At 41.8% G+C, this 122,338-nt stretch overlaps 5 protein-coding genes across 10 annotated transcripts; all 5 read right to left on the reverse strand.

Moving 5' to 3' along the window:
- Positions 1 to 8,308: 8,308 nt before the first annotated feature.
- Positions 8,309 to 17,072, reverse strand: gata1b (GATA binding protein 1b). Its single transcript, XM_061257818.1, has 6 exons — positions 16,899 to 17,072; positions 11,998 to 12,273; positions 11,216 to 11,704; positions 10,695 to 10,840; positions 10,263 to 10,388; positions 8,309 to 9,077 (listed from the first exon to the last, which is right to left on the reverse strand). Exons 2-6 carry the CDS (start codon positions 12,209 to 12,211, stop codon positions 8,790 to 8,792), a joined length of 1,263 nt encoding a protein of 420 aa, XP_061113802.1. The 5' UTR covers positions 12,212 to 12,273; positions 16,899 to 17,072; the 3' UTR covers positions 8,309 to 8,789.
- Positions 17,073 to 23,312: 6,240 nt separating this feature from the next.
- Positions 23,313 to 29,419, reverse strand: cdk20 (cyclin dependent kinase 20). 3 transcript variants are annotated; one of them, XM_061258351.1, is made up of 9 exons: positions 29,273 to 29,419; positions 28,597 to 28,704; positions 27,468 to 27,581; positions 26,777 to 26,965; positions 26,077 to 26,198; positions 25,433 to 25,495; positions 25,004 to 25,127; positions 24,611 to 24,766; positions 23,313 to 24,276 (listed from the first exon to the last, which is right to left on the reverse strand). In XM_061258351.1, exons 2-9 carry the CDS (start codon positions 28,669 to 28,671, stop codon positions 24,085 to 24,087), a joined length of 1,035 nt encoding a protein of 344 aa, XP_061114335.1. In that variant the 5' UTR covers positions 28,672 to 28,704; positions 29,273 to 29,419; the 3' UTR covers positions 23,313 to 24,084. The 3 variants fall into 3 exon arrangements, with proteins under 3 accessions (XP_061114335.1, XP_061114336.1, XP_061114334.1); XM_061258352.1 differs by having other exon boundaries at positions 29,278 to 29,372; XM_061258350.1 differs by lacking the exon at positions 29,273 to 29,419 and having other exon boundaries at positions 28,597 to 29,003.
- Positions 29,420 to 30,007: 588 nt separating this feature from the next.
- hcfc1b (host cell factor C1b) lies at positions 30,008 to 55,921 on the reverse strand. 3 transcript variants are annotated; one of them, XM_061257252.1, is made up of 28 exons: positions 55,297 to 55,921; positions 53,726 to 53,923; positions 46,579 to 46,727; positions 45,852 to 46,012; positions 45,502 to 45,710; positions 45,023 to 45,107; positions 44,502 to 44,608; positions 44,121 to 44,300; positions 43,614 to 43,940; positions 43,015 to 43,166; positions 42,712 to 42,906; positions 42,136 to 42,360; positions 41,633 to 41,737; positions 40,780 to 41,002; positions 40,068 to 40,231; positions 39,720 to 39,858; positions 39,353 to 39,573; positions 37,615 to 38,833; positions 37,144 to 37,301; positions 36,553 to 36,825; positions 35,971 to 36,199; positions 35,327 to 35,656; positions 34,719 to 34,837; positions 34,466 to 34,603; positions 34,186 to 34,371; positions 33,678 to 33,975; positions 33,163 to 33,226; positions 30,008 to 32,718 (listed from the first exon to the last, which is right to left on the reverse strand). In XM_061257252.1, the coding sequence occupies exons 2-28, from the start codon at positions 53,916 to 53,918 to the stop codon at positions 32,679 to 32,681; spliced, it is 5,889 nt and encodes a 1,962-aa protein (XP_061113236.1). In that variant the 5' UTR covers positions 53,919 to 53,923; positions 55,297 to 55,921; the 3' UTR covers positions 30,008 to 32,678. The 3 variants fall into 3 exon arrangements, with proteins under 3 accessions (XP_061113236.1, XP_061113234.1, XP_061113235.1); XM_061257250.1 differs by having other exon boundaries at positions 42,112 to 42,360; XM_061257251.1 differs by lacking the exon at positions 55,297 to 55,921 and adding an exon at positions 54,160 to 55,282 and having other exon boundaries at positions 42,112 to 42,360.
- A 1,810-nt stretch (positions 55,922 to 57,731) lies between these two features.
- Positions 57,732 to 78,908, reverse strand: irak1 (interleukin-1 receptor-associated kinase 1). Of its 2 annotated transcripts, none has more exons than XM_061257452.1 (15): positions 78,611 to 78,908; positions 75,066 to 75,233; positions 74,680 to 74,720; positions 74,277 to 74,364; positions 73,580 to 73,662; positions 72,863 to 73,054; positions 72,078 to 72,142; positions 69,383 to 69,497; positions 68,849 to 68,961; positions 67,400 to 67,607; positions 64,311 to 64,379; positions 63,651 to 63,875; positions 62,688 to 63,159; positions 62,459 to 62,578; positions 57,732 to 60,230 (listed from the first exon to the last, which is right to left on the reverse strand). In XM_061257452.1, the coding sequence occupies exons 1-15, from the start codon at positions 78,720 to 78,722 to the stop codon at positions 60,154 to 60,156; spliced, it is 2,148 nt and encodes a 715-aa protein (XP_061113436.1). In that variant the 5' UTR covers positions 78,723 to 78,908; the 3' UTR covers positions 57,732 to 60,153. The 2 variants fall into 2 exon arrangements, with proteins under 2 accessions (XP_061113436.1, XP_061113437.1); XM_061257453.1 differs by lacking the exon at positions 78,611 to 78,908 and adding an exon at positions 77,852 to 78,155.
- Positions 78,909 to 85,567: 6,659 nt separating this feature from the next.
- On the reverse strand, positions 85,568 to 119,088 carry mecp2 (methyl CpG binding protein 2). The gene is made up of 3 exons (XM_061256965.1): positions 119,010 to 119,088; positions 106,331 to 106,687; positions 85,568 to 98,577 (listed from the first exon to the last, which is right to left on the reverse strand). The coding sequence occupies exons 1-3, from the start codon at positions 119,039 to 119,041 to the stop codon at positions 97,119 to 97,121; spliced, it is 1,848 nt and encodes a 615-aa protein (XP_061112949.1). The 5' UTR covers positions 119,042 to 119,088; the 3' UTR covers positions 85,568 to 97,118.
- Positions 119,089 to 122,338: the final 3,250 nt, after the last annotated feature.

Consider the following 122,338-nt stretch of genomic DNA (forward strand, 5'->3'; position numbering starts at 1 on the left):
AATATTATCCAAAGCTGTTTCATCACTTAGTTCTATAGTTATGGTGCAAGGAAATATGACACAGCCGATTCTTTTAAAAATATAACATTTGCACAGTCAAATTTGAAACACTTGCACAACCAGCTACAACATACTACATAAACAATTAACATTAACATTTCCATTTAACAATGAATCGCATAAAATATTAGTAAAACAATACTATGTAGAATATAATGATTTTGAACTATGGAAATATAAAGACATTTAGTTTCGTTCTCAGGCTTGGCTATATCCAGGTTCTGCAGAGATTGAAAGAGTACATGTGCACAAAGCTGCCATCATGTGGTAGTTTTAATTTAACAGGACAGGTGACAGTTTCCCCCTGTATGCTGAACGGTTGGACCACCTTTGCTTCAACTCCATAATGCTGTTCATTAATTGGTTAGAGTCAACTAACAAAAGCAACCCTTTCCAAAGCAACTTTTATTTTAAGACAATTCCATTCAACATTCTGTTATGTGTATATGTTATAGAAAGGACCATGATGGTCCTTCAAAGGTCAATAAGTGAAAATGACAAATCAACAGTACAGTAGGTTCTTGATGTACTGCTTATGTACTGCTCTTTATTAAAGTACCCAAGGCATCGTAACAATTTGTATTAATTTGATGTGATAATTGATGTGAAGTGATAATTGATAAATTAGTTATTTAAATTGTGCTTTGAGTTGTATTTGCATTTTTTGTTTTGGTGAAATATCAAAAAGTTCATGACCCCAAAGATATGATAGACTATGATTGATTGATTAGAGGAAGCAAACTTTCACTGGAATTTGATTTTAAAATAGTTTTGCATGACCAGGCTTTGAAATATATTATAGGAATTTGACAGCATTTAATAGCTTTATGACTACAAAGGACACCATGGCTACCACTGACATTATAAATTTAGTGCCAATACTTCGGACTTCTTCTATGTGAATCTATACTCATCAATGTGGTATTCAGTGGAGATAGGATAATGGAATTCTTGGCATGGATCATTTCAGCCAATCAGTGGAACCACTACTGAAATGGCCGACTACACACAGAAGTACAGAGATTACGATTTACATCTCATAGCAACGGCAACAAAGCTGAGCTACATGGGCAAATGATAACAGCACAGGATATAGTCAGTACATGTGCTGGGTTAGAAATAGATAAATATGGGGCAAGGGGTTCAGGAAAAGGAGGCCTGGTGTTGTTGGAGGAGACAAATAACTGTACACCAACAGTGAGACTGAGAGCGAGTGAGAGAGCAAATGAGAGAGTGAAAGAGGGAAGGAGCGAGAACGAGGGACATGGGCACCAACGGATGGGCCTGTGTGTTTGTTGGACTTGTCCTGTGGTTGCTAATCTCCTCCTGTCATTCACTGCCATTTCCCCAGTTCTGAACTGCCCACCCCGACCAGATAAATCCGCTTTGCCAAAGACAGAGGAAGACAAGTGTAACCTGCCTGCGAGTCTGATAAACGAATAAACATGCCCATACCGTCACCACCAACCTCCTTCTGCGCGTCTCTCCTTTCCTTTTGCATTCTTTTTTCTAAAAGTCCGGAAAACCATAAGCCTCCTGCGTTGCACAACTGGGCTTCTACCAAGGCATGAACAGGAGAGCTATGTGGTCAACTCTGAAAGTGTGAGTGAGAGAGAGAGAGAGGGAGGGGAGAGAGAGAGAAATAAAGAAACAGGGACAGGGAGGGGGAGGGGGGTGAGGAGAGAAGGTCACGGTGGAGTTGCGATGGTAGTTCTGCACCAGTAGAATTCAGGTCTTGCTCGTATTCCACATGGTTCCACAGCGACGCTAACAATCCATGGGTTAGCTGATGTTCTCCGTTGCTGGAATGTTCTCCAGTGTTGGCTTCATCAAGAAGATTCCCATTGTCCATACCCCTCACTACATCCAACCACAGCAGGACACCATAGGTCTGTCATGGAAAATCCTGGGGAAAGAAGATTCAACTATATATGATTATCAATAAATTATAGACACCTAATGACCATTATAGCTTCATCAAGGAAACAAAGGAGACAAGGAACCTAGGAAGACAAACATTGAGACTGCTGACATGATTAAGGCATTCAGCTATTTTTAAATGATCTACTCTTTCAGATGTAATGATTCCAAAAGGCTCCTCTATGTCTCCATTGAGGAGCCCTGTCTAGTGCAAGGGGTCTTTGTTGGGGAAAATGGTTTAATCTGGGAGCTTTCACACTTTTCATACCTACCATGGAGGGTTGCATAGAGAACTAAAAAGGGTTCCCCTATAGGAACAAGCCGATGAACCATTTTTTTTCTGAGAGTGAACCTCAGTTCCATCCCTCAAGAAAAATACATGTTTAGAAATGGGTTCCGTTTTGTACAACCATTCACTGAGTTGGTTTTCAGAGAGCCATCTTCCCTCTTGGCCATCCTGGTTTTACAGTAGGCCCAAAAAATGTGTTTTGTCGTTCTGTTACTTTTCTCTATGCTAACAAGTGTGAGACTTTTATTTTGCTGTGATGTTGTGAGGAGAGGTCAGGGAGAAGGAGAAGGTGACCTGAATCAGGCAGCTAGAGAAATGAAAAGAGTGAAAAAGAGTTTTATGTTGTGAATGAAGTTACGTAGCAGTCTGCGATCCACTTGGGACTGCAACAAACTCCATTAGGAATTACACCATACGCAAATTTATCAGCTGCTCACTGATGCAACTGTATTGCTTGTGTTGGCATCAGTGGCTATCACTGGGATTTGCAGACCTCAGTGATAACCACATGCCCCTCTAACTTTTCAGTTGTCCAATAGAGTTTGACCTATCCAGCACTCCTCTGTGCAGATGAATATGTAGTGGATGTAGCTTGGTTAGTTCACAATGAAGCACAGTGAGATGCAGTAAAGCAAAGGTCTTGTAGCAGTTTACTGTTTAGTCGACTGGTAACGCGTTTGCCTTTGGAATCTTTTGGCCAGTGAGAGGCTTGGGTTCAAATCCTACTTTGGATGCAGGCCTGGTGCATTTGTAACTCTAACTTCTTACAAATGGACAAGAAAATTTGAATAGGCCAGATAATTAAAGCTGGCGATCTGACAATACTCATTTTTATCCTTCCTTACCTGAATTCACTTACATCATTTACAGCCAATAATCAGCTCATGAATTAGGGCTGCTGGCTTATCCATATGTTTTGCTTTTTAGAATTAATAGACTACAGTGCTGTGAAAAATACTTCCCCCTGTGCTGATTTTCTCTTATTGCATATTTGACATGGCAAATGGTTTCAGATCTTGAGAACCTGAGTTTCAGAAGAGAACCTGAGTAAACACAAAACACATTTTTTAAATTATTATTACATTTATTTACTAACTTAATAAATGGTTTCACCACCTTTAGCAGCAATAACTGAAATCAAGTATTCCTATAATTTGACATCAGTCTTTCACATTGCTGTTGAGAAATTTTAACACACTCTTCTGCTTTAATAACAATGGTAGGTAGGTTTTCAAGCATGAGCTGCTCTTTTCAGGTCCTGCCACAGCATCCCTATAGGTTTTCGTATCCATATCATTGAAAAAGTTCCACTTTTGACTCATCGAGGCTTGGGGATCATCCTTCGAATTGTGAGATGAACATTGATTTTCATCTTGGTTACAGTGGTTTCCACCTTGCTACTCTCTCATGAATCATTTCTTTGACCAGTCTCTTTCTTATTGTCATGACCACTGACATTAGCCAAGCTGAGAGACACCTGGTCTGACCCTAATGTGTTCCTACAACATCATTACAGCACCCATGGTATCTGCTATGACACTATGTACATCTAGCTAGAGAATCCGCCCCTTTCTCACCCCCTACTCGACCCAGCTCCTGGTTCAAGCGATGGTTCTGTCCCACCTGGACTACTGCAGTTCCCTCTTGGCTGGCCTCCCAGCGTCCGCCATCAGACCCCTCCAACTTATCCAGAATGCAGCAGCTCGTCTGGTCTTCAACCTTCCCAAATACTCACATGTCACCCCCCTGCTTACTTCCCTCCACTGGCTGCCTGTCATGGCTCGCATCAAATTCAAAACATTGGTGCTAGCTTTCCAAGCAGTTAAGGGGTCTTCCCCAGCTTACCTACAAAAAATCATCAGACCCTACACCCCTGCCAGACCTCTTCGTTCAGCCTCCACAGGCCGCTTGGCACCTCCCCCTCTCCGAACTTCCACCTCACGCTCACGACGACTGTCTGTTCTGGCTCCACGGTGGTGGAATTAACTCCCCGTTGAGGTCAGAACTGTAGAATCTCTCCCCACCTTCAAGCGCAAACTGAAGATGCACTTCTTCAAGCAGCACCTCTTCCCGTCCTTCCCTACCTCCCTGTGATCCTTAATTGTTGTCTTTCTGTGATTTACTTTTTTGTGTATCGGTATTTTTAGTTGGCTAGGTAAGCAGTGTTTGGCTAGTTAAGTTTGATCACTTTTGCTTTGTTGTTTGTTTGTTTATTTGTTTGTTAAAAAAAAAAAGATTTCAAATAGGCCCTGGTCCTTATCTTTGTTGTACAGGTAGCAGTTGAAATTGTACTTCCCTCTAGGGTCTTTCAGCGCACTTATCCCTGGTTATGGGTATGCACTTTGTTGTACGTCGCTCTGAATAAGAGCGTCTGCCAAATGCCATTAATGTAATGTAGCTGCATAGAACTGCTATGGATCCATTTCTGTCTCAAGTTTCCTGGTGTGCAAATTAAAATTCAGTGGCACCTTTATAAGACTTTTAAAAAATGTATGATATTCAATGTACTTAAATACAGCAGGCAACTACATGTGACAGTTCTTCAAATCATGGAATTTTAGTTTTGTTTTATTTACTTGCAGTAATACATTGAACATTGAGTCATTTTGTCACAGTGATAGGTTCTGGATATTTACATGTATTTAGCACAGCAACCAATTACAATAGATATCTATTGTTCACTGTTTGGATTACTTTATTGATTAATTACCACAGTTTGGATATTTGCTATTTTGTTGGCCAGATAATTAAATTGTAAATTAATATTATTTACTATTTTTATGGGGACAACTGTAATGTGTTTATCCTACACTTGAATTTAGACCATCGGCACATTTCTTAAATGAACAATAGCAAATGCAAATGTTGATCGAAGTAAACATTAGTCATCATGTCCTAAAGTAAAATGAACAATTGGGCTCCTAGATGATATCATCACTGATCATATTGTCAAATAATCAGTGTCGGTATTTATGGCAGTCATTTGGGTACCTGTGTCTGCATGAGCGAGCAACTGAGTGCACGCTTCTGTGGTAGTAGGTAGGGGGTCTGTAAGCCTGCAGCTCCACTGATAAGCTATCAGTCACACAGCAGTGCATGTTCTGTAGAGTACCCTGCTCCACTCCCTTAAGGCTGGAACACTCCACAACTCAGGCTGACCTGAAAGGACTCCTCAGCCACGGGAGGGGAGGGGAGGGGAGGGGAGTGGGGGCATGGGTGGAGGGCAGGGGATGGGGGGCATGGGTGGAGGGTGGGGGGTTTGGGGGGGGGGGGGCATGGGTAGAGGATGGGGGGTTGGGGGTTATTGCGAGATAATAAACTTATGATAATTTTGTTCCCTGATAGGGCCATGCCAAATCAAACTGTGGTGCAGTGGTTTCACCACTCCTGTCCCGCAGGTGGTAGTGGTGCATCTTCAAAGGGTTGCCAAAAAAAAGGAAAAAAGTAAGAGCTACTTGAAGAACTGGAGATGACAAGAAATTACAATGACAATGTCCTAATTCAATATGCAAGAACGTGTGTACATGCTTATACAGTTTATACTGCATAATTTAAAGCTGAATTTAAACTGTGCTCCAGCAGAAATGTAAGTGAGCCTTTGTGAATTCTGCAGAGCAGTATCTGTGCATTGCGATAAAGTAGAACATTTTTGCTTCTCATGTGATCACAAACTGTGTCTGCAACTAACACATATTACAGCACTCATTCATCTGAACTGAAGGCCCACGTATGTGCGTGCGCGTGTGTGTGTGTCTATGTGCGTGCGTGTTTGTTTCTGTGTGGGCGTGTGGGTGTGTGTCTGGGTTAAACTAGTCTTTTCATTAACTGTCTAAATATACATTCAGAAACCGCAATGAGCATGACACTTAAACTACAGTTAAATCATTTAAAAAATTCCCAGAGTTTATGGAAAGTGCTGCATTTGCATACTCAATATTGCAGAAACACTTTCGCTGTGGATGTCTCCGCTGAGCCCTCAGACAAAGAGGAGCTTATACCTGGGTAACAGCGATATGACAATGGCACTACAGTCAGGGCCGACCACAGAACCAAAAGCAGTCCAGAGAATTTAAATGTCATTTACACACTGACAAATACTGACCTTTGTAAGTCAAAGCCTTTCATTTGTATAGAACAGTTGTTGCCACATTTTGTTTTGCTATTTCATCTTCTCTCTCAATGGCTCTCCGTCAGTCTCAGCAACGTTTCAAAATGTAATCTAAAACTGTTTGAATACAGCCCAGATAACAACACAATATATGATGCATGAAGCCATTATTCTCAAAATTAAAGTCCCTGCAGTGTAACACTATACATTTTTTTACAAAAAACACCAGACTTTGAATTCCAAAATTTCTGCTTGGGTTGAAAGCACAGTCAAGAACAAGCCGTGCTAAAAAACAAGCTACTATCAACTTCTGCTTAGGAGAGTATGACTCCAGAGTCAACTGAAAATTAATTAATACAACCACAGGTCCATGATCTTCTTATTGAGAACACCATTTGCCTGTCTCAAATGTTATTAATGCTTTGAAGCATTACTTTTCATTAACACAGCAAAATAAACTGATCCTACCTTTGTGATCTTATACCGAGCCTTTGTTACTGTTGTTGTTCACATACTGTGGCAATGTCAGGTGTTTGTTGGGTATGGTTTATTTGGCAAAAAACTGATCTTTCAATATCTTGCCTGAGGAGTGAGTAATAAGTTTGTTTCCATGGTGATGGGCTGAGCAAGGACTCCAAAGCATCCGTTATATAAAATAATGAAGAAGAATGAAATGTGAAAGATTGAATGTGAACAAGGATGTAGTGTTGGTCCAACACTTATTTGAAATAATTTTATAGTTAATATTTATATTTATATTTATTGTGCATTTTATGAGGATCTTTACCATTATTTTTAGGAGAATAATTATTATAATTGTACCATAACTTTGTCTTTTTATTCATTATAAGGCATTCGCATTATATTATCAACCAAAATTTCTGCCTTTAAAGGGTTAATTAATCTGAAATAGTCTCCCTATTTTTCTATGATTTATTCAGTCACTCCTCCAATGGGCAGGAAGTGTCAGGTTATACATCTCACTAAAATTGCCCTTTTCTTACCACGGAATGTTGTGAAGAGATCTCCTTCACATCATCACAAACAATGCTTGAGAATGTACAACAGGATGTAAACAGGTAATAATATCATATTAATGATACTAAGGGCTATTGCACTGGACCAATAAAAGGACCAGTGGATACAGCCCCAACATTCACAGTCTCTCTTGCTCTGTTAATTTTCTAACCTAAATTGCTATACTCAAGTTAAGCTTTGCATATTGTCCATGTAACAGGCCAGCAAATATGTCATGTAAAATCAGGTGGACCAGTGCTGGCTCAGAAACTTCCATAACCGTCATTTAGGCTATAATCTAAGCTGAGCCCTTTTCTTAAGGCCATAGCCATTATCTTATCCAAAGTACAAAGGCACCAAGGAAGATTAGTTTTTATTTCTATTATTGAAACAGGTTGACTTTGTGAGATCATCATAAGATAAGTTGTTTGTAGTAATGTGGCTATTTTTAGATATTCTAGATATTCGTTATAAAATATTGATTAGTCATATTTTTACTAACTTTTCCACTTGTTTATTCTTCCTTTTTAATAAATCTTACAAATAAATCTAGATCGAGTCAGCTAAATTTGTGAATTAAAAAAACACAGTCACATGGTTGTTTGATGGTGTGAAACTTTGGAAAATGCTGTTCTGTAGAAATGTTGACAATTAAACAATCAAACTCACAAATCTTTTGCTCAGAGGACAGGGATAAATTATGGATTCTAAAATCAATGCACATTTCCTTTGAGTTGTGTCCCTGGGAGAGTTGTTGGAAATAGCTTCTCTACAGTGCACTGAATAACAGGTACAAGAGAAGACTGTAGCATCCATTCTGACAGCAGCAGCTGCGTACCTTCATAAACAAGCTGTGTATGTGGCAAACTGTAGCATTTCCCCCATCACTGAATACAGCATATTCATTTTGCACATTGTATTCAAAAGGTCATTTATTTGCATGTTTCAATGCACAACAGTCAGAAAACAGAGAAAAACAAGGCTTACAAAATGTATAACAATACAGCATATAAACAACATCTTCAACGTTTTGCATAATACAGGCAATATAAAACACACAGGCATTTATTAATTTACTCAAAATGTAATTTTACCAGTGATCTTGAGTCTCTCCCTGAATATTACAGCAAAGCATTTCCTCTATGAGTAGGTGTTTGACTTTTTGTTTGCCAGTCTTGCTCTCTACTATGTGAGCCAGTGAAGTGTAAAGGTGTGTTCACGTCTGTGTATTTACATATGTATCAGTTAGCATCAGCCCACACAGTAACACATTCAGTGCTCAATCAACTCTCACCGTTTATATAACCCCACTATGGCCAGACTGCACTCGTATAAACTCCGCTAGAGTTGAATTGACACTAAACATTTTACGGTGTGTTTTTGCATCTGCCTGTGTTAAACCAGCGTGGGCACCATGCCTGAGGTTGGGTGGTAGGGGTAGGGCAGTGTAGCAGAGGAGTACAGGGGTGGAGACTGGGGCAGTAAATGGTGCCCCTGGCTGTATGAAAGCAGGGGGCTAGAGCCCAGGGCGTAGGGGTTCATGTGCTGATCACACATGGGTCCCCGTGGGGCCTCAGTGTACAGGTCAACCCCTCCACTCTTCTTGCCCTTCTTGTTCTTATTGGACACTTTGCGGTTCCGCGTTTGGATGCCGTCCTTTTTCATGGTGAGCGGTCTGTTCACCTGGGGGCGGGGATAGAGGGGGGGGTTAACCCTTTCAGGCGTGACATCACATATACGTGATTAGAATATTCAAAACTGAACATTCTAATGCTGATGTAACAATCACTACTGCTAATAGAACCAATGGAGTTCGAGAACACTGACCTAAAAAATTACATAAAAAAATCTTGAAAACCTACTTTTCAAATGGTTAAAGCCAGTTTACAGTTAGGAGATGTATGATCATTGCCACCGGCGATTATCACGTTTGATGGTCGCTAGGACTTTTAATTTATACAAGAGCAATGGACGATTTGTCATGGTCATGATCATTGCTGTGTCCATTGCTGTGACTTAAATTGTATTGAACTGACTCAGTTGTCAAGCCAATATTATTATAGAGCATTCAAATCTCCTGTAATTATCTTGAGCAAAGTGTAAAGTCATCAAGAGAAGTTAATCTGTATAGCTTTGTTCGTGTACATGTGCATTATTCATTTATGTTAACAACTACATTCATTGATTCCAATTCATATTGGAATAAAAAAAAAAACTGTTAATGTATTTCTTAATGATGAACTAATTAACAAGTGTATCCTATGGTTTGCTAATTCATAAATATTCATGTTAACAAATACATTAACTAATAAAAAGTTAATTTCATGCTTAATCTATTCGTACAGCATTAGTTAATGTCATTACGGGAGTTCATTCTAATTAATGTAACGATATTGTAAAGTGTGACCCTGCCTGTTTGAGTACAAAGACAGCAGCAATGACTCTGCGCTGCTGATGCGTTCTCATTGGCTGAGTGGTCATACACTTTATGAGTGACAGCATTTTATAAGTCAAGCTCTAATGGAATATTGGTGAGAATGCAGTGATATCCATGGGCTGAACATACAGCACAGAACTATAAACTGGGCTTTAACGGGCCTTCAATCGTATTTTCCCAGTGCTCGCTTGCAGACTGCTGTAAAAATGGAAATTAATCGTTTTCTGTTCCATCACTCACTCAAAATGTATGTGAAGGGAAGGCTAGTCACTTTCACTTGTGCTTTGATGGCTGTTGTAGATTCAGACAAAAAGAATAGAACAACCAGAGAGAAAACCTCATTAAAGTCTTTTTTTTTTTTTTTAATGGCTTTGTGTCCCTCGCCAAATGAAGAGTTTTCAAGAGAAGAGGGGGTGCAGTCCGATACTCACATTGTGCAGTTTGAAGTACAGCCCACAGGCATTGCACACGGGCTCTCCGCTGGCATTGCGTCTCCACAGTGTGGTGGTGCTGGTGTGGCAGTTGGCACACTGTGTACCTGCCCTCTTGCTGACAATCTGACCACACAAGGCAAAAAGAAATCATTCATTATGACATTTAGAAAATTACAGCCATTTGCATAGAATTGTGTGCTTGGTGTACACTGAGGTACTGAAGTTGAGCACCCTTTAAAATCAAATGTGCAAACTCAGTTCTCTTACCACTGCACACCCCATGTAGTTATGGATTAAAGCTATGAAATATCATTATGTACAGTGCTGGGTGCTCTTCATTTCTCTTATTTTTACAGGTGGCTTTTCTCTATATTTTTATCATCTGCACTATATTTGTTTAAGCCATCCCTTCTGCCTTCTAGTATGTACCAGTCTCTTCTTTGGCCGGATGAGGGGTCGATTTTGGCCGTTCATCTTGTGGTACAGACCGCAGGCGTTGCACAGGTAGTGGCCTGTTCCATCTCGACGCCACAGAGGGGTGGCAGTGGCCCCACAGTTTACGCATTCCCGCGCCTCTGCATCACCAAACACAGAGTTCACAGTCAGGAAACAAAGCCACACCACAAGCCCTGTCGCTCCAGCACCCTCACATCAGCTAATCTCATGCTGAAATGCCATAAGAAAATAAGTCTTAGGCTTCACAGTACTTTGTGTTGCTTGCTCACCATTATTAGTGCTTCTTACTCATTTCTCCCTCTGTACACAATACTGTGCCTCTCTAGCAATATAAGCAGAGGTGGAAAATCCAGGTACAAGTCCTCTCCAGTATTTTGGATAGTATTTGAATCCAAAACTATTAAGTATTGGACCCAGGTCTGGTTCTGACCCCTGGAGTTTTCACCTCTGAATATAAGAATATGAATATTCAGAGGGCAGGAAGGATTCCTGACCTGGTGGTGAGAGTCTCATCTTGTTCCGCAGTTTTGGGGAGTATGAGGAGGGGGTGCTCCAGCCCCCTGGGGTGGAGTAGAGGGACGCAGCATTGTAGTCCTGAGAGGAGGCCATGTAGGAGTTGTAGTGCCCCAGGGAATGCGAGTGTGGGGTGTAGACACCCCCAGCAGCTGAGCTCAGGGTCAGAAAACTGCCCCCCGCCCCTTCCAACGGACTCAACCTCTCGCCCTTCATCGCTTCCTGGAGCCGGAGGCTTTCCTTACCATCCTGGCCTGGGGAGGGCATCCCCTCTCTGGGGGAGGTGAAGGAGGAGGTGGCAGTTGGGGGGTAGAGAGGAGATGAGGTATGGGGGTGCATGGGAGTCTTCCCAAAAGAAGTACTGGCCCAGGTGGAAGGAGGTGGAGTGTAGGGGGAGCTCAGCGCGGGGCCTCCAGAGCCATCCAGCCAGGGGATATTGTTGAGGAACGAGGAGGAATAGACCTGGCGGACTAAGAGACAAAGACACCGATCACATGGGATTATGGGGTTTGTAGTTAAAGTTTTAAGTTTCAGTTTTGCCATCATCAGTGAACTGACCAAAACGAGACCATAAATGAGAAAACAGAAGAAGAAACCTGTCCAAAAGGCTTGTAGTTCAAGGGTTCTTTGTCAGGCAAAATGGTTAAATCTGGGAACTTTCACATTTTTCACACCCACCATAGAGGGTGCTTAAAGAACCAAAAAGGGGTTCCCCCATGGACATCAGCATAAGAAGTGTATGGCTGGTTGGTTGGGCTCTAACCTGGGCTGTGTCTGTAGGCTGGAGCAGCTCGACTGCGACTGGGACTGGGGAAGTAGGATGCCAGACTGGTGAAGTCCGTCTCAGCGGTGGAGTAGAGTGCCTCCTCTTCCTCGGTCTGAGGTAACAGACCTGGCTCAGAGGAGAAGTTGGTCATCCCCTCTGGTCCAATCACTGCCGAGGACACCCAACGCGACTGTTCTGATGAATCCTCCATGGCCGCTTAGGGTGACTGCGTCAGGACAAGGTGGGGATGGGCCTCTGCTGTCAGTAGAGTCCCTGAGTCAACAACAACCAATCAGGACAATAAGGGGAGGGGCCTCTGCTGTCAGTAGAGTCCCTATGTCAACAACAACCAATCAGGACAATAAGGGGAGGGGCCTCTGCTGTCAGTAGAGTCCATGCGTCAGCAACAACCAATCAGGCCAATGCAGGGAAGGGCCTCTGCTGTCAGTAGAGTCCCTGCGTCAACAACAACAACCAATCATTTTCATCCAATCATTCAAATTGTCTACCTGTAATTATTTGTCAGCGTTTTTGTTGTTGTTGTTGTTGTTATTTTCAGCCCATCTTTGTTTTTAGAACATAAAACTTAACTGAACTCAACTGTGTTCAGTTTAGGAAGGAAACACACTGCTCTTGATCTTTTTGTTGACTGAGACTTGTTTGATTAAAGTTTTGGTTGGCCTTATCTTTGCCTTATCTTTACATGTACTACATTTCAACAATTCAACAAATCAAACACAAAATATGAAGAATTATTATATTTGACAAAAAACAAGTTTAGTATTGTATTTAACCTCGTTTGATGAGTGATTATTATGACAATGTATGTTATTAATCACATGGTGACATCATATTTCAATCTCTAAGAGGTAAAACATTTTTTAACAGAATTCCTGTCACTAGAAAATGTATTTATACTGGAAATAGGAATGAAAATGAAAGAGATCACAGCAGAAAGCACCTGAAACGGCTGATTGATTTTGTATAGTCATAACACATTCAACAGGCCTTGCTGATGCTATTGCAAAGTAATGCCAAGGCCATTAGATTAAGTGCTAATTCAAGTCATGCCAAGTATTCAATTAAAATAATTTTTGTGTGAATGTAATTGAAAAAAGTTCCTAAAAGGTATGCCTATAAGTGTGAACTAAAACTTGTAACTTTTCATTATGCCTTTCTATGTACAATATTCGTCTTTATAATATTCTACGACATATTCTATAGTCAAATAACAAAGATAGGCCCAGCAAGGCGGCCTGTAGCATAGTGGTTAAGGTAAATGACTGGGACACGCAAGGTCGGTGGTTCTAATCCCGGTCTAGCCACAATAAGATCCGCACAGCCATTGGGCCCTTGAGCAAGGCCCTTAATCCTGCATTGCTCCAGGGGAGGATTGTCTCCTGCTTAGTCTAACCAACTGTATAAGAGCATCTGCCAAATGCCATTCATGTAATGTAATGTAATGTAAGGCAAGGCAGTGCAAAGTTAAAAATTAACTACATTTCAGTGTATACACCAGTCCATGCCGACACAATCACCATACATACAAACAGAAGCACATGCGATGACAGTGCAATAACAACTTTACAGTGACAACAGATATCTAGCTTGAGATATCTTTATTCACATTTGATAAGGGGGATGTCAGGAGGTTGATAGGGTTTGAAAGCACAAATTATTAGGCAGAATTATTATCATAATACGGTGACAGGAACCAGAGGGGAAAACACATCTGATTAATAGAAGTCAAGTATTCGAAAATTTCTCAATCTGAGTCACCAGGGCAAAGTGGAAAATTTCTCAAGAATTCAAGCTGGTCACGCATACTAGCACGTGATCACTCGCGCCTACTATAGCCTGCATAAATATGCAGTACAAATTAAATGGTATATTCCAAAGATAACTAGCTCTATAATTATCTTCCTCAGTCAACTAGAACTTCCTGGTACCAAACACATGATATTGTATGAAATTATTTATTTCAAATGGGTTCAGAATTGTACACGTGCATCCTCCTTCTCCTGAAAACAGTCAACTGCTTATCAACATACTCTTATAACTGAACCATCCCTCACCTTTCACTCTGGCTTCCTGCTGTCTTACACTCCCATGATTCAACTCTGCACATTTATTTGGGCCTCTACGTGGTGCTATAATTAAATGTGTGTTATTGCTTATCCTGAGGGACCCTGGTTCCTATAGAAGTGCAGATGTTTTGCAGTCTGTAAAAATCACGACAGGCATTGCTGAACAAACCCAAACATTGTATTTTGGGTTTGTTTAAAAAGATATATATTGACTGATGAAATGTCTGAGTGTATGAATTCTATATGCTATAGTGCAGCAGTATCCCATAGTCTTGCATATGTGCTCTGTGTTCAAGAAGTGAAATACCAGAGCACAGAGGAGAAACTTTCTTTTTTACACTAAACTTTAGAGTCCATTGTTTATAGATATAAAAAACACAACATCAATAGAATATTTCAAGTGTGACCGATGTGAACTTAAGGGTGAAGCATTTCGGATGATTACAATTGATTATATGCTTGTTACCATTTTTACTACATATGTGTTTTGTTTTTTATTTCTCTAATGTTCTGTTTTGTGACATAGCTTGTTGCTAAAATGTGCTCTTGTTATGTCATGATTCTTTTACTACTTGCTTATTTTTTATCCAGTTTTTTAAGTGAAGAGGAACTTTGGGCTGCTGAACATTGTATAAAAGGTGCTCTATAATAATAATAATTATTGATTAATAGATCTTAGCCCTCCCCAGTTCTTGTAAATCAGTCTAAAGAAGTTACTGTTTGAAATAGACTGTTCTCAAAAATAAAATTTTCAACAGGAGTCAAAATTATATATACGGTATACCATATGTACTTGGTCTTATATGCAGACTGGATATTACAAAAGTTTCAAAACTTCACCTGGGTCTCAAATGAGTAAGCAAACATTTTTTGCAATGTATGAAATGTCAAGACAAAAATGAAAATATTTTATTCATGGGAATTGCATAACATATAAATACATCTTCATTGAAAAGCTTGACTAGTTCCTTTAATCATTCAAGCATGCAAGCCCCTGAAATATGATACAAACAATGTATTTATGTAATTATGTAGACTCTTGGTTGGAGTTTAAATGTGGAGTATACTGTACGTGAGATTTACTCACGTCTCCCTGGGTACTATCCTAGGTGGTCTGCTTTTAGACCATCACTGCATCACAACCATTGCATAGCATCTTCCCAAGGAAAGAAGATAAATAAGCAGGTCCTCAATAGCACAAATTGCACTAAAGACTCTTTCCATCTGATTCTGTTATGCCAAGCAGTTTTATAATTACTCAAAGATGTTAAGGAATTAATTTACATTCTAATTCTAATTCATTTACAGCTTTAGTATTATTTTGCTATAATTTAGATAACTAAATCACTGGAGTTGATAAAATAGTTCCATTATTGTTGCTCTGAACTGTAATATATTTGTAGAGCAATATGGCAGCAATATGGACAAAAGCATAAACATCTGATTATGATTCCCATGACCATGGTGTCATTTTTTCATTTCTGTGTGGCAGGACTTCAGTCAGGTTTAGTTTGTAGTTTTTATGACTAAATAAGCAACTAAATCAAGAAGACTTGTCAATAATTCTTAACACAAAGAAAGGCAGAATTGGTTTAGATTTGTTAAAAAATGAATTTATGCCACAGTTTGGTGTATTTTCCCATTGCCCAGTCTTCGTCTAGTGCATGGGTATCTAATCTTATCTGAAAATGGAAAAGTCTGGGTGCAGATTTTTGTTTTAGCTCAGCACTAAGACACTGGATTCATCTAATTACTGATTATTGTCTTCAATCAAGACCTTGATAAGTAGAATCGGGTGCCTTAGTGCTGAGCTAAAATAAAAACCTGAACCTTCTCAGATAAGATTGGATACCCCTGTTAGCGGGTATGTTATTTTTGCTTCACAGTGAAAAATACAGTGCACACTTGAGAACAGGGGAAGGTGCGCAGTCATTCCCTGGGGATAGGGCCAACGCTGCCCCCTGGTGGCCAGCGTGAATAGAACCGCAAATTCGGACGAACGGGACAGAGACGCAAACTTGGCGCTAAAGAGGAAGCAGGGGAACGGACCATATCAAAGAAAGAACACTACCTTAAACAAAAAATTGCTTGTTTTATTAATTTATTTCTCAACTCCAACATGAAATTTCAACTAAGCATACCATATTTCAAATATTTTAACTCAATATAGTCCTGTTTTTGACAAAATAAATTATAATTTGTAGATAATGAATACATTAACTAGTTTAATGCTCTCATAAATAAATTCACTTGAATAAAATGTTTCTCTTATACCATTTTTAATTATGATCTACAGAAATGATTTAAAACATTGCCATCTCCACAACATAGCATATACAGAAGCAGATGTGCAATTTAATGTCTCAATATACAATGTACTAAAATTAAAGAAAGAGTAAGTAAATCAATGTAGTGCTCCACAGCAAATTTTTCATTCATGTGTGTTCTAGGACACTTTCAAATGCCACTTTCCTTGTGACAATTAATTATTCCTGTTTTCCCCCCAACTCAAAAAAGCTACTATAAACATGACATATAATTTCTGAACAACTAAACTATCAATAGAAACCAGAGGTTTTGCATCGTATAGAATAGAAGTTAATAGAAGTAAATATAATATAGGACTAGAATATACATTTTGTATCATATTTCTTGGGACAGGTTAATGTGGTAATGAAATAATAGTCCAAAGCAGGGCAGAAGAGTAGTATGACTGCATCGTTTGAGCCCCTGACAAGCCTCTCCATTGATAATCAATGCAGACAAAGACACAGAAACAGAGTTAAAGTGTGGATAATAAGCGGAACATACCTGGCTCTGAGCTCCTGAGGGGGTGTCTGTATTGGCAGTCCGGGGGAACAGCAGTACGCAGTCCCGGGGCAGGTAAAGGTGAGACAGAGGCCCAGGCGGTGGTGTTTGATGGTCAGAGAGAGGTGGATGGTGAGCTGTGTGTCCTTCAGAAGGAGCTTCAGAAGGAACAGGATGGTAGAGAGGTTGGAGGGGCGGGGGGTCAACTTTAAGAGATGTCATGTTTTCTGTGAAGGACACACCCCTTTGCCCCTCCTCTTCTGTGATGCACCATTCTTTTTTTTTGGGGGGGGGGGGGGGGGGTGAGGGTAAATATTGGACACTTAAAACTCATATCACATTTAACCCTCAAAGGTTAACCAACAACTGTTTTCCCTGCCTTAAATGAGCAGGTGAACTATCAGAAACTGTTATTAAACAGTTATTAAACACAAACTGTTATTAAACACAATCCTATAAGTAAAAGAAATTGTAACAACCAAGTCACCTATATTAGATAGAACTTTACAAGGATAATGTTCTACAAACCTCACCTTCTTCATTTGGAAATAATGCTAATGCATTTATATATGAATCCATGGCAAGCTTGTATATTAGTTTGTATCATCTCATCTATCAAACGCTTAGACAATAAATTTTCAGTGTCAAATCAATGCATTCATATGTAGATATGGACCTAAAGTTAAAGGTAAATTAACACCGGACATTTTTCTTTGTACATCAGGTACAATCATATCCCACAATGCTCTGTTTTCTTTATCCTTTGTCCACGAAAATATTTCACTTAATAACCATCAATCCCCTACCAGAGAGCCTGGGCATTCTCCAGTAAAGCACCTTTACTGACAGGTAAATTGACAGGGATGCTCAATTGTTACATGGATATACAATATAGTCACTGATAAACATGGTGAAGCCTTTACAAGCTGTGTGAAAACATGACAGTGCAAAAATACACAGTGCCACCATGGCCTACCTCTGCATGCACCTCTTACAGGCATGAGGGTCTGAACTGTGGCAAGCAGTAAACAGGATGTGCACAATCCGGGAGAAGGCCTAGCCCCCTTTTGGTTTGGGGGGGGGATGTTTCTGCCATTATATGACTTGTACATTGTTGATATGACGGGCTCCATTACATTACATTACATTATTGGCATTTGGCAGACGCTCTTATTCAGAGTGACGTACAGTTGATTAGACTAAGCAGGAGACAATCCTCCCCTGGAGCAATGCTGGGTTAAGGGCCTTGCTCAAGGGCCCAACGGCTGTGCGGATCTTATTGTGGCTACCCCGGGATTAGAACCACCGACCTTGCGTGTCCCAGTCATTTACCTTAACCACTTGAGCAGCTTAATTTAAATTTAAACTTCATTTAAAACAAAAATGTAAAACTAAATCTGCGAGAACTCCAGTACTCTTTGGGCTTCTAATCATGATTAACGTCAATGAAGACCTTAATGAGTAGGTATGTACAGTATATGCTGGGCCAAAGTAAGACCTGCACCCATGTGGGGCCTTTTCTGATTGGACACTCCTGAAGTAGATTGTGGTAGTGATAGTATTGCAATGACTTCATAAGCATGATGAAATGCGCCCTCACATCTGGAAAACCCATCTCGGGCCAGCAGAGATATCAAGAGCAAGAGAACTTCACATTTCTATAGAATCAAGATTAGTCAGAGTTTACAAGTTAGATGTATCCAATATTTAAGTCATCGTGGAATTCAAATACATATCAAGATATGTTCTATAGACCACTGGTAAATATGAAGCTGCAAATAATGCGGATTTCCCTCTGTGTCAGTTATTATCATGCATGTATCAGGGTGTCACTAAGTTGCTACAAAATGCATAGCCGTACTCTATTTGAAAGCCCTTTTTTTTGAAACATTAGTGAAGTGAAAAACTATTTAATCACATGATCCATTTTTTGTCATTTACAGACTTAAAAGGCTGTTAGAAATGAAACCATCTAGATAGTTTCGCTAAGATTTGACATATCTTCTAGATTTGATGACTGTATTCGACAGTTTTTGCCATGAAAATTTTTTTCTGGTAATGAATTACATTTTCAAAATTTACATTTGAAAAACTATAATGCCACATAGACAACATTGCGAGCTAAAGGAGTTTCTATATTGTCAACAATAACATGTATACTTGGGTGTTTCAATACGCAAAATTTCTGCTCACGAGGTCGGGCAGTAGAAGGAATAGTTCTGGAATATAATTTTTTTGAGCACTGTTCATGTTTTCTAGTAACTCTGGCATTACATTTGGGAAGAGATTTTGCTGTTGAGTTTTTTTCAAATGTCAATTTTTGTCAGATTCATTCCCAGAAATAAAAAGGTCCATAGAGGTGAATTATATGACGGCAAACTGTGTCCAAAAACTGCATCTCAGCAAAACTACCTGGATGGATAATTATTATTCATATTATTCAATTATTATTCATAATACTAAGAATGTTTTTTGGGTCTAGAATATTTCTGACACTGTAGATTGCTGTTATTTTGCTTTGTTTTATTGGCACAGACCGAGTTATTCAAAAGGAAAACTAGAGCCAAAACCTGCATTTATTTCAGATCTATTCCATAAACTTCCTCAGACCCAGCTGTCACTCATCATTGTACAGGCCCGCCCTTCATCTCACACAGGTCTACAATATTTCACAACCCACACAGAGTCACCTGCAAACCTGGATAAAAATAGAGAAGGAAGGTGGTTAACATAGCCAATAAAGATGCAAAGAGGAGCTTTCACTGGGACTGAGTTCAGTAGGAGAGGGCAGCAATGCAAATAGCCACAAATGCAGCAATCATGGGGAGAGATAGGGTCCTGGCACAGCCATAGAGCAGACAGAGGCTGAACTGTGGAAATCATTTGTTAGGCAAAGTATCCCTACCTTTCCTTTCCCCCTCATTTGTATGTTTACAGTTTTCAGGGAAATAAGGAACTAGAAGGGACAGGAGCATCTATATGGGTAACTGATACATGACTGTACAGTTGAGTTGCCATCTTCTTCAGAATTTAGGAATTATGTATCAGCATTTTCATTTGGCCAAAGGTTTCCATTCCCCTATGCAACAATAGACTCTTATCTAAATAAGTATTGACGTAATCCATAAGATTGATCACATTTCTGTTGTTGATGTTGTTGTTTTGGCCTGACAGGCAATTGTTGTATTTCAATATCATTTGGTTTAATTTGAGCCAATTCCATACACTCGAGTATAAGCCATCATGCAACTGAATGTAAGTCCCTGCCCATTTAGAATATCTGATTAGTTACATTCAATGAAAAGACATCCAGAGATCAGTCTTCACAAAACTGTCCAGCAATCAACAGCAAGTTGATTATAGTGGGAATAACCATCACAGGGGTATTAATAGTAACTGGGACAAACAAATCTGTCTTGTCTTTGCATGCGTAAAGATAATGCTGGAGTGTTTCCTTTTAAGCTTTTGAATAATGCAGGCATAATGAAGTTGTGCATTTGTGTCCACAATTGAGGGAATGAGTTACTCAATTCATGCCCCAGGTTCTCTCTATAGAGCAGGAAAGTGAGGAGGGGAGAGAAAGGAGAGGAGAGAGGGATGATGAGTGTACAGTTGAGTTTGTAAGATGGGTAGAGAAGTAGGAAAGTGAGGAGGGGAGAGAAAGGAGAGGAGAGAGGGATGATGAGTGTACAGTTGGGTTTGTAAGACGGGTGGAGAAGTAGGAAAGTGAGGAGGGGAGAGAAAGGAGAGGAGAGAGGGATGATGAGTGTACAGTTGGGTTTGTAAGACGGGCGAGAAGGCGAGGGACGTGGCTGGGGAGCTCTGATAAGAAGTTATCAAAACGAAAGGAGAGAGACAGACGGGCTGACACTGACTGTGAACATAAACACAAGAACAGAAACACCCTGTAGTGCGCACACACACACACACATACACACATACACACACACACCTCCACCACACACACACACACACACACACACACACACATACACACACACACACACATATATGCTCACATAGCCTCACACAAACTTCCAAGTCTCACAAGAATGCACTGAGCTACACAACATAGCACAACATAGGTCAGTGAGACAAAGGATAAACACACAGACACACACACACAGCATGCACAGCATGAAACAAGCACACACATAGAGACAGTGAGGTTAACACACACTCCACACACAGCAATACCAAACAATACCAGCAGACTCTTGACACAGACTGCAGTATCAGCGCAAAAGCCACACAGCAGAGCAAGCCAACGCACTGACAGACACGAGTGTACAGCACACTCCACCACATGAAGAGCCACACGGGCAAACAGTGGAAACTGAATTAACGGAGAACAGGACGGGCCACAAACACAGTCTTCGGGTTACTTCTGTGAAACCAACGTACAAACAGACACACACTCAGGCCACAGCTGGCTCCTCGCTTCAGCATCCCACGCACATCACACGGGCACAGAAATGCAAATGAGCTCAACTCTAAACATGGTTGAAAAAGTGAAGTGAAATTCACTCAGTGATAGAATGCTTACAACACAAACGGGTGTGTGCTGCTGCTAACACAACGTGACACCATCATAAAACTCCTAAGATGCACACTCACCTGTCAAGCAAGTGATCGAGAGTGCATGATTTGCCAAACCATTTTAATACACAGTAAGGCTAACAGGAACAAATGACACTACTTCTCCGTCAGTCTAAACTACTGACTTTATCTAGAGCCTCCCAGGCTGCCGTTTTCAGCTCTGCAAGTTAGCATCGCCTCATAATGTGATATTGGACTGAGTATACCAGGGAAAGTGAAACTTTTATAATATAATGTTTGGCCCTTAGTTCCTCTCCAAACAGCCAGCACCTGAGCCCTGGGTCGTGCCCTGTTTGTTCACTGTGCTGCTGTGGATCCATGTGAATGTGAACTTGGGGAACAGAGGTCATGATTGCCTCCTTATGAGCCTCACAGGCTTTCAGCTTGTGAAGCCAGGCCAACAAGTGCATTCAGCCAACGGAGTATCACTGCTCTGTTGGTAAAATGTTCATTTAAATATCCTCATTCTTTGTGGGGGTTTTTTTTAAAAATCTTTGTTAATAGCATTAGCACTTGAAATTGTACTTCCATTTAGGGTCTTTCTGCACACTTATCCCTGGTTATGGGTGTGCACTTCACTCTAGATAAGAGCATCTGCCAAATGCCAATAAATGTAATTCTTACAAAAGTAATTATAATCAATGGCATTTTAGAGGCAAAAAAAAAAAAAAAAGAAACAGCAACATTGCCAGCGAAAAAGAAGGGTAGAAAACCTGCAATTTAACTGTATAAACCGTTATTTTATGGGATGGCTGTTTAATGAGTTACTGCCATTATTCTGTGACTTTGACAGAAGTGAAATCTTCTAAATTCTTACAAATATTTACTGTAAAAATATATTTTTTTTCTGTGTATAGGGACAGAACACACTGCAGCGAAACAGACTGACTTAAGCACAGGGCAAAAAGACAGTGTGAGTGGGGCTGGATGTCATTCCAAAGCTCTTGGCCTCCAGTTCAGCAGAACCCGGCTTCTGTGAAAGAGCCTTATCTCTGCTACACACAGACTGCTGAGACACTCTGAAATGCCTCAATACAACCCCCCCCCCTCATCATTCATCAAGTCTGCTCTCTCTCCATCTAGCTCAGGAGTCACCAACCTTTTTGAAACTGAGAGCTACTTCATGGGTACTGAGTCATACTAAGGGCTACCAGTTTGTTTTGTCACGCGCACAATACTGACCTTTGAACTAGAGTAGGTCAGAGTTCACCTAAACTTATCTAAACTTCATGTATAATAAACATATTTTTAAGATATTGTCATTTTTAAATCTATATAAATGCAAGTGTGATTAAAAAAAAATAGCAACAGAATAAAATTAAATTTTAGATGCAGCTCACTAGTGAGTTGTGCTATTTTTAGAACAGGCCTGCGGGCGACTCATGTGGTCCTTGGGGGCGACCTGGTGCCCGTGGGCACCGTGTTGGTGACCCCTGATCTAGCTAATCTCTCAGCTTCATTCTCATGCACTCATTTTCACTCAAGATGGCTTTATTCACAAAAAAAGGTGAGCACCAAACCAAACCCAGAAACATACTACAGCAAACCTGGGAGCAACCAGTCATGAAAATGGCAGTGTCTGTGTGTGTGTGTATGAGCGTGTGTGCCTGTTTGTGTGTGTGTGCACGTACATGCATGTGTTTATGCATGCACGTGTGTGTGTGTGTGTGTGTGTGTGTGAGTGAAAGAGCTGAAGAGATTTCACAACCTTCTAATAAGAACACAGGTCCTCCAGCCAGGAAAAAACACAGCGATTCAGAGTACACACACATTCCGGCATTCACAAGAAACTACACACTTCACGTGGAACACAAGGAGTTAAACAACAATACAAAAAGAATTTTAATGAAATAAACAGAAGTTTCCTTTTTTCAATTTACTGGTCCAAGTGTCTGTGCATCCACACCCTTAACAGACACAGACACGCCCTGCCTCCTCACAGAGGGGGCTCAGGGCCAGTTAGCAGGAAAGGAGTGATCAGAGCAGACACCCGGTCCAGCTCTGCGGCTCACTCTCGCTCGTTAGCCGCGCAGCTTATCAGCGCGTGTAGAAAACCGTTATCTGCACAGGGATGCAAAGACCACAGTAATCCAGGGATCTGAGAGGAGGTGATCAGTGATATAACAAAGAATCAACCATCACTGCTGGAGTCTAAGATACATCTAGGTATGCCTAAGTCATTTCCTGGACAGCAATACTCCTTGTAGGCCTAATAATTTGTTTTTTTTCTTTACAAAACTAAATGAAATATATTTCCTTGAAATAAAATCGGGATCAAATACACACAATAGATCATTAAGCTATTTAAGACGGAGGGAAATTATGGGATCAATGCGACACTAAAAAGAACGATGAAAGGCGCAGAGAAAATGATGGTACTGGCCAGGAGACACATAATCATTCATAATCATAAACATTTTTGGGAACTGAGGGCTTTGGCTAAATCCTGTAAGATACCATGCAGCAATCTCCAATATCACAGCCCCAGAATAGTATGACTGAATTGTGTAAAACAGTGGTAATTGTTCATACATCACCCAAAAAACAGAACCACTATAATGCAAATTGCTGTGGATGGACATGAAGGCAGTCAGAAACACCCCCATGCATGCCCTTGGATCAGTCCGGGATCCACCAAACTCTCATGCAGAGGCCGGTCCACAGAGAATTCATAGGGGGGCTGCAGCCGCTGGTGGGAGCGTTTTCCTCCGCGTTGAGGAATAGGGAGCTCAGAGTGGTGGGCGGGCAGGGGGTCTGTGAAGAAGTAAGGGTGTAGCAGAGCCTGCAAAGAGGGAAAGAGGGCTTTACTCTACATCAGAGGTGGGCAACCAGGGCCGTGTCTTTCTGGTTTTCATGGTTTCAGCCCTACTGTTTATGCCATCTGACATTTAGCTACATTTCTTGGTAAGTGCATGAATGACAGCAAAGAATGTCCATGTGTCCCTATATGAAAGGGTTCCTGTGATCAATCTAATCTGCGAGTGGACCAGTGTTGGTGTCAACAGTGCCAAACCAGAGCATCTGTGGACTAGGCCCTGTGGATTAAACTAGCAGGCCCTGTCGATTAAACTAGCAGGCCCAGATACAGAGCCCAGTGCAGCTCCTCTGAGCCTCACCTGGCTGGCCCCGATCCGCTGTTTGGAGGGGTAGACCAGGAACCTCTTCAGGAGATCCACCGCCTGCACGGAGGTGTCCGGCACAATCTCCTCCAGTGGGATAGGGGGGTTCTCCTTGAAGGTGATTTTATTATAATCTGGCAGCTCAGTAATCTCCTGTACATGGGAAAAGGGTTGGTGAAGAGAGAAATAAAGAAGGCAGCCAATCAGAAGGGATGACCTGACCCGACCCAAACCTTTACCCGACTGAAAGCTCATAACATCAAACTCCAAAAATTCCCCACAGCAACCTAATTGCTCATGTGTGTGCATTTAAGATAGATGATAGATAATATAGATAGATAAACAGATAGGCAGATAGATGTTTGACTTATGTGAGGACAGTGCACTCACCGGCCAGACGTGCTGGTTGGGTGTTCCCAGGACCCTCAGAACACAGCACAGCTGCTCAATGTCATTCTCCCCAGGGAAGAGGGGGGAATTATTCAACAGCTCCCCGAAAATACACCCCACTGCCCTGCAATCACAGCAAAGCAGTCTCCATTAAACGCAAAAACTCACGCTAGATACACTTATAAACACAGGAAGACATAATATGTATTTATATATGCATTATTCCTCTTTGAACAATGTAATAAAAAGTGAAATAGCGCCATCTGCTGTACTGAGAGTACCAAGCTAAGAGAACCCTACGGGGGAGGGATTAACAAAATTTCCCCTGATGTTGTGGTTGGCGAATTAATAGGAAAGCACATAGTGTCTTGTCAATACAATTTAATAAAATGCTAAGCATTTAAATAGTAGTGAAAATATGCTGCATACCAGAGATCAACACCTTCATCGTATTTCCTGGCACCATATAGAAGCTCTGGAGCTCGATACCACCTGTAAACAAATTCTGCCTGTTATTTTTTTTTTTATAGTTGTGAGTAGGACTAAAAATGATTAGGATCTGCAGATATTAGCTGGCAACACTTTATTTGAACCATTTAACATGAGAACACTGTCATACACATGACATAACAAGAACAGAATGGCATAACAGATGATGTCAGCTTATGTCATAAGTCATAAAACTATCATCACCTTTACTGGTAAATGCTATGACAGTACTAGCTCAAGTAAAGAGTTCCAGATTGGTATTGACCTAGAACCCAGGGCAAAGCTCTGTTCAGCCCTTCAGTTAATCACATTCCTCTCCAGTTAATCACATTCCTCTCCATTTAATCACATTCCCCTTCAGTTAGTCCTGTTCCCCTTCAGTTAGTCATGTTCCCTTTCAGTTAGTCATGTTCCCTTTCAGTTAGTCATGTTCTCTTTCAGTTAGTCATGCTCCCTTTCAGTTAGTCATGCTCCCCTTCAGTTAGTCATGCTCCCCTTCAGTTAGTCATGCTCCCCTTCAGTTAACCATGTTCCCCTTCAGTTAATCGTGTTTCCCTTCAGTTGAACATTCCCCTTCGGTGTACCTGGTGGCCACTTGGTGACTATACAGCCGCTCGCCTTCATTAGAGAACAGCCTGGCTAAGCCAAAATCAGCAATCTTCAGATGACCAGTGGAGCTGATCAGGAGATTGGCTGGTTTCAGATCCTAATGAGATAGAGCACTTGTATTATCCACAGTGAGGAAAGCTTTAATTCACATAGCATTTGTAAAATGCACAATTTTGAATGTACAGTACGTATAGGGCCAGTAAGTCTCATCTCATCCACACAAACATATATGATCTAATATAAAGTGCCCTCAAAAAGTATTGGAACAACAGAGTGACATTTGTTGTTTTGCAATACACTGAGGGCATTTGAATTTGAGATTAATATGATCAAGATGAATTTGAGATCCCTTTCAGGATTTTTCTGCTTTTAATTTAATTAGTGGAATCATATCTTGATCTGACATTTGTAAAAGCACCAGCTGTGCTCAAGTAAAGTACAGGAGTGAACCAGCGTCATTTAGAGAGCTGTCGATTGGAAAAAACCCTCCTGGACCGGAGAGTTACACAAAGAGGATGTGTACAATTCAACAGAGGCAACAAGAATTATACATCGTATTTTGTATAATTAAAAATGCAGACATACTACACAACATGAAGGGAAAACAGGAAACATGCATGTGGGTGTGGACAACTACAAGGGCGTGGCTATAGCACACACAAGCGCCAGTCTCACCCGGTGCATAATGGAGTTCTCATGGCAGAAGGCCACCCCTTTCAGCAGCATCATCATGTAACCTTTGACCTGGGACTCTGTGAGGGGCCGCTGGGAGTTGCGGATGACCTCTGACAGGTCGGACAGCATGTACTCGAACACCAGCACGAAGCCTGTACCATGAGGGAAAACGTTCTTCAGTTTCACCACCTGAAAGAAGACAAAGCTCGCTTTGAGAAATTACACATGCAACATGCAGCAGTTTGTCTTCCAATCTCATGGATGTCTTTTTCACTCCTGTACATAAGCACACTCACATCTTTGTGATACATCTGCAGCAGTAGATGATTATACAAATGTGTATGAGCTAATTAAATAATTAAGAGCACAAGCTGGTACAAAATCCTGAAATGGATTGGCCTAGTTGTGCGTCGTGGTGACACATATTCCAAATCTTGTCTGAAAAGGGCTGGTCCAGGGCTGTCCAGGTTTTTCTTTTAGCCCAGCACCTGATTCCACATTAAAAATACCCGCAAAAGCTCTTCCTTCAGTCCATGTTCCAGATTTGGAAGGGTTCCTGATTTTACTCAGTGCAGTTTCCCTGCTTTGTGATACAGGCCCCTGTTCAAAGTCCTCTTTGTATATAGACATCTTGAAAAGTCACAATATAAATATTTCATCATCATATTTCAATACTGGAGCTAATACTCACATACTGGTTGTCTTCTATCTCCTGCAGGGCCTTAATCTCTCTTAAGGCCTGGTTAGGGATGCCATCCTCCAGCTTTCTGAGAGCGACTTTTTTCAGTGCCACGGTCTCTCCTGTCTATGAAGAAACACAACTAACTCTGTAAATAAACAAATACTTGTATTCTTTCAGTTTTTTATACACCCCTTAAGGTATTAAATTATCAAATATTCTTATATTCTTGCATATAATGACAGATTAAGAACAAAGAAATTGCTTTTGACCAGTTAACTTCCTCCAGCTAACATGAGAAAGACATATAATTTCATTAACATTCATAACATTCATTAATAGTCCACTACATAAAGCCAACTAATGTAAACTCAGGAAACATTAACATTTTAGTATCATACCAGAAGGACGTATAAGTAAATGTTACTCTCAGTGCTATGTTTGATCTCATGAAATTCAATCAAAATCTCTGCAGGCTCATCTAAGTGTGCCTTTTCCCACCACAAAAACATAGTCCCCGTAGCTAGTCTTGGTTAAGTAAATGCTTAAATCCAGCATAACTGTCTGATGTTTCTATGCAATTCTGAGTGGCATCTCAATACAATACGAATATTACTGGTACTTATTACATCTCTTGGATTACCATTCTAGTGAGATACGTGCCGTCTTCCCATAATCCCTTCCAATTTCCATATGGAATTGTAGTGATTGTACTAGACACTGGTCGTAGAAAGCTGCTGTGTGCTCATTTAAATTGTTATTCAGGGCCGAATTGCGTAATTTAAACAGTACTGGAATTCAAATAAAGTACACAAATTTAACCGCAGTGACATGAATGTAACCTGGGTCCAAGACACAGGATACTGGCAAGGTACTAATAGCACTCGACCCCTGCGAAAGTCAAGTGCAGAAAGGACCAAAACATTGGCGGTAATGTTTCACTGTAGCTAATTTACTGACACCATTCATCCGCAGTAGAGAAGTCTACATTTAATATCTAGCTAACGCAAACTACTCCACAATATCTAGGCAGCTAGCTAGAAAGACAGCAAACAGTAACTAGCCTAACTGACGTTACTATCTTATATAAGGTTAGTTGGCAAAACATGTAGTATTAAGCGAATGCTAGCAATATCGTTACCTCAATATGTTTGGCTTTAAAAACGATGCCATGGGCCCCTTCTCCGATCCTACCCAATATGCTGTATTGATCCATCACTGAGTGACGTTCATTGGAAACCAAGCACACCTAACAAGAAAACCAATGACTAGAAGCAAGAGTTCGGCATGCAAGTTACGAGCTCCGTTGGCTAGCCAGTCTGCAACCTAATCCTGTGGAAACCGATCATGAGCTCAACTAATTAGCCACACATTCGAGAGGCGCCGAGGACGAGGCGGTTCTCCAAGCTTCATTGTTGGACAGAAAGCAGTAACAAGCAGCGTCCGCAAGCTCCTTACTGCACATCATATCCCAGTAGCAGAGAGCAACAATAATCTCCTTCTAAGCGCTTTGCCAGTAGTTTCCTAGCTACGCAAATAACAGAAAGACGTTGCGCAGACGTGTTGATGTCACAAGCTTTGTGGCCGCTGCTTGCAAAATAGGCGCCAAACACAAATACGTTTGTCAGTTTGTTGAAATTCTCTATGGGTCACTGGTAAATGTTCTCCAAATTAAAATACAAACATAATAAAACTAGCCTAAATGAAAGTGCAGATATAGATTACTTATAGAAAATGCACTATGAATATTTAGCCGTTAAGCGTGAAATTTGTCGAGACTTTAACAGTCCTAGCTGTAATTCGTAATGTGTACATACTGTACCGGACCCGTCACTGAAATCAGTCTGCCTTCCAGTTTTATCGACAGTAAGTTTACATCCTGCAAACTGCTCCTGTTTGGTGGGCGGGGAATTGTTAATGGAAAGGTGTTGGAACCAAGAGTATGGCTGCTTTTTACTCAGGACTAATCAGTGAGGAAAATGTGCCTCGTTTACAATGATGGGTAAACTGTGGTGACTAAATCAGGGGATCCCAGTAATTTGGCTTCAAAATGCCTCCCTGTCCACTTCAACTGTTGAATGGGAAGCAATGTCGGTCCTGCACCAGAGGTGGTGACTACACCATTCCGGAAGCTTCCATAACTGACGGATCATTTCATTCTTCCAGTGTCAATTCACGAGGGTCATTGGAGTAGAGATAGAAAATCAAGGTTTTGGGAAACAACTGAACTGTCCTCCTGCAACTTGACAGTTGAGATTGTTCATTAGGCCTCTGGATAGTGTGGATTCCTTTTCTAAAATACCGGTAAGCACTGCACTGTAAAATATATCAAAATAGAGTACGTCATGACAAAAAGATATGGCAAATGGAAAGCGTGACGGCTGACACCACTGTGCACGGGGAAGAAAAAGTTACGCAACGATGAAATACTGTATTCTTCTATACTCATATTAAAGTTAAGTTGGCAGTGACGTCAGCCACTTCCCTGTTCCATTAGCTATACATACATAAGCAAGTTTGAACAGTAAAGAAAAAAAAGCACAGCAAACCCATTCAAAGATGGCCGTTTTTATTATTTCATAGTATTCGTAAACGATATTTTGAATGTAAATCCTAAAACCAGATAACACATTTTAACATACTAATTTTCACACTACAAAAAAAAAATGCTCATTACACCTGACAACATCACTGCCAACTTATCTTGAGTACAAGTATAAACCAAGTTGACACTTGAAGACTGACGACCTGCAAAAACATTGACTATTGATGGAAGAGGGACAGGACACAAGTATAGCACAGCACAGGAATAACATGAACTTATATTAATGCCTTTTATACACCTTGCAGTTGAAGAGCAAAGTTTGGGTGTCACTGTCAAAACCCATGTTCCCAATCTTGTGATCTGTATAATACTCACACAATGACGGAGAGCCTAGAAGGCTGACACTTTCCAATTATGGACTTAGTAGCCATAGGGTTGTTCATAATGAAATTTTCCAAGAGTGACAGTTTACCTGAAGATAAAACCAGTTTAAAAATTGTTTCCACAGAATCGAAAGGGATTTAATTCCTGAATCTCATCTTTGACAATAGACAATATTACGAGACGATATTTACACTTTCCACAAGGAAATGGAGAATCCGTTTGGAAATCATGTATGCATTCCTGTGATCTGACCCGACACCCAGCTTTCGCTGCATTTGAATCTAATACTGTAGCTGCTTTAGACCATTTACAATCGGATGGTTTAAATGATCAATTTCATGAATATTAAACTGCTTCCTCTATTTCCTCTACCCTCTAAAACGGTGAGGAAATTTAAAAAAATGAAAGATAATTGAGCAGGGAGACAGATATTTCTGTTTCTTTTATATGTCAAGACAAAAAGCAAGAGATGACCAACATGTAAAAACTTGTTACAGATAATTATAAAAAAGCCAAGATTTTTTTCTTGCTATATGAAGGAACCAATTTACAGTTGAGCTCAAACTCTGGCAATGCCAATAATCCTTGCAACCCACCCATCCCTACTGCCAAAAACAACAAAAACGTGACCTCCCCCCAATTCAAAAAGACGTACAACTCATTCTTCTGGTAACATTTCTTAAGTCACATTACACACAAACTTCCACCCCCTCCATCATGTCATCTGCAAAATGCAGAGTCCCAAACTAATGCAAATCGTTATCTTAACATTTTCCGTAGACATTTCTCTACTATCTGGGAAGAACATTCTTTTTATTATTTCTTGAAACTTTCTAAAACAAGTTAGGACAAAAATTGGACTCCATTGCTTCTAAAAATGTACTGTACTGAAACTATGGATTGGTAAATGGGGCTATTTGGAGGGAGAACGAAAGGAGAGGAGGATGTGTGTGTGTTTTCTGCGAAAGATTGCTTTAATGTCCAGTTTTGGCGTACACTAAAGAATACAAGCGTTGAAAGGTTAAGTAAACAAAGCAAAAAAACAAAACAAAAAAAAAGCCCTCCTCTCCCTGGGTACTCAGTCCCGCATTGTTTGCCATTCTCTTCGAAACAAATACAAAAAGTCATTTCTTTTTAATTTCCTCTGATACAACAAGTACAAACAATTAATCGATCCAAGATTTAAAAAAAAAAAAAAAAGAAAAGGAAAGAAAAAAGTATTGTGGCTCCCACAATGCCACCACAAGCTCATCCCACAAACACATGGAAACTATAGGGGATTAACGGGGAACATAAAGAGTAAATGACAAGTGAGGTTTAAAAAAATGCACTCAAGTACACACATACACACAAGGAAAAAAGCTTTAAAAAATACAAAAATAAACCACACGCAGAACTTCTGCATCACCGCTTGCTAATTTTTTGGGAAGTTTGTCGTTTTTTTTGTTTTTTTTTGTTTGTTTTTTCTTTTTCTTTTTTTAAACAAGATTTGCTTAACGTGCGGCAAAAGTCTCAGTTCTACTCTAGTCTCTGAATCTACGCAAACCTAAGTCCTTTCTTCGTCCGCTTCTTGAGATCATCCATGATCTGCTCTTCCCTTTCACCAAGGTACAAGCGCACAGTGATGCAACAGAACAAGGAGACAGTCCAGTTGGGTGCCTATTTTGATTTTCCCCCCTCTCTAATGAAGCTAGTATTTTCCTCTGGAAAGCATCCCCTGAATATGAAGTGCCATTTTGTTTTCCATTTTGATGTATCCACCCATTGAAGGCTTCTGCTTATCCTTCTACCCCAACCTCAATCGCTTTACTCAAGACAAAAAAAAAAAAAAAAAAAAGGCTAACAGACTATGAGCAAAGTTGTAATCATTTCTATTCAATTGTTCTTGTGTTAACACAAGCCAGGAAAAGATAAGGGGAATATACAACAAACTAGTAAATGTAATTCATTTTTGTCTGAATGCTGCAGTTTTAGATGACAGAAAAATATACTGAGAAAAAAGAAAAGAAAAGATGTGCTTTCTTTGTTTGCCCATGAAGAAGCAGTATTAATAAAATAAAAATAAAAACAGGTTGAGAAGGCGTCCATGGCACCACAAATGCCCATTGTCAGGGCCCGTTTCTCAAATTTAGGTTTGTCTTTTTTGTTGTAATTTTTGCTGCCATTTTGACCATTTAAGATAGCTGATGGTTCAGTTGAGGCTGTGGTGTGGTGGTGGGGTGGTGGATGATTGGGGGGAGATGGGTTCAGTCATAGTCCTCATTAGGAAAAAGGACAGAGGGCAAAGGGGTCCCTCACTGGTCTGATCTCGCCTTCTTTGGACCGGTGGCTTTCCTGCAATTGGGGGAAAAAAAGGCAGAGAAACACGAGGCTTTATTAAAAAGTGTTCTGGAAGCTGATTCGCTGAGTCCGTGTTTTACAGTGATTAACTGTTACTGTGTTGAATTTACAGTCAAACAGCCTGTTTGATCACTCCGAGTCCAAACGGTTGCATGTAAATATTCTGAAAGTAATACTGTGTAATCAATCGATTGTTTCTATATTTTGTAATAGGAATATGGCACTTGAGGCCATGCTGTGTGGTGTGGTGTGTGTGTGTGTGTGTGGTGGGGGGGGGGTTATGGCCTCTTCTACCATAGTGCTCAATTGAAAGGGCAAAATGACAGACCACTTTTAGTTAAATCAATTAAATTAAAATGAATCAATTTCTTTTTCGGTTGAAAACAGAACTTCACTTTGTAAGCAGTCAGCAATGCATGTTTCAGGGGGATCACTCACCCGTCAGGAGAAGAGACTGGTCTTTTCGTGGCAGGTTTAGCTGCTGAGCCATCTTTACTGGATTCTGTAAAGACAAACACCCACGGTGACATATGCGCACACGCCTGACATCTGTTATAGGTTATAAATGACATTACTATATTCCTGTGCCTGCCAGAACCTCAGTAGAAACATGATAAAGCAGCAAGTTCTTCAATGATGGAGCACCTTAATACGCATGTGGTTTAGCAATCCTGTCCAATTGACAGATACAAGTGCCTCTAACCAGTGAGGCACAAGGGCTGAGAAGTGGCCAATCAGAGTTCTGAGCAAAATCACCGAAAGCACCCAACTTGCTCTAGTCAATAACCCTTTCCAAGTCAGTGTTCTAGAACTCCATTGCTTAAGGTTACCAGCAGTGATGAACTGAACATTCGAATGCTGACGTGGGAACTTTCTAAGAACACATTTGTGATCTTACACCTTGAAGGGCCGAACATGCTTTCAGTTGACTGTGCGTGCTGTCGGTCACTCACCTTGGAGCCATCGGACCTGTGTGGCGGGGCCGTAGCCCTTCTCGTTGCGTGCGGCGATGCGGAAGATGATGGCGGGTTTGGTGGTGTAGTCGATGTGGGCGTTGGAGAGGCTGGAGGACTGCACCAGGCAGGAGGGGCTGGGCCCGCAGTACACCCGCATGAAGGCCAGCTGGGCCGGGGTGGAGGCCTTCTGCTCCCCAGCCTGCGCGCTCTGGATGGCCAGGTACACGGAGTACTCGATGATCTTCCCCGAGGTCACCGAGGGCGGCTCCCAGGTCAAGTGAGCACCGTCTGGGCTCTGCGGGAGAGAACAGGAGGCAGAGGGAGAGGGGTGAGTCTAAAAGCCGGAGAGAGCGGGGGGCGGAGGGGTGAGTCTAAAAGGTGGAAAACCTGGCACGGAGAGAGAATGGGAGGCAGAGGGGTGAGTCTAAAAAAGCCGGAAAACCTGGCCCTGGGAGAGAAAGGGACGAGTAACAGCAGGGAAACAGACTTCCCTTTGCCACCGTACCTTGCTAATCTTGATGGCGCAGGGGGCTCCGGGGAAGCCGGGCAAGCAGGTCTTGAAGGCGGAGATCTCCGAGTAGGTCCCGCGGCCGCAGGCGTTGATGCCGGTCACACGGAACTTGTAGGCGGTGCCGGGCTGCAGCTCCACCTTCTTCATCTGGCTGTAGTCCGGGACGGTCGCAGAGTCCTCCTGGAGGAGGAGGAAAAAGGGGTCGTCAGACTGGTTTCCCAATGGGAGGATCTCTGTGTGCGTCCGTGATCTCTGCGCAGTCACCAAGACGTACATCAACAGGGGGCGTATCTTCTCCTGGTAGGTAGTAGTGCGTGACAACCATGTTTGTCACCTTGACGACTCCAACGTCAAACCACTGGCTCTCCTTCTTCACTGGGGGCTTGGCCATGGCAGGCGTAGGAACTTGCTTCTGAGGAAGAAAAGGAGAAGAAAAATAATTTAAAAAGGGAGGAGGCGGTTAAACACACAATGACATAATTACAATAAGCAGGCTTGTTACTAGATTATGGAAAGAGACGACTCACCCCCGCTGCAGACTCGATGCCATTGGCTACTTCGGCCAGTGCTGTGGCTGCCTGTATCTTGGCTGGGCTAGCCACCACCATGGGCTGTGCTGGAGCGAAAGTGCTGGATGGGGCCAAGGCTAAAAGCGGGGAAATGAGAGAAAACCAGGTCAAAATATGCATTTGCAGGGCTCGAATGCACTAAAAAAATGTTTCACCCCCAAGGATCAGATTAAGAAGCAGCACACCAACGCATCCCAATTAGTAGATGTGATCCAAAATTATTTTCCAGTTAACACCAATCTTCAGGAGCAAATGCTCCTAAAATAGTCAGGAGCAAAAACTTCAGATGTGTACAAAACCGTAATGGAGGCAGAATTCTCTCTGAATATTAGGTGAAGACAGGGGCTTTTGGAAATCTGTAGGGATATTACTGCCTTCAAAGGGCAAAAATTACTAAAAGGAAGTAAATGGGAGAATCTGATGGACAGGCAACTGCCATGGGTCTCCTGAGGACTGGGTTTCAGGGGTTCAGGGCAACATGATGGAAAACACCACGGAAGTCAGTCAGAAGGGAAAATGAACTGGAGAAACCCGCGCCCTCAGACACCACACAGGGAAGCACTCACTCTCGGCCGACGTTCCCGGCAGCAGTCGCGCCACGGCGCTGGTGACCGCGGCGGCCATCTCGTTGTGGCCGTTGCTCTCGGAGGAGGGGTCGTTGAGGCTGTCGGCGGGGGCCAGGCCCTCGGTGGGCAGGGCCGCCTGGGCGCTGGCCTGCTGTTGCGCGGCCGCGGCGGCCGCAGCTGCAGCGGAGGCTGCGGCCGCCGCCTGGGCCTGGGCCTGGGCCTGGGCTTCCTGCAGCTGCTGCTGCTGCTGCACCAGGGCGGCCAGCTCCTGCTGGGTCAGCACGATCGGGATGGTGGTGGGCTGCTGGTCGTGACCGGAGTCCCCTTCATCTGCCAGACGGAGGGTCAGGAACACCGTTTAACACTTCTGCACCCATGTCTGACACAAGGCCTACTTAGCCTAAACTTTAATATGCAATTACAATATTCTTAACTGAAGATTTCAATGCTGATGTGACAATCACTATGGATGATTGGAAAAGTTCTGAGAAAAGTAAAGATCTAAAACATTCCAAAAAACCTACTCTTGAAAGTCAAAATCTTTTTGTAAACATTTTTTTTTATTTTTTTTATTTTTTTTACAGTTTACCACTGCTACATCTGGCTCCCTTTCCAGACTTCCCCCAGCCCACCCCATTACTCACTCATGACAGCCTGTTGCGCTGCCTGCAGGACGGCCTGGATGGCCAGGGCTTGGGCCTCCTCAGTGGCTGCAGCCTGGGCCGCTGCTTCTGCCGCCGCCGTGACAGCCAGCTCCTCCGGGGTGAGGCCCGTCACCATCAAGGTGGTGGCCTGTCCCTCGGACATCAGCTCCTGGGGCAGGGTCAGCGGCTCGGAATCCTGGGCAGTGCCTGCCACAGCACCCTGCTCCATCTGCAATAACAGCACACTCATGTGGGACGGATCTATGAACGTGCATCAGTTAGGTCTACATGCACTTCCTCAACACTCATCCATCCATTTTCTAAACTACCCAGTGGGTGCAGGTTTTTGCCTTAGCCAGCACCATGACACCTCATTCTACCCATCATGGTCTTGACTGAAGACCACAATTAGTTACTTTCAACAAGAGAACGAAGGTAATTAACAACTTCATTACAGGGTTAATAGACTGGCTCTAACAAAGCAGCATACATCAAATGGACCTAGGACTGGGTTTGTGTCCCAGCAGTTTAGACCATTTGGTACCATCCTTTCACACAGAACTCCTGGAGGTGAAACGCTACCTCCTGCTCATCCTGGCTGGGCTGGGTCTCCATGGCTGTGGGCAGCTGCTCCACCTGCACCTGGAGCACGGTGGTGGCCTCGCCCTCCTCCATGGCCACGGCGGCGACGGCGGCTGCCTCGCCCAGCTCCGCGGCGCACTCCGTCTGCATGGGCTCCCCGGCTTCCCCCCCGGGGCCCGCAGCGCCCTGCACGCCCACCTGCTGCTGCAGGGCCGCCATGGCGCCGGGGTCCTCCTGCCCCACGCCCGACGACTCCGTGATCGAGGAGATCGACTGCAGGGAACAAGAGGGCGAGGACGTTAAAGCAGGCTCAAGAGTGTGAGCGAAAAAGCCGGACGATCGCTGAAGTAAGCCAGGGATTCCCTGGTGGGGGAGGGTCCACGGAAAAAGGCACAGCATTAGGTGTGTGCCTGTATAATTGGGGGTGGGCGGTGCTTAAGAAAATGTGCCATTACCAATGGGGGGGTCCCGACCAAAGGTTTGGGGACCACTGAGTTATGTAATGAATACAATAATACGCTTCAACAGATCTCCGGCTGGACTAAGGATCCATCTCTAACAGCGCACGAGTCATGGCCTATGGACACTTACTGGCACTGAGGGCCCTGGTGCGGGCGTTGCCTGGGTAACAGTTGTGATGGCCCTGCTTTGCGTTGTGGGATTGGGGGCTTCCGTCGGGGTGGTGGACTGTGCCGGGACCTCTGTGGGCGCTCCGCCATCTCCCTGCGTAGCATCGCCAGTCTGCTGGGCTGGAGGACAAAGGATTTCCATGGACACAGGTTAGCACAGGGATACACAGGTTAGCACAGGTCTATAAACTATGCTGGTTCAGTCCTGAACTTGAGCATTGCAAAACCTTTAGGACACACTGGCAGTCTATGGCTGTATCTGGTGCTTTTATCAGATCAAGATTGATAAAATTAAATATATAAAATATATGGAGCAGAAGTTAGCAGAAACAGATTGGCCATTGTGAACCCTCAAGCACATACGGTTTCTGGCGAAGTGTAAGTATACATGATGAAATGCACATGGAAGCGCGTGCTGAGCGGGCCGCAGTACCTGTGCCCTCGCCGCTCTCCATGCTGCACGTGGCGGTGGTGGCGGTGTTGGTGGTGCCCGTTTCGTGGGTTTCGCAGGGAGGGTTGGAGCACACCCTCTGCACTGTCCCAGGCTGCTGATCAGTCCCCATGGTGGAGGAGGACTGGGTGGGGGTGTTGGTGGTGCCCGTTTCGTGGGTTTCGCAGGGCGGGTTGGAGCACACCCTCTGCACTGTCGCAGACTGATTGGCCCCCATGCCGGAGGACGACTGGGTGGCGGTGTTGGTGGTGCCCGTTTCGTGGGTTTCGCAGGGCGGGTTGGAGCAGACCCTCTGCACCGTCCCAGACTGACTGGCCCCCATGCCGGAGGAGGCCTGGGTGTGGGTGTTGGTGGTGCCCGTTTCGTGGGTTTCGCAGGGCGGGTTGGAGCAGACCGGGGCTCCCTCCCCCTTCTCCGAGGGGATGATCTGCGAGACAGGGCAGGTGGCGCTGCTGTAGGACGACTTCTCCTGGGACGAGCGAGAGCTCTGCACCGTGCCCGTCTGGTCCGAGCCCATGTTGGAGCGCGCGGTGGTGGAGGTGTAGGTAGTGCCCGTCCGCAGGTTCTCGGGCCGGAGGACCCCAGGGGTGGAGTCGGCTCCGGAGGGGCCGTTGGTGGAGGCTGGAGGGGAAGAGGAGGAGCCAGAGGGAGACTGCGCTCCCGTCTTGCTCTGGGTAGTGCCCATCTGATCAGAGCCCATGTTGGAGCTGGCGGTGGTGGCCGTGTTGGTGGTGCCAGTTTCGTGGGTCTCTGAGGGCGGGTTGGTGCACACGCGTTGCGTGCCCATGTTGGCGGACGCGGTGGTGGCGGTATTGGTGGTGCCGGTTTCGTGCGTTTCGCAGGGCGGGTTCGAGCACACACGCTGTACTCCCATGCCGGAAGAGGCGGTGGTGGCGGTATTGGTGGTTCCGGTCTCGTGGGTTTCGCAGGGCGGGTTCGAGCACACGCGCTGAACGCCCATGCTGGCAGACGCAGTGGTGGCGGTGTTGGTGGTTCCGGTCTCATGAGTCTCGCATGGCGGGTTTGAGCAGACCAGAGTGACGGTGCCGGGCATTTCCCCGGATCCCGCCTCGGCTACGGTGGCAGACGGCTGCTCGGAGGTGGGGGAGGCCAGGATGGAAACGGGCAGATCCTGAATGGGCTGTGCCTCCACACCGCTGGGGGTGGTGATCAGGGTCACCTGGGTGGGCTGGTTCACCGACTGTAGTAATGCACAGGAGGGAATCCCAAAAGAGCCGTTAACAGACCTCACAAGAAAAGCAAGCAGGGACACGTGGCACGAAACTCATTTCACCGTTTCTAAGCTTTCCAAGCATTGAAGTAGTTTTGTTATTTCTCGTCAAAAATATTTGTTTCTGGTTCTAGGTAATTTTGAGTCATTAAGAATAATACGACAAATTGTGGCGTTCCTCAGGGATCCATCTTCGGGCCAATTCTATTTTCCATCCATGTTAACACAGGCCCAAATTGTTTGCAAACATATGGATGATACCCAGGTTAAAACCTAATGAATTATACAAATTGACTGTTTTGCATGATAGTTTGACAGATGTTTACACATTTTTTTTACTTTATAAACATTTGAGAGATGCTCTTATCCTGAGCGACGTACAATACAGTGCATACCCATAACCAGGGACAAATGCGCATTGGACATCTCAAAACGTCCTGCAGCTCAATGTTGTGTTGTTCCTCCATGTTGACAGGAGGTGGGTCGTACCTGCATGGTGATTGTGGGCGTGGGTAGCGTAGAGGCTGTGGTCAGGCTGGTCTGGGCTGCCGACACAGTGATGGCAGCCGGGTTAATGACCTGGCTGGACAGGGTGGCGATGGTGCCCAGGGTGGTAATGGGGGTCGCAAGGGAAGCGTTGGCACTGGCTACACTCCCTCCTGCAAGGCTGGTGGACACTGTGCCGGTCACCGTCCCCAGAGTAGTCACACCTGCAGGGAGACGGACAAAATGGCTGCCGGTTAACGTCTCTGCTGGTGGTATACTCTCCAAGGGCGTAAAGCAACACTCCCAAACTCCCATTTGCAAGCTAATAACATTTACATAGCAGTTTGAGAACAGACAGAAAACACGCTACCTGTTGTTCCCTTGACAACAAGTGTGGTCACGGTGGGTTTGACTGCAGACACGGTTACCGGGGTAACCAGGCGAACCCCGCCCATGGGCACTGTGCGCAGAATGGTACCTGGCTGACCTGGTGCCCCCTTCAGAACAACCTGCAATGACACAAAACATTTTTTAAATAAACATTCCTGGTCTGCTTTCCAAATGGAGCTGTACCTCACGTACACATGGTGATAATTTAGTATTGCATTTTATATAGTCTTTCTGAAATGAGCAGTACCGCAGATAGCCTAAAAAACGACTTAAGTCCTTTTCACAAATGCACGCTTATAGCAAAGCAGGTAATGCATTTTGACAGTACCTGTGTGACTCCCTGCTGGCCTGGCCCGCCACCCAGTTTGGGTACAGCAGTGATGAGTTTGCCTGGCGTCCCGGTACCAGAGGTCATCATTTTTGTGGTGATTATGGTGATCGGTGACTTCATTCCCGGGGTGCTGGTTACCCCTGCTGGAAGTGTACGGACACCTAAGCAAACGACAGCCTTCATGTCAGAAATCAGGAACTACATTGTTTAGTCACAATGGATGTTAGTCTATAATATTAAACTACCACAGGTTAATGCATGTTTTTTTGCTACTGTTGTTTTTGTGCAAATATCATTTGTGATCTGTTATGTAATTGGCATAAGTAATTGTGATCGTTAAAACACCTTGCATATTATGTTGTGGGCACATTTTTTGTTTTTATTTTATTGTACCATGCACATGGCAAATTAAAAATAAACAAGACTAGTTCTCAATGGGATTTCCCTGTTAAAGGTGACTAACCACCCCTCAGCAGTGCAGTGGTTCCAAACCCTGTTCCTGAAGGTCGAACGCCCAGTAGGTTTTCAATTCAAACCTATTTTAGTACACCTGATTCTACCAATTAACAGCTCATGAAGCTCTCTAGCTGTTGAATGGGGTGTGCTCTGTTAGGATGGTAGATCTCCAGGAACTGGGCCACCAACAGACCCGTTTATTATCTGCCGTCTCATTCTAGGCAGAGGGGAAGGAGCAGGCGCTGGCGCATACCCGTGGCTCCCGGCTGGGTCATGATGGCAGACATGGGGATGGTCTTGATGATTGTGGTGGTGCCGGGCTTGGTGGTGGTGGTGGGGGACACACTGCTGATGCCCAGGATGGTGGGCTTGCTGCCAGTGCCCCCTGCCTGGGTGGTGGTGATGATGGTGGTGGGCTTGCCGTCCGCTGAGGTCACCAGCTTGAGGATGGTTCCTGCTGGGAGGGGACCCTTGGTCTGAGGAGAGAGGAGAGCAAAATAAACCCGCCCCATCTATGCAAAAATAATACAACCCTGCCCTTCATGCAAAATAAACTTTGCATCTTCATTTAATTTGTATCTGCTCTGGAAGCATGCAAGGGACATGGCACTAGAAACACTTCTCACTTCCTGTGTTTTTCTCCCCCCATGTAAGCACTCCCCTGAACGGTCAAATTTAAATTTATAATCCTCACGCACAAGAGGCTATTCTTTCCTCTGATCCAGCTCGGCTGCTAGAGTCTCAACTACTTTTCCCTCCAGAATAATCAATTACTGCAGTAAAAGCATTGGTTCGGAAGCACAGGTCATGACCTTATGAACTTGTGCCAACACGCCTGCCCTTAATGCATTAGGATACCACAGCATGAACTTAAACGGCCATTTTGTTGCAAATTATATTTCATAGAAAATGTTTACATTATACAATTACAGTCAGCAGTCAACAGGGACCAGGAGCCAACTGAACTGAAAAATGGCATTTTAAAAAATAATTATATAGTTGCCATCGATGCTCCATTCATACCATATACCACCTTTCTTATGAGTTATGAAACATCACAACATTACACAGAACTGTAAGCGGGTGGGTACAATTGTTGCGCTCACCTGTATAATCTGAGTGACGGGATTGGTGGAGGCCTGGCCAGTCACGGCAGAGGTCTGCACCGGCTTGGTCTGCACCACGGACATCACTTTCCCCAGATTGGAAATCTGAGAAGAGCACAGAGCAGGAGAAAGGTCTCAACACAAAAGCAAGCAGTGAGAGCGTGGCGTGCTTCACCAGAGCTTCACACAGTGGAGTCCAATACAGCCGGTATAAATAAATTAGCATACAGCTTCGGTAACAGGACTTTTTATTTTTATTTTTTATCTGCCCCCAAATCCTCTCCTCTGCCTTTTTTTTGGCTTCTCCCCAAACCCTCACTATGCCCCCAGCCCCTGTCCCTCTATGCCGGCTACTTTGGCCACCACTGCATTAATGTTGAAATTTCAAGCAATCACATTTACGAGCACAATTCAGAAGGCTAGCGCCCCAAATGACAGTACACTGCCGCAATGGCATGATTCTTGCGCCCTATCCTCACCCTACTCCCCCACGGTGAGCGTACCAGGGTCCCACTCCCTCCCATGCCAATGGGGCTCTTGACGAGGGTGATGGTCTTGGTCACGCCCCCCACCACGGTGGTGACCACCTGGGCCTGCTGCGCCACGGTGACAGTGCCAGACTTGTGCACGGTGATGATGGGGCGCGTGGGCGTGTTGGGGGCGGAGACGGGCGACGTGCCCACCTGGGCCGCCGCGGTCTTCAGCATACGGGTGGCCGGATTGCTCACCTGGGGGGGGAGGAGAGATTTTAAACCACATCCTGAAAAAGTGTGCACAGTCATTTCCGCATTGCCCTTGCTCCAAGCGCCCATTGTTCATTGCAGAATCGATCAATTAATAGAATCAATTTCTTTCTTAATTTTCACTTAAGAAAATGGATCAAACTATATATAGGCTAAACCAGCACAATAAAACAAATGTGCATGTCATTTGCATCTGTACATACATACAGTTTTTTTTACCAGCAGCTACCAGAAACCATTTCATTTAGATACAGCAGCACTAGACACTTCCTCTTACTCTTCCTGTGTGTGCGTGTGTGTGTGTGTGTGTGTGCGCGTGTGTGTGTGCGTGCTTACCATAACCGGTGATGCTACTTTAACTGCAGCTGGGAGACTGGTGGAGCCGGGGGTCATGGCCACAGTTTTCACAATGGTGGCACCGGCAGGCATGTTCAGCATTGTGGGCGTGGAAGAGGGCGGGATCTTTTGTGTGGCCGCTGCAGCTGCCGCTAGTGCAGCCATGCCACTCATCTGAGGGCTGCTACCGATTGGCTGAGACAGACAGAGAGAGAGCGACCGTTCAGTGCTATAAACGGATGCTGCAGGTTTTCAGGAAGGGACAGAATGACAAGGCAACCAAATTAATAAATGAAAACGTACTGTTCCCTGGGTGCTTTGTGCAGGCACAACCATACGGACGCCAGCAGGAAGTGATGTCACAGTGACAGGGGATTTCCCAGCCGGGTTAGCCTGGCGCACAGTGACGATGGATGCCCCAGAAGTGGAGTGCGGTGCCGCTACTTTCAGAATGGCTGCATCAGCAAAGACAAAATCAGCACATGTGAAGACTTCCTCTCAAAATAGAACCATCACAGATGAGTGCCACGCTGACAATTAGACACGCAGGGCGCAGAGAGGGTATTCACCAGCTCAACCAATTTTCGGTTTGAAATCATGACAATAAGAGCTAAAATATCTGATTCATAGAACCTACACCCCTATCAAAGAATGCAAAAAAAAATAAAAAGTCTATAGAAAATGAAACATGTTCATGGTTTAACGGTTCAACCCATTTGCTATGCCAGCTTATTGAGGTGAGTCAAAGAATGTCTACAACACATACACAGGAGTTCATAGAGAACCGTGAGCTAAAGCTGAGTTAATGCTGGAAACAGTGGGACTGAATGCCTCCTCAGCACAATTGTGACCAGCTGGAGACTGAACAGGCCCCGAAGCCTGGGAGGTAAAGTGGGGCGTACCTGGGCCACGGGCAGTGCTGGCTGCCAGCGGACTCCCCGGCATGGAGGTGGTCGGGGAGCCGACCTGGGGCACGAGGGTGATGCCGGAGAGGGGCAGGGTCTGAGCGGACGGGGCGGCCGCGGCGGGGGCGGGGCTCTTGGGCGAGTTGCCGGGCAGCGACGGCGTGGCGTTGAGGGCGGGGGAGGTGGCGGCGGCAGCGGCCGGGATGTCGTACTTCTGCAGCTGCAGCAGGTAGCTGTCGGCCGTGGGAACCGCGCCCCAGCTCACCTCCAGGGAGTTTGTGTTGGCACGGACCAGCTGAACGCGCGACGGTGCCGGCGGTCTCTCTATAGAACGGCACAGAAAATTACATTTACCTGCAAAACCTTTCAGAAACAAGACAAATGAGGCCAATGCTCGCCTTTTCCTACCACTATAGTGTACCTAATTAATTACTTTTGTCGCACCCAATGTTCTTTTATAAAACATTTTACCATTGCCAAATGAAGAGGCCGGAAGGCACTCACCTGTCTCCAGGTACCAGAGGTCTTTGCAGCAGACCTGGTTATTCCACGCCTTGCGGTAGCCATCTCGTCCACTCCAGACATACAGTCTGGAATTGATAGCAACAGAGCAATGTCCGGCACGAGCTCTCGGGATGTTGTCCTCCAAAGTGTCCATGAGAACGGTCTCCCACGCCATGGAGTCTGAGGTGGAGAGGGGAAGCATACACCAAATAAGAACGACACACGTGCAAAGTTATCTTGAATAAACATTATTACAACAGTATATTTATTGTTCAGATATGGTATAAACAAACCATGCCATTACTACAGGACACAGTGCAGACAGCTGAGAAAGTCCCAATCTGCAGGAGGCAGTGCATGAGTGCAGCAGGAGAGACGTACCCAGATTCAGACAGGCCAGTGTGTTTGTACACTTCCACTCCTTCTCATGTGTGGCCACCTTCACGTCATCCATCACCAGGGGAACCCATCCCCCAAACACGTACATCCTGCAGGAGTGTGGGGTGAACATGGCAGTGAGCTCCTCTCATCAGTGCATTCACTTAAGCAAGTGTTTATAGTCTATATAGTATATAGTAGATATAGTCTGGCTAAAGTGGCCAGGCTAACGTATGGCTAAAGAGTCCTGGGGGTAACGTATGGCTAAACCCCCCCCCCTTGGGCTCTCTACCTGCTGCTCAATCAGCCCCCACTTTAATTGGCTTAAATTTCACGCTCGCCTTAGCTGATGTGCGCTGAGTATTCTGGCACAAAATTGCTGCCGTGCCACACACAGGTAGCGGTTGAGGAGCATTTTCCTCCATTACTGTAATGTGCTTTGAGTTATAAAATAAATAAAATAAAAAAACTTTATTATTATTATTATTAAAGAAGCTTGCACTGACTGCCAGAGAGCTACTCACTTGTTGGTGATGGTGGTGGCGGAGTGGAGACTCCGGGGCAGGGGAGCTGTGCCGCTGACTGACGGCTTGTGCCAGGTGAGGGTGTCTGCAAACACAGACACAGCAGGTTAAGAGCACTGCCATCACACAGGACACCTGCTTTAACGGAGCACTTACAGCCAAGTAACGGGCTGAAGTTAGTCTACAGCAGGGATTCACAACACTGTTCCAAGAGATCTTGAGATCTAGCCAATTTTCACTTTAATTCTAACAAAGCACACCTCCATTTACATCAAGAGATCTTCAGCTGCCAATTAGCAGAATGCACATTGCCAAGAAACCTTTTTGGGTAGCCCTGTAGCCCATGGATCAGGCCCACGAAACCAAAACCATCCTGCCAGGTAATTAAGAGAACAGTTGGTGCTACCGATTGGCCAGACAGTCTTCACACCGGACTCCCAGGTAAAGGGAGGGTGGAGTCCTCCGCCTCACTCACTCACCGATATCCAGGGTCCAGAGATCTCCGAGACGACAGCCACTCATTCCGCCGTAGATGACCAGGCGCGACTTCTTGCTGGTTTTCTCGGTGTAGACCACGGCGGTGTGGCTCTCGCGGGGAGGGGGAAGCACGCCGTAGGTGATGGGGATGTCCCAGCCCACCACACTGGAGCCCGCACGAAGCTCCAGGATGTACAAGTCATTCAGGTACCTGGGCATGGATGGACAGAGCACCGACATTGGGACTTGCGCCTAGTCCAGTTGAAACCTCACACTCGCATGAAATGCTTTGCAACGCCCCCCTTCATAAAAGCTTTCCCCTCTTCACACTCAACATCCCGCGTCACAGTACCTGGGAATGTTGTTCTTGGGGTCCTCGCTGTCATTAGCCAGCCCTCCAAATAGGTAGCACTTGTTCCCCACCAAAGAGAAACTGTGGCCCAGACGGGGGCACGGAGGGGGGCCGTTTTTGGGAGTTTTAGGCTTGAGCCTCTTCCACTCCCATCGACTAGCCTGTGTAAGCAAGTGATTTAGACGTTACACAGTGACTCGACCATCAGAACAGGCCTTTTACATGCAGTTTATTTGGCAGTACACAGTCCATACAATTATATTTTCAAAAAGATGAAAATATGAGGCAAGACTATTTAACTGTCCAGGCCCCTGCACTTACAGAAGAAAACAGAAACTTGCACCTGATATCTGAAGTTTTTTTTTTTTTTTTTTTTTTCATACCAAGCATTTTTTTTTTTTGGCTGCAGACTGCGTCATATCTGCAGTCAACAACATTGATGTTTTTCCAGTGACCGCAGTTGGCAGCTTCGGAATGTTCAAATGCTTGCTCCCTTCGACATACAGGACAATATACGTACACAAACCCCAATGCAACCAATACATAATCCTTTACGGTGCGAGATCCTAAATTTGATTAGAATGTTCTTAACTGAACAATCACTACTGGCAAGTGAAAGCAATGTAGTTTTTTGGGGATAAATGTATATATCTTTTTTTAATTTATACTCCAAGGGTCAGCATTATTGCGTGAAGATGAAGGTGTGCATTTTTCAAGGTGCACTTACCTGCAGCTCATACAGGTCGTTGCTGTATTTTCCATACTCCACCATCCCACCAAACACAAGCAGCCGGGTTCCATCACACACAAATCCATAGGCAGCACACCCTGGCGGAATGTCGCCTCGGACTGCTGGGATGAACCACTGGTTGGTGGCTGGGGGGGGGGGTTAGAAATCTTGAGTTAAACCACCATTATGCAGGCTTTAAAAATACAATTCTTGCCATAATTCTAACTCAAGAGCATTTAAACAAGTTTTCAAAATTTGAAAACAAGAATTTAAGCTGACGGGGTAATGCAAGACAAAGGACAAGTCCCCAAGGTTGAGAATAGTACTACGAACGTCTCAGATATTTCCAAATGGGAGACCAACAACCTTCATTTTATTTGTAACTACATTTTTCGTGAATGAAATACACAATTTGTACTGAAGCATGTCCATTTCTAAAAGACCTAGCGTCACTTCAGCCAACTTGTGCATAGGCTTACCACTGAAGGAAGTGCCAGCTAGTCAAGGAAAAGAGCTGCAATTCACAGATAATTGCATCTCAGCCAGCAAATGTCATATTCCCTATGATATAAATAAGTCAAGCTTAAAATAAAATTATCTTTGGGAAATGCATGACACCATGAATTCCCAGCGATAATGCACGTCTCCACAAATATTTGCATTAGATTAGCAAATCATAAAATCTTTCAGCTTTGATCAAGTTGTTCACCATTTGCTAGGCCATCAGAAAGCCAGTTTACACGTGTAGGATGCCACGCATAATTAACAAGCAGAACTGGGTCACATACGCAATTGTTTTGGATTTAAATGCTTCTGTACTAGTGAAATTGTCAGGTCTGATTACAGTTTGGCCCAGCTGTACAGTTGGGCCCAGACACAAGCCGGTTTTAGGATGAGCCAGCCAGCAACCCTTTTGCACCTTTCTGATTGGTGTAGCAGCAGGAAAACACAAACAACCTGCTGAACTGTCATAGTGGAGTAATAACACGTACAAGTCTGAAGAACTCGTTATGTAGTACTACCAGTTCTACAGTCAGATCAAAATGCAAAATGCAAATACTCCAATACAAATTGCTTCTTTTAACCTACTCGTTCTGGAGCGCTTTGTTTAATAAATGCACTATATAAATAAAAATTGATTATCATTTCATTATGAATCAGTTCACATGTAGCTATGCATTTGGGCCAATTGAATCAATTCACTATAACCGAGAGTGAACCATTTAATTAACATTTAACAATTTTGTTCTGGTTAATCAAGGAGTTTTTAAGTTTAATGTAAAACTGATTTGTACTTCAATTCCAATTCGTTATACAAAAAACGTCTCAAGCAATCTTAATATTGGCTGATCTTAATTGAAGAAAAGACTTCACTAAGTAATGCAAATTATTTATTAATTTGGGGGTTTCATCGATACACGACGAGCATGATAAAATGCAAGCCAAAAGCACACAATTTACAGGTTAATTTAAAAACTGTACAACCTCAGGAGCTGAGTTTCTGCATATCATTCTGGGTCGTTCTAAAGACTATTATTTACAAGCACACCTTTTCCTAGTTTTTAAGCTAGAAATAAGAAGCATTGCTCAAACATTCAAACAGCCATTTATCTTAACTTACACAATTGTATCCTATAAAAGTGAACTCATTGTTTGAGCAGTACAATTCTGGATTTTCTATTATCTGGAAAAAACTGGAATTCACACAAGCAATTCACCATAGTAACAGTTGGAATAATTCCAGTGAGACTTAATCCTAATTGTAGCAAACAAGCTGCCAATTTATATTTTAGTCTGACATTTCCAAACCTGCTCTAGCCCATTGCTAAATGCACACTTTTGAGGGTGTTCACATGCAGCTGGTGAGCGATCACCTGCGCCCCTGGCACATCTAGAACCATGTTGCCTGGTCTCATGCAGCTGCTGCATTGGCTAAGCAGAATACCAATTCCTAGACATGATTTTAAGTGCACTTGCTCCTCCCCTCACAATATTTCTTAATCAACTGCTGATGTTGGCATTGAATTTTCTTTGAAGTCTTGAATCAGATCTGAACATTCTTCTCTGGTACTAGGTAGTACCAGAATTCAGTACCTGCATGCCACAGGCTACATAGATACAGGTAGCTCTGGCTAAAGCAGCAAGTTATTTTTCTGGTTAGCTAGTCATGATTTTTGAGACATCACACATGACTGCAAACTGCCATCTCCACTGGCTGTAAAAGCCTGCTCTTGTCAAATCCAGTATTTGAGTTAGGGTTAGGGGAAGTTTGGTTAAGTGAATTGTGCAGACCTGCACGGGTCAAAAGCCCAAACAGCCTTAACAAAGTTGGCTGAAAGAGAACTTTACCTTTGGTGTGCTTTGGGATTGTAATATGCATTCACCAACGTCAGTTTCTTTGCAATGTCTCTCCATTTTAATGTATCGGTCACTTGACTGCCCTGCGTGTCTACAAGCTTGTGGTACATTTTGCGCGTTCTGGGTTCACTACCGAGAAACCAGCAGATCGTTTCAACAATGCTTTTGCCAAATTCCACAATAAACGTCATCTGGGTTTACGTTCTCCAGCACCTCTCATGCGCTTTACAAAGAACAGGCCATTTTAGTGAACGTGTCATTAATATCAATGAACCTCTGTTCTGATTGGCTGACTAGCGCCTACGAACAGTACGTCATCTGTGCCGAGTGCTTTGACTTCTTTTGGCTCCAAGGTGGGCGGTGCTGAAGGCAGACATATGCAATGAGTGCATCACTGATGTCAGAAATTCATGAATGTCCAAATGGCTCATTCAAATGCACATTTTGAGTGTGTGGACTTATTTGGGGACTGAGCCTTTGGATACTTTCACTGTTTTAATAGCACTTTCAACTTTTATCGTCCACATAGCAAGGGCAAATGTCCTTTTCAACAATATTGGATTTAAGTACTGGGAATGTACAGCACAGCCAAATATAAAATAACTTTTAGCATGGCCCATTGAGCATTGGTGTGTATGAACCTTACCCATTATCGCATTCTTTAGGAGGGCTGAGTTGAACGATTTTCTTTGGAGAATGTTTGAAAACCTTTGTAACAAATCCAAAGAGCCCACGGTATGCATTTCTCCCTAAGCCGTTTTGCAGAGGGGATTGCCCCACCACAGATGTAAGACGTACTTACTGAGAAATTAATTCTCTTTAACCATGCTATTAGATTCCTCCTGATGACAAGAACAGTTTATTTGTATAAATGTTGATCTACTGTACTTTAGGCGCATTTATGGAAAACATGCTGTGTCTACCATCGCCTTGTCCACTGAAAGTGGCTAATGAGAAAAAAACATTTTCAAATGTGTTAAAACCTCTGAAATTCCCCCCAATGCTTTGATCAGAGTGCAGTGGCTTTTTTTAAAGAAGCTATATCTTCCAAATAAAAATTATTAGTTTTGGCAATGTATCTTTAAAAAATATATATATTATTATTTTATTAACCTTTTATTTATACAGGGTAAGTTGACTGAACACACGACACCCCACCCACCCCAAGTAGCCTAACGGAAGGAAACCCACACAGACACAGGGAGAAGATGCAAATTACTCAGTATTACTCAGTAACTGGTCACCTTTTATATAATGACAGGATTAGAGTTGGTATACTGTGCCTCCCCATTTCATAAGTTTCAATACACCAGACAAGCTCAGTAAAGCATAGAAAAGTATTTGAATCCAAAACACACAAAAGTATCTCACTTCAAAATGTTAAACCAAATCAATGCAAAAAATGTGCCAAATAACTTGAGTTATGGATGTAACACTAAAAGACAGGTATTTTGGGGAGACTATACACTTTCTAAAAAGCATTTTACAGTCCAATGCAGAAAGTTTGATATCCATGTAATGCAGGAGGCTTGGCTGAAGATAAAAATAGCTATTTTTAAAATATTAATTTCTTCATCTTGATTTTTATGAGGAGATACCAACATTATGCACATTGTTTGAGAATCTACTTCCCAATCAAATTTTATAATAACATTTGTTTACATCTGAAATTGTTCTGAATTTCAGTTGACATTGAGAAAACAATCTGAAATGGTTTTGAATGTTTTCAAGATGGCTGCCAAATATCATTATTTCAATTGTAATGGGACTAATAAATCAATTTAAGCATTTCTCTGTTGTTAGTCTACATGCTATCAGATTTCAAAATGGTCACAATGGACTGCTTGGGACAGAAGTTTAATTGGGATGTAATTTATTTGTTCATGCTCAGGTTGAATTACCCTTGTTGAATGTTACATTTGGAGCAATAGTAATCCTTTTTTTGCAAAAGTAATCCTTTTTCCCCTGCAATCAATCACATGGAAGCAGCAAGGACTTGCTGCTAAGTGGGTATCAACACCCAATATGTCGTTATTGTGTTGATATGATCACCTAGCCCCACTCAAAACATTTCATTCCAAACAAAGAACCTTGGATTCTCTTCCTCTAAAGATTTTGTATTGTAACATTTCAAAGTTGCACAATAGGGTCAGTTATGTAGTTATATTTACTACCCAGTTCAGTGTTCATGTTCCCAATAGAAATAGCGAAAAGGATCACTGCATTTCGATTTAGCCGTATTTCTTCTATACAGCTCAGTCAGTAATTTCAGTTTACATCATGTAATCAGAAAAATTATATTTTGCCATATGGCCCAGCAGAGGATGCGTTTAAAGGGACTGGTGTCTTTTACATGCCAAGCCTGTACTACTGTTAACTGTTTACCTGCAGCTAGAGAATGTAATTTGCACTTCTGAGCTCAATGTTCTGAAATTAGTTAACTATGCATTTTCCCATACCTTTTTCCAAAAACCTGTATTTTATGTTGATCCAGGCCACTACCTAGATAAGAACACTTATGGGCCAATGTAAGCATTGGTATGAGCACAAACTCAACAGCCAGCCACCCATATTGATGAGTGTTAGATGTGGCTCTCCACAGATTTCTGTGCCATTGTCTACAAATAAGAAATATTTCCAACCCATGAGCTCAAAATGGAGATGGAACATTAAGGTTTTTCATTAACCTAGTCTTTAAAAAAAATTAAAAAAAATTGGCTTGTTCAGTCTGTGACTGATACTTGGAAGACCCTGAGTCCAAACCTAGCATGAAATGGTTAAATAAATGGGAGCAATGAAAGAGGCATGCTTCGTTTACTTTTAGACGGCTTTATATTTATACCCAACTATTATATTTACCCCCATTCAATCACTGCCAATATACCGAGACACATATTTGGCAAGTGCCATATGTCAGTCATCAAGGTGTCAAGTTCATTTTGAACTTCAACACCACAGGCATTCCACAGCTCAATAGCCATTTACCCTAAAGTGGAGCAGATGCCAAGGAGTCATGGAACTAGTTGAAATGGAACTAGTCAAAATCATTTAATTGTGCTTTGCAAGAAGAAAAAAAAAAGTTATGAGGCTAACAGATTTAAAGAAATTCACTACCTAGCGGAGCAGACTACACATGCAACGTACAAAGTAGTAAGCTAGCAACATGGAGTTCATGCTAGCTAGTGACCATTGGTAGGGTAGCTTGACTGAAAAAGCGAAACATAAAAAAATAATAATCAAAAACTCCTTTCACGGTGGGTGAGATGGTTAAGATGATACAAAAATAGAAATTGCATGAATAATAATATTATTATTAGCTGCATTTAACATTCCATTTTGCATTAACTGCCATGTGGGGGGTGAGGTGCGCATTCAGTTACAGGCTACATTAACAATGACCAAATCCATTTTAATTACTTTTACATAAAACCCCCATTTCCCACCCCAACATTTCCTGTGCCCCAATGTCTCATTTTCCAAGGCTGTAAAGCATAGTGCATTACATTGTTGTAGACACAAATAAATGCATTTCTTGCTTATTTTTGACTTGGACAGTTTATTCACAAAATCATGAACATGCTATTGCATCTGTATAAGCACAAATGATTTCAGATTTTCACTTCAAACCATTAAAGTAAAATGCCTACTCAATCTTTGTAACATCAAATTTGCAAGAGGTCTACATTTTATAGGTGTATTGACATTTCATTACATGCAGTTAATTTATCTTTGGGATGAAGGTAATTCATTTCAGTGAAATAACTTGATAAGCTGAAGTCCTGAACTGTTGTCAGTCATCCAGAACACATTAGATCTGCAATTAGATCAACCGTTTTAGATACGTATTCATTTAAAATTTGCATCAATACTCGCGTCACAACTGGTCAAGTTCATTTTAAAAAGTATTTGTACAGTAACGTACGTTACTTGGCTGATATTTCCAGTGCCTAAGAATTATTTTTTGGCCGGATGGGGGCGGGGGTGGGCGGTAATTTATTTAAGGAACTGCGGGGGATCTGCTGTCGTGTTTATTTCGAATGGAACGTCCCAATCGTTAAAACCTATTCATTTTTATCAATTAGAGCAGATATTTTATGTCCATTTACTCAGGACTAACATCAGTCAGTCGAATGACACAGGACAGAGTGCGTGGTTAGTCATATGGTGATCCCGCCCATTTCATTTTAACCCGCCATTTTTCTTTGTAGTATTTTCCCTCCACTCCCAGCAGTTCCGCTGTAGCGCACAACAAACGACTATATTGTTATTGCACAATAGACCGTCTATTTCCACGCCTGTAGCCTGCCATGTCAAATGTAGACCCTTTTCGTGCAAAATATCAGTAACTGACGACGAATAATGGAAATTGCATTGTTTCAAACATATCAAGGTTGCAGTGCTGCTGGTAGGCAGGCAGGCTAGGTAGCCTAAACGCTAGTCACGGACTTAGCTAGCAACAGCAGCAGTGCGCTAATGAGCCAGTGTTATTCAAATAGCGGATTACAAGCCAATTGCATTGAACATGCAAACACAAATGTATTGCATGCCGTTATTCGGTTTGCCACAACATACCAAAATGTTCATATTCACAAAGCATAAACGTTACTTATGGCATCTAGCTAGCTAAGTTACAGTGTTTAGCTAGCTAGCAAACTAGGGCTAAACGGAGAAAGCATCAGCTCTAGCTAGCTAGATTAACTTACTCCGTCACAAACACTCTAATAAAGCAATGTTCCATGTTCCACGACGTTATATTAACACGTAAATTGAATTAACAGTAACTCACCTGTATTATAGACGTGTAATTCATCCACAATTCCTTCATTGCCACCCCCGAATACAACCATCAACTCTTTAATAGCAACCGCTCTGTGTCCGTGACGAGGTCGAGGGACGGGGCCGGACCAACCCAACACCCGCTTCCATCGTGGTTGCAGGACCGAACCGGTGGTCCCGGATCCCGTGGAAACAGAAGACATTTCCTCTTGAAGAAGAAAGAAAACCGCTTAACTAAATGCCTGGTCCGAAACAACCACGTAAATATAAGCTAGCTAACGTTAGCTATTGTAGAACTCCCGTCTAGCTAGCTAGCGCGTTAGCTACTTGCTAGCAAGCTCAATAGAGGAAAAAAAGACGGGTGTAATAACTTTGCTAGTTACAAAAAACAAATCATCGTAAAGCATAGACATAAAATATGAGCTTTGTTGCACGTGTATATACCAAATTAATGTAGTATTGTGTGTCTTAAAAGATGTTTTTTTCTAAATCAATTCAAAAAGATCCAAAATCCATGGGAGCCGCCATTTTAGCACAGCAGAAGACGCTTTGCAAGAGAAGAGGAAAAAAGCCGGCTGGTCAATAAGCGAGCCCTGGGGCCACCAGGAGGAAAATTTGGTAGCATTTGTTGCTTCCCCTCTTCAGGCAGGACAATATTGTTTATTATTCTCTGCGCAGAACATCAAATAATTTTATCTTGTCGTTAAATCCCTCTAGAAGTAAAGCAGTGCCACTCCATGGGAGCCGCCATCTTGTAACAACCAAACAAACCTCCGCCAGTCTAAAAAATGGCGGAGTTAAATGATGTAAAAATCAAAGGGGGTTGAACCCTTGATTGTTGCGTTTATGTAGCTAGCCATGTACAAACCGCAATACATTTACCATCCCATTTACAAAAGAATACATCTTAACTAATAGAGAATGCATCTAGAAATTTAAGATGTACTGTAAATAAAAAGATAATAGGCTGACTTCTGATTAGCTAGCTAGCTAGCCAGCCTAGCACGTTAGCGAGTTGCCGCAGAAGGCGATTTTCATGCCTCTCTGGGAGTCGCCATCTTGTCTAACAACCCAAACACAATCCCCCCTGTCAAATGGTGCTTTACAAATGAGTTCTCTCCACAGTTTATTCGGATTTCACACTTGTGTACAATGTCACACTATTTAATGAGAAATACAGAAAATGTAATGTTTGAAATTCAATTTTGCAAACAACATGCAGTAGCGAATATGGATAGTAGCAAGCGAGCCAGCTAACTGGATAGCTAGATTGATAGCTAGGCTAGCTGGTTCATCGAATCGGCTAACGTACATACGAAACGATTCCTAACAATGTAAATACATGCTCGTACTTGCAATACACGAAAATCACAAATATGCGTTTAAAAACTTTTAATATTCGAAATAGTTTCTATTCATGCTCCTTCAGTGGAAGCAGCCATCTTGTTGACTAAAAACTGCTAGCTAGCTTGCTAGCCATCTTCCCTCAAGAAAAATGGCGGACGTAGCTAGCTAATGTTAGCTATAACAAAAAGATGCGAAATTGCCCACTGCGTAATTTTTACGATGTAAAATACTTACACCTTTCGAGTTATCTTGTGCAAAACGTCTTGATGATGGGACTTTGAGAAGTTAACCCCGGTGATTTCGGTTTGTTAAGAAGTAGCTACCTCCTCTCATGCCTTTCAGGAAGCCGCCATCTTCTTGACAACCAAAAAACAAGATGCTACTGCCACCTCCGTTGCCTTGGCCCTCAACATAAATGGCGGGCAGCTGACTAAAACACTACCCAAATATTAATAGCTAGCGAGACAGACCACGGCCTCTGGCGTTCGATTAAGTAAGATACACCGACTCCTTAGGAAAAACAAATTTACACTATTTTGCATTTAGGTATATAGTGAACCGTGCTTTTTGGATGTACAATTTCCCGTTATTTTAACTACTTAATAGAAGATGGCGACTGCTATACTTTAGTCTAAGCGCAATCATAATACAGCTAATGCTAGCTTGCTAATGTCGTTTGTGGGTTTGTAAAGAAAAGTATGGTCAACGGCAGTTGTTCTTTTAGCTGCGAAAATGTAATGGAACTTTCTGCATTTACTGTTTCTTTAGGGGTTCACCCAACACACAAGGATGTAAATTCTTGAATTCAGTACTCAAAGAAAAGACAGAAAGTGTGAGATAGCTTCAGCCCTTTGTAGAAGCCGCCATTTTCGGCCAACCCCTCCCCGTATCCACCTGATTTAGACAGAATGAAATGGCGGTTCGATTCAAGCGTAAATTCAGCATGTTCGGTCAATACAAAAACAACAATATCCACAGTGGGCCGGTTGTTGACATGCGGTCCAGATTGCAGTCTACTTTAGAAGTCACTCCTGTATTAGCTACATGTTAATTTATAACCACTGAAAGTACAACGGTAATTTTTAGTGGCCAAAAAGCAGATTACCCTGTCAAATTGACCCAGTTTCACCTGCGCGCAATTTTATATTAGTGCGTTCAAAAATGCATATTTGCATTTGATTAATTTTTAGTAGTTCGTAGATTTATAGAAAACAAATGGCACAATTGAGTGAAACAGTTATCAATATAACCCGATTCATCATTAATATAATAGAACATGAAACAAATCCTCCAGTCACCTATATAGTTTCTCAATCTACACTTTTTGTTTAAAGGAACACATTTCCCCAAAAGTACAATAATGTTAAAAGTACCTTTTACAATTAAATGTACAAATTAATTGTATAGCTACTGCTGGCTGGGGCAGGCTATCTTATGTTCTTATAGGGTACCACCCCAGTGACAAGCTTTCACATTTTGTTTCATACCTTTTGTTCTCCATGTACCTTAAGCACTACTCTACAGGCGCCCTATCTCGCTGTGCTCATTAAAATTCCTGTAGCACTTTTGTAGCTAATCCCAGTATCCTAGTGAAATTCCTGCAAGTAGGGTCTACCTGAACTGCCACCTTCCTCTCAGCTTTGACCAGTCTGGCCATTCTCCTCTGACGTCTCTTATTAACAAAGCGTTTCTGTCTGCAGAATTGCTGCTCACTGGATTTTTGTTTGTTTTTTTGCACCACTCTTTGCAAATTCTAGAGACTAGCAGTTTTGGAGATAATCAAACCACCCTGTCTGCCACCAACAATCATTCCATGGTCAAAGTCACTTACATAATTTTTTTTTCTTCCCATTCTGATGGTTGATATGAACATTAACTGAAGCTCCTGACCCGTATACCGTATACATGATTGCATGCATTGCACTGCTGCCACACAACTGGCTTAGATAATTGCATGAATAAGTAGGTGTAATAAAGTAAAAAATGTTCCTAATAAAGTGCCTAAAAAGAAAATGTTGACATGGGGCTATTTGTACAGTACATAAAACATTAATTCATTAATTTACTGTAGCTTTTGCTGAATTATAAGTTTAATTATGCACAAGTAGGTAAAACAAATGTAATTAAATATGCATGTCAGATGTCTCATGACAGCAGAAATACATGTAAAAAATGTAATCTATGGATTATGATAAAATCATCAGTTTTGGGTAGCACATGCAGCTAAGGCCACTTGATTCTAACTGAGTAATGTGTCCCACGTTTGGGAAATGGGCAGTGGCTGTGGCGTTTCGTATGGGTGCAGTCCACGTGATTCTCCCTGCCTGACTGTAGAGCAGCAGCTCCTGGAGTGGATAGCGTAGCTGCTGTCTGTGTGTGCCGGCAGCCAGTATGAATGCACAGCATGGCCTGTGTGAAAAGGAGCCATAACCATACCTGCACTAATCTCTTTCTGTTTATTTTAAGATAATCTTTGAATTTGATAAACACATTTTGTCACATTTCAACATACCTAAAATGTATTCAAGAAATGGTAAATGGTCTGCATGTATATAGCACCATCATCAAAAGTGCTGGACAATTGATGCTTCTCATTCACCAATTTACACACACAAAAACAAGGCCTGAGAAATTATCAATCAATCAATGAAGAAGAGCAAGTTCCATGATTTGAAAGTAGGGTGAAGACTTTATTATGTTTTCCCAATGAGAGGGTTTTAAAGTAACATTATAATGATATGTAGCCCATGCGCAGCAGAAGTGGGGCAGAAAGTGAATGGTGTATATGAGACTTGCAATGATCTTGGGAGATGCATTTGATTGATTGCAGTAAGCAGGACTGAATCTGCATTTTTTATCGAAGTTCGATATCCGTATCTCCAGTCATAACACAGTGGGCTATATCATCACCCAAGACGGCCAGTTGTCTCAAACACCTGGGCCAGGCTGAATTCTCGGCTCCAACATTAGCCATGTAGCTATAGGACAAACTCAGTCAATCAAATTTTTAAACCAATCAGCATACAGTAGTGTCACTATAGATCTGGCTACATCATAGACGACACAAATGACCTACCAGACATTGTACATAGCAATACACAGCAGTGATCATGGTTAGTTTTCCTCCACTTTGAAATGTAGGTTATGGTTGATGATAAAGAATGAATGAAATTCAGTGTTATTGGAACAAATAGCCTTAAAAAGAAATACCCTTTTTTCCGATCAGTGCAAATTTGGCATGGATGAAATATCTGGCACCCGAGTATTCTCCACACTTTCTCTAACTTTGTTTGCTAGGCTCTCTCAAACCTTTGCAGTAATAAAGGAGCTAACCGTAAAGGTGCAGCCTATTCTTTTCAATTATTCAATAGATTTTTTCCTCTGAACCCCTACATTGTTATTTACATTGTCAGTGTGACCTGGAGGACGATAATACCCAGAGACGCAGTTAAGACAAAGCATTGTGATTAATCAAGTGATTGTCACTTTTAAAATAAAACAAAATTAATGGAAACTGATTGAGACCAATGTGCGGTTTACAATGGAAGCTTAATGAAGGTCAAGTTTTGGATCCTACAGTATACTCATCTTATAACCAGACAAGCAGAGTGAAATTAATTAACATTGAAATGCAACAGAACAATGACATTTTACCATCTAAAAATTGAACATAAATTTGTAGTGTCCAACCTTTTCAATAAATAACCAAATTATTGTAGGTGTTCAATAATTTAAAATACCAGTTGAAGGAAAAGAAGAAAAAAGGCAGCTAATTTTAGTTGGAAAATGGTAAACACACTTGGGAGGTATTTAGAGATATCATTCTTAGTAGTAGCTACTTATATAAACTGTATTTAATTTGTCATGTTGCACTTTCATACACCCCATGATCATCACCTGTAACTCACTTTACATGCCACATTTACACGGCATGGCAACTGATCTTCACTTATATGGCCAAGTAATCAAATCCTTAATGTGGATACTGTTGAGCCCAAGATACAAAAGAGGATACCTAGAGAAACTACAATGCTGCCTTTCTGTAAAACAGTAGCCTCACGTTGTTAGCGGTTTTAAGGGGTTTGTTGGTACTCATTAAGCATCAGGACCAGAGAAACAAGTATGTAAGCAATAGAGCCAGTCTTAACTATTTTATTTTAAAATTAGTACCAGCAACTATTGAGATTACCCCAGGATACTGCAAAGCTATTTGAAATCACAAGTTGCATAACAGTTTACTGGGCTTAGATTTTTGTTCTCACATGGAACGGCATGACACTGTAATTAAATTACACTTGTGAGAGATCACATGTTATGAAAGCATCACACTTGTTTCTTATTAACAGGGCCATTTGTCTAACACTATTTAAAGGTTAAGGCACACATCCTAAAATCCCAAATCCTCAAAGCATAAAATACTGAATGAAAAATTAAAATTATACAAGTCACCCAGAGATAAAAAACCAAAAAAAAACGAAGAAATGCAAATAAATAATGTAACAATTTGTGGGACAGTCATTTGTAATAGTACCTTATTTACTTCAGAAACCATCATACCAGAGTCCATCATACGACACTTGGTTAAAAGACCAACTGGTGTACCATGCAGTGTATAACACGCAAACATGGTTTCGGAGTAGGGGTACCTAATTATTTGGTAACAACACTGTGCCACATGAAATGACTTCCACAACTTTATAAAGGCTTGTAAACAACATCTGGTTTTGAGAACTTTGATTTAGTTTTAAAGGTTTGTGTGCAAGTTCGCCCAACAAAGTAATTAACTAGCTTCTTTTCACACAACACTTGTATTCATCCAATACTGACTAATATAATATCCCAAAAAGGCCGAAAAGAATTGTAGAAACAGAATTAAGAATATCGATTTGGTTCCTGAGACTTTGCAGCCAGAGCCAGCAGTCCCATAGTACATTGCTCAAATGTGTTTATAGACAAAGGCCGCAACACAGAATTCACACAACAAAATACACTCTGTGTGCATTGCATCTATACAGAATGTGTGTAATGTTTATAGTTGAACTGGAATCATTTATTTTTGTGCGCTTAATTGAATTTCTGCATGTTGGTAACTTAATTGAATTTCTCCCCTGGAATGCTCTCAAACTCGCTCTCCTCTGGTTCTCGACTTTGATTGCACGAGTCACCGCCTACAAAAGAAAAAGAAAATGCATTGTATGTTACAACAGTGATAAACCAGCTAACAACCTATTATTGTACTTTAAAAGGAGAAATACTGTGTCATACTATTACCTTCAGAAACTGGCCTTACTTACAGAATGTCCCAAAACTAAACGGACACATACTAGACACAATCGGCCAACACAGCATTTATGGGTGGATATTGAAAACGAAAATATTAATAACCAGAATATGAATGGTGCCTTGAGTCCAAAAAAGAAGAAAAACACCTACAGAAACCCTCCTAGTGTGAGGGTTCATCCAACACAGAAGCACCAATATTCACCATGCTACTTATCCAGTGGGTAGAACCATGCTGTATGGCTACATCAGTTGGCAACGATTATCTGTGCAATCACTGCATATAGTGGGGTCGCAAAATAGACCCTGACCATCCTAAATTGTTTAAAGAAATGGCAAGATATAAAAAGGCACATCAGAAGTAAAATAGCAGTCACTGAATGCTGACCAATTGTGATCCAAAAATGTAACTTCAGTATACCTCCATGAGCATCAACAAATCTATGAGTCCTAAAATAAAATGAAATAGTGAATATGAAATAAACAATATCTAATGTCCCCTTATGGATCCAATTCTGTCCCCATTGTTTTAAAAACAAATTAGCATCATTAAAACATAAAAAAATGTGCTTGAAATATAAAATGACCAATTACATGTAAAGGCCTGTCCCACTGCTGTGTTCGGGGGAACACAGATTAGTGCAGGTATGGTTATGGCTCCTTTTTCACTCACAGGCCACGCTGTGCATTCATACTGGCTGCCGGCACACACAGACAGCAGCTACGCTATCCACTCCAGGAGCTGCTGCTCTACAGTCAGGCAGGGAGAATCACGTGGACTGCACCCATACGAAACGCCACAGCCACTGCCCATTTCCCAAACGTGGGACACATTACTCAGTTAGAATCAAGTGGCCTTAGCTGCATGTGCTACCCAAAAGTCCCTGTTCCTAAAATTTGCAGCCATCCCATTTATAGATAGATACAGGGATATACAGTGCCAATCAAAAGTTTGGACACACCTTGCCCTTTTCTGGATTTTTTAAATAAATGTTTTATTTCCACTTATCAACATCACTAGAGTCTGGATATCTTGTTCTCAGGTTGTCCAACAATCAGTACTACAACTCTTTGCATTTGAATGGATCTCTATGGGAATTGGGGGGTGGGACTAGATTTGGCTGTAAATTACGCAAAAACAGTACGGAATACATTTGTTGGCTAAATGGCTTTATGTCATCAAGGGTCCAAGGTATCAGATGAGCCACAAACCATCCTGCTGCTGCCAGATATACCTTGGACCCTTGATGACTTAAAGCCATTTAGCCAACAAATGTGTTCTATACTGCATCAGCATAATTTACAGTCGAATCTAGTCCCACCCCCCAATTCCCAAAGAGATCCATTCAAATGCAGAGTTATAGTATCGCTTGTAGGACAACCTGAGAACAAGATATCCAGACTCTGGTGATGTTGATAGGTCACAGACATCAGGAAGACACGTGCTATGCAATGGATATGCAACCAAATACAAAACACGACTATTTTATTTGACATTATGTTGAATTGTCTCAAATATTGAAATGGGGGGCCATGTAAAAACAGTGCTGTAATTACTACATGGTGCAACCAAAATGAATAAAAACATGATTTAATAAAATATGAAAATCTGCACTTTGACCACATATGAATTGCTTGAATACAAACAGTGTAAATAAAACCTTAATCAAAAAATCCAGAAAAAGGCAAGGTGTGTCCAAATCTTTGATTGGTACTGTACATAATACATAATCTCAGCTTCAATTACCAGTAAACAGAGGTAACAAATGTATCCATGCACTAATTTCTATCTATTAACTTATATTTTTTAGGCCTTTTTCAGCTTTATTGGACAGTATAGTATAGAGAGACAGGAAGAATGGGAGCGAGAGAGAGGGAAAAACATGCAACAAATGTCAGGCGGTTGGATTCAAGCCGCCAACGTCGCGGCTCGCAATGAGCGAGTCAGTGCTCTACAGGCTGCGCCACCGAGACACCCCACTAATTTCTATTTATTTACTTGTTTGTGAACAGCTTCTGCTGTAACTACAAGTCCTTACTAAGAATTCTGTAGAAAGCATTCAAACTGGGGGAAAAAAAGCTTTTTTATTTTACGAGAAAGAAAAAAAAGGCTTACAAGAAGAGAGTTCGGAGGAAAGTAGAACCGACATAGGAATCCTGCCCTCTTCGTACATCGCCATCTTCTGGACAAAACGCTGCTTGGCCGCATTCATCACAATCTTCTCACTGGCCATGTCTGAAACAAAGTGACTAAAGATAAACAGACCTGAAAAGCAGTTCACACAAAGTGTCTGGCAGCTGATCTACACGTCTCATTAAAGCGAGGCATTTGCATTTTTTCTTACCTGACCGAGAGCTGCTTTGTGACGCGTCAGTCTTCTCAGCACAGCGTGGTCCGCAGTGCCTGGGGAGTTCAGGGGGCAGCAGAGCTCGGCTGCAGTCCTCGCTGGGGTCGCTGGGAAAGGACGGGTCTGAAGAAGAATAGCGCAGGTATCCCAGACTATCGTCGGATTCACAGGGAATCTGGGAGGAGGGCGGCTGCCGCCCCCAGGACCCCATCTCGCCCCCAGATCCCCCCGAACTCAGAGTCTGTGGAGGGGGCAGGCTGGAGAGGGAGTTGAGAGGGCAGTAGTAGGTGTCCTCCTGCGGCCCTAGCTTAGACAGGCGATGGGTGATTGAGTCCAGGGCTTGGAGAGGGGTAGGGAGAGGGGGAAGGGGAGGCGGCTGATTGAGGAGAGTAGATGGGGACTCATGTGTGGAAAACTCCAGACTGGAGGCTTTGAGGCGTGAGTGGACATCTTCTAAAACTTTATACACCTAAAAGATATAAGCATACACACACAAAATAATTAACAGACTTACACATCCTGAAAAACATTCACAGCCTTGGAAACTATGGAAAGAAAATTGAGAAATTTGGTAACGAAACAAAGTTCTGTATGCCTTACAGCATCCTTAGGTTTACACACCTCACATGTAATTGCAGTTTCCTACTGAAACAAAAATTACAGCAAATACATATACTAATGCTAGAAATAATGAGACCATTCGATTCAAATACTTGTGCTTGATACATCTTGCCTGGTGCAACTGAGCCAACCAACAGGACCAGAAGTGGAGTTTGCAGCTTTTGATCGTATCTTGTAGGTTCCAATACACCAGACAGTAACACATAGAAAGGTATTTGAATACAAAAGAATTACATATTTGACCCAGGTCTGTTGGCCATATAGTTTTTGCCATAAAAAGACAGGACTGTAGAGATTTCACTAAAGCACTGCAGGTAATTTGAGCATCTCCAGCCTCACGTCTTTCATCTGTGGCCTCTTCTTTTTCCTGCGGTCCAGGCAGCGACAGGCAAGGCAGGACAGCTCCAGGGAGCCCTGGAGAGCAGAGGCAGCAGTGGGGCCCATCCGGGGGTCCAGGTGCTTCGTCCAGATGTGCTTGGCTGCGGAGGATGGCAGACCCCCCAGGGAAGACGCTGTGCTTCCAGATTCCTCTTCCTCCTCATCTCCCTCTAGAATCAGATCTTTCTGTTGGAAAGAGATACAGCATTGTCAGAGCCTGTCTGGTCTGAAAATGTCGCCTCTTGCAAGATGTATTCTTCGCTGCCATTTCTAATTGTGTCAGTGTGTGCATGTGTGTGCCGACCTTGTGTCATGTGATGTAGCGGTATATACAGAAGAGGAAGTGCTGTATTGACCTGCAGAAAATCTAACTCGGATTGAAATGTCTATCTGCTAGCAAATGGTCAAACACAGTTTTGTGTGCAGGTTTGTTTCTCATTGCATTTTCAATCCACCATGGATCTATTTTACTTTACGTTACATTAAGTGTACATGCAGAAGTAGGCCAACCATTAGCAGCAATAACCTCGGTCAGTGACTCCTCCCCACCCATCTGGTGCAGTAAAAATATCACTTGATGTGTTTTAGTTATAGGATCAGTTCTAAGATGGCTGCTCTTACCAGGAAAACTGTTTTGGATTTGCTGTCCGTTTCCATCGCCCTGCGGCCCGTCAGCATTTCCAGGATGACCTGAGGGGTTAAAGAGGCACAAATGATTCTGTCCCATCTCCCAGAGACCCAGGTGTCTCATGGTGTAGCCTGCTGAGCACTGTCCATATGCTCATGGAGAGCTGTGTTGTAGCCGGTCTCTCACTCCTCATTCTCTCTCTACACTGTCCTGTCTAACAAAGCTGAAAAAGCCCTAAAATAAAATAAATAAATAAAAAGAGAAGGCTTGGCTTAAGCTGTATTAATAGGATTTAATAATGTAATATATGCTAATGTAAGATTGGTTCGCCTGTAGCATGCACAAAGCTCCCACACACTGGCAGTTCACACTTGCACAACTGCAATGCATGTTACTCGCATCCATCCTTCCATACCGAAGCAGTCTGGTACTCATCGCCAGCAGCCGTTTCTTAAATGGACACATTTTTGCAAAAAAACTACACCACTGAAACTCTGTGCTGAAATGATACAATTATACTGTTATTAATATGGCATGTTTTGTGTGCAAGTGGATTTTAAAACCTTGTAACACCAGGGCTCGATGCTAGTTCCCCAAGGGGGGAAATGTTCCTAATTTGAAACATTTAGCAGCACACTAATGCACCCCCATTAGTAGATGTCTTCCTAAATAATTTTTCCAGTTAGCACACATCAATAATCAGGAGCAAATGCACCTAAAATGGGAGCACTGTTGAGCCCGTGTTCCACCAATGTGCATTACCCATTAAACAAATCGCATGAATCATCCATTCAGCAACATGTATATTATTCAATAGCAAGAATACCAGATTCCCAACCTGAAGGAGCTAACATCTGTTGATGAAAATATAGGCACGCATAGCAACCACAGAAGGTCGACCGGGCCGCCCATAAATCTGACCCTTAAGCTGCACACAAGGTCTTCCTGTGTCTCCTGTCTGTCCAAGTCCACCTTACAAACAGCAGTGCGATAAAAACCGGTGACTGACTTCATGTATGTTGGACTCAACAGTGGTATACAACATCTAAAACCAATATTAATTTGTCACCAAGTACAAAATACTTTTTCAAGCAGAAATGTATCTCACGAAAGAAAAATTACATTGTGACTGGACTGAAATGTATTTTTCAATATCCAACACAAAGGATGTACACGCTCAAATTACTGGGAAGTAGCTACTTCCTTGTGAACATATCTTGGCCAATCACGCATAAAGAGACTGTGCACCCTGTTAAATTTAGGAGAGCATTGGACATCTAATTTTGAACTTCTCACATGTCATGTTCTAGGTTTGGTGCAATATGAAACGGCACCCCCAACCAGCTGATAAATATGTAAAAATACAAATAATTTAAAAAATCATACTGACAATAAAATGAAAGCCCCCTTTACTCTTACAGCAGAGACTGTTATTCAAATTAACAATGCTAATCTAACCAACATGAGCTCTTTATAATAAACAGCAGTGTCTCCAGAAGAGATAGTGCAGTCCGTAAATATTTGGGCAGTTAACTTGGCTCTGTACTCCAGCACACTGTATTTGAAATGTGACAATGAATATGAGTTTACACAGTTTAATCTGCTTCAATTTGCAGCTATTTACATCCATTGCATCATCAATTGATGTTTTTGCATCATTAGTTCATGCACAAGAAAAGGTCTATAGTTTATTCTATAAGGACCAAAGAACTGTCAACACAAAGGAGAGGCTGATCAAATAAATCGATCATATTTGAGACATAGCCAAAATATTGGGTGTGTCAAAACAAACTTTTAAAAAGCAGGGATGCATTGCTGAACTCAGCAATACAAACAACCCGGAACCTGAAGGGGGTAGTGGCTGACCGAAGAATACTTCAATTGTGAAGAAAAAAACAATTTTCAGCCATCAAACCGATCAAGAATACTCTCCAGGATGTGGGCAGGGTGAAGACTACCATAAAGAGAAGAGTACTCCAGTAGGGTTCACTGCTGGATGCAAACTACCTCAAGATCAGAATGGCCAGGCTAACTCAAATAATCCTGCCTTGTGGAATGACCCCTAGATGAGTATGAACCTGTACCAAAGTGATAGAAAGAGGAAAGTGTGGAGAAAGAACTGCTCACAATCTAAAACTCCCTCCCTCAACTGTGAAGCATGGTGAGGGTAGTGTTATGGCTTGGTCACATATGATTGCCACTAGAACTGGCTCACTGGTCTTTATTGATGATGCAACTGCTGATTGCAGCAGCAGGGTGCACTCTGAAGTGGTTTAATGTTTGTGTTCACATTTTATGAACCAAATGCCTCAAAACGCAGAGGAAGGCACTTGAGCTTCCAGCAGGACAATGAGCCCAAACTTCTGCTGAAGTGGAATGTTGGCTGGCTTAAAAGTGGAATATTCTTGCCCGGCTAAGTCAATCATCCAACCAGAATCCAACTGAGAATGAGTGTCACTGGCTGAAAGCCACACAGACGGTGGGAAGCCCCCAAACCTGGAACTGAAGATGGCTGCTGTGCAGGCCTGGCAGAGCTTCAGCAGGGGACACACCCAGCATCTGCTAGGCCGCAGGCTTCAGGCAGTCATCAAACTAAAGGCTTTGCAACCAAGGGCTAAATATGATGACTATAGGATGATGTTAATTTGTCCAATTACTTTTGGCCCTCTAAATTGGATCAAAAGCAATTGTACAAAAAGGCTGGAATTTTAACCACATTTCAGAGCAAAAACAACAAAAACTTCTTGTGTCCACATGTCAAAATATTTATGGATCACACTGTATGTTGTGTGTTATAGTAATACTATATAATTATAGTTATTATGCCTTCATTAATTATTAATGATGTAAAATACATAAATATACACGTTATCAATAGCGTGGATGCCAACTGCTTGAATAGCAAAATATTGTTATGTACACAAACATTTTCTAGTGATTACAATAATGCAGAATTGACCAGTCAGTTCAGTACTTTAAAGCTGAACCAGCCATGTTTCAAGGTTAGAATTCAACATTCAGTGTGTGTGTGTGTATGTGTACGTCTGTGCGCACACACGTGTCTGTGCGAGTACAAACTCACCACTCCAAAGCTGTAGGTATCGATCTCCACCCCCAGCTCTCCGTTCTTCAGGTATTCATCAGGCAGATAGGCAAGTGTGCCGCGCACCGTCTTCGTCTGGGCCACAGTGGTGGTCTTCCCTGGGGTCCTGCGGCCGCTCTGGTAGAAGCGAGCCAATCCAAAGTCCCCCAGTTTGGGTTCCAGGTGCTCCCCCAACAGGATGTTGGAGCTGGGGGGGGGGCGACAGAAGTTACGTCTCCACTCAAACGTTTCGCTAATGTCAAGCTCATTTCCCAATAGTCCATAAAAGAAAATTAATCAGTGTGTATTTCCATCAACTACTGTTTTGGGAATATTTTGAAGAGGGTGCAACAAGATACATAATCAAGTACCAGCTGCCCTTTCTTCAGCTTTGTGGAGCAGAAGCAGACTCTTTTTAGCAATATGGCAACTTCTACACCTTGGCCAAGCATAAAAACTGTTTTGCAATATTAAAAACTTTGGGGAGTTTTATTTTTTACACTTTTTCACAGAATTTGCATAAAAACAACAGCTGGATGGAAACCCCCCCCAGTGAGATAATGATCTGTAATTGCTGCAATTCACTGCAAAAAAAACAAAAAAAACAATACTTCTTCTTTTTTGACTGAATGTTATTTCTATCACCTTTTTTTATAAATATGACAAAAAGATTGCCAACGAGGTGAGATGGTTCGTCTCATTTCACAATTTGCCAGTGGAGGTAAGGCACTGTCACTTAAGCAAAAAAACAACCTAAAACCAGCTAATATTTTCAATTTGAGAAAAAAGAAAGTCTAATTCCAAGACTAAAACACTGTTTTTACAGCGTGATGATGTGATGATGTGCGTGAGGTGGCTTGTCCACACACCCAACCCTGTTCCTGAAGCTCGACCATCCTGTAAGGTTTTCACTGCAACCCTAAAAAAGCACACCTCATTTAACAGCTAGAGATCTCATTGAGCTGCTAATTAACAGATTAGTTGTGAATTGAAAACCTACAGGACAGTACATCTCCAGGTACAGGGGTGAGAACCACTCCTCTAAAGCATAATGCACTTATTGGAAATGGATGGATGGTGCAGATTATTGCCCTCTTGTGTTGTGACATATCTGGTGTGTCCCTTTTTAAATTAATACCATTTCCTGTACCTGTCCAAACAAAGAAGGTTTACAAAGCCAAAGAAAAGCCATCAATATAGACTCACCCAGGTACCCAGTGTTCCTCTAGAGCAGGGACACTGAAACCTCACCATGAAGGCCAATAGAGCTGCTGGATTAATCTCCCTTGATCATAATCATTTATAGATTAACACGACTGATTAACCAGACATTTTACTCACCTGCTGTCCCAGGTTTAAATCAGTCCTGATTAATGGGGAAGAATGAAAGCCAGCAGTACTACTGGCCTGAATGGCCAGATTTATCCCTATGCTTTGGTAAGGACTCACCTCTTCACATCTCCATGGATGAGCTGTGGCTGGCTCAAATGCAAGAACTGAATGGCTCTGGCAGACCCAAGCAGCACGCTAACACGTTCAGTCCAGGAGAGGGCAGCACTGCTCTGAAAAATCACATACAGGCAGAGGCATTTAATCACATGCCAAAAGATACATTGACAAAATGTATACACCATATAATATAAATAATTACAGTGAACAGAGAGAGGCAATACCCCTTTGCCACTTTCATATGCCATACAACATATATCTGCAATCCTGGTCCAAGAGAGCCCCAGGTCTGCTGGTTTTTGTTTTCACCTTGACCCGAGTTAGCTGTGTAATCAACTGTTTTAACAATTTAACAATCAATTGTTGTGCTACTCCCGTTGTGAGTAACAACAAAAACCAGCAGATCCTGTGACTCTCCTGGACCAGGATTGGCGACCACACAAGGTCAAAATGACTTTGTGACGACGTCAATATTCTCAGTCCTCAAACTGCTACCACACAGCCTCTGTAGTCAGGAGTGTGTGAGCTGTTTACCTGGCTGTGGAGCCGGTCGTCCAGGCAGCCGTTGGGCATGAATACATACAGCAGACAGTGCTCCCCTCCCCCCACACAGTACCCAGCAAAGTCCACAATGTTGGGGTGTCGGTACCTGCAGGGTGAAGAGCAAAGTCCATCAGGTAGGGAGGAGCAAACGAAAGTCTGGAACAGGTCAGCCTCTTTGCAAATATCAATAAACCCAGTATACCCAGAAGTGTAGTGCTTCTACGTGACACAAGCCGAGGTGAAACAAAGGGCAGCACACTTTTGTTTTTATGCATTCCAATGAGTTCAGAAGGTAAACTGAACATATTTATCAAAGGTTGTGCAGAATGATATGGATCTTCATTATGTTTAATAATTAGTTTGCTATAAAGGCATGGTCTTGAATTGCATTTGTAATAATGCTGAAATATTGTCCCAAGAGCAATTGAATATTACAGACATTACTTTCCTTACACAGGAACTTTACTTCTTTACTTAAATGAAATATATGAATACATGCTGGCTGTTATGGCGAGTAATGAACAAAACAAAGAAAAATGTTGATGGTATGGAGACATGCCACAACAGTTCCACTGTCCAATATGTAGGAAAGTTAGACTTGGTGTGTTCTATGAAATAACAAATTTGGGCATGTCTTGACCATTGCAGAAACAGTGAACCACAGTCAGAGCTTGTCAGACATATGGGTGCGAGGCATGATGAGACCCCACCCCATGTCTTACCCGAAAGTTTAAACTCACTGCTTAATAACAGGCAGGCTGCCACTTGGTGGCGATAAGATAAGAACAAGTGTTAAACAGTTAATTTTGTAAGAGCTTCAATGTTATGACCATATGCCGAAAGGTGACAGCTCCATCAGTTGCATTACTACCAGGAGGCAACCAACACCCTTTTTTATCCCAACAGTCCATTAACAATACAATGTTTATCACTTGATGAATGTTCTTCAAGAAGCCTTGATTATATCTAGTTACTAACCAGAAACTAGACATAATAAAACACAAAAGACGCAAATAAACAGCACATAAAATAATCATCATTGTCATCATAGAAATGTGCCAAAACAGGAAAATTATTTATTATTATAAACCCTCAATTGTACCAGTATTGGGCTGGTCTCGCTCATTGCTTAGAGGACAATTTAAACACCATTTCAGTATGTGTACAGGAACTCAAAAATATAACGTAATGCGAGTGTAAAACATCATGCTTAGAATAGCACAAATTAAAAGCGTGTCTATTTTAAAGACGCCAACTCTCATTTAAAAATATACATGCTAACAGTACACAACGCTACTTGCCAACATTCATTAAACAATGTTTTTCATGAATGAGGCCAGAGTTGCAGTCTATTTTTGGATTCTCAAAGGGCCCCAACGGCTGGTTGCTAATTCCGCTTCTGTAGTGGACTTAACCACAATGTTCACATTTAACATGTGTTGTGAGTGACGGATGAATTACCTGGCCAGGAAGTCTGAATACAATTCATATACAGCCAGTACACCCAAAAGCTCATCAGCAGTCTGTGTTATTTGTGCAGCTCAATGGAAGTGCCTGTCAAAGTGGAACAGGCAGACCAACACACCATTTGTCCACATGTATTTGTGTGTTTGTCCAAGGGTCTATGAAGTGCGCTGGAGGTCCCCTGTTAGAGGATTAACCACCTTTGTTGGGAAAAATGCCAAATAAGTGTCCATGGCCAAAAATAATCTTTAATAAGATAATTGTAAAGCCTGGCCAATACAAAAAAAAAGAAAAGAAACAAAAACAAACAATGCCAGACTCTCATCGTCAATCAACTCACTCTGTGCAGTTCTTCTTCAAACTGCAAAGCTAGCAGCTCCCATGTGGGATATCCTGCTAAGGCAATCATCCACTGTGCAATCATTTATCCTTTCAGCCCAATTACTATCCAGACCACAACAGTACCCAACTGTGGCTGGGAGCTTCATGTGGCGAAACATAATTGGCCGTGGTGTAGCATGGGCTCAGCAAGGACTGATACCGAGCAGGTACTCATTTGGCAGACAGCAATGTGCAAAGCAACTTACAAGCCAATAATGGGGAGCAAAATACCGAAGGCAACTACAGGCATCCCAACAGAACAGGTACCAACACGGTAGATATTCAGTACAAAGCATGTAGAATTCACCCACTACAAAAGATTAAAACAGAAACAGTGAACACAGCATGTGTAGGAATGCCAAAGAGTAGGCAAGTGAAGGTTTTGGTTTCAACCAATTACCCTGGCTAAATGAGCCGATTGGCTGACTACACAAACACTCAAAAACTACATCACAGTAAAATATTTAATATAGGGACACATGAACTGTCTGTTCATGCATTTATCAGGAAATATAGATAAAATGTCAGATGGCGAAAATGTAATTAATGCCAGAAGTTGCTCACCACTGCCTAAAAGACGTTTGTTTTTTTCTCGTTGTTTTTCTTAGTTTTTTTTTGGGGGGGGGGGGGGGGGGGTTATTATGAATTTTATTTCTGTTTGTTCGCTTTAACAAGAATGAAGCCATGGGAACAAAAGGTCAAGGGATCCTACAAAAAAATCCAAAGATGGAATAAAAGGCAGAACACACATAATGTAATACGCAATAAAACATTCAATGAAAAAATATGTAAAGCAAAAGGCACAGTCCTCCACCCCAAGCGACAGACAGAGCAGGCTTACAGTGTCAGTTTGTCCACCTCAGTCTGGAAGCTCTCCTTCATCAGCCGCAAGTTAAGTCGAGAGTCCTGAAGCACAATGAGACCACATGCATTATTCTGCAGGCCAACAAGGCAAACCTCGTAGAAAACGCCTGGCTCTCAGTGCTTCTTTAACGCCAAAGCCAATACTTTCAACCACATGACAAGCAAATCTGAGACTTCAATTAGGTACACAGAATGTTTACAACAAAGGAAAGTCTAGGAGACTCCTGTGAGAAGTGATGAAACAGAAAAGTCGAGCACAGCATGCAATAGTTATGAACGCACACTAGCTAGCTGCACCTCAATAGGCATAGCCAAATTGCACTGAACAAAAGCAGAATCACAGCAATGGCTTAAAAAATTATATTCAATTGACCAGATGCAAAGGTGAGTATATAGCTTTGTGATGTCATGTAGTGGCACAAAGACTTTTATTTTTTAAAATTTATTTCAAGTTACTAAAATTCCCCATTAATAAAGGCAAACCTTTAGATGACAGGGCATGGCTGCTCTAGACCATGGGTTTTCAATAGAGGGTCCTTGAAGATACTGAAAGGGGTCCCCTATTTTATATATCTCTTTTTTATTTTTTATTTTAATGCAACTCTTTTGAGTTGTTGGGGTGGTGGTCCCTTGGACACATTTGAGCCTGGGTGGGGGTCCCTGGATCAGAAAAGGTTCAAGATTTTCCCATACAGTCTAGAACCCCAACTCTGGACCGTACAATATACATTCCTGTACCATTAGTGATGGGCAGACCCTCACCTGTTTAAGTCTCTTAACAGCATATTCAGTGTTCCTCAGGGTAGCACGATACACGTGCCCAAATCCTCCCTCTCCGATTTGCAGCGCTTCTGAAAAATTGTCTGTCCCGTGCTGCAGCTCTTCAAATGGCCAACACATGGCGTGGCGTGATGGCGGTATGTTCTCCCCAGGCTTGCTGGACAAGTGTGCAGACTGGAAGAGAAAGATTTGCAACACAGAAAAGAAAATGTTGCGATGAAATTGCTTTCATAAATGTTTAAAATCTATTGCCACCAGACAATAAAACTGACTGGACTTGGTATATCTTCACATGAGTATGGATAGCTTTGAACTGTTACAGGGTGATAACTGTGAAAGCAAAGCAAATAAAAACAAACATTCAGAACTATACACACACAAAATGTGTGATTATGATTCTGCCATCCCGATTACAAAAATAAGTGCAAGGAGAAAATGTAAATGACTGCACTATGTAATGTCAGAATTAAATGGTATTAACTGCATTTTAAGAGAAGTGTACTTTCTTTAAAGTGGCTATGGGATTTCTTCACAGAAAGATGTTTTTTTTTCCTCTATTTGTATGGTGGCATACATTACAAATATCACACACATATCAGAGCTCCATTGACAAATGCCTGCTCTGTGATCTCATGAGCTCTGATGAACCATTATTCAAGCTAGTTTCACAGTAACTTTCATTTCAGTATAGGAGAATACCTGTGGAGCTTCGGGGCAGTCCACCTTTTCCCTGGACAAACCTGAAGAAGGTGGAGGGCCAGGTCTTGGCAAAGGTTTGGGTCCTATAAAAAAGGGACAGCAATAGATTCTCAAACTCAGTCTGTACCAGGAACTTAAAACATGCACATGTAATATATTCTGGCGGTCACTCCAGATAACACTTTCAAATACCACAAACAGGTAAATGGCACTACATATAAGTTAACCATGGAAATACAGTGCAAAGGTCTTAGGCACCCTACATTTTTTTAAAATATATAACTTTGGTCTTAGATGTTTTTTTTGTTTTTGTTTTCTGCATTAGTGTGCAAGTGAAAAAGTTTGAGATTTCACAATCATTACTTTTCCAAAAATCTTCTTCGTATTTTGTTAAGTAATACACCACGTTTCACATAGAAACTTGATTGAGGCTGTCTGATTACATGGAGAGCTAGGAGCCGAAAACTGATGTGGTTTCAAAGTTGAAGGATAGTCACAAGACATACTTATTTGATGTTGTTTTAAGCAGATTACTGCTCTTTAGAGTAAATTTAGAAACATTTCATTATTTTTGAAAGCATCTTCATTTTACATAATCTTTTTACATTTGCCCAAGATGTTTGCACAGTACTGCACAGAACTTAAATGCCTAGCTAGCTCTGCTACATGGTAAAAACATAGTGTGGAGAAGCACTACCTGGGTCACAGAATGGCCTGGTTTCCTGATCATCAACCAGTTTTCCCTTGGATGGGGGAGGGGAGGGGATCTTAAAAGGCTGGTACACCTGAGAAGGTGAACAGAGCTACAGGTTACCTACAATTATACTCAAGAATAGGAGCTTTGTATAAGGTAAGTGAAACTTGGATTGGATTTGTACTCAATACTTTCAGCTACATATCCAAGCACCCTACTGGCCTTTTAACATTCCAGTGGAGTTAAAATAAATGTACAAATGCAAACTATTCAGCACTTTTGTTCTGTGAAACTCAACTTGGCATCAACAACAGATGGGCTATAAATGAATAAAATGAATAGGTGTAAACACGATAATGCAGATTTTTATACCAAACGCTTCTGTTCATTTTTAACTCAAACTTACTTTGTTACTTCCCATCTGTGGAGGGGGGCATACAGGACTCCCTGGGCCAAAAAAAGGAATGGATAATATTATTTCACTCTATAATATTTTGAAATGTAATGAAATGACAATGTTGTTGTTACTTGAAAATGTGGTTGTTACTTGATAGTTTCAGGCATGAATCTACACTTTTCAGTTCCATATCAAGCCCTTGATGTGAGATGTCAGAAACATACGATTAGAATGCTCTTAACTGAACATTCTAATGCTGATGTAACAATGACTACTCAAGAAAACTGACGTAGAATAAAAGATTTTTAAAAAAAAACACTCCTCAAAGGGTTAATACACCTGACAGTGCCCCCCGAGCCATGTTGTGCAGAGGGCAGATGGTCTGCGTAACTCACAGCTGAGGATGACGTCGCGAGCTCTCAGCAGCTGGAGCTCTTTCAGGAGGCTCAGCAGCTCTCCGACCGTGCCCTTTCGCTCCCCCCATAGCTGAATCAGCACGTCCGTCCTCCTCTCCTTCCGTGCCACCTGACGCAGGTCGGTCTGGTCCCGGCACACACGGGAGGCTGGGAAACGCATCGCACAGAGAAGGGATCCTTTAGTGTCAGTACACAAACTCCCAAGCCACACGTAGCACATGGAGGAATCAGATATGAGCGACGTGATGAGGGACCTGTTGAAGAATCACTGGAGACAACACGGTTGTCTTCGAATCATTCAATCCAACACGTCAGCATTAGTTATTTAGCAGACGCTTTTATCCAATACAGTTACAATACAGTTGATGAGACTAAGCAGGTCAAGGGCCCAACAGCTCCACTGATGTTACTGTGGCCACACTGGGGCTAGAACCACCAACCTTCCAGGTCCCAGTCAACCACCTTAGCCACTAGGCACCCTCAATGACTCTGTAATCAGTTTAAAATCTTGTGAATCACTATTCACCAACGTATGAGTCATTCTTTAATCTTTTATTAAGTAGGTCTGTATACATTGGGACACAGAGTGGCAGTTGATGCATTGCCACTGATGGAAACAGAGAGACATTGACAGATGGGGTGGGAAAGCAATTGTCTGTCCGACCAGAGTAAAAAGCTGAGATCAACACACTCAATGAGACAGCCAAGCTGAGGCAGCACCACAAGTAACTTTGAAAAAATGAGATTAAATAAATAAATAAAACTGAACTACCCAGCTAGAAGCAATTTTGCAACCTGCTGAAGCTATATAGCTATGTGCTTTGGTTGGTACTTCTGGACGAACCAAGGTGTAGCTGAAAAAGGTGTTGGTGAGCCTCTCTTCCCTCTTCCCCCCACACCAAATGCCATTGCACATTAATGGGGCTACTACGCGGTAAAACGAGACATCCACTGCCTGAGGCCCTGACGCACTGTGGTCTTTCAAGGGGAATTCCACCACGAAACAACATTAACCACAGAACAAGGTGCGACTGATGATGTCTCTCTCAGCGGCTGGCGAAAGCCATCTCTGCAAAGCCTTGCTATCTTCTACACTACAGCAAAGCACCATTGTCTTTAGAGTAGAACTGAATGATGAAACTGAAGTGAACACCGCAGGCCTAGATTTTCTTTCTTTAGTGATAAGCTTGCTAGCCAATAAAAGGATGGCTTCCCAGCCAAGTCGTAACATCCAGCCCCTGTGGAAACCTGTGAAAGTGTGGTCTTTAGCAAAGTAAAGTAGGATGCTACCTGGAGCAAACATCTCAGCACTCACTTGAGTTGGCTGAGAGCTTGTTTCAAGGAAGACAGCTACTGTTCTACAAGTGAAAGAAAAGGGTGGAATTCCCCTTTGACTCCATTGCACTTTTCAAAAGAATGGGTGTGTTAGAGCAGTGCCCACTGCCCAGGTTCATTTTCATGAAAACTGGCTTGTCTACATCTTAATATTGAGACACCTCCCACACCTGACTCCAAAATCCCCTGTATTCCCTACCAATGATTCTTCAGGTACTCACTGAGAAAGAGGGTCAGTCCTCAGTTGACCTATCTGATGAAATAACCATATATTTTTTAAACTGAATCAAATCCAATGGAAAAAATTATTTTCAGGAAACATGCTGATTTAGTTCCAACACTCAATTATATTGTGTAAGAGGAATGGTATACCTTAATGCCCACCGATCCCGAAAACATTCAGACAAATAATTCTGTTCCTGTCCTGATCTTTTTCTTCTTAAAAAAGATATGCATAAAAGGACAGCAAATATATCATATATGTACCCACCAAACGATTTAATTATTGGGAATTTTTCTGTTATTTATAGAGCCCAAATATCATGTGGTATCCACCACAATAATGGCAATAACTGTATTAAATTCCAAATATCTAAATTATGTGGCTGAAACATTAACTCACTGATACAGTGTGCTTAAGTAGATAATATCTGCATACATTTTTCATCGGTTTTATGTGCTTTACATAAAAAATAGGTCTGTTAACTACATAAAGAGGGAGACAGGGCTGTTAATAGAATGCAAATGTGAGAATGTAAATTTACTTGATTACTCGATTATTTAAACCTTGTTTAAAGATAAGCATGTTAAGGAAATATATTAACTGTAAGATAAATCATGTTAAGGCATGGCCTATTCATCTTGAAGAAAAATATATATATAAATAAAATAAATTCACTTAATTTAACGTTTTTGTATGAATATAGCCGTACACAAAATTCCAAATGTTTAAACAATTGCCAAATATATCCTTAATTTTTGTATTTAAAAATAAAAATAAAAATGACAAAATCCTCATGTCATTTCCAATCAATCCCACGAGATCAGTAGCACTCACTCTCTGGGCATTTTGGGAAATAATTAGGATCTTAAATTATTGTAATTATTAATTAGCAATTCATTAGTGTTATTAACTTGCATAATTACAATAGAATCATTGTAGCAGCCCAATTTTAACGATAAGACGTATCAACAGTTGTGATGGTTCACACCCGACAAAATGTAGCAACAACAAACCAAAAACATTTTCATGTCGATACCGAACATGTCTCATGTAGAGGCTAGGTGGTACGGCGCAGTTCAGCAGCTGGGCTTGGAACGTGGATTCATAATGGTCCACTGACTGAAGGGACATTGCGTCTGTTACAGCTAAACCCTTTTAGCAGCAAAGCAGATAAATATTAAAGTTACTGGTAACATATGATACTTACTTTTTTAACGAAAAGTAAAAGTAGAGAGCGGTATTTCATAGCTTAACAATTAAAGTAACTTAACTAAAGCCATAAAAATCTGTGTAAACGATGTCTATTTCACCGATGTTCTGTTAACGTTAGACTAACACCAACTCGTACATTTTAGCACAACGTTAAATGTAACGCTTGGTTTGTAATTCACACTTCTTTCTCCAATTATTACAAAACGATGACAGTTTTAGTTTAGCTACACACATGAACGTTGCCCTGTTCAGCAAATTCAAGAATTAAGTTAAGTTAGCTAGGGAACGAACACAACTGGCTTGCACTGCTATGGCAAGCCGTTTTAATTAGCTAGCTAGCTAGCTAGCTAACGTTAGCTAGTGTTAGAACACGTTCTTAGGCCATCTGCTGTAGGCTAGAGCCTAAATTCTGGGAGAAAAGTACTCCGTTGCCTACCTATTGCGATTAGCTACTTTTTTGGGAGGCGTGGCGTTTTTGGCTGGCTTATATTGGTAAACAAAAGGCTTCTAATCTAGGATAGCTAACGTTAATAATAATCATAATGTTATTGTTAACATGAATTGGGTATCTAGTTAGCTAGCCTAGTTAAGCACATTAAGTAAGCTAGTTAACTTGCATTCATTATTAGGCTATTAAATAAAGCTAGTCCGAGTTACTCGTTTACAGGCTGGACGATGTAATCAAACCAAAATATAAACTACCAAATCTAGGTAGCTAATATTACCTAATGGTAGATTTATATAGGCTACTTACCGAATCTCTCCCAGTCACTGTTGGGGAGGCAGTCCATAACTTTGTTAAAGTCGTACAAGATTGCGGGGGGCAATTTGTACAAGTACTCATTTTCGATTGTCCAGTCAGACATGTTAAAGAGAGCAACATGTGTATTTCTTATCCAGTTTTTTGCCGAAGTTTACTGAATACTAAAATGAATATTGTGTCATGGCACATTATCGCATCGGATGACTTAATACCATCTGTTAAAAACGTTCAGGATTAGCAGCTTTACTCACTTCCTTTTTACCAGCATTACCCAGACAATCAGGGACTTTCTCAGAAACTCCCTCTTGCGGAGGCGGTGCCTAATGTTGCACCGTTTTTTTCCAGACAGGCTCTAGTACTAGCCAAGGCGAGTAAGTCAAGATCAGAAGTGGCAACGAGGGTCGTAAGTTGTCGGTTTCTGGTTTACATGCCAACTTTTGCTTTAATTACGCAATTAGCCCGAGCATTTGCGCCATCTGACATTTTATTTAAGGTAACGTTGCATTTCTTTAGACACGCATGAAGACTCGTGTCCCAATATGACGTTTTACTGTTATCTAGTCAATGGTTTGATCATATTAGACAAGCGCATCAAGTGACAGCTCGTATTGAATGGCCTCCTCATCATAACCAACCATAAGTTAGAAAGCTGGCAATCGGTGTGTTAGTATTATTACACAGTAAGCGCCGTTACTGCGGCCATTGCATTCACTATGTCGTGTGCAATATCCTACGTTTAACTTTTACGCCACTGTCACGGCACGCTCACGACACCTGTTGCATGATGAAGCAAGCAGTTCTGACAGGTTTTACATTTAGTACCTGTTGAAGTTTGATCAAAATGCTTTTATTTTAGAATAATGATGAAGTTTGCGTTATCATTATTATGTATTTATTTAAATGCTGTTTAACTCGGTCATGATATGGTCTTTCTTTCCAACCACACTTGCAATCCCAGGATTTTAAACAACTGTTAATATTACATTACATTACATTACAAGGCATTTAGCAGACGCTCTTATCCAGAGTTAACTCTTCTTCGATGCTTTTCAGGAAGGAAGTATTTACAATTTAGGCCACGTTATGTCATAAATAACTACGCATGAAGAATAAACTTTCCCCAAAAAAATTACGTAAAAAGAGGAAATAATGATAAATATTCCATTCATATAATATAAAATAGATATGTGCCTATATAGTGAATCACATCACAACGGTCAAAACAATATCAGCAATATCAGGTCCTGCTACTGTATCTCAAATGTAATATATGTGTGTTCAATTGAAGCACTTAGAATTAGACTACTGACATCCTGCTCAACTAACTTCAAAAATAGTACAGCCTTATCTGTGACTGAAATGCAAACATGAGATTTGATTTGAATTTGATCTTTTGGTTTGTTTGGACACTCCAGTCACTAATTTGAAGTTGTGAAAAACTGCTTGGGATGCTGTGTCAGCTCGCTTGAATATGAAATTCTCCACTTCCTGTTTGTTGGACCCTGTGATTATCCATCATGTCTGAAGGTGTGGAGTAATGAACTCCATTTTAAGAGTGTATGAACGGTACACACAGATATATTGTGTTAATACAATGCAGTCTGTAATTATTTGGACATAATTACATAATTGGCCTTTTTTCTGTTGTTTTCGCTTGGTAATCCAATTACGTAAAACGAGGAAATATATTTTAACTGATCAAATTAATGACTGAGGTGAATCAAATATCAACACCAAGATTCGTTTATTTTAATCAGTGTTTTAGTGCTGGGATGGAACAAAGGCCTGTGTCCATAGCAGCCTTTCTGGGAAAAGATAATGAGGGTCCTCTGATTAAGATAAATGTCAACTATAATCTCCCAACTTCTTTTTTTATGTGAGGGAGAAAATCCAAACACCTCACCAGTCACATGGACAGGCCGCAAAGAGCTTTAACTTTCACCTGTGTAAATTAATTCAACTAATTAGAAAATGCATGGACATCATTAATGCTCAGAGATGCTAACTTTGCTTTTTATTCACATGCAAAAAATACAAAACCCATTAATTTTGGCCTGAGCAAGATTCCATTTGTTGCATCACCAGTTGAAAAGCAACAAGACTCAAATTCTTCTGAACAAAAAGGGGGAAAAAATCAATGTTCAATGGTTATATTGTAAGAAATGTTTTTTTTCCCATTGCTTTACAAACATAAGCATTATTTTGATTATATTATTTGGTTGTCAATATTTGATTTTGCTAAAATATAAATCAGCCAGTTATTTAAAATATAAATCAGAGATACGGTTCAGAGAACAGAGCTTCTCATCACAATAAAGTCTTACAGCTATAGCTACCATGTAAGGCAGTTCCTCATTAACATGTCAAATTGCTGTGGCAAAGGATTCTGTTTGGCAGTCCGTATTTATTACAATAAATGTAAAAACTAGAAGAACGTTGAGCATGGCACAGTCACCACTTCCCATCCAAAGCTTGAATAAGGTTTATTTATTTGAGCATGGCACTGCCAGTTGAATCAGCCTGAATGAATTTTTTTGAGGAGGGTAAAGATGAGTCAATTGAAAGCACTCAACCTCATCTCCTTTTTGTGTGTAAAAACACACTGTAGCTGCTGTAGCTGGAAATGTTTCCAGACAAGTCATTGCTTTTATGATGCAGGTGGAACAATCCTTGGGAAATCCACATGAAATTTGACTATTTAAAAAAAAAAACTGTTCTGGCATTAAAAAAAACTACCATGCCATAACAACTTCTGTAAACATTACAGGTCATATTCTCATATAATCTCCACAGCTATTCTACTCTGTTCTATTCCAGTTTAATCTCCACAATTATGCATAACATAGAGAAAGTCCAAAGAAATATGATACTGTACTGCCCAAGAGTATGAACTATGAGTGTAAATGTATGCATGTTTACACTACCCAGAAAATATACAAGAATGCAGTCAGCTTTATGTAAGTCAACAGTGGACAAAACAGAAAAATTAAAAAAAGTTCCAGACCAACTGGCTTGAAACCAAGAATGAGACGTCTGGTATTTTCGGATTGTGTAATATTTCATTACAGTGTGACTCACCAGCCTTGTTTTTCATCCTCAAACCCATAGTTTTGAAATGCAAAATAATGATAAATATTCCATTCATATAATATAAAATAGATATGTGCCTATATAGTGAATCACATCACAACGGTCAAAACAGTATCCGCAATATCAGGTCCTGCTACTGTATCTCGAATGTAATATATGTGTGTTCAAATTTGAAGCACTTACTGACATCCTGCTCAACTAACTTCAAAAATAGTACAGCCTTATCTGTGACTGAGCTGCAAACATGAGATTTGAATTTGATCTTTTGGTTTGTTTGGACACTCCAGTCACTAATTTGAAGTTGTGAAAAACTGCTTGGGATGCTGTGTCAGCTCGCTTGAATATGAAATTCTCTGCTCCACTTCCTGTTTGTTGGACCCTGTGATTATCCATCATGTCTGAAGGTGTGGAGTCATGAACTCCATTTTAAGAGTGTATGAACGGTACACACAGATATATTGTGTTAATACAATGCAGTCTGTAATTATTTGGACATAATTACATAATTGGCCTTTTTTCTGTTGTTTTCACTCACTAATCCAGTAAACAAAATTTAAATAAAACAATAACTATGTATGTCAAGTGCAGACTTTTTGAAGGTTTTTACATATTGGGTGAACCATGTAGGGATTACAGTCCTTTTTTTACAGTACCCCCAATTTTAGGGGACCAAACATAATTGAACAAATTGACACAAGCTGAAGTAAAGTAATCATATCAATGCAATCAATGATGGCCTGAAGTCTACAACCCATAGCTAGATATCTTCCCTGGTGATGCTCTGCCATGGCTTTTTTATGGAGGCTATTTGCTTTCAGTCTGGTCTTCAACAAGTGAAATGCATGCTCATCTGGATTGAGGTAAGGTGATTGACTTTCACATTTTTGGCCCAAAAAAACTCCTTGGTTGCTTTGGCTGTATGTTTGGATCATTATTCTGCTGCATGATGGAGTGTCGTCTAATCAGTTTTGGTGCATTTGCTTGGATCTGAGCACACAAGATGTTTCTGTTTACAGTACTTTGGCATTCACCCTGCTGCTGCCATCAGCAGCGACATCAATGAACACAAGTGAGCCAGTTCCAGTGGCAGCCATGTTTGGCAGATGAGGTGGTATGCTTTGGAACATGAGCTGTTCCTTTTTTTCTCCATACTTTCTGCTTTCTATCACTCTGGTACAGGTTGATCTTCATCTAATCTGTCCATAATACCTTGTTCCTGAATGCTACAGGTTTTTTAATGTACAGCTTTGCAAATATAACCTGGCCATTCTATTCTCGAGGCTTGTCAGGGGTTTGCATCTTGTGATGAGCCCTCTGAGTTCATGCTGGCATCCTCTTCTCTTGATTGTCACATCCTGGAGAGTGTCCTTCATCTATTGAACAGTTACAAGGGGATTTTTCTTACCATTCAAAGGATCCTTGTGTCATCCATGACACTGGTCTTCCGTGGTCCACCAAGTCGTTTTGCCATTGCTGAGCTCACCAGTGCATTCTTGCTTCTTAACAATGTACCAAACAGTTGATTTTGACACACCTCATCTTTAAACAATGTCTACCTCAAATAAAACTTGTTTTATATGTCTAAGTTTATTTAGGGGATAGTTCACTGACCTTATGAGTTCAAATATGCAAAGTCTGAGGAGAGAAATGGAAGAAGGTAGACCCTGTACTTCTTGCTTCTTTTTCTGTAACCTATACTGGTTTTATACACTCAACGACCACTTTATTAGGTAGACCTGTACACCACTAAATATTTAATCAGCCAATTATGTGACAGCGACTAAATGCATCAAAGCATGCAGACATGGTCAAGAGGTTCAGCTGTTTTTCAGGCCAAATGTCAGAATGGGGAGGAAATGTGATCTAAGTGACTTTGACCACGGAATGATCGGTGCCAGACAGGGTGGATTGAGTATCTCAGAAATTGCTGATCACTTGGGATTTACATGCAGAACAGTCTCTTTAATTTGCAGACAATGGTGCAAAAAAATAAAAATAAAAATCAAGTGAGCAGCAGTTTTGCAGGCAAAAAAGCAATGTTAATGAGGTCAGACTGGTGGAAGGTGACAGTTACGCAAATAACCACACATTACGAAAGTGGTATACAGAAGAGCATCTCTGAACACACAATGTGTCAAACCTCAAAGTGGATAGGCTACAGCAGCAGAAGACCAATAAAAACCAATTAAAAAGTCTAATAAATATCTAACAAAGTGCTCACTCAGTGTATAAGCAGTCAGCTGCAATTACCCTATTTGTGTCTGAAGCCTCTTTACTTACCTTGATAAAAGCATATCCAATCTTCAGTTTTACAGTGGACATATTTTGTACAAATTCTGGGCAGAACAGATGAGTTTTTCGGTCACAGGATTGGACAGTGAGTAGGTCAATTTTCTATTTTCTATTTTTGGTGTGTGTTGACCATTTTGCTTAATTTCACAAAAATAAAATCCTTGTAAAAAAAAATAATAATGTTTTCACCCACTAGCAAGTACAAATGTTCTACATGAATGGCATTTGGCAAACGCTCTTATCGAGAGCTACGTACAACAAAGTGCAAAGTGCATACCCATACCAGGGATAAGATTATTTATTTAAAAATAGATATTTTTAATCGTAGTACCACAGCACGCAAATGCATGAGCAATCCATGAACCGCTTACCTAGCCAAACAATGCTGACCTAGCCAAATAAAACATCCTAATCCACTAACTACACCGCAGGCTACAGGAGCCCTCCACCTGGCTCATCTCTTACTGATGATAGCCAGGAGACTGTAGGTGTCTGGAAGGACTGTAGTGTAGGGTATGGTTATGGAGAAGTAAACCCCCACACCATGAGAATAAAAGTAATTCATACCCCCAAATTATTATTAGGATTTATATATTAATATAAACTTACTTCAAACACATTTCTATGTTTTAAAATGTATATTCTAAGATAAATGACATGGAGACTTCAAAATAAACGACATTAAAAATAAAGTTGCGACAAGAAGTTAACTTGTGTCCTCTCAACCGTGATAATAACCATATCTAAATAATAAAATGTGTGTTTTGGTCCGTTTTCACTGTTCTGCCTGAAATTTCAGATGACATTTTGAAAACGTGAGTCCGATCCAGTCTTGAGGAGAAAATTGTGGACCTTATGACAAATCATTACCAAGTAGCTTTCACCTTCAGAACTACTCTGTTGACTCATTCTGGAGAAGGCTCACTGTCAGAATGAAATAAAACTGTTTAGTCACTGTGGTCTGTACATCTCCTCTCATCAATGTCACTTGTTGGAAGTGTGTCTGATTCATATGTGGAAGCACAAAAAAAAAAAACTCCAACTAGATTGTACTTACAGGCACAAACAGTGTTTGATTCATAACCAACACAATTATTATTTTTTAAATTTCCAGATATAGTGAGATAAATAAATGGTGATATATATATTTTAAAAAAAAGTAAATGAATGGCGATGCAAGTAGCTGAATATAGGAGTGCTAGGCTGACCCACACGATGGAAATTGTGGGTGGGAGATAGTAAATGTGAGATGACTGGCTTATAGAATTTGAAAAATGCTATTGTAAACCAAGCAGAACTATGTTTCCTGCTCAAACAGATGACCTCAACATAAATAATGTAATTTATAGAATAGATTCACAGGTTAAAAATGCGGCACCATTGTAGTGGTGCTTCTCTGGATACACCTGTTGACAATTACCAGGTGTAATGATAATTCATAATAACTTAATTACAATACATACAATAATACAATGGACATTACAATTACTGAAGAATATTTATGTATGTTTATAATACGAGGTCTGAAGAAGTGTTCATTGCAGACATACTAATTTACAGAACAAGAACGGGTAAGAAATGGGTTTATTAATACAACACTGATTCTAACTTTTTGGTACAGACTTTAGTCATCGACTGAGGGCATAACAGAGGGGTTTGATTTCATGACATTCCAGAGACATGGAAACGTAAAAAATAAAAATAAAATAAAAAACTCAAAAGATGGAGAGAAACGATCAATCACAGTATAAATCACTCACTGGGCTATTGCTGTTTTATCATACTCACCAGTCCTGAAAAGCTGCAGTCAGCACTGTGTGAAGTCTGCTGTTCTTATGAATTAATTGACATGCTGTTTATACGAATGCACTTAACAGGATGGTGAATTAGGGGGTTCATGAGAGCATTTCATAAACGCTAGAATACGCATTCCATACAATACAGACTAAACCTGGAGGTATTTATTTTTTGCTTGCGTAGTATTATACAGTAAAAGCTAATAATTTAATATCTGAAATCCTAGTTGTGGAAATCATTGGGATATTCTCATCAAAAGCAATGTGTTAATGGGTCCCTGTCTACAGCCCGTGAAAACTTTCCAATCCCTTGGGTGTGAAATTCCGACCATAAAATAAGATGAAAAGGTGCGAGAAGGAAACGGAAAGAAGCAGAGATGTCATGATTAAGGTGTCTCCTCCCCCATTATGACAGAAAAGGAGCTATGACGCACAGTAGCATATTCATATTTGTTGTTATTTTTCAGCTTGTCAGCCAAAAAGTTCAACGCGCAAAAAGAAACTAAAGTCTTACAGGAGATTTAATTGTACGACTTTGGATTAAAAAAAAAAAAAAAAACATAGACCCCAATAGTTGCAATCCTCAGTAACATAATGTAAGATACAGTATATACTTAAGTATATATTGTGTAACTAAATATTCAATCTGGTTACTGTAGCCACACTAAATTATATATACTGTATGAAGAAATAAAAACAGTTGAATAGTTGAGTAACACAACTAAGACAATATACATCTGTAAAAGTGCAAATATCCTATTAAACAGCAAGACAATAAAAAATAAAAAACTAAGTTTAAAAAACAATTTCCTTTACTAAAAGTAATGAACGTTTGAAGAAACATTTATGTATGCATGTACAGTATGTATATACAGCCAGTGAATGGTTTCCTCCACAGGAGCGGAGAAAGATGTGGCCCTGTGTTTGAGTGCTCTGGGGGACAGGCCTCACTGAGGCGCAGTGACCAGACCTGTTGCCTGGATACCCACACACAGGCATGCCACACCTGTCTCAAACCCGCTGCTCATCTCTACAGCATATTAATATATTTAATATAGACATCAGTGAGGCTCAGCCCACTGGCTCTGCACTCTGCTCTCTTTAACAAGTCTGTGAAACAGGAAACGACAGGAACCAGGAAGTCCTATTCTATACGTCAGCACAGCCCGCGATGTCAGGAGACATCAGGATCAATGTTTCAGAAGCTCCTTCTACCTCTCTGAGTCACAAGGGCTGCCCATTGAGGAGAGGCGTACTGAGGAGATACGGCCAGTCCCCACAGGGAGGGAGACAGCCTCTCCGTTTTGCACTCTGAGGAGTATCTAAGCAACATTAAGTGTAGAGGGAAGCAAGCTTCAGGACTAGCTACTCAATTTGAGCAAATGTATCACTTTAACCTCATTCCTTGCAGTAAATACTCCAGAATATACTTTTCCCACTTTGTCCATACCGTTGCTGCAACTGTTTAAGTAGAGTATTCCTATATTTTGTACACCAATGGCCATTCTTTTTCAAAGAAGTTTGACATCTATGCATCACAAAGTTTTCAAATATTTCCGAGAGGTTCCAGTACTAAGACCTAGTACTGAGTATTGTCCTCTCTTCAAGTATAAATACATTGCAGGCATCTCACATACTTCTTATATGCTAGATTCACAGACATAAATATGTATTATACTGTACAGCTTAAGAAATAACATCAAATGTGCCAGGGGCTGCCACTTGAATTCAGGGAAACTTGAAACTTATACGGGGTGTATTTGGTCCAATTAGAATTAAAAAGTGAATGGAATGTCGACAAACTGCCAATGTGGCCTTGGTGAGAGATTGCCGCTGCAAAGCAAGATATGGAGGGATTCACTACACTGCCATCATAATTACTTCCCACTTAATTTAAAATAAAATAAGCAAGATCTGCCATCTCTCCACTTCTGTAGCAGTGATTCATAAAATTACATTTCCACAAACCCCCTATAAACTTTATCAAATAGGGGGAAGTCAGCTAATTGTGACACTTCAGAAACTACGTCACAAATTACCCGAATTGACCCTACAGGATGAAATCATAGATCCATTGATAATTTGAACAAATCTGTGAATCTAGCACTTGATATATTCATGAAGGAAAACTGCTAACTGTAACTGCTACAGAAATGTAACGGGAACCCCTTGGGCACAGTGCCAAATGTGGAAATATCCATTTGAGGCTTCAGTAATAATCTGCTTGTGATTTTGTTTGAAGTTTTAAAATGACACATGTCCACAATCCTAACGGTGACAAAAATGTGTGCGTAAGTAGCGATATTCACAAAGAACCGTTTGGGTTTACTTCAACAGCTGCAGCTACGTAATAATGGAAAAATGTGATCTTCAGAAAGAGCTGGGGCTGCTGCTTACAGTACAGTAAAAGCTGCTGTCTCTTAAGGGCTGGGGGAGAGAGGGGGCTGCGTCTGTGGCTGTTAGAAAAAAATAAAAACAGAAAAACACACTGAAAACACACTCCTCTTTGGCCCTGCACCTAACCAGACTTGAAAAGAAAAAGGATGCAGAAACCAGACTTCAACTTAAGAGGAAAACTAATCTTTTTTTTTTGTTTTTTTTTTGTTTGTTTGTTTCAGTTACAGACACTTCAAAGGCCACTTGAGTTGATGCTGTAGATGCACACACATCATTACATTACGCACATTACCAGTCTGGAGTGAACCTGTCGGTCAGAGTCCTTCCATTTTCCCAGCACACTGTCACGCAGTCCTTGGGTCTCGCGTGCTGAAGACACAGGATTCGCTACCGAAACTGTCCAATCCGAAAAGGAGGCGGGAAGCAGACGAAGGCCCAGCCCCCTAGATCCAGCAGTTTGAGTGGTAGAATTGTTAAACTGAGGCTGGAAGCGCTGGGATTGGTTATAATCCTTCTTCCTCCCGCAGGTGTGTGCGGGTGCTTCCGACGCCCGGGGAAGGGGCAGGCCCTGTCCACCCCACCTGGCCCCAGGGTCACAGCATCCAGCAGGGTCCAACTGCTACACCCGTCTCCCCCTTCCCGCAAGGGAACAGTCCCATGATCCTCCTGTTTCCACACACCCATCAGCATCAGATAAGGCCCGGTAACACAGCTACATTGTGCCAATAGCGTCCCAAGATTTTTGTGCGTGTCTGTCTCCAGGGCAACAGCAGCTACATGTACAATTCTGCTTCCATACGCAAAAGGTAGTTATCTTCCAGAACCGTAAAAGAACTCAAAAAGGTTAGTTTTCCCCTCTGTAAAAAGATATTACATGAGTAGCAGGTCTGTTTTTGTTGTTATTTATTTATATGGTTGAACCATTAACTGTTTTTGTTTTCTCTTTTGTTTGTATTTTATATCGCATACAGGATAAACAATACACAATATATTACTATAAAAGCAGACAGAAACTGTGATTTTTCAGTTTCAGGAAGGCAAGGACTTGGCCGGGCAAATGACAAGTGACCTTTGACATGCAGGTTTAATATTTGTTTTGATAAAATGATTTTTGCAGGTACAGTGGACAGGCCATCCCTTTTTGGATAACTTAATAAAATGAATAATATAAAATTAAAAAACAACTTTGGAAGAATGTAAAAACACATACAAAAGATAATTGGGTGTCCCACCAGGTAACACATTTCATAAAGTGCACATTTTCCTTTTAAATCTTACTATTCATCAACTGGCCATGGTTAAAACATTCATCTTTATTCAAAGGATGTAAAGGTGTGGTTGGCAAGTATAAGGCGGGCTAACAATGACCAAAAATCTGTGTTGCGTTTAAGTCTAAGTTAAGGAGGCACCCTCAAACCAACCACTTCCTTTGAGGTGACATGAGGACACAATATATGGTAATTAATAACTATCACAAGATCTTGGTCCTGACATGTTCATTATTGCCTTGTCAAAATCTTTTTCCGAAATACAACTGATTTGCAAACTTCTTGCTTCCCGAATGCATTCGTCTGTTTAACTGCAGGCAAACAAAAGTAAAATAAAAACAAAACAAAATAACTATTCTGAGACCTAGGCCTATACTCCTTAAACAGCAAAGGACACATAATGCTTATAGGAGGCAAACACAGGACAGGACTCTGGGTGAGGAAAAGCGTCAGCTTTAAAGATTCTAGTAACTTCAAGGCACAATACAACACATTGCTATGCTATATAAGTACTGACACACTTAAACTCTTAGTCAAAGGGATTTGTAACAGTCTTCGTTAATGAATCAATTCACAAGTACTTAAATGTCAACTCTAACCGATCAGAATTTCCAGTAGGTTTTTATTTAAAAGCCTGAATTTGTATTCGATAAACAATGGTCACTGAAATCTGTGACGTTTTTGTACTCCATTGAAACGTGTGAGACTGCAGCAGCAACGCCTATCAGAGACGCCGACCTTGGGAACAGGCGCAGCCGAAAACCATTACGTTTGGCAAACGAAGCCTTTCGCTGAATATTGCTGAATATTGGACTGCGTTAGGAGACGGGCAATCTACTGCCTAACTGCTGCAGGCCAAACGGAGCAGAAGGCCGCGTGGGGTAAAACCGGCAGGGGCATATCACACACATGCAGAAAATGAAAGCCAGTGGACACAACACCAATAACTAAAACTTCACCGCACAGCCTCGGAACGTGGGCCCTGCAGGCTGTGGAGTTTGTGCTCCAGGCGTGGAGCAGAGGGTTCGGGGCCCTGCCTACTCTTACCACTGTTTAAGCTGGCACAATAATAAGCATCATTTCTGCTCACACAGATAAAGGAACCCCACTGGCTTTACTCCGACACGTGTGCTTAAGCACTCCCTTCATCTGCCAGCCTCGTCTGCTCTTAAGATGACATCACTGACATCACCCCTTTCTATTCCTGCCTGACCCCAGACGGTCCCTCCTCAAGCAGTGTTTGCCTTTGTAGACTAAAAACCAAAAGCAAAAAAAAATGTCCTTTCAGAAACTCATATTAGCTGGGGACGTGGAGGGCAGAAGACGGTATGGTAGGAGGCCATCTTAGGCCCAACGTGGGAAAAGGAGATGATAGCTTTAATCAAAGGCCACTTCTATCACCCAGGTCAGTCTCCAGAGCAAGGCACTATCCCTTCAGTTTGCAGCCAGGCTGTGCGTATTTTTCACCCTTTTCTACAGGAATTGGTTTTTTTTAGGGCCGACAAAATGTCAAAGCCACACAGGGGTACACATTGCAAAAACAACACCCAAAGACTTCACGCCTGGAGGTTTTTTGGTTGTGTATTTTTGATCTGAATTGTTTTTCGGTCTGTGTTGTGTCAGTGCCCTAGCTGCTCTTTCCTCCAGCCTCCTCCTCAGGTTAAGTTCAGACCGGGGGCGTGCTCCTGGATCCAGGGTCAGGGGTCACACCCCCGGGGTGAGAGTGCTCGTGATGATGCTCCACTGGTGCGAGGAGACGGCGTGACTGGCAGGGGAAGATAAACCCAGCACCGCCTCCTACAGGCCGTTCAGTGTGTCACGGCTTAGCATTTTCGCTGTTCCCCTGCTGTTCTTTAGGATGTGTTAATATTACATAGCCCTTTTCCAGCAAGAAGACCTGCTCTGTTCCCATAACCCCGGCCCTGATAGACAGGGCGGGGAATGAAGGGAGGCTGGAGGAGGAGAGGCAGCTAAACGAGTGCCCCGATCACGGATGTGAAGACTCGCTCTCTTCCCATGGCTGTGAACCATTTTTTATAGCATTTTATTTTAGCAAAGTTCATGTAAAACAAATCTCAGATTGTGAACTTTTTTTTGTTTGTTTAATTTGCCCTCTTCCACTTCAGATTGTCAATGTTTTGCTGTTCTATAAATTCACTTTCCACTCCTACAGAAAAAAAAAGAAAAAAGAAGAAAGAAAAAGTCTGAATGTTACTGAGTATTTGACGTTTAGGATATCGGTGCATGAACGTTGTACACTGTTCTAAACTACGTCTTAGAAAACTCACTAATAAATAGAACTCTCTAGAATTGCCATGCAAGTGTTAAAATCTAAATACCAATTTCTCAAACAAGACCATTTTAGCACAGAAAACAAATTATTTCTCCTATCTAGTGCATTCCATATTCAGTAGCATTTGTAGGAGCATTGACACTGTTCTTTATACTGTCTTTGATGTGGGTATAAATTGAATTTAAGTGTATGTATGCATGTAGTCACAATGGCATGTTTCTGTGTGTAAATTAAATCTGAGGTCATTGTGTCTGTGTACATGGGCTACATTTGTAGTTATGCGTTATTTTTCTTTATCCCTCTCAATACACACTATTAATATTTAGTATTTGGAGGTGCAGCTTGCAATTACTATTTATTATTTTTGAAATGGGATAGAAGTAAGGACGCATCTCAATGATTCCTGCTCCAAATACGGATGAAGTACTGCAGTTAATATGACACAGCGCATTAATATCAACATGTTCATACAAACACCAATAGAGCGGACTGTGGAGGACTTTGCGTCCGTATCTATGGAGATGGGGAGTGCATTTGTGATTCACAAGGTTAAAGGGGCATTCACTCTCCCAGCTCCAGCACGGGGGAGGCAGTGCCCCCTTTGGAACTGTCGCCTTTCTTCAGCTTGTTTAAACCCCATTTTGATTACAGACGGGAGGAATAATTAACACAAAGGCTGACGGCAGCAACATGCGCTTTTCTTGTGTCCAAACAACTGTAAACTGTATTATTACACAAATGAATCCCTTTTGAAAAAAAGACTTCTAGTGCCACTTTCACATCACATGTATCCGCTCTCTTCTCTCGATCTATCTCTTATCAAATACAGACCTTTTTAACTGGAGGTTTCCACAAAAAACATTTAAATTGAAGTGGACCACATTTTCCAATGACAATTCCCTCTAGAATATTCCATGTCAAAGATAAGCTCACAGATGCCTGACATTTAAGGGCTTTTTTTTTCCTCCTTCTTTTTTTATTTTCTTTTTAACTTTCAAGTGAGCAGTCATTCCATATCTCATGACAGCCAGACCTCCAAAATACTAAAAGTAATAGAAATATCTAATAGTAAAAGAACTTCTTATTTTAATCTGATTAAAATGTGACATAGAAGCAGATGTTCTGTTTTTGGGATTATTCCAGAAATGTTTGGGTCAGATAAAAAGTTAAATTGGTACAGCATTAACACGGCTTGTCATTCAACTTTGTGTGTGTGTGTGTGTGTGTGTGTGTGTGTGTGTGTGTGTGTGTGTGTGTGAGTGTGAGTGAGTATGTGTGTGCATTTAGCAAAAATATCCCCCGAGACCTGCTTCTGAAACTGTTCAAGCCACAGGGTTCAGTATATATATGGAAGCAGATGTCACACATTGCCTACAGTATGCAAACACAGTTGCATAATGGCCACCATTTGAATGAAATAATCACACAAACTCACAGGTGTGGAATGAACTGTGGAATTGGCAAAGCATTTTTTTTTTTCGTTTTAGCGTGCATAATGTTTTTATGCTACACATTTTCTTTTTTAATCTGCAGTTTGGGATAATTACTGAAAACTAAACCTATTTAGCTCATAATAGCCATCGTCACAATTAAACTGAGAAATTATCTGAGCGTGAGAACATGCAAACAGAGAGTACTGGAATATTGTACAGGTCTCAACCTCCGGACATGAAATAAAAATCAGTGCGTGTGATGTCGGGTGAATCAACAGCCTGTCTGCTGAAACAGGGAAGGGCCAGTGATCTTTAGGCATGTAATCACTTTTTCCATAGTTTCATTTTGTTTAACATAAGGTGGCTAAACAACAAAAAAAAAAAAGTGTTAAAAAAAAAAGTGATTAAAAAACACATTAATAATGCAACCTTTTCATAAATAATCTGAAAATAAACGACACACAAGAACTTCCTTGAGTGGATTCCGGTATTTGAGATGATGTCTTTGGGATTATCAATGGGAGTATTTCCAATACTCTCAACCTGGGTTCATCATCAAACATCATTTCAGGATAAATATGCAAGAAAAAGAAATCACCCTGTATATTCAAAAAATGCAAGTTATAACATTCTAGAACAACCCCGAGGGTACTTGTACATATGCATGAGTTCAAACTGACATCTTCAAAACTAAAGAGACTCTCTAAGCATGTGGAAGGTATTAGGGAAAAACTAAGTTGGAACAGTCATCATCAATACCAAATAGAGGAAGGGTGAATGTGACATGATTACGGTCCAAGACTCAAGCCTTCCTTCAGCACAACTCATTACTGAGCCCATGGTTGTGTGCAAGAGTCTGAACACGTTCATGTGCAGCCAACACTCAACTCAGGTCTGCTCTTTTTGTGTACGTGTAATTCACAGGAAGTGACAAAGAGTGACTTATATTCAGGGGCTGAGTTCAGTGGTATGCAAGTACACATTCATGGGAAAAAGATAATATTAATATTCATATTTGAATCGACTTTGAGTAGCACTGTAGTCAACTAATTCTTATATTTCCTCTCCTGGCAGTGGGACGCAGCGGGACTCAGCCCAGAAACACGAGCAGGAGCAGGCAAGATGAGTGGAAAAGCAGCGTAAATGGAGGGGTGGATGAGCAGCCAATAAAGCCATCACGTTAAAGAGTGAGAGGGGAAAGCACAAACACCGAGACAACCCTTCAGCAAGCTGTCCACCCGTGCGCACCCCGGCAGGGACTGTACTTGCATTAGGCAGCCTTAATATAGAGCCACCCTGGCCCCACAGTCCCGCAGTCCTGTCCCCCCTTGCATCTGGGATGCCAAAGTAGAGTTAAATCCCCTGGAGTGCTGGCTGCTGATGTAACATTCTTAGCCAAGAGTCTGCAGATCTCCCCGCTCAAACTGCTCGGTGAAACTCAATGACCCTCTCCTGACATTTCGCCAGCGTCTCCGAATGGAACATAAATTCTGCCTCCTGGAACCCAGACAGTGAAATAAAGGCCCTAACAAGGTAGAGGGGCTGTGTAGGCCCAGGCGCTCGTCAGGACAAAGGCCAAAGGCAAGGCGTTGATTAGCCGGGTTAAAGCCAGCGGTTCGAAAGGTGAGAGTCAGCAGTTAAAGGGGGAGATGTGAGATTACTGGGGAATACAGCCAATTCTGAGAGACGACAACAACCGTGATTCACATGGGATTTAGAGACACCCTCACAATTTTCTCAATGAATAAATTCATCAAATAATGAAAAAATAGCCTGGGCACCATTATAGCACTGAGCTCAGACCTACTGCAGTACAGCAGGCACACTGAGTCCTGCTTCACCAAACTGTGAAAACCCCACAATGCAACAGCCCGTGGCGAAACGGGTTCGCATTAGAATCACAACCCGTGGGGTCTCAAGTCCACGTAAAAAGCAGCACCCGGTCTGCTAGGCAGAGACATTTTCCAGGCAGTCATGAAATGCAGACGTTTTCCCTTCTCCTGAAGGTACAGTACAGCTCTGCAGAGCTGGAGCCCTAGTTCTCTGGAGCAATCGAGGCACACTTCACCCTCAGGACCAAGAGCCTGACTTCCCTCAGCTGCCACACTGCATCTGAGTCCCCACTGGCTCTCGGGGCAGTAGGCAGTCACCCCCTCACTTTCATTTGGCAAATGGACAAAAAGTACTTTTGGCACATGAACCAGCCTTTGAAAGAGCCGCTGTAAAACGTGTCCATTACTGCACTTTTCAGCAAACTGTCACCTTACATGGAAGTCATGACAGCAGAGACTGGTTCAATGCTCTCTCTCCCCAAAGCCAGTCCGTAATTGACCCCATAGAGAAGACGCGTGTCCAAGGGGAAGAACAGACAGAGACCCCTAGTGGAGGCGAGGTCACAGCGCAGCGTAGGCTGGACGCTACACTCTGTCCTGCACTCCGGCCAGACGTGGAAGACTTTTCTTCAGGCTTCAACACCGGCACCGCCAGCTAAACCCCTGCTTCTGCAGCTGCTCCAGAAAACTACGTCTTAGAGCCAGAATCCCAGACACGTCTTCTCCCCTGCATGTGTGAGATCTAGGGCTCGAAACTGGAGCTTCACCTCAGCCCACAAACAAATCTATGTCACAGGATTACTGATTCATATTTAAGGTGTGCTTGCTTCCCCTCAGCTCTGTCACTACTCCACACCTTCCACACAGCATTCGTGCTCTGCCGTGCTGACCTCATCCACTCCCTTCATTAAACCATGACTCCAGGTGCTCATATTCCCCTGCTCCCAGAGACCATACTCCTTATGAAAAAAAAAAACAAGTACAACTGCCTAACATGTGTGTTATTTCAAGCTAATGCTGCAGTCACCGTGTTAAAAAAAGGCATTTAAATGGAAGCTCGTCATCGAGTCTTAGATAATGGAAGGATCCCCAGACATCATCGACCATCATCACCTGTTAGGAAGTTCCTATCTGCCTGTGGCTTAAAGAACAAAACAAAAACAAAAACAAAAAACCTTTTCTTTGTGCAAAGCTTCAATGGAAATGGAACAGGGCAAGAATTATATTTACATAAAATAGTCCTAATACTCAATCCACATAAGGCTGCGATTCTATTCATCACGGAAGAAGACATTCCTAACAGCGAAGAATCCACAAAATATTGGAAAATCCCTGGTTAACAAAGACTTGGAGGTGCATTTTCACACATCAAGAATCATATTCTGTTTGCCAGGAGAGAATACAAATGGGTGACACTGTGTAAAAGAAAAATCTATGGTCGATATTCGGATAGTAACGCAGGACAACAATCTCCCACAAATCGTTTAAACACGCATGTCGCCAGGCAAGAATGATTCACATTTCCGAAGATCATTTTTGTCCTTATCTCTGTCCCTTAATAGCCAGCTATAAAACAGAGAACGCAACGTGATGAAGAGACACCGATAACATGTGGATCAGTTGACATTTTACAGATTCAAACCACAAAAATATGACTCCAAAGCATTTTTCTAAAAGATGCCCTTGCCGACCCTCCAAATTATTGAAGCTTTGACAAAGGTACAACTGGTCAAGGTGGGTGAAAGTCTTCAAAAGAAAAAAGAAAAAAGGTAATAAACATTTTGGGGAAAAAACCTGCAAATTTAATCAGGAAGCAAAATCTGTTTTTTTTTTTTTGTTTTCTTATGTCATCATTGTTGGTTAAACAGCCCAACCCACAGAAAGAACAAGACACAACAGCTGCCTTTTGTTTTATCATATCATATATGTATATATGTGCATATATATACACACACACATGTATATACATATAAACATATATACACATATATGTACACACACTTTTTTTTGTGTCTTTTTTTTTTTTGTTTGTTTGTTTTTCTCAAAAAATTGGCTGCCCTCTCTATCTAAGCTCCCTGTGCTCTGGGGGCTACGTCAGTCAGCTCACTCGTTCGCTCACTGGGGTCCGGGACTCTACCGCCTCCTCTCGCCCAGGCCTGGGCACTGCCGCTGGGGGCACGATGCCCTTCACCTCTCGGCCCTCGCCCCCCTCCCCCGCCCGGTGCTTGGCCCTCAGGTCGGCAGGCGCGGGGGGCAGGGGCGGGGGGTGAGTCTTGGTGAGGGCCTCCCGGGCGGGGCAGCTGTCTGGGCGGGGCAGCTCTCTGCGAGGGGGCAGCAGCGGGGGCTTGTCGTCGGGTGGGCAGGGCCTGGGGGTGCTCAGGTCCTGGGGCTCATTGTCCTGCAGTGCTGGAGCCTCCCTCCGGACCAGGCTGTGGGAGTGCGGGTGTGCGTGGGCCGGGGGCTGGGGCGAGTGTGGGTGGTGGTGGTGGTGATGGTGGTGGTGGTGGTGTTGGTGTTTGTGCTGCTGTGAACGCTCTTTTTTTTTGTGGCTGGCCCCGCCCCCGCTCCCGCTGCCTGGCGCCGGAGACGCCTCCTTGTGCTTCCGCCCCGGGCTCTTTGGCAACTTCTGTCCCTTCTCCCCCGCCTCCGCTGCAGCCGCTCCGGGAGAGCCCACGTTACTAGTCCCCGTTCCCGACGCCATTCCCGTTCCCGAGCCCGTTCCCGACCCTGTTCCCGAAGCCGTTCCTGTTTCCGACCCCATTCTCGTTACCGAACCCACTCCGGTTCCGGACCCCGTTCCAGACCCGGTTCCCGTTCCGGTTCCCGTTCCCGACCCGGTTCCCGTTCCCGAACCGGTTCCCATTCCAGACCCGGTTCCCGGTCTGGTTCCCGAGCCCGTCTGGGAGCCCACGGCAGCCTCAGTTTTGGGGGCCGCGGGAGGGGGGGGCTCGGGCTCCTCCACAGTCTCTCTCGTCTTGCGTTTCTTGATGGGCAGCGCCGTCTCCTGCACCGGCTTTGTGGAAGACTCCTTCAGCGCTTTCTTCTTGGCCTCGGCGGCCATGGCGACCGTGGCGGCGTAGGGAGCGCTGGAGCCCGCGGTTCCCACGGAAACCGTCGCCACTGTGGCCGCCGCCGCCGCCGCCGCCGGCTTCCGGCCCCGCTTCTTCGGGGCGGCCTGCGGGCCCTGCTCGGACTTCCTTTTGCGCCCCGGACGCAATTTGGCAACCGCGGCCTGCCCCGAGGGACCGCCCACCTCAGCCTTGGGCGGGGTGAAGGGCATCTTCACCAGCAGCTTCCCCGGGCTCTTCTCCACCACACGCTTCATGGCCACGCCCTCCGTGGCCTGCCGCACCTTCCCGCTGCCCTTGGGGCGGCCCCTGCCCCGGCCGGACGGCTTCACCACCTTGGGCTTCTTGGGCGGCTTCTTCTCCCGGCGTGAGGGGCTGCCGCGGCCCGTCACCGTGAAGTCAAAGTCATTGGGGTCGGTGGAGGTGTCTCCTACCTTCTGGAAGTACGCAATCAGCTCCACTTTGGAGCGGAAGGCTTTCCCCTCTGGGCTGAAAAATAAATGACATTTGCTTAATATTCACGAAATCGCAGAAGCAAACTGTCCATTCAGACTTCACCCGTTACACTATAAACCAATTATCTGAAATAGATTAGAACCAGTCCAGCTTAGAACCTTCGGTCACAGATTGTCGAATCCCGGTTATCTACAAAAAAACTGAACGGAGGAATTTAAAACGTACACAATAATGTTTTGAACAGTGGTTCCCAACGGTGTTCCTGGAGATCTACTCTCTTGATCTCCTTGACTGATAAGAAACTCAATGAGATCGCTAGCTGTGGAATTAGATTAGTTTGGGTTGGGGTGAAAACTTACAACACGGTACATCTGCAGGAACAGGGTTGAAAACCAGAACAGCCCTATTCAGTGAAAGAAAACAAATGATTTTTCTAAAGAGATACAGCATGTTTTTTTTCTTCTTGCCTTCATTGGCTTGTTCCTTCCTTGGGGGGTGGGTCCTTCCTGAGGGAGACGTGCAGGGCAGCCAGTGCAACCCAAGAATAGTGTGAAATATGGGCCAGTGTGGCGTGCGTGTCACACTGCCCCACATTAGCCTGCCAGCATCAATCAGTCCTCCAAACAATAGCCTCCACAATCCACCCCCTGCTGCAACACGCTCCACAATGTCCACACACATCCCCCGCCCCGATCCCACGAGGGGAATACACAGAAACACAATATGCCCCCCCCTCCACACTCCACATGTCCAATCAGGGCTTCAATAGCACATCCATCTCGGCCCCCCCCCCCCATAAGTCTCAGGAAACAATCGCTTCTGTGGCTTCTGACACCGCTAGCTTGTATCACAACAGCCTAAATCATTACCGCTACATTTCACAGCTCATGCAGGTGATTTACAGGCTGTGAGGGTGGGGGCGGAGTGGAGGAAGGCTTTTCTGAACCTCCACGCACCCGTTTATCACTGCTGTCTGGTCAGGGCTCCACACGGTTTCACAAACATGGAGTCAGTGAACGAGATTAAAGAAACACCTCTGCACAATCAACACTGTTACATCTCCGTAAATACTACTACCATGACAACAACACACACTACCACTGTTAAATCTCCGTACATACCACTACCATTACAACAACACACACTACCACTGTTACATCTCCGTACATACCACTACCATTACAACAACACACACTACACTGTTACATCTCCGTACATACCACTACCATTACAACAACACACACGACCGCTGTTACATCTCCGTACATACCACTACCATTACAACAAATAGTAAATGGTTGGCATTTATATAGCGCCTTGATCCAAAGCGCTGTACAATTGATGCTTCTCATTCACCCATTCATACACACACTCACACATCAACGGCGATTGGCTGCCATGCAAGGCGCCAACCAGCTCGTCAGGAGCATTTAGGGGTTAGGTGTCTTGCTCAGGGACACTTCGACACAGCCCGGGCGGGGGATCGAACCGGCAACCCTCCGAATGCCAGACGACTGCTCTTAGTGCCTGAGCCATGTCGCCCCTAACAACACACACTACACTGTTACATCTCGTTTACAACCACTTTTCGGGTGAATGTCTTCCCCAAAGGGAGAGGAATAAGTTCTGAACCCCTTGGTGAACTGGAGTACAGAATTGTAATTTTACAGTCATGAGCACTAGAGCGCCACATATTAGCCAGTCTGCACTACGAAGCAAGAAATCAGCGATCTAAACGAATGTCCAGCGTTCAGTAAACCCGGCCCCTGCACCAAAGATGAGAAAGAATAAAAAAAGAATTTGACAAAAAACAATAGCGTTTCAGCAGATTCAGTGTCTGGAGCCATAATTATAACTACTATCAATCAAAATGTATGTATAAAGCACATTTCGTGCAGAATTTGAATACAAAATGCTTAACATTAAAATAATTTTTAAAAATTGGTTGGGGGAAAACCACATTCAGAAATACAAGTTTCCTGTGCCAGGAAAAGGCATTCATATTGCTATAACCTACTTCTAATCTACACAGGCGCAGGATTGTGAAGATCCCCTGAAAAGTGTTGAAAAAATTTCCCTCCCTCCAAGCGCCCATATCGTTCAGAATCATCCGCTCTGTTTCTCTCGGGTCAGCAGTGTGCTACTCGTAGTCACAGAGCAGCACAGTACTGAAAATGAACTGCGAACTTCCTGTCACAGTCAAGAAATCGCCAAACCGCATGCTGAGCTGAAACTTGTGACTTTAGGTGGCAAGAAGCCTGCACTACAGCTGAGCGCCTTTGTGGACAGTCAGTCACTCAGAAGATATTCGATAACTATTCAATAATAATGAGCATTTTATAGGCCGGTGGTCATTTGACCTACATTGATTCTGAAACGTTGAATTATCGATGTATTAATTTCTCGCTCCAGTCTCAGTTCCTTAAGCTAATTACAACCGCATTCTGTAGCGTACTCGGGTCAAACAGTGTAAAGTTCTTGACGACCAACGGTGTCATAAACGAAAATCACACATGACCGGAATTTAGCTAGTGTCGTGACGCTACTCCACAATACAACCAATGATCATTTTCGTGAGGACAGCAAGGTTCTCTTATGGCTTTCAGCTTTTCAGACTTATCAACCATGTTTCACGGAAAACGTTAAGCGACCCCTGACGATTGCTCACAATCATTTTTAAAAAAATGGAGAATGGCTGCAAACTCTTCAGCGCAACGGTTCAAATCTTCAGGCGTCCTGGCGAAGGTATTATAACATCACATATAGCTCTATTTACATAATTTATGGCAGAAATGCAAGACATCATTTTATACAACATACTGCTTGTCCGCAGCATTACTAAAGTAATCTTTTTTCATGTCACTTAGCCTAGTAAATGTCAAATGTATAAATAAACAGCGCTGGGGTATAATTATTCCAGAAAGCACAAAGCTCTAAACGTCAGATCTCATACACCTTTTCCAGAACATAAAAAAAACAGCATCTGATTTTTCGGGCGGGAAGTTATTTGCAAAGTCGTTAAACTTTAAATATTCAAAAATATCCTGTCCTTATGCCTTTAGATATAAAAAATAATCATGTGCGGCTGTGTGATATTAACTAAACTTTTCTCATTTTACCATTTAAAACTAATTGCATATTTGCAAGACCAACAAAATAACCAAGAGGAAGGAAGAAAGCAAAGAAGGAAAAAAAGAACCTAAGGAAAATATGTAATTCACCCAGGCACAGGACTACATCGTTGATCCAACATATGCAGCCAATCACAGCAAGCGCCGCATCGCCACTGAGAACAGCAATGTGCAGCACAGACTTGTACAAACAGCCTAATTGGAACAGCTGCTTAATCACAGGAACAGCCATCCAAAGCTTATTTGCCTTCAGCCATCCATAAGAGGCATGAAGGTGCCAGACATGCAGGCAGGCTGCGACAGGTCTATGTGACTGAAATACCTCAACACCTCATCGGCACCTTACGTCCCAGTCTCTCTCCCCCTCTCCCCCCCTCCCCCCCCAGACACTGCATGTAGTGCATCGCTGACGTCTGGGAAGCATGTACACCCAGGGCTTGTTTCATCTGACCTCCTCTCCTCGGTCCCCGCGTGACCCAATGCATTAACTGCTCGTTGGAGCGAGGAGGCTCCCGGAGGAGGCTTCAGTGGGGATAGACTTTGCAGAACGCGCAATGTATACGTTATCGACCTGTGGATCCACCTCCCCACATCTGTAATGGTCTGGGATTCTGATGGCTGAGCACATGACTGAGGGAAGGAGGTGGATGATAGGCCAGGGGTCGGCAAATACGTTTGGCCTCGGGCTAAATGTTTTCCCAAGTTACTAGTTGGTGGGGCAGAACATGGCACTCAATTTATAATCTTAATAATCTTATCATTAGGCCTACATTATAAACTGCACATAAAATGATGGACACATTGCTGTGCAGCAGGCCTATATAATAAAATTTAAAAATTTGATAAATCTGATAAATATCTGTTGAATTATCATTGCATCTCTGTTGATTGGTGTGGGTTCTGGGGAATATGTTGTATAGGCGGTCAGTGTATCACAATTAGACTACTGCAGGATAGGCAGTGTTGGGGAAATTCTCTGTAGTTAACTAAGCTACCAATTACTTGACAGTGGAAGCGCAGATACCTAAAAGAGAAAAGTACATATGAGAAAAGTAGTAGCTTTGTCCACACTACGTCATTTTTTATTTTAACAAATAAAATAAATATTTGCGGAGTGGATTTAGAGGGACAAAAACTATTGCTGGGGGCCAGATTTTTCTTGCGGGCCACCAGTTAGTAGCGTTCATAGTTTAATAATGGTCTGATGAAAATGCTTTGTGATGAGAAATATTCTACATAATGGGGAGTGTTTGTCCAAATTCTCTCTTCGACATAGTACTAGTCCCCTACCGAGACCAGGACAAAGTCGTGGAGTAAATTATTACAATCTAGGATACAGTAGTGCATTTAGCTAAATAATGGCCAAAGGACTTTGCTAAAAAAATAAATAAAAACATTTTTATTTAAAAGATCACAAGAATCATTTCTGAAGTAAAGGAGTACAAAATATTGTTAAATCTCACCCAGCCAACTCTTACAGAAACGTAATTTGGCTTGAATTGTTGCCAGAGAAAACTTGGTGGTGAGCAAGATTCTCTTCTAGATAAATAGGTTATTGTACAAATATTAGAGCTTAAGTGCAAACTTGGTTATTTTAAAATTAAGAAGCAGGTCAATGACATGCATCACACACTAGCAGACTAAACAACTTGAATAGAAAGAAAGTGTTGTCTTAAGCACTCCAGTTGAGGTAGACTCAACGTGGTATTGCACAAACTGCACTTCTTGCATGATGACACGGTTCTGTGGTCTACTTTATGGATTGTATTTGTCCACACTGCATTCAACCAAGCAATAATGCTTTAAAAGCACATTTATATACACAGCATCTCTTACTGTATTTGTGTATATAAGAAACCCCAAGAGGTTCGACATTCCTGGTGCAAACTGAAACAATTTAACTTTGCACCTTCTTTCTTTGCTGTTTTTTGTGTTTCCAGGAAGGGCACTTAGAGTGCTATTTGGCAGATCTCTCTAAAATAACAGTATTTCTACTTCTGTGTAAATTTGAGGGACTTTTATCACAACAACGCTTCATGTTCCGGAGAAGAAGAACACAAGAGCTAGATGAGATAGATGTTCATTCCCCAGAATCACACCCCTACCACGGCCAGCATGGGCTGCCAGTTTTTATGCTGTGTCTTGAATTTCATTCAGGAAGTGGAGGACAGAGAATAAGCGGCTGCTTTTAGACGCCGCCTGTCAAAAGCGAAACATCTAGCAGAGTCAAATTCACACGTCAGAGCAGGCGAAAAAAACAGCACTGACAGCCTGCCTTCGCCTTCTTGATAGTAATCATTTAGAAGCTTAAATAATGTATTCTTTGCCTCAATCCTGCAATAACTACTCCTCAAACCATGCTTCAGTTTTTGTATGAATGACCAAAATATTTAAATGACGGACTTTGAATGTTTGAAGAACAGGACACACGACGACTAGACTGTCTATGGGTATGTGTACTTAGACGTTCCAATCATGCATCAGTAGTCAAGGGACACTACGCCACTACACTACTACAGTAATCTAACAGGGTGAAGCAAAGATACACACTGATGCACACGCGCATAGTCACAGACACAGACACATACACAAACACACACATACATACATAATCAGCTCATACAACAGCCCCAGGCTCATACAAGCGCATCACAGAATTCAGTGGGTAGGGCTATACAAAGCAGGATTACTGAGCTAATGGTAGCTGGATAAGTTCACAGAGTTTAACACGGAACCCTTCTAAAACTGGAATACTGACTGAAGTAAAAACAGCTGTTCCAAGTTTCACTCAGCTAAATCGGTTACCCTGCCTCCCGGGCGTTTTATTCCCTACCTACACGCCGGGTCTGGGAATGTTGTTCCGACTGTATTTCTCATATTAATCAGGCGAAATTGCCAAAAGCAGAGTAAACCGGCGTACTGTATGCACAGTGACTTGCATAGACAGTAAGCCAATCTGGATAGGTCCACCTGCTAAATGAAGGCAATGACGTTAGCTGTGACGTAAACTACCAGGTAGGTAGCTCACTACTTCAAATAAGTCAACCGTTCATCCATTAAAAGCGTACACTAACGCTTTTCATATTACCCACATCAGGCAATAAATAATGGTCCCCCACCCAGTGAAATAGGATGTGACGGCAGGGCATGGGGGTGGGGGACACCATGTTTACATGTTTTCAGTATGACTGATATGCGCGTGGAGGTTTGAAAGGGACATTTTAAATCTTGTGAAAAAAAACCCCCTTTATACACTGAAACACGCAACCACAGCAAATAATCTGGCATAGTTCAGCTGCCTCCGTTACCTGGACATGTTGACTTTGCTCACAGAGCAGCCTGTGTTCACTGCACCCTTTACCTCAGCCATGTTCAAAGTATTTTGGAGGGAAACCGTATCAATGGAAGGTATTCATGGACTGCCCTGTGTATAGTTCACTACGGGGCAGCTGTACTGAAGGCTGGGAATTTCTGGAATGTTGCAGACAACAGACCCGCACACCGGTACAGGAAGCAAAGAAACTGGAACAGTAATTCCACCCTATGCGATTACCACCTTGGTTTTTGGAAAAGAATATTCATTATTATTCTTTATTCATGAAAAGCTAATACATGCTGGCTGACATTTCAAAATAACATGCTTGTTCAACTACACTGAAGTCTAAGCAGATTATTTATGGGGATGTTTTATGCACAATTAAGGAGTATTTACAGTTTAAATTCATTTTAACAAAGCATTTGAGGCATTTTTAATGTAATTAATTTAAACTTTGTTGAAAATACTCTAATTTATTGTATTAATCATACTCATTTGAAATGCTGTATAAATATGCGGTATCAATGATGGTGTCAAAGCTTAAAAAAATAACATATCTCACCAAGTTCAAAGAGCTTCCGATGCCAATCCCTGGTGAGTCATGGTAATAAGATTATTACGCTTAAAACATTCAACAGTCATCCATACGGTTTATGGCACAGCCTATTTCACCATTTCATTTACAGTGACCATGGATAGCATGTAAAAAAACAGGGGACAGGGGTGGGAACATAACACGAGGCCATTTGTTTAGAAACAAATACCTCTATGGAACAAGCTGAACTTAATCTGACATTGCCAGAGAATTTAGAAATTAAAAAGAGGAAGTCTGGATCTAACAGTACATTTCAGTTTGTCTTCTTGTGCCACTTCTATTGGGAAACAAAATACGAACGCAAATGTACAAACTTTCATGTGAAATTCAGAGAGAGGGGACATTCCTATAAGCGATGGAAAACTCCACTCTCCGGTTACACGCACACAGACACAGACAGAGTCAGGCACTCTCAGTGAGGAAAGAAGCGGTTACACGCACACAGACACAGACACAGACGCAGACGCAGACGCAGACACAGACACAGACACAGACACAGACACAGACACAGACACAGACACAGAGTCAGGCACTCTCAGTGAGCAAAGAAGCGGTTACACGCACGCACACAGACACAGACGCAGACGCAGACGCAGACACAGACACAGACACAGACACAGACACAGACACAGACACAGACACAGACACAGACACAGACACAGACACAGAGTCAGGCACTCTCAGTGAGCACAGAAGCGGTTCCACACACACAGCCAGGCGGCGGTGTGCTAATGGGGTACTCACTTGATCAGGTAGACGTCGTATTTCCCGGCGGAGCGGCCAGACTTGCGCTGCTTCAGCTTGCGCGTCCAGCCGTGCGGGAGCGACGGGTCGTCGTACAGCGGGCCGCGGTCGCGGATGATGGAGCGCCGCTGCTTGGGCGAGGCGGAGGGCTCCGCTCCGGACACCGACTCCGAGGTCTCGGCCTCCTCCGGGTCGCCCGGCCGCCGCCGGTCCTCCAGCGGCTGCGCTAGGGCGGAGGTGTGGGCGGACATGGCGGTCTCCGGCTGCTCCTCATCCCGCTGCTCCCGCTTGGCTCTCTTCAGCTTCTGCGTCTCTTCTCGCGGGCCCTGTAGTTCCTGATCCTCACTCTTCTCATCACTGCGGCCAACGAGACAAGCGGCACAGCGTTACTCCAGCCAACAGGCCGGGGCAGCGTGAGGCACCTGAACGTTCCCCCAGGAGAGGCACTGCCTCTCATTGTAATGTTGACTGAGGAACTTAACCTGAATTACTTCCGTAAATGCGGCTGTATCAACTCGATGGTGTGACAGCGTGTGCTATGCAAGTCGATCTGCACAGAGCTATCTGCTGGACAAATAATGCAACGTTATACAGATGCTTTCTAAACGTATAGTTTACCTTCACCTTAACAGAGGTCATAAAAAACACTTTCATTTCAAATGCTTCAATCAATGTTGCCAGGCATATAAACATATAGATATCTGTTTCGGCCTACTCCCGGGGTCAAGACACAGGACTAGAGGCACTTCAAGTCTAATCACTGATTTAGTATGTTGCTCTTTACCATGAAGACGGTGAATAAAAACCATTTTTCTAATTAAATAAAGTGTTCCCAAACCAGAGCACCTCAAAACAGATTCTACAGTAATCTCTCCAATACTACCCAGACAACCTTTCTGGCCACTTTCTCCTGTGACAAGTGACATGATTACAGCCGTCACCACTGGGGTTCAGAGATGGGCTACAGTTCAGGAACGATGCCACAAAGGAGCTCCCTGATTGTCGGTGTTAAAATACAGACCTCAAGCAAAAATGTGTAGGGAGCCTGACCGAAAACTGAACTTGACATTAACATTAAGCCTTATGGTTATTGGGCCACATAAGGGCATTATGTCTCCTGTCACGTCTATATTTCACAGACCTGAGCAGATCGCCTGGAAACCTAATTGATTTGGGCCCTTCTAACCCTTTAAGTTGTAGGATCAAAAATATGGGATTAGAATGTTGTTAACTGAACATCCTAATACTGATGTCACGATCACTAGTGGCAACTGAAACACTGATTATTTATTTATTATTATTATTATTTATTTTTATTTTTTTTCCCCACCCCAAAAGAAAAGACTCCAAAAAAACTCTTCACAGGGTTAGAAATGTCACAACACCTGAGAAATACATACAAATAGCCATCTAGGCCAAATGTTGACTTTGTCTGCAGTGGTTAAATGGAACTCACAATGTGCCTCACTCACAAGAGGGGCCTTGCAGAAAGCACTTTGCTTTCCCTAATATGAACAGCAGCAGCCCTGGCTGGCAGCCAAGAAACGGCCCGACTGGACAGAGGCCTTCACTGAAAATGCCGTTGCACGCAGGCCACATTTCAGGAAGTAAAAATAAGCCTTAATTCCACAAATAATACAAGATATAGGCATCCACAAAACTGTCCATATTCCCAAACAGGCCTGTCTATTCATCCACAGGGGCGCTTGGGCCAGGCCTTCACCTTAATGGGCCTTTGCTAAATGGTTTTTTGAGTAGAGACGGCAAGACCCAGCACAGGCACACGCACAACCCTCACCACAAACACTGTCTGGCAGAAGTAGCTCCAACAGAAAATGCAAGAAGAGATATTTCTTTGAAAATTCCAGTTCTCAAAAAGTACACTCAAACTTTCCTTCTCCCACACGATTCGCTAACTTCCATGTCCCTGGAGGTTGTGTGAGGGACGTAGTGAAAACAGAAGGTCACTGTCCCACGCTGAACTAGAGCCGTCCCCTGCAGCCATGGCAGGGGAAGAGACACTTTGTGGGTTCTTTAATGTTATATCAGAAGTGAGCCATGATGAGGCAAAAAACAACCCAACTCAAAATGTGTTCAAACCCTTTAATGCACACCTCAAGTGGATTATTCAGTTGGTCATTTGCGAAAGATTAAAAAAGAAGCTTATATACAAATATTACCTTTTGCTGGCACACTAACTACTTACAAAGTTGTTTTCTGGGCTTGATACTGTTTCAATACATTGTTATGGCTACATAGGTTGGTTAGCTGGCCACGCAGCATTTGAAGTTAGAATGGCAATTAAACCTGTCCCGAATTTCTTGTTAAACAGTAACGCACCTTCCAGCCATTCAGGAGCAAGTATTCACCCCAACCATGATATAATTCAGTTCAGAGCATATTTGAAATTGCGCACACATATTTTCTTATGAGCAATGGAGGATATTTCAGATATTTCTGGGCATTTCAGACTACCTACCAGCTATACCAAGGCTGGTCGAGGGGCATTTAGAGTTTTGTTGTCCAAAGCAAGATATGACTTAAAGTTACTCCAAATTAACTTTACATCGCGTGTAACATTGTGTTATACCAAATAATAAAATATTTAATATTTATCATTCCTCCATCTGCATGTCGTGAGATTAATTTTCAAAAAATGACGTTTAATCTTATTTTCGGTTGAAACGACTTCCTGTGTTATAGCCCAGGCAACCTGAGACTGATACACAAAGAAATAAAAACAGAAAATAGATTGAAATTTATGTTTACAATTATGTATGGACACTATTAAATAAACATGTTTATACTCACAGCCTCGGGAAACATAATGTTGCGGCAGTTCTAAGATGATTTGGAGCTACTTTAAGCATATTTTCTTGCGCCCCCGCCAAATGCTAAATGCAACTGCAAATGCAACCAAAAGTAAACTTTCTTTTTAACTGAAGATCTTTGGTTAACCGCACATCACAGTCTGAGTTGCAGTAACAACACAAGCTTTTTACCGGCCTGAAACTCTGAAATAACGGCACAAGATACTCAAGAAAAGCTTCTTCTCACTGATCAACACAAATCCATTAAATCCAATAACTGCATGAAGTATACATGAACTGCAAAAATATACATGAAATTTCATAGAACTCACAAAAGTTTGGAAAAAGATCATTGATTGAGTGATGTAATCATGCAAAAAGATACAGCAATACAACAAACCATAAACTTGATAAATAGCTGACAAAAGTCCTCAGCACCACCATAATCTGAACATGATTTAAATTAAACTAACACCACTGTGGACATTTATTTCGAAGACACTTCTTCACTTTAATTTTGGTAACTTTGCATTAACTTCCTCCACACGTTGATTTCCATGCCGTAGGCATATATTTTGCTTTTGTGAAATGAATGTCAAACCAGTGTACTGTGGGCCCAAAACCATAAGAGAAAATAAACAACGTTCCAGTCGGGTTACACTACTTCCATTGTAATGGCTTCTGCATGTGATAAATGTAGGCTGTCTGTTTTCCATACGACACCGTACATTTGTTGCCATATCTTGAGAAGACTACATCTCTTTGCCATGCAGCCTGAAATTAACATAAAAATTATTACAAATTTAGTCATATATTGTTTAAAGAGGAAGCAGATGCCAAATCATTTTGTTTAAGCAATTATTAGGATATGTGGAACAGCTTCACTATACAGTACATATTGTATACAGTGGGGAAAACATTGGGCTTGTGTATTCAAAATCAAAAACAATGATTTTGAAATGAAGTGCATATTTCCAGTGTTGCGCTGCCTAACAAAAGGTCTGTTACCATAGGGAGGTTGTGGATATATTTTAATTACAGAGCTCATATTCATTCTCTGGATTCATTCCACCAACTTGCCCTTTCCACAAAATCCAGGCCTAGCTGCCACAGCATAGATCATATTGTTTGACTGACTAGCACTGAATGGTATCAAATGCAGAGGTGGTAACGGACAGCATTTCACCAAACTCCCCAAGTCAGATCACGATGCTCCATGTCATTTAAACAATTGAGTCATGATGTGTGCGACATGGTTTAACTTCCTTTCTAGATATTTCCATAAAGAATCAAGATGAGTCTAAAGTAAATAATCCAGTAAGTCCATAATGCATGCTCTGCCACATAGCGTTTTGCTCCACGCATTACCTGCATTCTTGTGGCCCGTCTTAGCCTTGACTGTTATACAGAGAGAAACTGACTAACTAACTAACCTAGGTACTTGTATGCATTCAAGCATACTTGTGCAACACATTTCTGATTCTTATTCTGGTATAGCTGAATGTTGTTTGATGCAAAAAAAAAAAAAAACAATGGCTCAGATACATTTGTTAAAACTAAATCAAAATTATGATAACTCATGCTTCAGGAAGCATGGAAAGTAACAATATATATGACAACATCACCGCTGGCTATACAGCATAGCTAAACTCAGTTGTTGTCAGGACATTAAAAGACATTTGCGTGCAGTATGTAAAAACCATCCTCCTGTGGAAGGTTACCTTTGTTCCTACAGAAGAATCCTGACTGAAATGTGCCACTGCTGGTAAATACCTTCTCTTCCTTTATGAAATGCACCTACACCTCCAGTGAAGAACACTGTGGAAGTGCAATAATACATTTATCATAGCCAATCAAAGCTCTGCATTATAGTAAAATGAATGTTCATTAGGTGTAATTTTAAAATCAATTAATTAGACAACCCATAAAAAAAACATTAGCTCATACGGATGGCATAAATAATGACATATCGCAAACTTCACTGTAGTATATTGAAGGCTCAGAATATCAGAGGGTAACAAGCATATGTCCTGTGTTTTCAGTCATTTCACTAAATTCGCCAAAATTACCTACCACTAAGTTAAAAGTAGCCACTGTAGGGACTACAACTTCCACATTCCCACAGGAAAATTCAGCGACGTCCACCACGAATGACGTCTAACTTGGTTCAGCCAATCCCGTAATGGTGGGAGCAATAAACGGTCCCGTATAAGAGCAAGACACGTTCTTGGGATCTCTCTTCTGTTTCTCCTGCTTCTTCTGCCTCTTCTGCTTCTTCTCTTCGACGCACCCTTTTTGGCCATTCGCTTCAGCTCATCTGCTCTGAGACTCGGACAGAGGCTGAATGCTGCACAGCGCACTACCAGGCCTACGGACACACCCAGTTACCTCGCGGTAACTTCGTGGCCTATAGCGAGTGGAAACTGGTGTACGCGGAACGCTACATCAGTTTACTCCTGCAAAGCTCACCATCGAACAACAGCAACAAACTTTTCCACCCGGAAAAAGGACAAGCGAACATCCTTCCAGCAACCGAGTGGACCAGACGACAGCGCGCGGCTGAGACGCCCCAGCCTGCGCATCTCTCCAGGACACGCATTCACAGCACCATCGTGGCTCCTATAAGGACAGCACGTCTTTTGGATCCAATGCGTATGGACTCGGTAAGAGAACAAACATTCAGGCATAGCCAGCGTTTAGTTTAGTCTTAACTGTTTTTGTGGATCTGTGTTTCAATATTTACCATCCTGCTACTGTAATGTGTTTGGTTAGCTACATATATATGTACGTGAATTGATTCGCCGTCTTTTGCGCATATATAGAGTAAAACTACTCAAGTAGTCCCATCCCACAGCTAACTCTAACTCATTACCACACCCAGAACTCTAGCTTACTCAAGCTAGCTACTCCCACTTTTACCTTTCCTTTGTTAAAGCGACATGCGCGCTTGCGCGCGCCACACACACGCACACACACATACCCAACTAAATTTCCTTACTAACTTCCCGTTAGTTTATCTGTTATGTGTTTGTATGTTTGTTTAAAAAATATATTTTATTAAACCCCGGTGTCCGTTTTGGAATCGCATAGACATGAGAGCCGAGTTAAAGCAGTCTTTCGAAGAACTTCCAACCTTCAGGTTATCGGTATGTTTAATCATTAATATTGGTTATTTTAATTATTAATTAAAATATTAAATTTGTGGTTAGATATTTCTGATAATAGTAATTTTATGAGACTGATTACTTTTTGCAGTTATACTGCTACACAACGTTTAACTGGCGCCCCGGTTTCGTAGAGAGTAAAATCCCTGCGTTATTTGGCGGCCCGTGCGAGGACCCTACATAATTTGGAGTCCCGTGCGAGGACCCCTACACCACTATATAAAAATTTGGGCCTTTTGCAAACAAAATTCTGCAACTCTGAATCGCCACTTGCTGTATTTCACTCTAAAGCTTACGTTTGGGCTTTAAGTGATGTAATCTAGAAAGTAGGATGCTCAAATCTTTCCTAAGAATTACACATTACTACTGCAGTAACTGTAGAGAAATATGAATGAATGGTACAGAAAAGATCTCTGGCCACATTTTTTTGCTTCCACAACCATCTCCATGGTGGCAAGATGCACTTGGACCCGCTACCAGAATTGTTTTGAGTGGTATCTTTAGTTCTTTAATTGTTTTAACTTGATGGGATTGCGAAATTCAAGAACCCTTTGTTTTGTTTGTTGTCGAGCGATCAGGAGCATTTCCCATGGCGATGGTCTGATTGATGAAACACATGGATTTTACGCGTTACCTCATTCTTACACCCTAGGAGTGAAACGGGAAGCAATGGGAGGCCACAACACAGTTCCTTAAATTTGAGGTCATTTTCTTTCAAAATATAGTACATTTCCCTTGATTCAATAAATATCACCAAAGAACAGTGCCGTCCTCAAGACATACTGCTTTATGTTAATATAGATTCATTTCCGCTGGGTTTTCCTTCAGAATTATGGGTAATATGGGTGTGGCTTTTTTTCTCTGAACAGTTGCATTGGCATAGAAGAGTGCACACAGTTCTCATTTTTGAGCACACAGTACAGCTGAATGTTTCTCTCTGTACGCTCATCTTCATCAAAGGTGTGAATCATTTTGGAGGGCACTGTGCCTCTCCACGCACAAAGCTCACTTTCCAGCCTGATTCCCACAAAGATTATCATATCAGACTGTCATCTATACTGTGCTCGGGAAATCCACAGACTGCACTGGAAAATATCCACAACACTGCAATCCTAGTTGGAATTTACAAAAGCAAGTTTGGTCAGAAAACATTTTTAACAGAAAGAAGTGCTCTCCTTTACCAATCCCCAAGTTCATAAACTAAATGCACAGCAGACATTTCAATTAAATAACTGCAGTTAAATACCTGCTGATAAATAACTGTAGAATTATGCGACACTGCTTTATTATTCCAATTGTAGGACTAATCGACGAATGGAAAAAAAAAAAGTTGATTTTATCGGAACAGACATTAATTATACTAAAATCTATATCATTGTATCCATACAAGTATCATTATTATGATCATCGTAACAAATGATATGATATTAACACAAATGCACTTGCTTTCCTATCATTTACATTTTTGTATTTCTTATTCAATTTCTCATTATGCCATATTAACACCGTTCAGCCTAGAAAATTTATATAAATAAAGAACTATGAAAGGGAGGTTTACTGAGGTGCATTTATTCTGTGGATATAGGCCGGTTCACTGAGCAGGATGTGGTAAGAAGCTTGTCACATGGGGAGTTACATCTGAGATATAAATTGATTGAAGAAGTAGGGGTGAAAGAAACCGCCTTGTTTCGAGTTTTACATTTATACATTTAGGTTCAGACATTAGCTAAATGCAGTGGATTTGTTATGCCGTTTATTTAATAATTTCTAACATTTAGGCAAATGATTCCCCGGATGACGCAATAAGTTAAGTGAAAATATCATGCTCAAAAAGTAGCCTAATTATAATATATCTTTTTTTTTTTTTTTTTTTTGACTTGTCATTAAAACTTGCTAGCTGAACTCACATGCAAAGCTCTCAAGACTCAAACTCTTTGCTTAATAATCAAAGTTAAAATATTTTCTTACCCAAATAAATGTCAAATGTCAAACTTCTTAAATCGCCATCTGTGCCCATTTTCTTCCCACAAGAATGTGGAAACTTGGGGCTCTTTCAAATCACTTATTTTTACCGCCCTGCTTCCTTTCCTCACACCTAGCTCCATCCAATACCCATCAGAGGATGCAAGGAAAGAACGTGAGGAAAACTGTATCAGTAAGAATTGAATATCCTAGGTCTTGTAAGCATCAGTCTGAAGCCATGTCAATTACAGACCTCAAAATAAGGGAGATGTGGATCCACAGGTCGATCATTTTACATGCACGCGTTCCAAAAAAACAAAAACAAACCACTTTCGCCAAGGATGCAATTGTGTTTCCTTGCTCAAACATCCTTGTTCCCTCAAGGCGCATTTTACCGGATGGGATGTCCTTAAAGATGGCAAACCTCGATCAATTTCCAGGTCAGTCAAGGACGGTTATCACTAGTAGCCCGTCCTTGAAAAAAACACTATAGGCATTGGTATCCTATTGGCCATACTGCTGCCTGGAGTGGATGACATGGTAGGATGAACATGTCCCGAAGCAGGACTTCCGTCCTTTGTCCATCAAGTGACAACCGCTGAGGACCGAGGACAAAAGGACGGGTGAAATATGCGACTGGAATAGGCGCTCTGCCGCATTTGTGCTCAAATGCAAAACAAGGAGGTGTCAGCATCAGCCAAAATAGCCAAACAGACACCGCAAGGATCAACATTACCAGTTTTTTTTACACTAAATTTGCCCAGATTATGGCAAAGTTTACTCGTGACATTAAGTGCAAGAAAAACCAGAAACCCTCTGTAACAACTACTTTGGTATTAACAGATGCTGAAAAAATTTTAATTACAAATCACTACATTAAGCATTTGATGAAAACGTGTTTCAGCGTTAGATTTTAGAATTGAATCTGTCAAAGACAACAATCAACTCTTTATGGAAAGAGTAGTGAAGGACAGCTTGCCATACACGATGGAAGTAACTACACCACCCTGCACGCTGGGGAGACATAAAACCATTAATATCAAACTTTGCCAACAAAGTGAATGCTGCTGTTGGCTCACTTGGTTAAGGCAGCATGCCGTGGAGCATGGATGAGACTCGTGGCCTTGAACATGCAGACCGTGCCAGGGCTGACAATGGACAGTATCTCCATATGGGCGATGTGCAATGGGCCATTGCGCCACTCGAGGCCACGGGAGGGCTCAGTCAGTAAGGGGTAAATGGTAAATAGTCTGCACTAATATAGCGCCTTTATCCAAAGCGCTGTACAACGGATGCTTCTCACACCCATTCATACACAGACTCACACACCATGCAAGGCACCAACCAGATCAGGAGCAATTGAGCCCAGGGGTCCGTGTTTCACCGCTATCTAGCAAGCCCTACTGGTCGGTCAGATGCCAGCAGAGTGCATGCTAAGGCCACATATGAAAGGTCCAACTCTGCCTTATGCGAGCTTAGCTGGAGCACTGCAGGCTGCAGTGCAAAAAGAAGCAGCTGGCGACACAGCGCATTCAAGAGGCTTATTGTTACATCCATTTATACAAGCACAGAACGAAAAGAAAGGGAAAGATCTTCGGTTCTGGCTCCACAATACTGCGGTTAAATGAGAAATAATAGTAAGAAACATAATAAATAATAATAAACACATACGTGCAAATGTGACGGAAGTGCAGAGAAGATGTTAAGTTCAATAGTTCATGAATCAAGTGTCTGTGGACATCCATGCACTCCTGGATAGGCAGTGGGGTTGCCACATTAACACTGCTACAGTTGCAGATGTCATTCTAAATAGGGGTGGGAATTGGATTCTACTTTCATACTGTTCCAATTCTAAGTTTGGTCAATGTGACCTTTTTTTTTTTCTCTTTTTTTTTTCTTCTTGCACTTCAACATTTGATAGAATGAAGAAAATGACTCGGTCAGTTTTGGCAACTTTTATGAGCTCTCTAAATAAAACAAAACAGCCTAAATTGAACTGCACCTCATATTCAGTTATATGTCTGTCTGACACAGAAGGAATATTTATCCTCCAATCTGTTTTTAATAAAGGTTATGAGCTTGGGCAGACCTATTTTTTCATGTTTGCAAATGCATGCAACTGATGCACTTCTCTTTGAAACATTTCAAAATTATGAGCATTAATAAGGCCGGTTTACTGGGCGGAATATCAAGCCCAGGAACTTGTACTGATGGGGCCCACGCTGCAGATACAATGTTGACCGTGCGTGTGCCAAATGTGGCCATAAGGTCTGTGGAGGAATGTGTGTGTTTGCCCGCAGCGATGCCAGGGATGGAGGGTTTCTGTTGGCAGGTTCTTCCCTGACTCATTGTTTAGCAGCGACTGGGCTGGCTGAACAGGCTTCTATGACCTCACTCAACCAGTCCATCAGTAAGAGAGAGGAGGAAGCAGTAGTTGGGGCATACGAGGCATGGTCGGAGTCTACAAGGCTGCATTTGCACTTAAACCATCACCTTTGCTGTACTCAGCCCTGATCAGCACTACATTCCCAGCTAGCACAAAATGTTCTCACAATGCTACTGGAAGGTCTTGCAAAATGTTATAACATTGCCGCTACATTGCAACCATATTGAGAGAACGTTCTGCGTTAGCTGGGAGATGGTGGTTTACTCATATAGATATTTGCACATACACAAACACATACATATATACAGAAAATGTTCTCTCTGGGCCAGTCGTGCACATTCTAAAAAGATAATAGTTCATTATCATTGTACGTAAATGTATCTCAACACCACATACTATCCTTATGCATATTAACTTTTTTTAAATACGGAGATAGCGACATATACTTTCTATTACCATTTTCGTAAAATTTGCACAACTATACACACATATTACTCATCCTCTTATTTGACCTTTTCAAAGCTTTTAGCAAGTATTACTTACCAGACACAAAACAAATGCCCACTTTCAAAAAATTGGAATACAATTTTTTTTCCAGATGCAATTATGCGACTTTAACAAACGTCGCTAACTGTCAGACATAATAGCCTCGTTTACATCCCGAATGACCTAATCAAAAAAAATTTAATTTAATGAATTTCCGACTTCTGTTGTTATCCAAAATTAACACTCCTCAGCTACATCCCAGCCATTGCAACACATTTCCCAAAAACATGCCGTCTTTTTCCACCAGTGACGCACTTTAAGACAGCAATGCGAGTGTGGTGCCAGTCCAGATAGCTTAAATGTTTAGTGGCTAGCATACCCCGGTGTGGTACCGACACCACGATAACAACGCCCAACATTATTTCTAAAACTAATTTTTAATATGTCCTCTTGTATAAAAAAAAAAATCCTGATTGTCATTTACATCAAGGAAACATTCTTTGTGGCCATGCAAATCACATGGTGTATACAGAAGACACATTGATCATTCTCTAATGTCAAATAAACCCGTTTCTCCAAGGACAAAAACTTAATGCTATTTTTTCTCATTTAAATATTATATAGAACTGAATATCGCTAGCTATCTAGCCAAATAACCACTGAGTGTAAAACAGACATGTTAAGAGTAGCTAGCTAAATTAACCCTCCTGTCTTACCCCAAGCATAACAAATGACGCAACAAGCCTGCTCTAGCTATGTGAGACTATCAATGAGTCTAGATATAGCTAGACTAGCTAGAATAAAAAAGGCTGCACAAAACGTCACTTAGCAGGGAAAAAGCAAAGTAAGTTAGTCTAGAAATAAACAGCCTGGTTGTTTGCGCGAGCAAGCTTTCTGAAATATCTAAATAAACGCAAGGTAGCCAGCTTGCACCGTTTATATTTAGCCGGCTAGCTCGCTAGCAAAATACACCTCAATTTTTCATTAAATTTAAATTTCATAGCGACAACATGAACACAACACAAGCAACGTGAAAAATAAATTATTTTTATACAATCCAAATTGTGTGCGTAATCTATTAACAGAAACCTAGAAATCCCATTACGCAATTAGCTAGCAAACACTAACTACCAAGCTAGCTACCTAGCTAGTTACGAAGCTGCCAATTTAGGCAGATAGCTAGCTAGCTAGCTAATATAGTCTATATACTGCTAAGGTTAGCCAGCTAACGTTAGCCATCAACAGAAGATAAACCTGGCATCACATCATGCTGCATGCTCCTGGGCATATCACCAACACACGCCAAAGATATGTTAATGTTACATGATAGCTAATATGGTAACATTCTTCTTATTTTTATTTCTACGGAGTTATACTATGAAGTTGACCAGCTAGGTCGTAGCTTGCTAATGATGTTAGCCAACTAACGTTAGCAAGTGAAGCTGAATTTTCAAATCTGCTTACAAAGGGGGTGTGGATGCAGGCGCTAAAAGAGACCATCAACTGAAGAAACAAACATTTCATGTTGCTGAAATGAAATGCTCAGTAAAAATGCTTAATACATATTTAGCACTTGGTAGCTTGCTGACTAGCTAGCTAGTAGCTTATGGAGTAAGCTAGCAGAAACGTCAGTAAATGTCAGAGACAAACACACCTCCTCCCACTAACGCACAAATTATTTTCTTCTCATCCTACTGAAATGTGAAAGCGGGAGAAAACCTCTGACGTACTCTCCCCGCCTCTCTAAAAAGCTAGCTAACATTTTATACGTAACATTTGAAAACACTAAAACAAACACTGTGACTTCTTTTAGGGAACCATTTGAATTCTACCAATACACTAAAAAGAGAACATATGTTATTCACACTTACAGTCTCTCCTCTCCGCTCTCTGCGGCGGCCATTTTTTATTTAAATAAATAAATAAAATTCACTACACATCTTTTGTGGGTCCCCTCCCCCTCCAGAACGCACACCATCATCGCTTCAAAGCAGCGCGAGATCTGTAACACGTAGTCCATAGGAAAGAAATTGGGACTCCCGCGAGATCTCCTCCACTGAACTGCGAAACCAAAGAATTCTCACTCCAAAGCATCCCCGGAATCCCCCGCCTACAAACTATTTTTATAATCGTCGATTGGCTGTAAAGAATGACATTTCTGTGTTTGCTTTACCATTGGTTACCGAATACATAGTCTCTTGATCTTGGCTCTTGGTTGGTGGAATAAGCCCTCAGGTCAACATATAAATGTTCTGTCACCACATCAGCATGTATTTTGTCCCGTTAGCCCGAACGCACTTGACAATGATTGGCGTACACGGCTGAGCTAGTGGACTCTTGTACAGTGAGTATCCGATGATCGGAAATGTATGCAATTCAGATTTCTACAAATTCGTAATAAATGCTAAATCACGAATAAAGACATATCTCATATTTTGCTCAAACTAAAGGTCACTTTTATCTGAATTCGTCACAGAAATGTTTGCTGTGTCACCAATGTTTCAAGCAAGAAACAATACCATAAAGGACATAAAATAATATGAAAACTAATATACACATCTTTATTGATAGGCCTAAATGTTAGTCATTTTACTTTTGAACTCTAGATTTTATGTAGGCTTCATTGTCAACCCGCAAAGAAATGAAAGGATACTGGTGACCATTCAGCTATTCAGTTACAGTACATGTTCATAAAAGAGCTTTGCTTCAAATATTACATCATAATTTAATAAATAATCAATGTGCACACAAATACAAATAGAATGGGTTTATTTCATTCTAATTCCCCTTGATCATATGGCATTAAACAGTGTCTCATTACACATTTTAATAAAATGCCAATATGCACAGCTATAATAGGATATTATTAGGTGACACAAGATTACAGTGTTGCACTGAGGAATAAAAGAGTGTAATAGGCCTACATGTGGGATTTATTCAGACCATTTACACCTGATTTGATAAGCATTTTATTACTGAAAGCTGTATGTGCACACAAATGTTAACTCCCATCCTTTCACCCAGTGTGTTTAGAATTTCTGCTTGACATTGGGCTCCTTGAAACTTGAAACTGCAACTTATTTTTGTAAACTGGCTTTTGTTCCAATTAATGTATTGAAATACTTAAATAACTGGAAAAATGTAAATGTTTCAGGATTATATTTGTCTTTTAATATATAAACAAATGATATTTTAGTTTTCTTCACACAAAATAAGACAATAAACTGAGTGATGACAGTGATTTACTGCACATGTTATGAGACGGGTATTTAGACAGATAAGACATATGTACAGTGGCTCAAAAATCAGTTTTTGATTTTCAATAAATTATAATAATAAATAAATTACCAAAAACCTCTAAAAACATAGTTTTCACTAAATCTACCACACAATAAAGTGTTCAAAAAGTGAAGGGGTCTGACTACATTCTGAAACCACTGTATGTACAGCAAGTTGAAGTGAAACAGGATCCTTTTTTTGCATGAACAGACAATAAACTCTCTGTCTGTTTCATGTAATACCCATTACAAATAATTGCAAGTCCTTTGGCCTAGCTTGTTACTTTCTCATACAGAAAAGTTATATATTTAAATATATGGCAGGAAATCAAAATCTATTTCAATATATCATTCAATATATATGTATGAAATACATTAATTACCAACATTCTTCATAACCATACAAACACGTCTTAAAGTATGTATTCCCAAAAAATTACAAAATTGCAATATTTGTGTATTTACACATAATTTATTTTCTATCTACTTCCTGGAAAACAAGATTTTACAAGATTTTATGATATCGTCAAACAGTGGGCATGTATTTAGATTAAATGTCTGTCAATGTTCCGTTCCCCTCCAAAGATACGCTCCTAGGATTTCCCCCTGAAAGATCCATTTCACTCGTGTGTATGTCACGCAAGCTAGTATGCACTGCTCTAACTTCCATTTCAGTTTTGAATAATTTAATTTTGAATAATTAAATATAATGTCCCAATATATTTTAAATGTATGTAAATATGTTATGTAAAATATAATTCAATAAAAATCCATGCAGTTCACTTATATTTCCATATATCACTTTTTCCGTATGGGGTAGCTTGCTGTATTGTTGAAATTTCCTCCAAATAGCATTTTGCACTTTATTTCAGTAAAAGAAAAAATCCAATAAAAATTCATATGTTCTATATATGTTTAAAGCCATCGGATCTTGTAGATCATTTGATATGTACAATATAGACAATTCACTTAAATACATATATTTAAAAAACTGTTAGGAAAATTAGGTAATCAGCGACATATTGCTATCCCTCTAGACTGTTATCCCTTTGTCAAGAAAATACAGAGTTGGTCCAAGTTCGTAAGCATGGTGTTGTGTAGCTCTATCGCTTATTTTCCCTGCTATTTATATCATGTGTCAACACTCCCAGCTTTGACAACTCTAATGTGAGTCCATCTATTCATCCATAAAATTTTTATATATCATGCAACTGTTTCTTGAATTGCGATATGATTCATGATGGGTTTGTCACGCAATCATTCATAATCTCTCACCTCTGTGGGGAAATAGATTTGCTTATTTGACTTCAGTCTTAAAGTTGAAATTTTACCTCAGCAAAGGATGATTAACCAAGATCTACCAAGCACCATATAAAGGACAAAGGGGCAAAGTAGTGTTTGAACACAGAAACATTTAGAGACCAACCCTGGCATGAGTTTTGGTTTGAAGGAAGGTGAGAGATTTCTTCCCTCAGAAATCTTAAAACAAAATGTTTTTTTTTTTCAAAAATCTTTCATTGACTGTTTGAGCATTGCCAATGATCTATCTGTTTTTACACTTTATACAAGTATAAAAAACAAACAGATTAAATTGTGATGTTGTGCTCTGAGGTCATTTGTTAAGAGTAAGCAATGGCCAGATAATTTGTAAATGGTGTGCAAAGCCCCAACTGCATGTCCTATACATCAGGAATTCAAACTATGAAGCTCTGTCCATCATAGGAAATCATGAAGCACTTATTTCAAACTATTTTCATCTGTTCAACCAGAATACAGTGTTGTCCATGCAACACAGTGGTAGTACATCCCAGCCATTATTATTGTATAATGTATTTCTTTTTTGTATTTATTTTATATAGACCTGTGGGAGGTATTGTGTTATATTAATGGTAGAATTATCAGCAATGACACCTGCCTTTTTT

The sequence above is a fragment of the Conger conger genome, chromosome 10 (assembly GCF_963514075.1).
Source record: "Conger conger chromosome 10, fConCon1.1, whole genome shotgun sequence".
NCBI lineage: Eukaryota > Metazoa > Chordata > Actinopteri > Anguilliformes > Congridae > Conger > Conger conger.

Bases quoted from the DNA above. Each gene is read 5' to 3' on its own strand.
- gata1b (XM_061257818.1), bottom strand. From the start codon at position 12,211: ATGGAGGATTCATCAGAACAGTCGCGTTGGGTGTCCTCGGCAGTGATT. The intron at 10,841-11,215 runs GTCAGGAATCCT...TTGGTGATGCAG, and splicing joins GATGAGACTCTCACCACCAG to AGGCGCGGGAATGCGTAAAC. The intron at 9,078-10,262 runs GTGAGTATCGGA...CCCCGCCCCCAG, and splicing joins TGTACTTCAAACTGCACAAT to GTGAACAGACCGCTCACCAT.
- cdk20 (XM_061258351.1), bottom strand. From the start codon at position 28,671: ATGGATCAATACAGCATATTGGGTAGGATCGGAGAAGGGGCCCATGGC. The intron at 27,582-28,596 runs GTAACGATATTG...GTTTCTTCATAG, and splicing joins TTAAAGCCAAACATATTGAG to ACAGGAGAGACCGTGGCACT. The intron at 24,277-24,610 runs GTGAGGCTCAGA...CCCTCTTTGCAG, and splicing joins AGCGGATCGGGGCCAGCCAG to GCTCTGCTACACCCTTACTT.
- hcfc1b (XM_061257250.1), bottom strand. From the start codon at position 53,918: ATGTCTTCTGTTTCCACGGGATCCGGGACCACCGGTTCGGTCCTGCAA. The intron at 45,711-45,851 runs GTACTGTGACGC...ATCCATGCCCAG, and splicing joins CCCAAGAACAACATTCCCAG to GTACCTGAATGACTTGTACA. The intron at 38,834-39,352 runs GTACGACCCACC...GCATTACTACAG, and splicing joins CGCCCACAATCACCATGCAG to TCGGTGAACCAGCCCACCCA.
- irak1 (XM_061257452.1), bottom strand. From the start codon at position 78,722: ATGTCTGACTGGACAATCGAAAATGAGTACTTGTACAAATTGCCCCCC. The intron at 68,962-69,382 runs GTAAACAGCTCA...GTGATTTTTCAG, and splicing joins ACGACCGGCTCCACAGCCAG to AGCAGTGCTGCCCTCTCCTG. The intron at 62,579-62,687 runs GTAAGAAAAAAT...ACTTTGTTTCAG, and splicing joins ACAAAGCAGCTCTCGGTCAG to ACATGGCCAGTGAGAAGATT.
- mecp2 (XM_061256965.1), bottom strand. From the start codon at position 119,041: ATGGCCGCCGCAGAGAGCGGAGAGGAGAGACT. The intron at 106,688-119,009 runs GTAAGTGTGAAT...CGTTGGCCGCAG, and splicing joins GAGAGCGGAGAGGAGAGACT to TGATGAGAAGAGTGAGGATC. The intron at 98,578-106,330 runs GTGAGTACCCCA...TTTATTTTTCAG, and splicing joins TACGACGTCTACCTGATCAA to CCCAGAGGGGAAAGCCTTCC.